The sequence below is a fragment of the Equus asinus genome, chromosome 2 (genome assembly GCF_041296235.1).
Source record: "Equus asinus isolate D_3611 breed Donkey chromosome 2, EquAss-T2T_v2, whole genome shotgun sequence".
Taxonomy (NCBI): domain Eukaryota; kingdom Metazoa; phylum Chordata; class Mammalia; order Perissodactyla; family Equidae; genus Equus; species Equus asinus.
Genome location: NC_091791.1, coordinates 165,022,971 through 165,144,866, shown reverse-complemented (window position 1 = coordinate 165,144,866; position 121,896 = coordinate 165,022,971). Strand labels below are relative to the sequence as shown.

The 121,896-nt window shown below is 45.9% G+C and overlaps 8 protein-coding genes across 38 annotated transcripts; 2 read left to right on the top strand and 6 right to left on the bottom strand.

Annotated features, from left to right (window-relative positions):
• The first annotated feature begins 2,466 nt into the window (after positions 1 to 2,466).
• Positions 2,467 to 28,606, top strand: RNASE13 (ribonuclease A family member 13 (inactive)). Of its 7 annotated transcripts, none has more exons than XM_070503976.1 (4): positions 2,467 to 2,590; positions 25,295 to 25,425; positions 27,642 to 27,707; positions 27,994 to 28,606. In XM_070503976.1, the coding sequence occupies exons 2-4, from the start codon at positions 25,311 to 25,313 to the stop codon at positions 28,458 to 28,460; spliced, it is 648 nt and encodes a 215-aa protein (XP_070360077.1). In that variant the 5' UTR covers positions 2,467 to 2,590; positions 25,295 to 25,310; the 3' UTR covers positions 28,461 to 28,606. The 7 variants fall into 7 exon arrangements, 6 of the variants coding, with proteins under 6 accessions (XP_070360077.1, XP_070360075.1, XP_070360076.1 ...); XM_070503974.1 differs by having other exon boundaries at positions 27,991 to 28,606; XM_070503975.1 differs by having other exon boundaries at positions 27,639 to 27,707.
• Positions 6,008 to 11,519, bottom strand: LOC106833383 (ribonuclease 7-like). The gene is made up of 2 exons (XM_070503980.1): positions 11,385 to 11,519; positions 6,008 to 6,611 (listed from the first exon to the last, which is right to left on the bottom strand). Exon 2 carries the CDS (start codon positions 6,604 to 6,606, stop codon positions 6,136 to 6,138), a length of 471 nt encoding a protein of 156 aa, XP_070360081.1. The 5' UTR covers positions 6,607 to 6,611; positions 11,385 to 11,519; the 3' UTR covers positions 6,008 to 6,135.
• LOC106833269 (ribonuclease 7-like) lies at positions 16,114 to 19,769 on the bottom strand. The gene is made up of 2 exons (XM_014844457.3): positions 19,630 to 19,769; positions 16,114 to 19,184 (listed from the first exon to the last, which is right to left on the bottom strand). The coding sequence occupies exon 2, from the start codon at positions 19,146 to 19,148 to the stop codon at positions 18,642 to 18,644; it is 507 nt and encodes a 168-aa protein (XP_014699943.1). The 5' UTR covers positions 19,149 to 19,184; positions 19,630 to 19,769; the 3' UTR covers positions 16,114 to 18,641.
• Positions 28,607 to 30,075: 1,469 nt separating the features above from the next.
• TPPP2 (tubulin polymerization promoting protein family member 2) lies at positions 30,076 to 35,978 on the bottom strand. Of its 2 annotated transcripts, none has more exons than XM_014844460.3 (5): positions 35,831 to 35,978; positions 32,230 to 32,364; positions 31,574 to 31,815; positions 31,172 to 31,325; positions 30,076 to 30,409 (listed from the first exon to the last, which is right to left on the bottom strand). In XM_014844460.3, the coding sequence occupies exons 3-5, from the start codon at positions 31,744 to 31,746 to the stop codon at positions 30,221 to 30,223; spliced, it is 516 nt and encodes a 171-aa protein (XP_014699946.1). In that variant the 5' UTR covers positions 31,747 to 31,815; positions 32,230 to 32,364; positions 35,831 to 35,978; the 3' UTR covers positions 30,076 to 30,220. The 2 variants fall into 2 exon arrangements, with proteins under 2 accessions (XP_014699946.1, XP_070360080.1); XM_070503979.1 differs by lacking the exon at positions 35,831 to 35,978 and adding an exon at positions 35,312 to 35,427.
• NDRG2 (NDRG family member 2) lies at positions 35,254 to 44,325 on the top strand. 18 transcript variants are annotated; one of them, XM_044765259.2, is made up of 17 exons: positions 35,254 to 35,674; positions 37,259 to 37,325; positions 38,050 to 38,130; positions 38,454 to 38,495; positions 38,873 to 38,978; positions 39,209 to 39,329; positions 39,513 to 39,575; positions 40,540 to 40,600; positions 40,816 to 40,902; positions 41,097 to 41,153; positions 41,328 to 41,431; positions 41,937 to 41,981; positions 42,280 to 42,331; positions 42,579 to 42,626; positions 42,869 to 42,904; positions 43,041 to 43,092; positions 43,333 to 44,325. In XM_044765259.2, the coding sequence occupies exons 3-17, from the start codon at positions 38,056 to 38,058 to the stop codon at positions 43,497 to 43,499; spliced, it is 1,116 nt and encodes a 371-aa protein (XP_044621194.1). In that variant the 5' UTR covers positions 35,254 to 35,674; positions 37,259 to 37,325; positions 38,050 to 38,055; the 3' UTR covers positions 43,500 to 44,325. The 18 variants fall into 18 exon arrangements, with proteins under 18 accessions (XP_044621194.1, XP_070360063.1, XP_070360070.1 ...); XM_044765262.2 differs by having other exon boundaries at positions 35,647 to 35,886; XM_044765260.2 differs by lacking the exon at positions 35,254 to 35,674 and adding an exon at positions 35,819 to 35,971.
• Positions 44,326 to 46,602: 2,277 nt separating this feature from the next.
• On the bottom strand, positions 46,603 to 52,353 carry SLC39A2 (solute carrier family 39 member 2). Of its 5 annotated transcripts, none has more exons than XM_014844464.3 (5): positions 51,977 to 52,353; positions 51,778 to 51,893; positions 51,458 to 51,588; positions 51,158 to 51,208; positions 46,603 to 46,829 (listed from the first exon to the last, which is right to left on the bottom strand). In XM_014844464.3, the coding sequence occupies exons 1-5, from the start codon at positions 52,210 to 52,212 to the stop codon at positions 46,749 to 46,751; spliced, it is 615 nt and encodes a 204-aa protein (XP_014699950.1). In that variant the 5' UTR covers positions 52,213 to 52,353; the 3' UTR covers positions 46,603 to 46,748. The 5 variants fall into 5 exon arrangements, with proteins under 5 accessions (XP_014699950.1, XP_014699953.1, XP_070360056.1 ...); XM_014844467.3 differs by having other exon boundaries at positions 46,744 to 46,829; positions 51,158 to 51,203; XM_070503955.1 differs by lacking the exon at positions 46,603 to 46,829 and adding an exon at positions 49,784 to 50,715 and having other exon boundaries at positions 51,977 to 52,352.
• An 802-nt stretch (positions 52,354 to 53,155) lies between these two features.
• METTL17 (methyltransferase like 17) lies at positions 53,156 to 59,815 on the bottom strand. 3 transcript variants are annotated; one of them, XR_011501486.1, is made up of 14 exons: positions 59,588 to 59,784; positions 59,283 to 59,436; positions 59,061 to 59,195; positions 58,078 to 58,159; positions 57,739 to 57,820; positions 57,097 to 57,170; positions 56,316 to 56,410; positions 55,874 to 55,944; positions 55,579 to 55,686; positions 55,240 to 55,308; positions 54,511 to 54,561; positions 53,972 to 54,248; positions 53,483 to 53,667; positions 53,156 to 53,408 (listed from the first exon to the last, which is right to left on the bottom strand). XR_011501486.1 is itself a non-coding variant. In XM_014844461.3 (14 exons), the coding sequence occupies exons 1-14, from the start codon at positions 59,666 to 59,668 to the stop codon at positions 53,303 to 53,305; spliced, it is 1,386 nt and encodes a 461-aa protein (XP_014699947.1). In that variant the 5' UTR covers positions 59,669 to 59,815; the 3' UTR covers positions 53,156 to 53,302. The 3 variants fall into 3 exon arrangements, 1 of the variants encoding a protein (XP_014699947.1); XR_011501487.1 differs by having other exon boundaries at positions 53,483 to 53,687; positions 54,156 to 54,248; positions 59,588 to 59,777; XM_014844461.3 differs by having other exon boundaries at positions 54,156 to 54,248; positions 59,588 to 59,815.
• A 39,517-nt stretch (positions 59,816 to 99,332) lies between these two features.
• On the bottom strand, positions 99,333 to 111,437 carry LOC123276424 (non-secretory ribonuclease-like). The gene is made up of 3 exons (XM_070518801.1): positions 111,299 to 111,437; positions 100,244 to 100,974; positions 99,333 to 100,020 (listed from the first exon to the last, which is right to left on the bottom strand). Exon 3 carries the CDS (start codon positions 100,013 to 100,015, stop codon positions 99,536 to 99,538), a length of 480 nt encoding a protein of 159 aa, XP_070374902.1. The 5' UTR covers positions 100,016 to 100,020; positions 100,244 to 100,974; positions 111,299 to 111,437; the 3' UTR covers positions 99,333 to 99,535.
• Between the last annotated feature and the right edge of the window lie 10,459 nt (positions 111,438 to 121,896).

Sequence of the window (121,896 nt, the reverse complement as noted above, 5' to 3'; positions counted from 1 at the left end):
GTCTGACTAGGTCCTGAAAGATATACCAAGCCAGGTGAAGATTGCAAGGGCAGCAGAAAGCCCCACAGAACAAGAATGGTGGTGGGAATGAATGAGAGGTGAAACCCAGGAGGGAATGGGGAGACCGAGGCTTTCCTTTCTGCTCAGCTTTCCTTTCTCCCTGGACTTAGCCCTCACAAATGCTTCTTTGTCTGTTGGTTGATATTTGTTATTTATTTTTTATTTTATTTGTTTATTTTTATTGCAGTAAGATTGGTTTATAACATATAAATGTCAGATGTATATCATTATATTTCGATTTCTGTGTAGATTACATCATGTTCACCCCCCAAAGACTAACTACAATCCATCATCGCACACATGTACGTAATCACCCCTTTCGCCCTCCTCCTTCCCTGTTGGTTGATATTTGTGAGTGGAAGATGCAGAGGACAGAATTAAATGCAAATATGCAACATCTTCTGGGTCACATGTAGGTTCTCTGGGCTAGGAGAGTCTAGAGGAAGCATGGTTTGGAGAAGGAGTTCTAGAAAGTCTCCAGAGTCACTTGTGGACTTTACTGACGTACAGAGACTCTCATAGATAGTTGTAACCCGTTTGAAAACATAGTTTTATGTTCTGCTTTCTTCATGTAGCATTGCCCATACATATTTTCATGCATCAATATAATTTTTGTATATTTGTCTTCAGTTAAAGGGAATAACTTGATGCTTCAGTTAAAGCATCAAGTAGTTGCCTCATCATTTGTTTAGTCACTGTCAATTTTGGGGAATTTGTATTCTTTCTAACTTTTTTTTTTGAGGAAGATTAGCCCTGAGCTAATATCTGCCACCAATCTTCCTCTTTTTGCTGAGGAAGACTGGCCCTGAGCTAACATCCATGCCCATCTTCCTCTACTTTATATGTGGGACACTTACCACAGCATGGCTTAACAAGCAGTGTGTAGGTCTGCAGCTGGGATCTGAACCGGCGAACCTTGGGCTGCCGGAGCAGAATGTGTGAACTTAACTGCTGTGCCATTGGGCTGGTCCCGTTTCTAACTTTTTTGTGTTACGCAAAGAAAAGTATAAACAGATTTGCACAAATTTACTCCTCCTCACTTTGAGTTATTTCCATTTAGCATATTTTACCAAGTGGAATTATTGGGTCAGACATAGGAGCCATTTTATAGCTCTTGTAATTGCCTGATGAGGCAACATTTGGAGGGCAAGCGTCATGAAACTCTCTTGAACTATTTAAAAGGTTGAATGAAGAGGAATTGGATTTATTCTGAATGGCTCAAAGTGATAGGGCAACAGTGAATTGCTGCAGTGACAAAGATATAGATTAGTTTCCATAGAGGGGAATTTTTAATATTTAGAGCTGCCTGAAAATGGCACCAACTATCTCCATAGGTAAATTCTCCCTGTCTGGAAAATTTTAAGCACAATGAGAAAGTGTTAAAATAAATTGTTTGATAAGCTTTCCAGATGTGTGATCTGTATATTTTCCTAGCCCCGTTCCTTTGCTCTGAAAACAAATTGTGTTAAACCACCATTTATTAAGACCTAACATGTGCCAGGTGTATCTAGGGGCAGCCGGAGCCCTCATTGGCAGACTCCCAGCAGAGTCTCCAGGGGCAGGCAATCTGGGAATTACAACAGCATGAAGTCATCCCGCCACCCCCACCCTCAATCTCCCAGTCGTCAGAACTGCTGAGCAGGGGGTACAAATTTCTCTCCAGTTTCTTGACATCTCCTTTTCTGTGCTTGTTGTCTGCTTCTAGGTGTCTGCCCATATTCCACCTACTCTTAAGACCTTTGTTACAAAATTTTCAATATGCTGTGCCAGGCCTCCAAATGCTCCCAAGCCAAACCAGTACCTAAGCAATTGATTCCCAGCAATTGTTACATTATCTTGTTTTTTTATTTCTGCCAAAAGATATTTGTATTTCAAATGAGGAGTTTTGGTCCCCAAAGAATCTGTAATTGGTGGAATATAGCCCTCCTAATTCCACTAACATAACTTCACCTCCCCACCATGAACGTAGGTGTGTTTACACACACACACATATACTTCTAGGCAAGCAGCCTGATTTATTGAAGGAACTGTTGTTTTTTGTTTCTGTTTTTTAAAGCCACCTTACTTGGTAAAATGTGATCTTAAAATTCCAAGTTCGACCGAGGAGGAAAAGCCCATACTGAAGATGGAGACTCAACCGTAGTCTCTGAGTTTTACTTTTTCTTGGAGTTTATTTTGCTGAATTCCTCTGCCACCACCATCCAGGCCTCAGAGAAGCCCTGCTCTCCTTTCTCAGTTCCTCCAGAATGCCGTGGGAGACCCTCCTCAGGTCAGCAGAATGAGCCACCTGGAGGCAGCACAGCGCAGAGGAAGGATGGCACTGAGGAGAGGTTCGATTCCAGTGCCACCGCTGCCAGCTGCATGCCTGGAGCCTGAACCTGGCCTATTGCATCATCAGTGGACACCCTCCCTTCCAAAGGCTCAGTAAAACCAACAAATATGGGACACCAGGAAATACAATCCCCAAAGCTAACTGCGCATTGTGTGGATGAAAACAGCACAGAAAATGGACTGGTCTTGAAGAGCCGATGTGAGTTTTTTAAATGTCCCTTTTGTTCCTAGAAAAGAATATTCAGAGGGCTACTTTGGCTTTTTAAAATTTATGTTTGCTGTATTAAAGATGCAAATCAAAAGCCCAGTTCTTCCTTAAGCTCTTATTTTTAGCTTACAAACAAGTAAATTTTAATAATCTCTTTAACGTGTTGTATTTGATGACTATTTGGAACTATTTATAAGTGTAGTTAATAAGACTCCTTTGAACATTTAAAAATATATTTTATAAGTTTAATATATTCCATGGCCTTATAAAGCAATCAGTCATCTGTGCTAACCAACAAGACATTCCTGAATACCTAAAAAACTTATAAATCTAACAATTTATAAATATGGTGATTCAATTCCTAAGTTTTCTTAAATGTTCCAAAACTAATTTTAAAGGAAAGTTCTATTTCAAATCACACATCTAAACCAATTACACATTTTAAATTAGAATTGCAAGGCCAATTTGTTACTGTTCCAGAGTAAATTCTCGAAAACACTGCAAATACCTAAAACACCAAGTATGCACAAATTTCTTAATACAACATATTAATACTATGGGCTTGATTCTCTTACATACTTCTATTCTTAATTTAAAGTTTTCTGGATATGAAAACAAACTTACCTACTAGGAAATAATTATGTCATCCTAGAGGGCTGGGGAGCCCCTTCCCAAGTGAGTTTTGGGGAACACATTCTTGGTGGCCCAGCAAAGAGTTTGTCCCCAAGGCTTTCCAGCAGCTCTTCTCAGGCCCCCAACTGCCCCACAGAGCCCTGTGGTAAGGATGCTGTGTCATTACTCTCTGAATGGGCCAGTTCCACAGCCCATGGCCCCTAGATTCAAGTTACACCCCATCTAATTCTTCCACCTACACACGGAAGTCAGAAACTCCTACCCAGGTTGCTACACCACTTGTTTGGATATAATTACTCTATTTAAGGATTCATTCTATTCTGAATTCTTTCCACTCTTTCCAGCTTCTGGGGCCACAATTCTTACAAATACTGAATGGTCAAATGTCTCCTGGAGTTGCCTGACTGTGATTACGGTCCTAACGTTGTGCCAGAGGCATGTAACAGGAAGATTAACATTTAACAGAGAACAAACTTTAGGTTGGGATGAACGAAATCCTAGGGCAGGTGGGAGAAAAATGTTATGAAATACGTTTGATTCATTATACTCTTCTGTTATTGTTTGATAGTGTTTCAAAGGTGGTATTTTCACTTGCTTCCTAAGCTAGATAATGAATCCTTGATTGTAACAACTTAGTTGTGTTTGCCCAGCTCCAAATCACAGCCCTAACAAAGCCCTAACGTGTGTTGGGCACACGTTCGGAACCCAGGGATATTTGGAAAAAAGAAATCTCGACAACTGTTATGCCCTCTTAAGGCAGTACCTGGGGTAGATGAGGAATTGCTGGAGGAGGAAACAAACAAAAATGAAGGAGTTGACACAGGAGTCTCTGAGATTAGGACCTTAAATGATTGGGTGTGATGTTTCCATTAACAGAGACTGCAGGAGGAGGGGCAGGTTTGGAAGTGAGCTCAGTTCTGAGTGTTTTTGTTAAGATGTCTGCAAGACACTGAGGGGGCCGGTAACCGTAGTTAGACAGGTATATGTACCTGGAACTTGGGTTCTGATCAGAGCCGGAGATATGTTTTTGGGAGCAGGTAAGTGGCAGTTGAAGCCATGGAAGTGTAGCAAGGCATTCAAGAGGGTGTGGTGTGAGAAGAAAAGAAAGCTAAGAATAGGACCTTGAGAAACACCATCATTTAAGGTGCAGACAGAGGAAGTGGAGCCTGCCCACGACACTGGGGAGAAGCCAGAGGGTAGAACAAAGTCGTTTTTCTTTCCCTTCCAATATGCCTTCCTTGATCAGAAGCACAGGGGTGGGTAAGGCAGTGATAGTGATGGGCAGAGCGTGGTATGGCAGGGCCGCCTGGATGCTGTGGACGAAGTTGTATTTGGGGTAGGATAGTTTGGGTGTGGTATGTAGCAGGATCTCTGCCTTAGATCTCTTCTTCTAGAAAGAAGGGAGGGGGCTGGCAGTTGGAATTCTTGGATTCTCTGCTTTCTCTGCTCCTTCGCATTTCACCAATCATCCTTTCCCCATTCTGAGCTCTAGTCTGTGTAGGAAAATCTCTTTCTAAATATGGGAGGGGAAGTGTATGAAGGAGGCAGAGTTGGTAGAGGGAAGGAGAGAGGCTGCGTTACTGCTGAGTGTGCACGTGTGTGGATGTGTGTTTGTGTTGTGCATACACGGGCACATGTGTGATTACGTGTCCCTGGGTATGTGTATGAGTGTGTATGTCTTACGTTGATATTTCTGTGTGTATATTTATACAATATGTGCATACTTTTCTCTGTGTGTCTATCAAGATAAGTATAGAGATTAAGAGGAAACGTTGAGACACTTTTATGCCAATTTGATAGAGTGATTTTATGTTAATTGAATCTAATAATAAAAAATTTGGCCTTTTATCTTCTATATCTGTATGTTCTGTTTCATTTTTCTAGTAACTCATTTTATTGTATTTTATGAAAGTATTGGCCTGTGGCAGATTCCACATAAAACTACTCCTTCACTTCATTTAGTCAGAGAAGCCCTAATTAGAACCAGATCAAGATTCTTGGAAAGTCCTGATTCTGAAATTCCCAAGGGAGGGAAATTCACTTCAGAAGTCTGGGGGTCCTGCCCTGGGTCATATCAGTGAGGCATGAGGTCAGGGCTTGAGCACAAATAAGGGATCAACCTCAGATCTGACTGGCATCCTGGGGCTCAGCCTGCTCCTTCTCTCCTTCCTCCCGTCTCCTGTAAGGTGAGACCACCAGGTGGTTCTCATGGTGGTGGAAAGCAGAATCCAGGCTGTGCCTCCAAGCCCGGGCCTCCTCAGGCTCTGCCTTCCCTCTTGCCTGTAGGGCAGGGGAAGCTGATGCCTCACAGAGATAAGAAGGGGTTTCCAAACCTCCATGCTTTTCCCAGACAGTAACACACACTCAATCAGGAAGAGCAGAGTCTTTTACTGCAGCAAAATCAGACACATTGCTTTTCCCAACTCAGGGAACCCAGTGCAGTTAACCCAGCACAGTTTCCTGCCCTCCTTCCTTAGATAATCTCGCCTGACTGGGATCCCTTTGAACTGTCCGACCACAGCCCTCCAAGGCCCTGGCCTTACTGTGCATTTGTAATTTTATATTCTTTTTCTCTAAGATGGTCTCCAAAATTGTGTATGCCATAAGCCCCGCAAAACCTGGATCCACCCTCGCTGAGATCTTTGGTGCTTGAAGGGCCACCTGGTGTCACATTCAAAACAAAGGAAGCAGCAGTGAAGGGCGAAAGAGAATGACCCCTCCTCCCTCACCATTTGGAGCATCCATAAAACCCTCTAAGGAATTAAGACTATGTGAAGTTGGGTGTGTAGGAGGGAAGTGGTATTTACAAAGAGGGTAAAGATTAGTAAAGAACTCCAGGGAGGAAATGCAGCAGCAGCAGCCTCAAGAGTCTGCAGAGCTTGGGGTGGGGTGAGCACCTGGCCTTAGACAACATTATCCAAGTGCACAAGAAGCAGCTGGTACCTCAGGTTGTCCCTCTGTTGGAGAGGGTCACAGGCCACAAGGAAGAATGTGTCCAATTGCTTCTCTTTGGACCTGCAGTCTGGGTACCTCCCAGAGGTGAGGTCACACATGGTCAGGGACACGGACTTCTGGCTGTGGTGGCAGTTCTTATGGCCGTTCTTGCAGGCTATGCTGGGGGTCTGACAGGTGGTGGCCACACTGGAGAAGGATTCATGCAGGAAGGTGTTGAGGTCTTTGCAGCGTTTTGTGTACTTGTTGACGTTGCCCATCGCCGTGTTGCATCCCTGGGGCTTGGGCTGCACATGCTGAGTTTCAAACCACTGAGCTGGGGTCATGTGCTTGGGCTTGGCACTGACTGGGACCTTGGCCACCCAGAGCCCCAGCAGCAGGAGCAGCAGCAGGGAGCAGAGCCCTGCTCTGGTTGGTGCCATCTCTCCTAAGGGGGGACAATGGAACAGAGGGAGAGGTAGGTGGGTAAGTAAGTCACCATGGGGGAGCCCTGCTAGCCCTTCTAAGAATTTCAGACCCCGAGTCAGTTATTGCAGGGCTCCTGTGGCCCCAGGTGTTTAAGAACACTACTGGCATTTTATTGTTCATTCCCAGCGGATAATGTGCCTTTTTATGCCCCCAATAAATACTTAGATTGTTTTTCCCTCATAAGAGTTTTATGAGGTGAGTATGATTATTTTTTTTATATATATGAGCAAACTGAGACTCAGAAAAGTTAGGGGAATTGCCCACCATCACACAGCTAGAGAGTGTCAAATACAGGATTTTAATCAACGCCTCTCGGCTTCCAAAGCCCCTATTCTTTCCACACTCCCATGTTTCTTGTTTGAAACTCTGAGAAGTCAGACCACAAAGGGAAATTAATCTTGGAAGAAAAATGGGCCAACGGTCCATACCCCACTCTCCCAGGCTAGCTCTGGTGTTCCTGAAAGAATCGATATTAAGGTTGTGGAGTCAGGCTAATTCCTCTCTCTTCTGTGGCCCAATTTCTCACTGACGCTAGTAAAACAGTCTACCCCAGCAAGTTCTTCACTGCTCTAGCTGGCAAAACAGGTTGGTGAGGTGGGTTTTTTCCATGGCAGATATTTTGCCCTGTTGGAGAAAGTCTTGGAATGACAGATGGTCAAAGCTGGAAGAATCCTTAGAGATCATCTCAGTCAACTCCCTATTTCACAGATGAAGGAGCTAGAGCTCTCGAAAGAGCAAGTGCCTTTCCCAAAGCCACCAAATGACTGGCAGAGTGGGGCCAGGAGCTTCCTGACTTTCAATCCACCCCTTTGGTCTAGAGCCAGGCTGCAAAGGGAGGGAGAAAGTGTTTCCCATCAAGGCAGAGCAAAGTGAATGTGTCTCTGTGGTTTGAGTGGTGCGTGAACACTGCCTTCAATAATTCTCTCCTAATCCTTCTGATAACATTTAGGAGAAAGTCTCCTTTTAGAGCAAGAAGGTAAATTCTTTGTTTCTCCTCCCTTTTCAACAGAGACGACTGACCTCATGTTGTGTCTTCAGCTGAAAACAACATCTGGATAGAATCTTTAATAATTGGATGACATTCATTATATTTATTTTTACTTCTATTTATTAAGTGACGCTAGTATTCTTTGAAATATGGTGTTACACAGTTTCATTTTCAAAGCATTATTTGAGCTAACTAAGTACACATATATTTAGTAAATTATAATACTGGCAGTAAGCGGATATTGCAACAATTGTCAAGGGTGGAAGCAAATGCCTGAAGATGGGGAAACTGGTCTAGCTACAGCTTCTCCAGCCCCTGTCGGTGTGTTGGACCTCACCCAGCATCTTGACCTCTGGGATTTCGACTTCACTGCCTTTGAGATAAAATGCTCCTCAAAGTGGCAAAAATCACTGAGATTCCTAGGATCCGCGTTGCCGGACGGGAAACTTCTGAGATGTTTGTCCCTCTGCCTCCAAGGTGGAGCCTGGTTCACCAACAGCCTCCTCCTTTCCACAGGGGGGATCCCTTCATTCATGCCTCCCCACAGAGCTAACAAAACATTGATTTTTGAACCCAGTAGAACATTATCTAGCAGGCAGTTGACTTGGGCCCCAGGGAACAAATATATATGTATTTACCCAGGAAGTCATTTCTGTTTTGCAGGCCCACGGCCAAGCCTCTCCCATTGGGATGGAAGGATTATCGAGTGATTACTCATTAACAGTTGCAGATCGGAGCCTCCAGGCTTCAGAGTGAGAGGATGGGGTTGGAGGAGCCAAGGGCTGGCATCAGCATGTTGTGCTGACCAAGATGATTGACCACAGACTTTGTAAACTCTGGATTCAATTAAGTTGCCAACATGCTTTCCCTCAGGCAGGTGCTGACCCTGCAGCTGGCCAGCCCCACTCTCAGAGGGGAAGGGGTTCCTTTGATTGTGTATTTGATCCTAGTCATTCATCACACGTCTTCCCAACCACCGCAGTCTCAGGGCTGTTTTATCCATTAAGCACTAGAGGCTCAGTGCCTGGGGTCTGGGAGGTTTTCAAGAGCCTACAGTATTTGAGACTGAGAAAAAAATATATTGGCTCCAATATAGGAAAAGTCAACTGCAACATCAAATTTAAACTATTTACTTACCTGCTACCACAGTAACATAAAGTTGATTTCATTTATTTTGAAGTTTGGTATGCATACGAAATTTATTACATTGGAAAAACAATCTTAGGTTAGATTTTCTCATTTTGCAGAAATTCTCAAGTACCACAACTGCGGAAGGAACAGTACCAATCACAGATGACTTGTAGTCAAATAATTTCAGAAGTAAAACTTTCAAAATCATTTCAGATACATTTCTGCAAGAATGATATTGAATGAGGAATATATATTTTATACGTTCAATGTGATGTGGTGAAATGTTAAAGTGTCTGGTATGCTACGGTGGTGTTAAACATGGCCCTAGATATTCTAGGGCCTGTTTCCTTGAGTGTAATATTTACCACTTTACTAAAGGCAACCGGGATAGTATACACCATACTACTTAAGGGTCAGGTCAGCACAGGGCTGTACAACAGCAACAGGCAGAAAGCGACACTACTCACCGCCATTCAGTGAACATCCACTATGTTCTTGGCATAGTGCTGTTAAGTACTTTGTTAAGAATCATAGCTATTACTTAAAAAAGTGCTTATTGAGTGCCAAGGCAGGAGACTAGGAGAGGTTAGGGTGACAGATTTAGTCAGTGGCAGGGCCAGGATTGAAAAGGAAGTAGGTCTGGCTCCCAAGTTCTACTGTCTCTCTCTGCCACACTGCTTTCCAGTTTATTGATAGTTACCTCATGAGCTGAGAGTCTTCTTGCGACCAAGTTCTATTCTAATAGATTGGTCTTCCTTTGTCTCCCGGACATGTTTCGCTCTCTTTGACTTTCCTTCTGTTTTTTTCCTCTCCCTGAGAGCCCTCCCTCAGATATTGTCCATCCTTCAGAGCTCGGCTTGATCATATCAGCTTGATTGTGATCACATGCCTGAACCTACTCTACCTCAGGCTAAACCATCCTGAACATAACCTCCTTCAGCATTAACTCTTGGTACTGCTCATTTGGGTCCTTAATCATGTACCATTTTGTTTGTTATTCAATTCGTACATGTGTATCCAGTCTTCCCTATTAGAAGGCAAACTCTTGGGACAGGAATCAGTCCTTTCATGCTTCTCTGTCTCCATAGTGCCAGACACACTGAGGCTCATAGGGACACTCAGTAACCATGTGTTGAACTGAATCACCACTCTGGTCCTCTCAGGCTCCTCATCATTTGTAACACAAAGAGTTTCAGTTGAATAATTTCTAAAATGCCCCCTGGTTCTAACACCCTGTGAAACAAGAAGCATCATCAAACTGCTAGTAGCCAGACTAGAATGTTAAGGAGAGGCCCTACAGAAGACCATGAAGGTAGCTCAAAAGAGGGAGAGTAGAGAATAAACAATGATCCCCCAAAGACAAGTTTTCAGGCTACCCTAGGAGGGGTGGGTGAGGGTGCCAGAAAAATCCATCTGGGTTGCTGGTCTGAAGGACAGCAGCACCATGAGAGTAGCCTTTGAACTACAAGTGCCACCCCCAGAGTGGTTCATCAGGCTTCACTGTCCAAACAGCCTCCTGGTGGCGAGAGGCAGATTCTTTAGGAGGAAGGGGGTTCTGGAGGAGCAGGACTGGTGCAGGGGGCCCAGGGCCACTACAAATGACCAGAAGTGGCTCAGGGGGAAGTGGGGTGTACGTTTTCTGATGCTCTGTTTCGGTCCTGTATGAGATTGTCCAGAACTGGTTCCTGGTCCCTCAGCAGAGGGCAATGGTGGGATCTGGTCATAGAGGTTGTGCGTGAGGACAAGTTTCCGCTGTGACCAATGAGCTGAAAGCTACACTGCTCTGATAAGTTACTTATGACAGCATGTGAGAAGAAACTCTGCTGATGCTGCTTTCTGTAGATGCCAAGGCTGGGCTTAGCTGGGATGCAAAAACCTTGAAGTAAAATTTACCCGGAGACATTAAACCAATGAAGGTATAACGTTCGCTTCAGGAGGCAAGTGGCCACTGATAGTATTCTGTTTCTCTGGGCACAGCATAGAAGATTTTCAGCTGACTTTCTGCCAAACGGCTCACACATCCATGGTGTACCACCTGGGACCAGGACAGGTGACTGGAACGAGCACTTGCTCCTCACAATAGATTTCCCTGAGGTCCTGGCACTTGACTGTTTCTGGCTGTGAATCATTGTTGTAATGCTAATTCAAAAATGAGACTGAGAGGGGCTGGCCCCCTGGCCGAGTGGTTAAGTTCGCGCTCTCCGCTGCAGGCGGCCCAGTGTTTCGTCAGTTCGAATCCTGGGCGCGGACATGGCACTGCTCATCAAGCCACGCTGAGGCGGTGTCCCACATGCCACAACTAGAAGGACCCACAACAAGAATATACAACTATGTACTGGGGGGCTTTGGGTAGAAAAAGCATAAAAATAAAATCTTTAAAAAAAAATGATACTGACATTGTGAATATTTAGCTCCCCAATTACTCTGTGAGTATAGATAACAACATCCCTGGGAGAAGAGGGGAAAGAAGAGAATAATGCAAATAGAATGAAAGTCCAGGAAACTGGGTAGAGGCAAGCTCAGGCTGGAAAAGCCCAAAAGGAAACAAGAAGGATGAGAAGACTGCAGGGCAGCGTCCTGCTCCTGAGCAGCTCTGGAGATCAACAGGGCTACCTTGTACCAGCTTCTCTGAATGCGCTTCTTGGTCTGTTTGCTGGGATCCGAGGTCTTGGCAACGGGTCAACCACCCAGGCAGGGGAGCTAGGTTGGTTTCAGATCAAGGCAGGAGACTTATCAGAAGCTTCCACAGGGAATCTCTCCAAGAGGGATTCTCCTCCAAGAGAAGTCCCTGGCTCTGAAAGTCCATGGCCACATGATACCCTGGATCCTGGTGTTTGAACTCTGAGCCTCAGGGCTCTATCATGTGAAATCCAGTTGCCACACTCCTTCTGGGAAGCCTCACTCTGTTCCCAGTGGCTCTGTTCCCGGTCCCTGTCTCCTGCCAAGTCCATTTTTCTTTACTGTGCAGCTCTTTGGGGTCTTCTCAGGGACCCCAGTCCCACCAGGATCTTGCCTCAGTGGGTGGACTATCTCCCTTTGTTCCTGACTCGAGGATCTGTCCTCAAGAAGGAGAGGAGGTAATCTTCCACCCAACCAGAGCCGAGGCATGTGGCTCCCCTCACATGTCTTTTGTGGCCTTTAGCTTACTTACAAGCCCGGGTGCAGCATTCGGACCTCCCAGGGATGAGAACGACAACAATGATAAAAAACAATCATAGCTACATTTACTGAGGGGGCTCTATGTTCCAGACACTGTTCCAAGTGTGGCTGTTTTCTCATTTTTTTTTTTTTTTTTAGCACGTGAAGGACCTTCCTACTGCCCAGCCCTGTAACTATCTTATTTTCCTCACTTCTTAAAGAGAAATCCTGGGCAGAGACACAGATCCACAGAGAGCAAGTTAAGGAAACCTCATTAAGGCCAGTGTACTGTTACCCTAGGCTGAATGCAGACATGTGCAGAGAGTACACAAAGCCACAAGATAATGTCTTCTTTCCAAATTTTAATAAGACTATTTTTGGGGGAGAGAAAGTAATTTAAAGCATTATTTTAACATAAAACTATGATGGAGTATCTTGAAAAATTCAAATAAATTACATTTTTTTTTGCAATTTAAAATGTTTTTACTTTGAAATAATTTTGAATTTATATGAGTTTCAGAAATAGTACACAGAGCTCCCCTATGTGCTTCAGCCAGATTCCCCAATTATTAGCATTTCTGAACTATTTGAGAATAAGTTACAGACATGATGTCCCATTACCCCTTAATACTAAAGTGAGTGTTTCCTAATTACAAGTCCTCTTGCCTACATAAACACAGCACAGCCGTCAAAATCAGGAAAGTAACATTGATTCATTATTACCACAAATGAAATTTTAAGATAACATATAAAGTATCTATGCATATGGCTATTCTACAAATATTAGTTAAGTGAAAGGAGGCTTCAGAGAAAGCTCATGCTTGCTGGGCACAACTTCGGATGTTTTAATTAATTCTCTTCTGCCATTACTACAACTTTAGGGAAAAGTCTGAGAAACATTGCTTTGTGGGCTCTAGCTGACCATGAAAGCCCAGCCTAGGGTGTGTCAACTTTGAGAGTAAAGAATGGTGACCCTTACCAAAGATAAAATGTTTCGGGATGTCTTGGGCCCACCAGGAGGTCCACCAAATGGAATCTCTGCAATGCTTTCAACCTGGCCCTGAATAGCTTCCCTTCACTGGGAAGTGAAGACCTTTGATTTTTCCTGCATGTCCCTATTTTTGTCTTCAACAGCCAATGGTACGGCCCAGGGACATGCTTGACTAGTTTACCATCAAGTCCTTGGGCCATTGTTTTTTCCATCTCACTGACACAATGTCAGCATTCAGGTGAAGGGGATGTGGTCCACAGGTGAGAAGCAGAAATGTAAACATGTCAGGATCATGGGCGCTAAATGCTCTAAATGTTTGGATGAACATGTGTTTGTCTCAAATCTGGGAATCTGCTCATTTGCAGATTGATTTGTCAGTCCATATATAGTGAATTTGATCTTGGAAAATCCATGTATAGTGAGTTTGACCTTGGATATCCATTTGGGACCACTAATTAAAATGCTAGTTTGGAAACATCACCAGACTGGTTTAAGAAACCTGTGTTCTTACTTAAACTAGCCATGTGATCTTGGACAAGGTGCTTAAGTCCTCTGGGTCTTATTTTTCTCGTTTCCAAAATGAGAAAGGCAGGACTAGATGGTCTCTGAGGTCACTGGATACAACCACTTGTAACATTATAATTTTATGAATATCTACTGAAAGAGCCTAAAGCTATGCAGATGTGAAGTTCTGTCTTGTGTTAAATGCCATGGCCCAAGCAGGAATTTGTACTAATTCACACCAGATCAGTATATGTTTTAAAGGTGTAAGTTCAACTGAGTTTCTATGTGAAGACCATAGGAAGTAACAACTATGATGTTTTCCCACTATAACCAATCCATTAGAAAGCAGTGGAGGACCACGAGCAGTTGGCATTGGTGGTAGTTTTGAATAAGAGAAGACAAACTAGGAAATGGAGCTGAATCAGAGGGTGGGAAATATATAACAGGTCTTCCATGAAGGGGATGAGGGGATAGTAAGCTTTCCTAAGGACTAGTTTAAATGTCTCAGGAGGGGAAATGCCGTTAGAGCCCTCTCTCCATTGATTGCTGTGAAGATCGAACACTTTGGAGGTAAGAGGAAGACACTCTCAAAACTTAGTGGCTTATCCTCTGCTTTCTTTTCATATCTTTGAATTCATGGCAGGTAGAGATGAGAAAAATCCCCCTCAAGTAAAGCAGTCTTCACAGAAATACACGATAGCCTTTTTTTTTTTTTGCTCCCATTGAAAGCATTGCCACGTACTCACCCCACTCCAGATTACCTTACCTAGAGAAATTAATGCATATTGTCTTTTTTGTCTGACCTTGAACCTTACCTTATTTACTCTTGGCTAGGAACTTTTTTTGGCGAGGAGAAGCTGAGGAGGAGCTTGGCCTCCTTTGTTTAAATCCTTTGTTCTTCTGTAACGGAAGTCAGGCCTGTTCCATCCATCATAGGTTTGGCCACTCAACGTTTGACACCACAGTAGTAAATATAGATGATAACACCCCTCAAACTTTTCCTACATGCCAGCCACTGTACTAAGTGCTTTATATATATTGTCACATTTAATCTACAGAATACACCTATGATCTAGGTTACCTTTATATTGATGAGGAAATTCCCATCTCCCTAAGTTGAGAGGACTTTCCATCATAGCGTGTATTTCCATTACGAGTAGACATCTTTCCTTACCTCCCTTCTTGTGAACCATGGACTTCCTACAAAGTCTCAATAGTGGGCTTTCTCATGCCCCTATGGCTTCAAGGACGCTCCCAAGCTTACTGGTTTTGGTGTCCTGCATGGGTAAACGTCCTGTTAAGAGCTGTAACTGCTCTTTCTGTCCCTCCGTGGTGGGATGAGTGTAGGAAGAGGACTTTAAAAGAGTTTGGATCCGAAGTCTTCCAAACCCTTTTGGAGGGCCAGTTGTGCAGGAGCATAGGAGAAATGTGATGAAATGAGCCAAGGCTCTCTCAACGAGAAGGCTCCCTGGATGTTGTTGCTACTGATATGTTCTCTGCTGCTCTAGCTCTAGGGTTATTCCCTAGAAACGTAGACACTATGAAGAGGACCAACTGAATCACTGTGTAGAGAATGGTCCTCCTCTCAAGGGCATTTCCTCTTCTTACATCCTGCTCTTGAGATCAAGACCCTTCTCTTCACACTGACTCAGTTGGCTCTCTTCATAGTGTCTGTGGGTCATTTACTTCAGAGTGTGAAAACTTCAGGGAACAAGGGTTATGTGAAAAAGTCTCCTACCTAATCTACCTCAATCTCACCACTAGGAAAGCTAGCTCTCTCCAGCTCCAGTTTTTGGGTTACTTTCTTTACTGGATTCCATTTCTGCTCCTTAGGTCCAAGTTGAAACACTTTTCTTTGAAGCCATATACACAAAGCTGGGCAATACTCCCCTGGACACCCTCCTCCCCTCTGCAAGTTCCCACTCCCAGCCACAGAAATCTCTTATAACTAATCAGTCTCCTTTTCCCATTCTTCAGCTTTTAAATAGGAATGCATCAAGATTCAGCCAGCGTTGGTATTTGGCCCAAACCTGTTATTCATTTTGGACTTCAGCTTTGACCTTTGGAAGGCTGAATAGCCAAATGCCTATTTCAACATTATTCTTGGCATCGCTAAACTTGGCTGTGATCAAGATCATGTGAAGGAATGGAAGACTGTCAAACCTAATCAGTTAAAGCATCAATAATGAGAACAAGCCAAGTCATTTTTATTCATTGTTAATATCTGAATAGCCACTTTCAAATATTTCTGAGCATTCTAGATATAACTTGGAGTGAAATTTTTCTTATGAACTTTTTTAATGTAGAAAGTCTATCAGTCAGTGGAAGTATAAATGCATATTTACTATTTTAAGAAAAATGCTGTAATAATTAATGGTTGTGAAAGCTTATATTATATACAAAATATTAAGAATTTTCACATAGTTAAAACATAGGAAAATTAGTCGGCAGCTAATACAAATAGTAGGAGAGAGTATATTAGCTGGATAACAATAGGAAGAACCTTATAGACTTTTTGAGCCAAAAGCATTTATAACAATTTAATAAATAATACCAGCACTATTTAACAAATAGTACAAGGCAGAATAATAGAAATTAGATTATATCATATTTCTATGATTTCGTTATATCATAATCTTTGTAGAATTGATTGGTGTATTAGGATTTATCATGTTAAAATAATCCTTAAGAACTATACTTTTTAGGAAAATTTTTTTTATTGAGGTATAACTTACGTAGAGTAAATACATGAATCGTTAAGTATACAGCTCAGTGAGTTTTCACAAATTAAACATATCCAGATTAAGAAAGAACATTTCTAGCTTACCTCTTACCCATTCCCAGTCAGTACTCCCCAAGGCTACAGCTATTCTGACCTCCAGCATCACAGATTACTTTTAAATTATGTTTAATTTTTAGTTATTTAATACTATCTAGGTCATAAGTCTTTCAAGAAAATGTCCTATTTGGAAATTCTTCTCAATTTGAGAAGATGCATTAAAGTCATAATTTTAGCCACTTCAAAATTTTGTGAGGAGGATGTCTTCAAAGCCATTGTATCCATAAGGAAAATCATCAATAAAGAAAATATAAAGAGTTGTGAAAAAAGAATAAACTGAAAAGAAGTATCAGCTACCCTTAAGTATCTTGCTTTTTTATGCACCTCAATTGAAAACCATCTATTTAGAATGATAAATGCATAGTATAGAGACCATGGGATGTATAGATTTTACACTCAGTCATTTGGCATTTGTCCACAACGTATGTTTAGTGCACCTCTTACTTTCAAAACTCATCAACTTATTGGCTCCACACTCTGCTTGAATTGTTTAAGGTTCCGCTCTCTTTTCTTTTGATCATCCTTTCCCTCCCTTCTCTCACCTCCTCAAACCACTCAGCTCACCTGGAAGGACTCAGCCTGCAGACTTGTCCTCTAGCCTGCTCTTGAACTTCACTCTGGCACAAGAAAGCCCTCAAGGAGAATTGAGTGGGGTATTTGCCTTGGTCTGCGTGTTTGCCAAAGGTGGATATGATCTGACGGGGATATTGCTATTGCTACAGCCACTGCTACTACTAATTGTTATGATTGAATGCCTACCAGTGCCTGGGGCTAAGGCTTCATAAATGTCATTTCCAAATCTTCCTGCAATCCTGTTGGGTAGGTGGTATTACTCCCATTTTGCTACATGGAAACATAGCTGTAGGGAGGTTCAGTAGTTTGCTCAAGGTTACGTAGCCAGGAAGGACTGAGCCAAGATTTACACCCAAGATTTGGCTCCAAAGCTTACTTTGACTCTGGTAAGGAGTCAAGGAGCACTGGAGTTGTTGGGGACGGACAGGAAGAGAGCAGACTACTCAACAGGGAATGGAAGGTCCAAAAACATGGCTGGGTGCTAAAGTGGGGCAGGCATGGGTGTAGTGCAGCTCCTCTGGGACTGAGATGAAGGAAGAGAGAAGGGGCTGGTGATGGTCAGGGTTTCAGGCAATGTGGGGTGTGGGTGTGGCAGTTAACAGGATAGAGTCAATAGAAAGCCAGAGCTTCTCCAGCTCTGCTCACTAAGGAGGGAGAAATGGTATCTGCAGCTCAAGGGGACAGGGAGATGGCATTTCTACATCTCAACTCCTCCGGCCTGGGCAGACTGCCAGAGTGGAAAGCCAGGGAAGCACCGAGGCAGGAGAGATCATTATCAGGAGGAAGGAAGCTCTGGCAGCTCCCACCAGCCTGTTTGTGACAAGCAGGCTCTGGGCCACGGAAGTCCCTTGAGGTCAAGGGAAATGTGATCCTGGAGCAGGGAGATGAAGCTGGGACACTCCACTGATCCTATGTCTTCAGGCCAAGGGGATCTAACTAGAGCTAGGCCCAGGGCCCAGGTCAGAAGAGCAGTGGGCTGGAGAAGGGGGAGGATGGTCAGAGAGGCAGAGAGAGAGAAGGAATTAAGATCCCAGGAGCAACCCACAAACAGTCTCTTGGCTTAAGTGGTAATAACCTTTATTGCAGCCAACACATGGTAACTGGCTCTTCGGAGCTCTCAGGGTACATTTCTTCAGGGTGAACTCTTACCTAGTTCTCCTCTTGTCCCTGTAGAGGTTTCCTTTTTTGTCCAATAGTCAGGTAGAAAGTGCACTGTATTTAGAAGGAGACTTAGCTTCAAGTCAAGCTTCTTTTACTAACCAATTTGACAAGCTCTTTAGTTAAGCTTTCTGAAATCTCAATTTCCTCATCCTAAAGTAGGCAAGTAATCCCTGTCAAGTCTATCTCACAAGGGACTCATGCGGCATGAAATGCTATATAAATATGAAATGGTTCTTCCTTGTCTTCTTTCCTTCCAGCTGCCTCTCTGCACACAGGCCACCTCACTACCACCTCAGAGCTGGGGAAGATTCCTAGTCTAGGAACAGGAACAGCTCTGTCCATATATCCCATACAACCCTTTCCATTTATTTCCTCCTCTTGTCACGCTGTCATGATAAGGTGAGGGCAGGGGAAAGATGTACAAGGCACAGACCCGGGAACCCACACCAGAGCTTGCTCAGCCCCTCTCTTGGGGATAAGCTTCCAGGAGAACAGCAAGAAAAAGATGAAAGACCATTTCTTCTGGAGCTTAGCCTACTGAGGTATCAACCTCAGCTCCCACTTCAGTCTCTTGGAAGAGCCTGAGCTAAGAACGACCCTAAGAGATGAGGGGAAGAGAAACTTCTCAGCATAGAAGGAGTGGTACAAAGGCATGGAAAAGGAATTAAGGCACAACCCAAGAGTGAGGAAGGCTGGAAATCTGAAAGACTTTGTCCAAGTGCACAGGAACCAGCTGGAATTGCCCAGAGTCCCCTTTCTGGGGAGGGTCACAGGCCACAATGAAGAACGCATCCAGTTGCTTCTCTTTGTACCTGCAGTCTGGGTACCTCCCAGAGGTGAGGTCACACATGGTCAGGGACACGGACTTCTGGCTGTGGTGGCAGTTCTTATGGCCGTTCTTGCAGGCTATGCTGGGGGTCTGACAGGTGGTGGCCACGCTGGAGAAGGATTCATGCAGGAAGGTGTTGAGGTCTTTGCAGCGTTTTGTGTACTTGTTGACGTTGCCCATCGCCGTGTTGCATCCCTGGGGCTTGGGCTGCACATGCTGAGTTTCAAACCACTGAGCTGGGGTCATGTGCTTGGGCTTGGCACTGACTGGGACCTTGGCCACCCAGAGCCCCAGCAGCAGGAGCAGCAGCAGGGAGCAGAACCCGGCTCTGGCAGCTGCCATCTTAAGGGAAACAGTCAGAATGGAGGGCTGCAGTCTCTGGGGACAGAGAGCAGGTGGTGTTTAGTTGAGAAATTAGCCTTCCTATACCTGCTCCTTCTAGCTAACCATAATCTCCCTCCCCTACTGCCTCCTTCCTCCCTCACCCTGTGTCTCACCTCTTCCTCCCCGTCTGTGTGCCCACACCATGACCCCAGCCCATAACCCTATGGCCCCAACCACCTCACCTTGTACCCCTATCTTCCTTCATTCTGTCCCTCTTGCCTCCCACTCTTTGTTCTATCTCCTCTCCCTCAAGTCCCACCCCCTTTGTGTCCCTATGTCCCCATCCTTTTCTCTGTATCTCATCCCCTCCATGACCCCATCCCCATCTCCTGTGTCCCCATATTGTGCCTCCAACCCCCAGCATCACTCTCTTCTCTCCCCTATCTATGTCCTCATCCCCTACACATTGAGTCCCTCCCTTGTCCATCTTATCACTTACCTGAGTGTATTCTTATCCAGTCAGTACCTTCTCTGTCCTCTCCTCTCAGCCGTGTCCCACCGCAGACCTCACTTCCTCACTGAGTCCTCACACTAGGGCTGAGGATGTACCTACCCACCACTGGGCCTGGGATCTCTGAGAGCCTCTTCTCACTGCCTAACTCCTTAAGAGCTGGTGTGGGCTACACTGCTTCTGTTTGGGGCGGGCTGGGGAGCAGTCCTGGGTCAGGAAATGAATCAGGTTCATGCCTCTCCACTTACGTGTCCCAAATAAGTGGATACTTAGGGAGCTAGTGCACCTGCCTAAACATGTTCAGCAATGAGGAAGCTTGAATCCTCATGCTCCAAGACTAGATTTGGCCCCTGGTCACATGGTTTTAATGACTCTAATAAAGCAGCTGACCAGGTGTCAACCAAAATGAATTTTGGGGAGAGTTGTCATTTATCTCCTCCTATATACACTCTGGTTCATGATCCTGGGAAGAGCCAATCACTGTGATGATAAGGATTGCCTTTTTCTCACCTGAGATACAGATAGAATAGCGTGGAAAGTTGCTTTGTGTGCTTTCCCATCATTGGGACTTACTGCTTATCTTTTGGAGGAGACAGGGAAGTGGATGAATCATCACAGTCACGATGCCCAGCACATCCCGACTCAGCTATTGTACAATGACTCATTCCTCTGGGCCCCTCTGGTTCCAGGCGCCCACATGGCTTTACCTGGAGAAGGCACCCAACAACTCTCATCCTTTACTCTCTCCCTTCCTACTTAGTTGAAATTTGCAAAACTTAAACATTGTTCAAATTTTGAAATGCTGTTGTTGGTGGTGTTGCTCTGCATCCAGCCATGGATCTTCCTTCACTTTGTACGCTTTGTTCCTGGTGGGTATTAGACTGTGTGGAGAGCTTGGGTCAGCACTGCTCCAGGGGCTCCAGTGAGCTTAGCATATGGCTCTCAGGAGAATCAAGACACTGACGCAGAGAAGCATCACTTTTGGTGGGTGGGAAGGCCTGGGAAACTGAGATGAACAGTGTTTTTGTTTTCAGGATTCTTCTGTAAGTAGTAGGTAATCTCAGAATCTCGGGTTGATGTTCAAATGTTTATTGAGCATCTACTGTGTGCCAAGATGCTTGGGATATATCAGTGAACAAAAGAGACAAAAATCCCTGCTTTTGTAGGGTTTACATTCCATTGGGGGAAAGACTGTAAAACATATATACTTTGCTCAAAGTGATAATTGCTAAGGAAAAAAGTAGAACTGGATGGAGGTTGATAGGTGGTGATTTGTAAATAGGGTCTTTGAAGTAGGTGGCTCTGGGACAAAGACGTGAAGGTGAGAGAAATGAACTTGTGCTTGTCTGGAGAAGAATGCTCCAGGTAGAGAGATCAGACTGGAAAGGGGGGAACGCCTGGAGTGTTGGAGGAACAGCAAGGAGTGCATGTTGCTGGAGCAGGTGAATGATGGGGTCAGGCAGGTGCCAGAGGTTGGATCATGGACAACCAGAGAGACCATTAGGAGGACTATGACTTTTTCTCTGAACACACTGGGGAGCCCTGGGAGAGTTCTAAGCAGAGAAGCAAAAGGCTTGTCTGTTTAAAGATCACTTGGCTGTTGTATGGAGTGTAACCGTAGACAGGCTACGTAAACTGTCTCCATCATAAGGTTTGTGTTCTGGTCCAGACGTTAGGATTTGGAGTCAGGAGGATTGGGGAGTTTGTTTTAAGGCCAGAGAGATGATATTTCAGTAGCTAAAGAGCACAGCTGTGGGTCAGGATGAAACATCTTCAGAAGGAGCGGTGTTGGAGATGGGACCCACCACTAGATGGCAACAGAGAACCAGGAGCAAGTTCCGGCAGGGCATCCACTCCTCTAGTTGGCCCTCAGTGAGGCCTTGACCGAAGGAACAGCATTCACTGCTTTGTTAAGGTGCCTGAATCTTTGCAATTTGAACTTCTGGATAGAGAATTATGCCTCTGCTGCTGTAGAAATGCAAATGTTTGGAGAAAAAAAATCCATGGTTTAAAGCAGACTGTGGATAGAATACGGATCAGCATAGGCCAGTCCAGCCCTGGCATGGTGGCTGGGGTTGGAGGAGTCGGTGGGAGGCCAAGAGCTCATTTGAATTCCTAGCCCGGACTCCTTCTTACTTCTCATTATTCTAGAGTGAGATGTTTCCAAACCACAACTTGCACTGCCCTCTGCTCTTGTGTTTTCCTGTCATTATAATTATCCTAGTTTGCTCTTCAACTCCATTATGCTGCATTCCCCAGAAGGCTGCCTTAGTGATCTGTGAAAGTAAAATAAAGATGGCCCTACTGACTCAGATCAAAAGGAAGAGAGAGTAAAGGTTTAGGTTTGCACTGAATGAAAATTGATGTAGAAGAGTCGACCCTCCCATCTGTACAATTCAAGCTGAAACCCTTATTTTACCTCCATTGTTTGGATAAGGCGGGTGATTTTGTTTCTTCATTTGCTTAAAGTATCCAGTTTCCAAGATCTGTTTCCCTCTGCACTCGGTAGGATAATTTTGCCATTTTTCCTTCAGTACATTCATGGAGCAAGAGGAAAAGATGGAGGAAGGGGGACAAGGTTAGGGAGAACAAAAGCAGTTAGGCATCAGGCCAAGGACTGGTCAGGGCATCTGGCAGAAGGGAGAAGAGAGAAATTAGAGAAGGGACAGCAGAAGACAAAGTGGGAGAGAAGATGAGAGGGAAGTAAGCCCCTCAGACAAGAAACCTCCATCCAGGGATATGAGGTAACTGCCCCAGCCTCCTCCTCATTCTATCACCATAGTCATTGCTCTTGGCTTAACCTCTCCCCAGGACACCGTTGTGTGTGTGTGTCTGTGTGTGTTTAAAGTTGTTTGGGTGGGTGTTGTGAAAATCCCAGCAGTGCCAGGTGGACCTCTGCCTGTCTTCCCCACAGGACAACAGCTGCTGCTTCCTGTAGCCTGTGTTGGGAGGGGATGAGGGGGGCTGGGAGAGAGGAAGGCTGGGCCTGGATTGGTGCCCAGCCTCTCTCTCTTCCAGAGTTCCACACAGCCTCTGGATACTGGTGGAAAGCCCACGAGAGTTTCCTTCCAAGCAGGAGCAGGTCCAAGTTCTGTTATCCTAATTTTGTTGTTCCTCAGATAAATAAAGGTGATGGGCTAATTTTTGTAGATGGGGAAAGTGAAACAAACAGCAAGTTGGGGTCAGATGTGAGACTTTCTTTGGGTCTTTGGATTCTCATGACCTTTCCTGGAACAGCTTTGGGTCTGGAGGAGGCAGCCCTGACAGAAGGTTGGAATCCCTGGCTCCCAGACCAATGCCTTTAGACAAGCCAGGACGTAGGAGAGGGGAAGCTAGTCTGGGTTTGAGAGGCCTCACCAGGTCACTCTGTCTCATAAGCCATTGCAAGCTCCTCATTTATCTACAGAATAAAATATAAATTCCTTGGCTTGATATTCAAGATCTGCCACAATTCGGCAAACTTGTCTTTCCAACTTTATCTCTCCCTTTTCCCACACTAAGTGCCTCAACTCCAGCCATCCTGGTTTTCTCTTTTTTCTCAAACATACCTTTCATAGTCCTCTTTATCTCCGCTTAACTCGTGTTCCTTGAGACCCATCCCAAGGAACCAGGATCACCTCCCCTCCTGAAAACTTGCTCTGATCCTCCCAATTCAGAGGAATGTTTCTTACCCCTTAAATTCCTACAACATTTACTGTCTTCAAGATGTATGATATTCTGTCTTGAATCATTAGTTAGTTCTTCATATGTATTTATCATTTTCCTCCAATTTAGACTGTCAATTTCCAGAAGGATCATCTATTACACTTCTTTTGCACCTCCCACAGGATATAGCACAGTGCCTTGCATATAAGTGTCCTTAACTGATTCAACTTTTGGGTTAGAAGGCCTTCACTCTGCCCAGAATGATCCCAGTCACAGGTGGGATTACCACCAACCCACAGCATTGGTTAGCAGATTGAGGAACTGACAATGCAGCTCCTGGACTTCAATCCTGGGGTGGAGGTGAAGCTATGACAAGAAGGTTGAGATGGCTGAAGCAATCCTTTGGGTTCAAGGACACCAGGAACTCTCCATGACACTGTAAGCAGTACAAGAAATTGAGTTGGACGGGGCAAAAGTGATACCACTGAGACTGTGGTGAGCGGGTAAAATCTTGTGATTCCCATCAATCACAGGGAATCACCCCTGCACCTGCCACCCTAGCCAGTTGTTCTAGAAATGCTTACCGTGGGGGCGGGGAGGAAGGAGAGAATGTGTAATAACTCCATGCAGAGGGTCATGTTTACAGGAAAAATAACTGAGAGTTGTTTCAATGGTGAACTATCAGTACCCCTTCTGCTGGTGGAAGAGTCAGCACCATTACAAGCAAGATCTATCAGAAATATTTCTAAGTCCTAGATATTTACCAACCCTTTCCAATAGGTAAGGTATAAGTAAGTCTGCCTTTGTTAGGAAATCTGATTCTCTCATTAGATCATGGTTTCTCAACCTCAGCACTATTTACCTTTGGTCTGGATAATTCTTTGTTGAGGGAGCTGTCTTGTGCAATGCTGAATGTTTAGCACCATCCCCGGCCTCTACCCACTACATGCCAGTAGCACCTCCCAGTTGTGCCAACCAAAAATGTCTCTAGACATGACCAAATTGCCCCCCATTGAGAATCACTGAATTAGACATATGACCGTGAGCAAGCTACTGCCCCTCTCTAAAATTTTGTTTCTTAACCTCTAGGGTAATTCTTGTATATGTAAAGTCCAGTGTAATGGGGTAACAATCCCACAAATCTCAGGCTTAGGGAGCAGATGAAACCAGGGCGAGCATGTCAGAGTGGATGAAACAATCCTATGGATCAGCACTGCTAGGACAGGATTTTTTTTTTTAAAGATTGGCACCTGAGCTAACATCTGTTGCCATTCTTCTTCCTTTTTTCCCCCCTCTTCACCCCAAAGCCCCCCAGTAGATAGTTCTATATTCTACTTGCAGGTCCTTGGGGCTCTGCTATGTGGGACGCCTCCTCATCTTGGCCTGATGGAGCAGTGCTTGGTCCAGGTCCAGGAGCCAAGCTGGTGAAAGCCTGGGCTGCCAAAGCAGAGCGCTCGAACTTAACCACTCAGCCACGGGGTCGTCCCTTTAGGATAAGATTTTAAAGATCAGACCACTAAGATTGCAGGTTGGAACCCAAAGGCCCAGCAGATGTTCAGTACTTTTCCTGGTCCTGTGATCGTGCCTTTGTTAAATATGTTCATACGTGTGTCTTTCCCACTGAATTATAAATTTAATCTGGACTGGAATTATCTTATTTACCTCTGTATTCTCCCCAACATTTGTCATAGCACTTTAAAATCTTATTTAATAATTACTTTTTAAAAAATATTTTCAAGTAATCAACGTGGGGCATGGCTAACAATAGAAAGCTTCATGAAGATGAATTTTAAGTTAGGTGTGAGAGGGGCTCTAGATTGGCAGAGTGGGCATGGGGGAGGACCCTTGGCTCATTTGAGGAATCAAAGAGGGTTTGCAGATGTTGAGTGAGTTGGGGAAAAAAGTGAGTTGGTGTAGAATCTAGGAGATCATATCCAGTTATCTATTTATATATTGTTTAATGGTTAAAAGTCACTTTCATGCTGACCATCTCATTTTATTCTTGCAGCTTTATGAGCTAAGGAATGTATGAATCCCTTTATAGAAGAGGAAACAGAAGCTCAGTAGGTTATCTGTATCCAGTCCTGATCTCTGTCCTCTACAATGTGCTCTTCCATTTCTGTAACTGCGTGTGCAGAGGTGAGTGGTGGCGGATGGGTAGCAAATGAAGGAAGAGGAAGACCAAGAGACATGAAAAGCTCCTTTCTCTTCTCAGGGAAGCTGCAGCATTGAGCAAATAGGGAAGTGGTGGCATGCTTTGAGGCGGGGACCACAAAGTGGTAGGCTTCCTCAAAACAAAGACTTGAGTCAGCCAGGCTCAGGCACCACCCTGCATGGGCTCCCACTCTGTGTTTGCTTGTAGACTGCCTGAAGGACACAGATGAGCCACCTGCCTGTGTGGGATTTACCCTCAGTTGCTTGGCTGTGCACACACTTCCCCGGGGAGATCTTTCAAGCAGAGGCTTCTTAAAGAGGATCTCTGGGCTGAGTCCTCTCATGAGCTAGCTCAGTGGAATTCATGGAGGTGAGGGTGGGAGGAGGAGAAAAGCAGCATTCCGGGTAGAGGAGACAGTGTGAGCAAGGACATAGAGGTGGGGTGGGGCACAAAGGGGGAAGCAAGCAGGGATGGAGATGCAGTTGGAGACGTGGTGGGGGCCAGGTCATGGAAGATCTTATGTCCTACAAGGTGTAGAGCCCTACTAGAGTTGGAGTGTGTGTGGTGTCCAAGAGAAGGGACAGCCTGAGCAGAAAAAGAAATAGGAATGGAAGGGACAGGTTTAGGAAAAGTTTACATAAGATTGTCAGGGCTGCGTGACGGCTACTGCATGACTCATGGTCTACTGAGGACTTACCATGTGCCAGGCACTGGGCTGAAAGCTCTTAATATACATCTTAATGTAGCTCAATACTGCCGCAAGGTATAAAATATTATCCTCATTAACAGACAAAGAAATTGAAGATTATCGTGGGGTTTAGTAAACTTAGATTGATGGTGCACAGCCGGCAAGCAGCAGAGCCAGGATTCAGCTTCTGGTCTGTTTTACTCAAAAGCCTTGTTCTTAACCACCATGCAGCCACTGCCTCCCAACAGGTGGGCTTAGGGAGAGGGAGGGGTCTAGGATCACTCTCAGATTTCATGCACAGGTAACTGAGGAAACCAAGATAGACAACACAGGAAGAGACGCCAATTGTGGGGAGGGCGGGTTCAGTTTTGGATTCTAGTTTGTGCTGTCAGAAAGAGCAAGCTTAGGCGGGCTGTGAATGAGGAACACCGGGACGTCTCTCTGTGTCCTGCTCCTGAAATACACACTGGCCTTGGAGCACTCAGGGTTCCGTGTTCTGACTCTCCACTCCCTCTCTCCAGGACAAGAGCAGTAGGCTCTCCTAGAAGGAAGCCCACAACCTGGACAACACTCTGCAGGGAGGCAAAGCTCAGAAGCCTCTGGAAGTCAAGGACTGTGGCTGGCAGGCGTAGGGAGCTAGCTCCTTTGTTCTAATAAAGGGCCAGGTATTGATGAAAAAGAAAGTTAGGAGGCCAGCTTTTTCCCAACATGACAAACTACAAATCTGATCTGCGGGGCTCAGGTGGCCTGCACTCCCTCAAGTCCAGGCTGTGCTGTCTAATCCAACCTGACACCTTTGAGGTTTAGGGTCAGCACGCATAAATTTCCAGGAGGGCTCAGACGCTGACAGGGCCTGGGGTTACAGGTGAGGGAGTCAGTGTGACGGTGTGATTGTGACTAGAGTGAAGGTGACAATGGGGACTGTGGGGGGTCCAATAGGGGTGTTTGATTCTCAGCCCGGCACTCTGGTGGGAGGCCCTTATGTGGTGTGCCTGGCCTCCTGGGCTCCTGTGAGTGGGATAAGAGTGGCAGACCCTCTGTTCTCTAAGGGTCAGGAACAAGCAGCACTTTGTTCTTCAGAAACACGACAGTACTTTCCTTCTTACCTTTCCGCGGGAGCAGGGCCTATGGACCAGAGAAAACATCAAAGAAAGCCCAAGAACTTAGGGTCTTCTGGCAAGTAGGTCAGAACTCAGTGTTCTGGTGACACCAGAAAGGAGGAGACCAGATAGCAATGTCTCTTTCCTCCCACCCATCCAACCCCCTCAGCACAGGAACTCCTCAAACTCAGGGGACAGTCCCTCCTCCCAGACTAGTCTTTATCCAGAAACCTTTCTAGCTTCTTCTCACCTTTGGGCTGTCCTTGGCCTCAGGCAAGAATCATCCCTGCCCCTGCCCTGCTGTCTTCCAGCTCTTGTCTTTCCTCCGGAGCAGTCGGAGGATTGGAGAATCAAATTGGAGAATCGTAGCTCAGCCTGTTCCTTCTATCACCTCTGCATTTTTTACCAGAAGAGCTGACAGGGCCAGCAGTAATCAGGAAGAGTCACTCACCCAAGGACCAGCTGGACCTCTTATTCCGTAAGTGTTACAGCTCATAGACTGGGTGAGGCTGAGACCCTGAGTTGGAACAAGGGAAAGGAGGGAATGGCTGAAGGTGGCTGACCAGCTGAGTGACCTTGGGCAAGTGTCTTTTCTCTCTGGGGCATAAGGAATTGGGCTGGATGATCTCCGAGGTACAGCCCAGCTCTTGGTGTGTAGGTGAAGGCACAGAAGGAAGGCTGGGGTAATGCTGGTGGCTCCAGGAAGAGGCAGACAGCCACCCTAGGCCCACTTCTGCCTCCAACCACCTAAATTCTTCCAGCAGGAGGAATGGCACAAGCTGTGGCCTGGCTCCTCTTCCTCCAGCTTGTTCTAGAACAAACTCAGGTTGTGGACAGCAAGTTGCAGACTGCTATCAAGAACTTCCGCACCTTACACATCGACTATCCCATGGTTAACTATCCAGAGGGTTTCCAGGGCTACTGTAATGGTCTGATGGCTTATGTGCGGGATGTAAAGCAAAGCTGGTATTGTCCAAAGACCCATTATGTGGTACATGCCCCCTGGAAAGCTGTCCGGGAGTTCTGCAAGTACAGTGAAAGCTTCTGTGAGAATTACAACGAATACTGTACACTCACCCATGACTCCTATCCCCTCACGATCTGCTCTCTGGGTTCCATACAACCTCCCACCAGCTGCCGCTACAATGGCACCCTAACCAACCAAAGGCTCTACCTGCTCTGTTCCCGAAAGTATGATGCTGAACCCATAGGTATCATTGGCCTCTACTAAGGAAGGGAGGCATTCATTCTGTACCACCTCCTACTGCCACCACAGACCAGCCTGTCCCCATTCCCTAAACTCTGACCCCTGGTACAACCCTTCCTCCCTGACTTCGAGAGCAGGTAGGGTCCTCCCAAGAGACTAGGGAGGTAGGAATAATGTCCAGAGCTTTGGTCACCATGCAAAGTCTTACTGTCATCTGGTCCCAACTTGTTTACCTCCCCCTCCTCTATCATCCTCCCTCTCCCACAGACAGTTTTACCTACCCAAGAAGCTGACTGTGTCCAGTTGGCAGTAACTGTCCATCCACTGAGCCAGATCCTGAATACTGGATGGAGGCCCAGAGCCTCAGCTTGCACCATGGCAACAGGCACCCAGCTCGTCTCAACTTCCCATCCCCACCAGCCTTCTCTTCTCAGTCTTTTCCATTTCCTTATGACTCCCTCTACTCACTCACCCACACAGTCAGTGTCTCTAGCTATAGGAAACTTCCTGGGACCCTTAGACTCATTTCAGCCTCACTTCCCCAGAACCCATCGCAGTTCCCAGTCTGCTCCTCTCTATGAAATCATTATCTTCTCTTCATGTAACCTGTTCTTTCCTCCCTCCTTCTACCATGGAACCCAGTGCAGTCTCTTCCCCACGTTTCCAACCTCCTTTAGTCACCCTGCCTTCCTTTCTCTGACCTCTTTTCCTTCCATCCTTCTCACCTTGGCTCGCTGGAGTTTCAAGTTATTTTCTCTGACTCATCCCCCCAAAGATTCCTGTGTCCCTTTCCTTCTCAAAGCTCCTCCTGACAACCCCCAAATTCCAGGATCTGCTGCTGACAAGACAGGGGTGAGGTGGGCCTAGCCATAGTCACAGAAGGTTTTAAACCACATCTGAGTTGTAAGATATAACCATTGGATGAAACTGAGTGAAGGGTACATGGAACCTCTCTGTATTATATTTGCATATTTCTAAGAGTCTATGATCATTTCAAAATAAAAAGATAAAAAACATATCTGAATTAGTTCTGATTTCATTCCTCTCTCCTGGAGTGCACCAGAACTCCTACTCTTGGAGTACTGCAGGCCCCCACCTCTGGCCATCTTCCTAGACTATCCTTAGCAGTCAGTAGTCTCTTCCATTCCATGTGTTCCATGACAGAGGTGGGGTGGGGTAAAACTCAGTTCCAGGTTGGGTGTTGAAAATAGATTCTCCCTTCCCTCCAACTCTAGAGCAAACTCATAGTAAGAGTCAGGCTAAGTAGAGCCTTGGCCCACCCTCGTTCACTTCTATTTCTCCCCCAACAAAACCTGGATTGCCACAGATGAAGCAGATGGAGAGACAGGGAAGGGTCTAGTTGGTGATATCTGGATCATGCTATGTCAAATCAGGACTTGCTACCCCTCTTTGGGAGGTAGAGGAGGTTGAACACCAGCACTGTGCGAATGCAAGTAGCAAATACTTTTGCCTCCACATCTGGTTCATCTCATCTCCAAATATAGTCCTCAGTCCTGTTCTTAGAAGCAGTTGTTGAAGGAAATGCTAACTTATGGTTGGGAGTCATGAGGCTAAGTAGGGTAAAGGGTGTTGAGCTGGAAACCCCTCCTTCTTGGGCCTTCTTTTCTCTTCTCTTCTTTCTCTACCAGTGGGCCCAGTGATCCCTCAGCCTGGTGGAAGACAGAGCTCATTAGCTGCTGCACACACAGATGTTTATTGTTCCCCAAGTCCTTGGTGTTAAGGATGCAGGATCAAGGTCTGGCAGGCTGAGATGAGGCTACTCACTAGTTGCTGGCCTTCTTATCATAGGTGCCAGCACCCTTGTAGCCACTCACATAGCCTGAGTTGTCAGTCACGTCTTCCCGTCCTGCGATGCCCTTGCCTTTGCCACTCTCATCAAAGCGCTCCTTGTGGGTGCCCGTGTACTTGCTGGTGTCCGTCAGCCGGCTCACCGCCCCCACCATCGTCATTTTCTGCAAGCCAAGGAATGATGGGTCTGATCTCCCCTCCTCCCTCCTCTCCACTGCCACACCCTTCTTTAAAGACGGCCCTTGATTCTGCAAGTGCTCAGAGCTCTTGCACTCCCTGTGTCATGGTGCTGTTTTCAAGGTCCAGAGGCAGCTGTGAGGAGAAACTGGGGCAAAGGCCATCTACTCCTGAGGGAGGAGGAATCTGGGGTATGGGAATGAGTGGAGGGGGATGGATTTTTCTGCTTCCAGAGGAGGTATTTTGACCAGGCTGCTGCCAGAGGACTTCAACCCCAGACACAATATGCAAGGTCCCTCCTACTGGGAAGGCCCTATTTGAAACCTAGAGTAGAAAGTGCTTTTAGTAGAGAGGGGACAAATAGGGTGGGTGAGAGGCAGGAAGTCAGAGATTAGACCTTCTATAAGAGCAGGAGGATGAGTGGGGATCAGGTACCAAGTCCTCTGCACTCAGCCTCCCCCAATTCCACCAGGCCCTAGTTGCCTGGATCAGATACTGGAGACTTGGGAATGAGTCTAAATTTCACTGCTAAAATAGCTGTGGACCTCGGGCAAGTCACTTCCCCTGTCTGGACCACCGTTTCTTCGCCTCTGAAATGACTAGATGATCTCTAACATCTTCCAATACCAACACTCTCCCTACAATATCAGAGCTGGCAGGGGTCAGGGACATGGGAGGGCAGGAGGGGAGACAGGAACAGCAGGGATTTAGGGAAGTGGTAAAGGTTCAAGAGGAAAAATGTCACTCACAGTAACACCAGTAGTAGCTGGATCCTTGCCCTCCATGAGTTTATAAATGTCTGCAAGGGCTTCATCTGGGTTCTTCCCCTTGAACCGCTTCTGGCCCAGTTCTTTCACTGCCTCTTGGAACTGTTGAAAGGTGATGGTTCGGGCATTCTTGGCCCTGGTCAGTGAGACAGAAATCCAGGAACTCTAGAACATGCACTAATCACCTTCCAAAGTCCAACCCTCCCCTCTCTCAAGACTTGGCTTCTTGACACTGCAAGTCTTGAGGACAGCGAATAGAACAGTGCCAGGTACCCAATAGGTGCACAGTAGACCTATTACAAACGTTCTGCAACATGACCCCTTCCATGTCCATTGCCTTGTTTGTTCACCTCATCACTCCCACTCCCATCTTTCATCCCTTACTTGACTTTGCTGAACACGATGTCTACATCAGTGGAGGTGACCATTTTGCCGTCCATGATGCCACAGTCTTTGCACAGCTTGGAGAAGTTCTTATTGTTCATTTCAGTGCCAGTGCTTGATGATTCTCCAAAGACAGCAAATCTCTGGAATGTTTTCTCTGCTTCTGATGCCATGGTCAACTGGAGGTAGGGGAGGACAGTAGGGAGGGAGACTCGGGGGTGAAGCAGGAGGGGAAGGGAGGACTGTGGAGTAATGAGGATGGAGGTTAACATAAAATCAGATTCAATAACAGGAAGAAACCCCCTTCTCCCTAGTCCTCTCTCTCCTTTCCCCCCTTACTCCCATCCCACCTACCCTTCCCAGCACTGGGGATACTAGTGGGGATCCTATACACTGAATAATCACCACCACCACCCACTTCCCCACCACTTTTGTGTACCTAAGAGTGCCCGGATGGTGTCTGACCCTTCCCAGCCTTCACATGTAAGTGTGTGCAGATATGTGGGGGCCAGCTAGCTGGGGAGACTTTGTGGCAATGGAGAGACAGAGGGAGGAAAGGGAAGCTTCTATGACCTCAGCAGTGTTTATGTGACATCACCTCCAGCCCCAGCTACAGCCCTAGTCTTTGGGGGAGGGGTCTTTTTTGTTTGCCCTACCTTGAATGCTGTATTGAGCAAGTTGCCAACTTTCTGATCTCTCCAGATGACCAAACTTCCTTATTATTTCAGCCAGCTTGACCCAGTCCTCTGAGTCCTGGTCAAACTCTCCTATGCTCTGCTCCTCAACAAAAACTGAAGAAAGCCCAGGGAAAGGGTTAATAAAAACAGATTGGTATTGGTCTAACATTGCCCTCCTTTCTAGTCTCTAGGCCCAGGTGTAATGATCAACATGGAAAATCCCACTAGCTTTGGTAGACCAACGTTAGTAAGAACTTTAAATGGCTTCCAATGTTGGGCCCAACACGGAAAGAGCATAGGGCTTGGAGTGTAACACATCTGGGTGGATCAGAGTGAAATAGGTCAGAGTGAGAGTGAGTCTCAGACTCTGAAAATCTTCCAGATAAGTTTCTGTGCAAGTCAAGGATGATCCTCAGAGGTTTCTCTTTGGCCTTTTCTCTGGCCAGAAGCCATACAGATAGATGAACTTCAGGGATCTTAAAATAGTGCAGCTGGAATGGTGACTTCCTTCTCCTTCCTGTCTAACCATCAACAGTTCCTATAAATGTTTTTTCTTTGTCTTATACATTCATTCCTTTCCCTCCATTTCCTATTACTCTCACACTTATTCAAGTCCTTGTCATCTCATATCTAGTTGATTATCCTGGCTTCTAAGTGACCTCTTTCCTGAGTCTAAATGCTTTGCCTCCACCCATACCATAATCCACCTCCATTACCCCCCATCAGATTAATTTTCACAAAACTATTTTTTATCCATTACTCCTACTCAAGAACACTCTATGGATCTTCAGTGCCAAACCTTTTGGCCTGTCATTCAAGGACGTTCACACTTGGCCCCAATCTTCCTTACCAAACAGCACCCATCTCTCATGAACGTTATTCTTCATCTGGGGCCATAATGGCCTAATCACCATATGCTTGAGAGGCTACCTGTAGTGGAAAGAGCCTAGCCTTGGAGTGAAACAAATCTGAGTGGGGATTTGAGTCCTAGATAAGTCATTTACTAGCTGGTTGGCCTTGGGAAAGTCACTAAACATCTCTGAGCTTCCGTTTCCTCATCTGTACAGTGAAGACAATAATACTTATCTTATAGTATTAGGGGATAATAAATGGGAAGTACCTTGCACATAGTAGCTACTATTCAATTGTTCAAAGTAATTTGTGTATTTCTGCCCTCAAACTTTCCTTTATACTCTGTCTCTTCCTGGATAGAATGCCCCTCTCTCCCACTCAAATACTCCGTGGTTGCATTCCTCATAAGCTGGTTCACCCTATGAACAAAACCCTTTTCCTCCTCTGTATTATACTAAGATAATGGTTCCTAGGCTGTGGGTTACAGCCTCTTAGGGTGAGGATTTCTGAATTACTGCAAGGGCCTCTGGAATCTATATGTACACAGAAGATGAAATGTCAACTGAATAAATAGAGTGCTATGCACATGTAGGTATTACTACATACATAAATGTTGTGATTATCAAAATACTGTACAAGCTTATTTGAAAGTACTGCTGAATTCATGGTTTTTCTCCATCAGGGGATACTAAAACCATCATGTGGGAATGGAAATCTCTGATCTCCCATTTGAGAAGGGTGGGAAACTACTGCCATAGGCCTTACTGTCTAAACAATTAATTGTATATATATCTATCATTTTTCTTCACGTTTTCTATCTTTATACCTTCTCTCAACTACTTGATCATAAGCTTCTAGAGAGGGTATGACTAGACTTCACACCTCTTTGAATTCCATCTACACAGCGGCTTGCACGTGGCAAGTACATAAAACTGTTACTTAGTTGAAGGTATAGTTTGAAGCTGCTTCTGGCCCAAGAGAAAGAAGTTAGAGAGAGAGATTACCCTTGTAGGGCCACTAACACTTGGGCTAGGCTGGGACCCGCCCTGACAGAGAGGAACCCTATCTTAGGGCAGAAGCAGACTTATTTCTGCCTGCAGCAGGCTGAGACCCCTAGGCCCAGGAAACAAACAGATCCCAGTGGAAATTTCCCATCTCCTGTCTGCCCGCCCCCCTGCATAGGCCCCTTATCAGGTTCCCCCTGAGTCATCCTGACCCAGAGACGAATTTAGATGCTGGAACCCTCAGGTCCTTCCCTCCCCCACTCCAAGTAAGCTGACTTTAGACACATCAGAGAAAGCCACAGGCAAAAGTTCTCCCTCCAGGCATTCTTTCTCCCCAGTTCCTGTAGGGCTGGTGAGCTCTCTCTCTTGTCCTATGCATCTTTATCTATAATCTTAATTCCAGCAGACTTTTCCTTGCCCAGGAGAGCGTTAAACTGCATCAGGGGGGAGAGGGGACTAGGCGAGGAGCCAAGGTGCCCAGCTTCTGTGCCAGTCGCTGGGGAAATAGTTATGAAGGGAGCGGGGGAAGGGAACAGAGGAAAACTTGGGTGCTGGAAATTGCGGGATGTAAGGGGGTCCTTTGGATTTGGGGTTGTTGAAAGCTGGGCTTAATCCTGACCAGTTCTACTCTGGGTCACCTCCTCCCTCTTGGCCCCTCCTTCTTTCCAATAGACGCTGCCAAGTGAGGATGAAAGGGGCATTGATGTTCCTTGGATGGGAGGGGGGGTGGTGGGTGGGGGGGTGGTTCCCAGGCAGGAGGGGGGAGGACAATTTGGGGGTCTTGTCGGGGGGGGGGGTGGGACAGGCTGTGCTGGTGTTGCAGTTGGCAGCTCCAGTTCCATTGGTCATTGTTCCCAACTGGCCTGGCGCCCAGCCCCCGAAACGGCAACTCAGGAACCGAGCTGAAAGAGGATGGGGTGGGGACCTTGGGGGAGGGGAGCTGGAAGGGGTGCAGGTGGAGAGAAATTCAATCTGACTTTCTTTTCCCTAAGACAACTCTGAATTCTCTTAGCCACATAACTATCCCATTCTTGGTGGCCTTCCTCTCAGGGTCCCAGGGAAGGTGCATCTAGGTGGGGGGAGAGCAGGGCGGGCGAGTGAGGAGTCTAGGATGGCAAACCCACCCAGGCCCTGAGAGAGGCGCAGCAGTCCCTAAGAAATCACCGCCTGGGCATTGCGATTCAGCCCGGCGGAGCTGGTCTCACCATCCATCTCTGGGCCGAACTAGGAGGGGTTAGCGTCCAAGCCACAGGGTCTCTTGGGTCCCAGCCCGGGACACTGCGTCCTCCCCAAGCCCCTACTCCACCCCCGCGGAGTTAACTCCGCCTCTGCGCCTGTTTACTCTGGAGTCAGAGCCCCTGGGGGTCCCTGGCCCCTCCTCCGCTCCCCCCCGCCTTGGGGCCTTGATCCGGGAGTCCCCGTTGGCCATCCTCTCCCCCCCTTCCTGCGATCTCCCTCTATTTATAGCGGCCCCCCGCATTCCCCGCCCCCCCCGCCCCCCCGCCTTGTTTTTCAACTTCTCAGGGAGCAGCCAGAGAGCAGGAGTCGGGACGCAGCAGAGAGAAGAGGTACTAAGACCCTGGGCGCCCCGGAGTTGGAACTCCTGCGCCCCCGACGCCCCCCCCCCCCCACCTCTCAGTCAGTGCTGGCACACCTGCCCCTCCCAGCGGGCGAGACCCCCGCCTTCTCAGCGGCGATCCCCGCCCATCTCCTCCTCCCCTAACCTAGCTCTCTGTTTCCGGGCGGGCGGAGTCGAAATCGTGGGGTATCAGCACCCTGGGTTCGTCTCCTCGTTCCCCGTCCCCACCACTGAGTCTGGGGGCGAAGGAAGGAGTCAGAGTGCGACAGGCAGATCCAGGTCACGGGTAGGGGCGGTGCTGAGGGCGGACGTGGGGATCCCCCGCACGACTAAGGGATCCCCACACACCCCACAGCCACCCCATTGCGGGGGGGATGTTGTGCGGAGCGCGAGCGGAGCCTGGGAGCACCCAGCACTTTGCTTTCCTTGGAGTTCCCTCCGGCCCCCAGCACAGCCCCTCCCGGAGCGCCAGGCAGGCTGGGGCGGGGTGGGGGGGGGGCGTGTTTACTGGGGGTCTGGGGCGGATCCGCAGGCAGCCGTCGGCCCGTGGGCGGGCTGGGGCGGGCCGGGGGCGGGTCTGTGGGGAGCCCAAGCCCAAGCGGGCCGGAGAGTCAAAGGCAAGTGAAGGTGGAAGCGGCCGCGGCGGCAGCAGGTAGGGGGAGGGGCAGGCGAGGGGCCGCCGGGCCTGGAGGGCGCCAGGCGGGCGGCTGGGTCCTTTGATCGCAATCCCTCGGAGCCGAGCGCTCGCGGGAAGGGGCCCGCAAGGAGGGGGCCCTGTGCTGCTGCGCACAAAGGCGGAGGCTCCGAGAGCGGCGGGGCGTGTTTGGGGCGTGCGCGAGCTTGTGCCCAGGGTCCAGAGCGCTTCGCGCGAGGGTGTCGGTCCCCATGCGCACGGGCAGCGTAGGGATCCATAGCGACAAGCCCCGGGTGCTGGGCCCAGTCAGTCCCATCCGTCGTACCCATCCGTTCCCACCTGGCGCTCAGCCCTTGCGGGTCGTCGGGGAGGCTAGGAGGAGATTTTGGGACGGCCCTCTCCCTCTTTCTCCACTCGTGGGACCTACTCCGAGAGTGGGTGGAGAAAAGAAGCAAAGGCACGAGGCTTTTAAAAATTTGTTTTTGGATGGTGGTTGGAAACAGTCATGCTCTGCTACCCTCGTCTCATTCGAGAGCTATAAAAAATCTTGGGGATCCTCTAGTCCCCACTTCTAGTTTGCAGATAGGAAATTGAAGCCATGAGTAGTAACTGACTGGGGCAAGGTCACGCTGGTAGCTGCAGAGCAGGGACTAGAATCCAGAGGTTCTGACACAAGCCACCTCCTTTCTTCCACATCAGCACTTCCTTCTCTCCTCCCACCAACCTGCTCCCCCAGGCCCCTCCTGCCTCTATTGATTCTAGTTGAAGCCTAGAAAAGACCTGTTCATTGGCCCCCGGGGTACAGATTGGGGAGGGTTAGTGACCTGGGGAGGGTTGATGACCCAGGTAGTCTAGGTCTTGGCTGAGGCTTTCTGTCCCTAAAAGACCCAGGGTCTGTCTGTCTCCCGTGTCATTCACCTCATTGCCTTGTTTCCTCAGACCCCACAGCCAGGAGGAGTGAGAACCCTGACCCCTAACCCCCCTGCATCCAGCCAATAGGAGCCCAGTAAGTGACCCCACCTCCAGGCTGCTGGTTCTTTGCGTTGCAGTTCTGCACAGGTGCTGTGCTCCTCCTGTGCCCCACTAATGTTGAATGTATGCTAATTTATTTACAGCAGGGAGGGAGAGTCTTGGGAGGAAGGGAGGCATTGGGTCAGTTGGACACAGATGTCCCTTGTCCCTCTTTTCTTTTTTCTCTCCTCCTCCTTTTGGTCATGTTACTCAGGTCATTTTTAGCCCCTTTCCCTTTGAGCTGCTGACCTTGGGGCCTTAGTTGAAGGTCACAGTCAGTTGTGAACTCTCTCTACCCGTCCCTTATTAACTTTGGAGTACCCAGTGACTGAGCCAGGAGTTTCACTCCCTACCTAAATGGGAGTGTGGGGTGGCCCCTAAATATAGGCTGGGAAACGCGAGCTGCATTGCAGCCCGACCCTGGTATTTCCATCCAGATAGGGGAGGGGGTCTGGAGGTGTGGGTGTGCGGGGAGCAGTGGGGATGGCCAGTCTGAGAAGTGGTGTCCTGACTCCTCTTCCACAACCCCTCCTCCCCAGTGGCCTGAACATGGAGCTGAGGGGCAGGAAAGGCTCTGTGTGTGTTCTGGAGTAGTCTTCAGCTCCTGGGACCGGCTGCACTCTGCATTGTCCTGTGCTGAGAAAGGAAGCCAAGTGTTCTAGGAGATGTGGGGGTGTTGAGGCAACCTCTCTAGTCTCAGTGTTTCCTCACCCTGCCAGGCCACCATGGCGGAGCTGCAGGAGGTGCAGATCACGGAGGAGAAGCCGCTGTTGCCAGGGCAGACACCCGAGGTGGCCAAGGTTATTAGAGACTCTTGGACTCCCAGGCCTGAATTCCAGACCTCCAAGCATCCGCTCACCTCCTGCCTTCCCCATCCATGATCTCGTTCTAACCCACACCCCTACTTTCTCCACCTCTACCCCTGTCTCTCTCCCCATACACAGTTGGGAGTCCAGGCTTTGTCCTGTCAGTACACTAACCTTCATCCTCTCCATGTCTCTTTTTGTCATCTCTTTCTGTTTTTGGTCTCTTTACCTACCTCTCTTTATCTGTGTCTGTCTCTCCATCTGTGACTCTATGTGCCTGTGTGTTTCTGTGTTTATCTGTGTGTGTCTCTCTCCAGGAGGCTGAGTTAGCTGCCCGAATCCTCCTGGACCAGGGACAGGTAACAGCTTGGGGCAGTCCCAGGGTGGGAGGAGGGGCTCTCCTCTCCCCCAGGAAAGAGTCTCCACCTGGCTCTTTCTCCCTCCTTCTGTTCCAGTCCTTTCCTGTACCCATCCCTCCCCTCTCCTTCCGTTCTCCTCCCTTCTCAGAGTTCCTTGATGTTCTCCAATCTTTCATTATTCTTTTCCACCCTCTAAATCATCTTCCACTGTCATTTTTACCTAAACGAAATTCTTGCTGGTCCCATTTCTATTTCTTTGTTCCCTTCTCCTCTCTTTGCCCCTCCCCCCGCCTCAACTCCTCGACTTTTGTGGAGCTCCTTCTGCCTCTTTTCCTCTCAGCCTAACTCCTGCCTGATGGTGACCTGTTTTCCTGCAGACTCACTCTGTGGAGACACCTTATGGCTCTGTCACTTTTACTGTCTATGGCACCCCCAAAGCCAAACGCCCAGCGATACTCACCTACCATGATGTAGGACTCAACTGTAAGGACCTTCACTTCTCCTCCCGCTGCTGTCTGGGAAGAGGCTGGGGGGCAGGGTGAACCCCACTGTAAGGGGCAGGGTCAGCATGAGCAGGAAGGGAGCCATGTGGCATGTCAAGGAGAAGTTCTCTCCTAGTCTGACTGTGGCATGAAAGAAAGAGGGTGGGTTCTGACTTGGGGACACTTTTCCCTGTCTGATTCTACTGTTGGGGTGATGGGGATTCTCTTCAGGTAAATCTTGCTTCCAGCCACTGTTTCAATTCGGGGATATGCAGGAAATCATTCAGAACTTCGTGCGGGTTCATGTGGATGCCCCTGGAATGGAAGAGGGGGCTCCTGTGTTCCCTTTGGGGTGAGAATTAGCTCCCTCCCTCCTCACCAGACTGGGAGGCCCAGGGCAAGTGTGGGGAAGATTGGACCAGGGGAGGAGAAAAGAGGGGGCAGTGGAGGTTCTTGGAGAGGATGAGTAGGACATCCTGAGATGGGAGGAGTGGGGGCAGGTTGATAATTTCCTTAACATTCCTCTCTTCCCCAGATATCAGTACCCATCTCTGGACCAGCTTGCGGACATGATCCCTTGCATCCTGCAGTACTTAAAGTGAGAGGCCTGGGGACCCCTCCAAACCAGAGTTCTCTTCCCAGCACAAAGTGGCTCTTAGAACTCCTGTGTCCACCATGGCTCCTGGGCGAGTTTTGGCCTCTGGGCTAGATATAGCCTTCCTCCTCTGTGCTCCCACCTGATTGTTGAGAGGAATGGGGATGTGTTTTGAAAACTGACTTGAGACAGCTGAGTAGCCCTAATAGATGGAGGAAAGGAAAAGGAAGGGTCTATATGTGGCCCTGCTACAGGCTGAAGAGGAGCTTCCTGATTAGGATGCTAGAGAGGAAGAGAAGGGGGTGACAGTCTCTGAGGAACCAGATAGAGCTGTTTCTTTTCCTCCCACTCCCCCCTCCTCCATACTTATACCTGGTGACTGGGAAACCCTGTGTGTAAGGAAGTGTGGGAGAAGGATGAGAAAGCCCGGCGAGGCCTCCTTGGTATGCACACCGAGTGCTGATGGCTCCTGGGCTCTGTCCTTTGCTTGGCTTTTCTTGGGCACCAGGGGCCCAGGCATCTCTGGGTCACTTCTTTGGCTCTGTTTCCTCCATTTTCCCTGTTGTTCACTGAAGTTGTGTCATTTTTTACATTGTGCTTCAAGTTCCCTTCTTCCTAGTTCCTCTGGAGGAACCAGGAACTAAAACAGAACAAGTTGAACTAGCTCCTGAAAGTGGAAAATGGACAAAGAGCTACATAGGAAAACAGTGTCTGGTTGTTTGGTAGATGGGTGTTTCTTTTCAAAACATTAGCTCTCCAGGAAGGAGCTGGGGACAGACTTCAGGGACCTACACTGACTACCAGTGTCAATTTTTAGCTACTTCGCACCTTCCTTTTCAGCATCCCCCAAAGGAAGGCCCCTGTCTGTTCTCCTTTGTGCCTGTGGCCTTAGGACAGAGGGTGAGGAGTTTGGAGAGCCAAAGCTTTGGACACCAGGGCCCATTAGACATACGTTTCCCTTTCACAGTTTCTCCACAATAATTGGAGTTGGTGTGGGAGCTGGAGCCTATGTCCTGTCGAGATACGCTGTAAGAAATAAAAACCCCCGGATGAGGGAAAGGCAGTCCAAGGCCCATAGCAGACTGATTAGGAGAGTACTGTTTGCTGGTGTGTGTTTGGGGGGAGGACGTGGGTCCAAGGGTGGTGAGGCAGGCCCCGTGGGAGCTAAGAGTGGGTGGAGCTCAGTGAGGAGGGGATAAGGCCGTGCCTGCCTCTGACTTCCCTTCCTTCTGCTGCCCCTCAGCTTAACCACCCGGATACAGTTGAGGGTCTTGTCCTCATCAACATTGATCCCAATGCCAAGGGTTGGATGGATTGGGCAGCCCACAAGGTTTGGAGGGGCCTGTGTGCTGAGATCTAGGGTGGGGGTTCCCCTTGAATGGGTCCCCTTAGGCTCTACCAGTGTAACTGATTGGCCTGTGAACTTAAAGGGTGGGAGATGGAACAGGAACGAAGCTGTGTCACTTTGCCTGGGTCTCTTCTCCCCATAATGTCCTGAGCTTTCTCACCTGCCCTTCCTCATAGCTAACAGGCCTTACCTCTTCCATTCCGGAGATGATCCTTGGACATCTTTTCAGCCAGGTAAGTGGCTGTGGAAGATGGAGGAAGAAGAGGGACCAGCAGGGACTTGAGTGCTTGGGGTGACTTCCTTGGCTGGGACAGGATCTGGGGAGGGAAGGAGGCTTGCCTCTCTGCATCCAGTAACTGTTGGCTTCTCTTCCCAACCCTAATTTCTCTCCCTCTTCTTTCCTTCAGGAAGAGCTGTCTGGAAATTCTGAGTTGATACAAAAGTATAGAAATATTATTACACATGCACCCAACCTGGACAACATTGAACTGTACTGGAACAGCTACAACAAGTGAGTGGGCAGTGTGTGTGCATGCGTGTGCATGTGCTCACAGGCAAGAGGAATGCAGAAGCAATACCGGAAGGCGAGAGGAATGTAGAAGCAGTACCTGGGGGTCACGGGGAGGCCCGGAGGAGGAGGGGGCCATCTAGGAAGTGGGCGGCGTGCAAGGAGGGCAGGGTTTGGTGTGCAGCTGGGGCAGCTGCAGGTCAGACCCAGTGGGAAGAATGGTGAGGAGCTGTCGCCCTTTCTCCTGTTGACTTCCCTTGGATTTTTGTATTCCGAGAAGTAAGATGATCTCCTGTCCTCATGCCCATCCTCCCCTTTCTCTACCCTCTGACCAAGGATCGTGCTTGAGGCCTGCCTGCCACCTTCTCCTTCCATTGCCACTTTTAATCACCAATATTTGACTATAATTTGGGGGAGGAAGATAGCTTCCTCATGGAGAGATAGTGTATATCTGGATGGAGAGCATCACCGGCCTAAAATTCCTACTCCTTGTTTAACCCCCATCTAGCCGCCGAGACCTGAACTTTGGGCGCGGAGGTGACATCACCCTCAAGTAAGACTTGAAGAGATAAAGCTTTACCTCTCTCCCTACATCTTCCCTCGGTGCTTATATCCTTTAGAAGAAGGAATGTCTTTTGCCAGGGAATTGTCTTGTCACCTCCCACCCCATCCTGTTTGGCAAATCACCGCCCTCTAGGTCTTCCCCCTTTGAATCCTCTTGGTGGGGTCAGCGGGCTCCAGAAGGCTGTTCCCTCTTTGGAGCCAGACATTTTTCCAGCTGCTCTCCTGGGAAGAGGTGAGTGAGGAAGTGCCAGGGGCTCACCACCTCCTCCCCAACACTATGCCTCTAGGTGCCCCGTGATGCTGGTGGTAGGAGACCACGCACCCCATGAAGATGCAGTGGTCAGTAGGGAATTTTGGGGTGGATGAGGGAGGGTTGCAGTGTTGGTGTTCAGAGGGGTCTCTTGCCAAGAGGCAAGCTCTTTGGGACAGGGAGAGCAACTTTGGGGCATAAGAGGTTGATATCTGGTAAGAAGGAAATGGGTAGGGGGCTGATGGGAAAGGAACTGGGGTCTGGGTCCTTGGGTCCCTTGGATGGGAGGGGTGACAGGGAGTGTGACCTCATTCATTCAGCCTCCTACTTACTCAGGTGGAATGTAACTCAAAACTGGACCCCACCCAGACCTCCTTCCTCAAGGTCAGTAACCCTACTCCATGCCCAGCCTGACCTGGTCCCCTGTCCAGAGCCGTGTATCCTCTCTAGATTCAGCTTCTGGGCCTCCAGGGTCCTGCATGGGAGGAAGTCCAGTGGATGAAGTAAAAAAACTCCTAAGGGCCGGGAATTGGGAAGCTAGGAGAGAGAAACCCATGCCTACCTCTCGCATCGCTCATTTTATTTATGTGCGTATCACTTTTTCTGGGTGGCTTTCTCCTGGACAGATGGCCGACTCCGGAGGTCAGCCCCAGCTGACTCAAGTGAGTACCCCAGCCATCCATGGCATGGACTATATGTTTTGCCACACACCGCATCCCCAACTGGCCCCGGCCTTGGGCTCTTGCTCAGCTTCTAACCTCACCTCACTGTCTCTCTCTCATCCTCTTACTTCCACAGCCAGGAAAGCTGACCGAGGCCTTCAAGTACTTTCTACAAGGCATGGGCTACAGTGAGTATAGGGGTCAGAGGCTATAATGAGGACAAGGGATTGCTGCACAGGAGGAGGGATGGACACTGAGGGAGAGGAACCCTTTTGGGCTAATTCCTGAACTAACTGCCATCTGCCAAATCAAGCTCATTGACCCCTAGCCCCAGTTGTAACTCTCGTCTCCACTCAAGCTCCCACCTCTGAGTTGCCAGCCTCTCTTCCCCACCTTCTGACTACCTGCTTATCCTTCTGTCTCCATAGTGGCCTCATCTTGCATGACTCGCCTGTCCCGGTCTCGCACAGCCTCCCTGACCAGTGCAGCATCCATTGATGGCAACCGGTCCCGCTCTCGCACCCTGTCCCAGAGCAGCGAGTCTGGGACTCTCCCTTCGGGGCCCCCGGGGCACACCATGGAGGTCTCCTGTTGAATGACCCTTGTTGCCCTGGCGTGGGACCCAGCCCTCACCTCCCCCAGCACTAACCTGGGAGGTGCATAGGGCACTGGGCCAGAGTGAGCAAGGGAGAAGGGGCAGATTATGTGGGGAGATGACCTTGATCTTTGATTGCTACCCTAACTTTGACCTCTAACCTGTGATTCCCCTCAGCTCCTGGGAGAGATGTCCTAATATCTCTTAGGGACTCAAATCCCTAAATTATCCCTCTCCCTCATTTTGGTGTTAAGGCAGGGAGGGCATGTATCCCCTCTCCCTAATGTAGGTGTCCGTAGATAAGGGATAAGAGATTGTTATAGTTGTCCATGGTGCCTCCACCAGACTCTCCCTACTTATCCCATCGCAAGGGTAGGGGACTTGGGCTGGGGCTCCATTCACCAAAGCGGACATGGCCTCTCATTAACCCTTCAGATCTCTGAAGGTTATGGGCCTAAATGAATGTGAGTCAGGGGAGGCTTGCTTGTGGGTTAGTGGTCCTCAGGATGTGATAGAAACATCCAATGTGTGAAATGGAAGTTGGAATGGGAGGTAGTGGGTAATGAACAAGTATCGGGAAGGATTGGAGCTGGGGCAGTAGGAAGGGGCCTGGGGCCATTGGCTGCACTAACTTTGGTAGCTGTCTAGACAGTGTGTGTCTAGAGTGGGAGCGGGGAGGGAGTCTAACTGGGGCAGGGCTTCTTGGGGCTTGGCATAGGGGTGGGAAGGGCTACCTTGGGGCTCTGACCACAGTGTGTTATGTGTGGAGGGTGCCCTCCTGTCTTCCACAACTTCTGCTGTAACAATAAACTGTAGAGGAAGCTGAGCACCATTCTTCTACTTTGTCTGGGTATGCCTGCATCATGCCCCTTCTCCTGTCTTCACCCTTCAACTCTTACCTTCTCTTCTCAAAGTAACATAAACTGTGGGAGAGGGCTTATAATAGCATAAACACTTCACAAAATGTGAGTGCGTAGTCACTAGCCCTTATGCTGGTAGAATGGTATTCTTTTTGATATTGGTATTATTTCCAAGTTTTGGAAGAGAGGAGCTCCTTAGGTCTTAGAAGACTTCCTTACTAGTTACGGATAGAGAAATAGCTTAGGATTTCAGAGATGACACCAACATCCTGGTCTCACAGGAGGAAGTACAGAAAGCTGACTAAAGTGCCCAGGGACATCTTGTGACCCACCTTCCTGCATGATCCTCCCTAGGGGTCACCAAGGTTCCATTTTAGATGTTTCAATACAATCAGTAGACCAGGCCTCATGCAGTTACTAGAGGGCTAGGCTTGCTCATGTTTGATCTCAATCTGAAGACTCCCTCAGGAGACTCACAGAAACAAGGACTTCCTCTCAGGAATTCCTTCTCCCCTACAAATCCAAAAATTTGGGGAGTTAATTAGACTATGTGGTTTCTGAGAAGCTTTTCAACAAGTATGAACAATAATCATCAAGGACTTCAGGTATTTTGTGGCTGTTGCAGGCTGATTCTTGGGCTTTTGGGGCACAAAAAGTAAAAACAAGGCACTCATTGAGTGTTACTTGTGAGACTACTGTGGGTAGAATATTACAAGGCCATTTGTCAGATCATAGAACCCCACAGGCAATTATACACTTTCCTCAATGAAGCTGAGCTGAGGACTAAGGCAGCTTAATATTTAGTGCTGACACACTGACTTCATGGAAGTAGGGCATGGAATATTCCTTGATTCTTGAGTTCATCATTCTCAGGATGGAGTCTATTTTAAGTGCAGTAGGCCAGGGTCAGAAGGGGGCAGGGGCCTTAGGTGTCTAGCAGGGTTACAGAGCTAGCTATTGATAGCGAGGGTGTTGGGTGACCACATGCAGGGCAGACAGCAAAGAGTGCTTAAACGCTACACGAAAGAAAAGAAACAGGGCATAACTGGAATCATTGGACCAACTAGCTCCTAGGTAAACAAAACCTGACAAAAAGGCAAAGAACTCCAACCAGCATCGGCCTTGACTGCTAATAGCTGTTGCTGTGCATTATGGAAGGGAAGGCAGGTCTTAGCACATTTGCCTGCATGGATGACACTGTTAGGGTAAATTTTTAGAGGAGGGAGAAAATTAAATTTACACGTTCATACGCGAGTGAGTGTGTATGTACCTGTCATGGAGGTGGTGTGTGAAATGGTGGTGACTTTCTGTCTCTCTCCTATAGATGTCTCTGCATAAGAAACCCAAAAGTTAGGCAGAGAGCGAGAGATGCTCTCTGCTTGGAGCAAGGGAGAGGGGGTTTGCTGTCCTTGACTGACCTGTCTGTTGGTCCTGGAGATTCCAGTCTAGCCCGTGGGGACACAGTGCCCCCCTGTGGTCGGCATGGTTCTTCCTAACTTTCCCCAGTTCCAGCTCTCTTCCTAAATCTCCCATCGTTCTTTGTGATTCTAGAATAAGCTACATAGGGAGGGCCTGATACCATGGTCTGTGGCTCCTGCCCACTCTCAAGATCAGAGCTCAGAGGCTCAGAGGAGAGGTGGGGTGACTTCATAGAAGCTGAGCCACAAACTCCCTACATTTTGTCTCTGCTTCAGCCTTAGGACTCCTGTTTCTCTCTTCCTCTCATTCTCAAGGAATTTGTTTCCTCGACTTTAGGGACAGAAGCCCGAGATAGCTAAGAGAGGGTTCAGAGGGAAGGAGAATAAAACTAGAAGAACACACGATGAGAGACTTGTGGTTGCAGCTTGAAAATTCTGGAACTCACGAAGAGATGCTAAAGGGTGATTCTCTGAAGGCACACACAATGCAGTGGGGCTGCAGCAGGGGGGATGGAGGCTAAGCTTCCAAGAGCACTCCTCAAAGAGTTAAGGGAAGTGCCAGAGGGGGGATGTCACCTTTCTGGAGAGACTTTAGGGCCAACTGGAAAGGGAGAGTCAGTTCTGACCAGAGGCCAGGGGTGTGGTCAGGGTAAATGGTGCCCAGAGCAATGTAAGTTGTTTGCATCCTCTCTCCTGGCCAACATCAGAATTTCCCCCAAACTGGATACATATATAGTAAAAGTAGAAAGCATTCTTTATTTGACATTCAACAAATCTGAAGCTAGCAACTTAGAACAAAACTGAAATAAAAACGAAATGATCTACAAGTGGTGTTTTTAAGCATCCCCACAGACTGGGGCTTGGAGGCGTAACCCCTGGCTGCACCCCTTTTGTGTCACCTTTGCTAGTGGCCAGGGGCTCCTCCCTCAGGTCAGTTGGGGGATGTCAGGGCCCCTGGCTGGTTGGCACACTCACACATACCAACCCACTCCAATTCCAGCAGCTGTTCCTTGTGCTCCATCAGACCAGAGCCAGGAGCCAGGGACTGTTTCCTATAGTGAGAGAGGCAAGACATGGGCATCTGCCTTCAGGGGAGGGCTGAGCTGGCAGGAACTGTCTCCCAAGAGGCAATCTGGAGCTCTTAGGCTTTTGTTCGTGTGTCTGGATCCCGTATTGGTCTCTGACTGACCTCCTCCTGCCCTGCTCCAGGATAGTCCCTAACTCTGGTTTCTCTTTGGTGTTGTTCCCTATCTCCCTTTCTTCACAAATTATCATCTTAGAACTGCAATATCCAATCAATCCTCAGCTTGTAAGCAAAGGAAAAGGGGGGGGGGGAGCTCCAAAGGGTTACTTCAGAGAACAATTTATTGGTGGCAAAACCAGAAAGCTGGCTCTAGGTGGGAGTGCAGTTGTAGGTCTCATTCTTCTGGGTTTTTTTCTGTTTAAACGTATAAAAAGTACATGTGTGGGTGTGGAGAATGAGGGGTGGAAAGGGGCACAGGGGTCGAGGAGACTTGAAAACTCTTCCACATAAATTCTCTTGTGACTATTCCAACTGGCTTCTCCTTTTATCTTTTTTCCCCATCTTGTGTATTTTCCCTCCTCTTTTTATTTTTCAACTCTCATGATCCTAATTTTCTTCAGTTGCAACCTCTCTTTCAAGGTTGAGTGAATCAAGGTTCACTCCTGAATCTGGCTTCTAGTCACCACACCCCAACTAACTCAGCTCTCCCTCCTTTCCTATGGTTCTCATTCCATCCTTCCTCATTTCAAGCTCATTTGGAAATCACATCCATCTTCTGCTCCCTTATAGTCCTCTCTGGCTCCTTGCTAGAGATTCATATCTTTTAAAAATGATCAAGATTGTTGCTTTTCCTGATCTTGGTGTTCCCTCTGTGGAGCCATTGTTTAGCTTTATTCCAGCTCTTGACACAATATGGTTCGAACTAAAAATGGTTTTGGTCCTAGTTGGTAAGGATATTGGGAAAGGGGAAGGAAAGGGTCATGGGAAGAAAAGAAAGCATTAATGGCTGAAAGCAGAGGCAGCTGAAGAGGACTCTAAGGGCTTCTGGGATGGGAGGACACAAAAGGTGCATGACTCACTCTTGCTTGAAATCTCCCAGCCTCTGCTCATTACCTCAAATGCTGATAGCATCAGTGACTCAAATATATGAAGAACCCTGGAGTCTAATGTACTTCTCCTCAAGCCTCCTTTCTATAGTCACACAAACCCTCTATACCAGAAATAGTTCTCTAATGTCTATATAATTGTGTCCCTTCTAAGTCATGCCTTCCAAAGTCCTGGTAAGATCACTTGAGTTGAAAACAGCAGAGAATTGACGGTCTGCTGGACGTCTTCTCGTTGCCCTTCTAGATTTCCTTATGGCCTGTGCCTCATGTGGCTGACCTATCTGCTGTGCACCAAACAGACAGTTTTGTCCTTTGGCTTCTGCTTGGGTATGGCCAACAAGAGACATTAGCAGTAGATCAAAGAGTAGAAGGAGAGTGAGGGTATTCCTTGTCCAAACCTTGCCCACACTTTCCTACATCATCCCTTTATTAAACTTGCCTCAATTATCCAGTGTGTCTCCATGTTCTTCTGAGACCCTAACATATAAGACAGGAGGTATAAATAAGGAAGGAGAAGAAAATCTATATAGTGAGCCTTTCTTAGAATCATGTTATCATGTGTCGAAATAGCTATGTGATCATTATTTAACTTTTCTGAATGCTCTTCCCTAGACTTACAATGGGGATAATATCTACCTGCCAGGGTTGGGAAGGTGAGATAATATATGTGAAAGCGATAGCACAGGACCTAGCACACAACGGGTGCTCAGTGTGGAAACTCTATTATTATCACTACATACCAGGCGCTGTTCTGAGTGTATTACATGTGAGTGCATTTAGTACTGAAGGGAAAACAGAATAGAATGGTGCTTCAGGGAAATTATTTCCTGTGTCAGACATTTATATTTAGTTTTTCCTGAAGCTTGCCTTCTCTCTGATTCCTAGTGGGTAAGCCGGGCTTGTGAGGAGGTTTGCCTATCTTAATTCATGAGGAAGGGAATGGGATGGACAGGAGAGAGACTGAGACGAGAATGAAACTGAGGAGTCCATGTTAAGGCCACTTGTGCTTCCACACTGAAAATAGAAGGGCAAGCTGGTGAGAGGAATTGAGCTCACTGGGCACACATTCTCTTTCCTGATTTCTCCACTAAGTCTGAGCCACTGCTCCATCTCATGGGTCAGGGGCTGGGCAATAGCCATCCTGCTCCTCCTCGATTCCAAATAATCAGTTTCTGTATTTGTCCTTAGCAGTTTTTAAGACAAGTAACACATTGTAGGGGGTTACTCAAACTGAAAGACCTATGGTCTGGTGGGGAGGGGCCAGAGGCACAGTGGCAGGTAGGGCAGGCAGGCAGAAGGAACGTCACTAAGTCGTGGCAGAGCCAAGTAATCACCCTAGGCATTTATCTGGCGCCTTTCTCCCTTTCCAAACACACTGCTTCTTAATCCCTCAGCACAAGGCAGCTGGAAGGAGACAGAAACTCAAAGAAGAGCAATAATGTCCCTGAGGCCATACAGAGCTCAGTGTGAAAAATAGGAACCAGATAGAACTAGGCTCCATTTAGCCTGATCGAAAGAGTCTGTTGGACACATTGTGGGTGGCTGATAATAGGTACTGGGAGTGGGGTGGGTGTGGTTAGTGTAGGAAAAATCTAGATCCCCATGGTTTCTGTTTTTAAACCTCTTTTCTCTAAGTGCTGGAAACTCTGGCTCAGTTTCTCAACACCTTTGGGTGAGGTGGTAGCAGGTTGCTGAAATTTCAGCTATGTTCCCAGGCCTGGGGGCCATGGCCTGCAATTGACAGAATGGCTAGTAGCCCTGATTCCAGAAGAAAATACTACACCCAACACTCACCCTTCCCGCTCCCCACTCCGCCACTTCCTGTACCAGGCAGCTCCTAAGCAACCCGGAGAACAAAGTATAGTACGGCTGAAGGGAAAGGGTGAAACGAACATTTATTACACACAGTAGTATAAATGGGACAAGAGTCAAATCTGGAGTGATGGTCTTTATGTCAATTCTCCAATTTATAGGCACTCAATCTAAACATCCTTTTCTCAGTGCTGGATGAGAAATAGGATCTCATGTAAGGAAATGCTGGGGTCCAGTTCATGGGGATGATGCCTAGTAGATGTCTTGGTCAAGAAACATTTGAGGACCAAAGCCATTTGGGAGGTGTCTCCTGGGGGTAGGGAGGTCTTCCTAGATAGGTCCATCAGAAAAGTCAGGAATCTCTCAGGCCCACAAGGCAATAAATGCCATGAAGGCGAAACCAGTGGCTACACAGCTCCACTTGGCTAGAGGGGCCTCAGGACCAGCTAGATCCCGGGGCAGAATTTCTAAGAAGGTGACATACAGGAAGGTGCCAGCTGCCACACCCTCTAACACAGCCTGGGCTAAGCCTCGCCCCGCTTCAGAGTCTCCTTGGGCCACAGCCAGCCCTAGGGCAAGGCCCAGGGGAGACATGAGACCTAATGACAGTATGGAGAACATGGCCCATCGTGATCCAGTGCCTATCCGCACCAGCCGCAGCCCTACACCAAACACTACAAGCCCCTTGTGAGCCAGGACAGCAAGACAGAGCTGCACGGTAGCAGCTACTGTTGGCTGTAGCCCCACAGCTAGACCTTCAAACACAGAGTGGAAGGAGAGTGAAAGCAAGAGGACAAGGGCTCGAAGGGGACCCCGTGAGGGTGAGGGGAGAGTCCCATGGCTGTGGAGTCCAAGGACATGAGCCCCGCCCCATTCCTCCTCCTGCACTGGTGATCCTTCAGAGGCTCCGTGACAGCACTGCAGTGCCAGTGACTCCAAAAAGAAGACAAGGAAGAAGCCCAGGGAGATGATGAGCTCTCCATAGGGATAGTCCGTCTAGGAACAGAAAGAGGGGCTGTGAGATGGGAGAGGAAGGGAAGAAAGTGCACTGGATGGACATGGGATTGGGAGACTGAAGAGAAGGAAAACGTGGTAATAGAACATACAAAGGGTAGAGGAATGAAGCCCAGAGTAGATATGGGAACACAACACAGGAATACCAGAGGGACTAGGGACACAATATCAATAGGGTTAGAAATATGGGAAGACAACGTGAAGCGTGTCAAGGGTCCAGAGAATGAAAGAGTAAAGCAAGAGCTTTTCCTGGGGTTCCCTAAACCCAAAAGGATTGGGTTGGCTTCTCTTTCCTCTGTAATGTCTGAGCTGAGGAGCAGAAGGTATTCCTGGTATTCCTCACATATTCCCTTCAAAAGGGCCTGGGTATAGGAGTTTCTGCCCCTCCTCACCCTCCAGGTTGGGGCTGGTGGCAGACACTTACCTGAGCTGAATCAGCATCATCAGAAGAACTTCCCTCACTTTCTGTCCTGTTCTAGGGAGAAAGAAGCAAAAATTAGATGGAGATGGAGCAGCTCAGATTCCAGTTCTGTCCCTTCAGCGGCACTGCTCTCCTTAAAGCCCAATCTGACCTGTTTTCATCATTCCACACAACCCAAGAGCTGTCATCTTTCCTGTTGTTCCACCTGTCTCCCTGGCTCCATCACTTTTCCCCCTTTCTTCCCTCGGTTCTGTTCATTATTCTGGCTTCACAGCCCTGCAGCTCAGCATCTCTGCTGCTCACCTGCTTCACAAACTTTTGGATCTCTGATTCAATTCCCTCCAGGGCTTCAGCAGTCATGTGCATGAACCCTGCTCCCAGGAAAACACCAGCAGAAGTGCAGCCCAGGAGACTCAGGACCCGGCGGTGACGACCTGATAAAAAGCAGGAGTTACAATCCAGTTGGCAATAAGGAGAAAGACAAAGGGGATGAAAGAGCAACAGGTAGCACTCAATGTCCCATGCTTGGGGATGGTGAGAGAATCAGAGCAAGGTATCAGGATAGGGTGACAGGGTTGAAGTCAGACTTAGGTTATAGGGACAAAGATGTGGTAAGGCTATACCTGTGGCTGCATTAATCTGGAACCATTTGAAGCAGATGGGAATAAGGCCACAGACCAGAGTGAGAGTCAGCAGGGCAAAGAGGCAGCCAATTTTTACTCCTAGAAGTGGCTCCATCCTTGGGGTACAGGACAAGCAGAGGCTTCAGAATGACAAATGGAGCTATAATCTTTAGAGGAATGGTGTCTTAGGTGGTCAAACCTGGAGTGTCCACTCTTCTGAATTTCAGGAGTCTGTAGGGATCCTCTTTCCGTTCTGTGTTGCCTCTGGTTGCACAGCCTTGCACAGCTGACTGGGGCCCTGCCCCAGATTCCCGCCCTCTCCCTGCACGGAGGCCCCTCCTCTGGCTCACGCCTTCCAGAACTTCGAAACCAGAAACTCCAGACTCCCTGCCAGGCACAGTCCCGTGCTCTACATCTTCTCCTCTTCAATGCCATGACTAATCCAAGCACTGTGGACAGTCTAAATTCATGCCCTGGGATGATCTAATCCAAAATGGGAGTCTATGGTAGTTACTTCCCAGCTGTGTTGTTGGGGACAGTCTGTTCCTGCCTCACTCAGGACATTTGATCTAAGCCTTTCATACCCTCCCCACCCTACCCCAAGTGTTAGAGGTTGCTACGCTGTTACCTGAACCGCACCCTTTCAGAGGGGATTTGGGGCCACCTGGGGGTAAGGAGGAGGTGGGGCTGAGGCGTGGTGCTGCAGTTGCTGTGGGAACTAGTAGATGAGGGTATTCCCCTTTCCTGTAACCCCAGAAAAATAGCTCAAGGCAAGGAAATGTCTAGTGGAAAGGTGAGATTTCTGGTATTACAACATTGATATTGGTACAACTTCTGACTGTGCCCACTTCCTGATATATACTGCAGGAAAGGGACTGAGAGTTTCAAGACAGAGAGTTACTCTAGCTCTGAAATAGCAAGGCCCAGGGGAAAACTGAGAAACGAACCAAGTACTCTGAAGGGTCCTACCTGGATATACAGGGGTGGAGATGGCAGATTCAGTCCTGATGGGGATCAACCTCTTGAGAGAAACATATGAAGCAAACTCTAGGGGAGTTGATGAACCCTGAGAAAGATGGAAGGGAAGGAGGGAGAAAAAAATAGAGGCCAGGCAGCTGCTGGTTCCCCTATCCAGGTGGCCTGCCTAACAAGCCTGAGACCTGTTGGGCCAGTTCGCAAAGAGCTGGGGGCGGTTTTCCCACTACCCCAGATTACCTCCCTGGGAAGCCTGGTCTCTGGTAGAAGCAGCAGTGTTCTTACAGGAGAGGGTGAGCTTGAGATTTGTGTGGGGAAAGCAGGCACTGAAAATCTGAGGATTCTCTTCATTACAGGATAGGCCATGACAATTGACCTCTATACATTTTAAGACTCAAAAGATCCATTTCCATTTTTTGAAAACTCTTTATTTTTATTAAAACCTCAAACACACACAGATATATGGGGGTACCAGCCCTCCCATCCTGGATACCAGGCAGCTTCAGCCTTGGCAGGCGCGACAAAAGAAAACACTTGTTACACATTCTTGTCAGCTTTCAGGGGGATCTTTAGCAGGGGACGGAGGAAGCTCAGGCGGTGTGATCACAGGTAAAAGGTCTCCCCAGGAGCTGACACGAGCACAGCGATACAAATCCCTATGGAAAAGAGAGGTCAGTGTGGGCTGCAGGTTCTAGCCACCTCCCACTAATTTTGGTCACATCCTCTCTACCTGCCATGGCGGCGGGCTGTGATCACAGCATGCTGCATCTGCCCATCTGGACAGCACAGGTGACAATGCACATGTCGTGGCCGTTTAAGGATAGGCTGAGTGATACGGGGCCAGCGATTAGCCTCTTCTGGAGACCCTCGGGCAAGGATTACCATCGAGAACTTTTCCTCCTTTGGCTTCTTGTTCTAAGATAAGGATACAGAGACTATTTGGAGGAAAAAGATACGGGGAAAAAAAAAAATTGACCCCCATTCCCGCAGGCCTTTTCATATTCTCTAAGTTAAGCACAACATTCAGGCCCTAAAATCTCCAGGCTATTCTCTGAATTTTCCAACTCTTCCCACCTCTGATTCTTTTTCTTTTTTGTTTTTGAGGAAGATTAGCCCTGAGCTAACATCTGCTGCCAATCCTCCTCTTTTTGCTGAGGAAGACTGGCCCTGAGCTAACATCTGTGCCCATCTTCCTCTACTTTATATGTGGGATGCCTACCACAGCATGGCGTGCCAAGCGGTGCCATGTCCACAACTGGGATCCGAACTGGCGAACCCCAGGCTGCTGAAGCGGAACGTGCACGCTTAACTGCTGCGACACGGGGATGGCCCCACTCTGATTCTTCTTCATCCTGCTTTCCCAGGCTATTTTCTCCCTGCCACCCTATTTCCAGGGTACATACCCAGCTGAAGGCGATGGGATGGTAAGCCTGAGAAAAGCTACAGGCCAGGGGCTTATGGGCTGTCAGCTGAGGACAAGGAAGCTCATGCGGACACTGTGAACACACATAAAAGACATGAGGTAAGACAAAAGAACCATATATCATAAAACTGAAAAGCTAAGACTCATAGAGTCACAAAGGGCTAGGGTTAGGGGAGCATGGTCGCAGGGGGTAAGGGGAGCCAGAGGATCACTAAGAAAGAAACTGGACAGGAACACAAAGTAGTGGAGGGTGGCTTAGCTTTACCCTCTTACTTTTCCTGGCCACAGGCGAATTCACATCTTTGTGTGCTGGGAAAGGTAGAAGTAATACTCACGGGAGCAAAGACAAAACCAGGTCGAGGGTCCAAAGGTGACTTCTCCTTTCCCTGAAATCAAAGGAAATCCAAAAAATTAAGCTGGGCCTGAGGGGTCTATTCTCATAACTCAATCTCTGCACTCAGTAGATTGAGGACTCTTTTAACATTCAATTCTGGTAATTATTAACTATGTTCTTTGAGTTAAGCTGGCTGCTTCTCTAAAACTCCAAACAAAGAACTTTTCCTCTGCAGCAGGAGAAAGGCAAGAACTTGGCACATAGTATGGTGCTCTCCCTTGTCAGCAACCTCCACTCTCAAAAAAATCCCACTCTGGGACAAATAAATTTATGATTATACACTGCCTCATACCGTCCCAAAGAGATAAGGTTCTTGGCTCAGCAATGCCCTAGATCAGGGGTTGGCAAACTTCTTTTTTAAAGGCCCAGAGAGTAGGCAAAATTTGTTTCTGTCCCAACTATTCAACTCTGCTGTCTGTAGCAAGAAAGTAGCCACAGACAACAGACACAAACATAAGCATGGCTCATACAAAAACAGGTGGCAGGCCAGATTTGATCCTCAACTCTAGTCTGTCAACCACTACCCTATATCCTACTGACTTTATACACCTAATATCCTGAGTCATCCTTACCATTCTATGACAGAATTGCTTCAGTTTTCAAGGGAGTACCAGTAACTGGTGACAGACAGGTGGATGGAGCGGTGTGAAAGGAGGAGAAAGAACCTTACCTTAAGGACCAGGTCCCTGGCATCCATGAGAAGGCAGTGCCCAGCTTTTGTTCCATTCTCCACCAGTATCTGTTCACAAAAGGGGAAAATAGGCAGAAGCCCTGAATGACATGAAAACACGCCAGTAGCTCTGTAAGAGCATTTAAATACGGAGTAGGGCTCCTGAGGGAAATAAGCATTAAATATAAGAGGGGGATGAAGGCCCTCAAAGAGGGATAAAGAGATCTATGCAGGAGAAAAATGATCAAGAATGAAGACAAGCTCCAATGGAGAGAAGGAAAGGAATGAAAACCATGAAGGTGGCCTAAAACTTGAAAAGAAAAAGGGATTTCAACTCACCAGAAAATGACCTGTCTTGCGCCACAAGGTTTGGACTACCTCAGTGCGATGAGCCTTGCTGGGCAGTTCACTTAGGGAAAAGGCTGATACCACCACATCGAATTGCACCTGAGGACCAAGACAAGGAACACGACAGACCCACTACCTCCCACTTCTAAGAGTACAACCAAGTTCTATCCCTTCAATTTCTTCTGCTTTCTTTTCTCTTCTAACATCCAATCCTGGGTTGCAAAGCTCAGGCCAGTTTTCCATCTGCCACATTCTACATTTAGCACACCTACACAATGCCACTTGCCTTGGGTGATACAGGTAGAAACTGTCTGAAAAAGACACCTGGAACATAAGGCTTCCCAGATTCTAAGCCACCTGTGGGGGAAAGCAGAGATGTGGCAACTATGAATGTATAGGTATAAACTGAAGTGATAGCCTGACAAGAAACATAGCCCCAGGAATAAAGAGAAATGCTAGCTGAAAGTGAGGTGCAATATGGTAAGCAACTCTTAAAAAGGACAGGGAGAATATTGGGTCTCCTGTCCTGTTAATCTTACCCGACCCATCCACAGTCCAGCAAAGGCCTCCACCAGCCTCTGCTTGACCATAAGGTTGGACGGAGATCAGATTCATCTTTAACTTTTAGCTCTCTCCTCTACTTCCCAATAAAACACCCTTTCTAGTACTCCTTTGCTTTCTTAGCTCCTTCAACTTTGGAAAAGCCCTTCCTTATACCTTGTCCTCACCTTTCAGTAGCTTTTCTGACAAATCCAACATGGCAGCTGAGCTGTCCACACACATATATTCACGTAGGCTCTGGCCCCAAGTACTATGAGCAGCCCTAAAATGGCAAAATATAAACTGCTAGTTCTCATGACAAAGAGTCATCCCTACAAGAGACCCCTCCACCTCCAACCCCACCCCTGGGGAAAGAGAGTGTTACGTTAAAATAGTTGGAAAAACTAACAGTTTTTGTTTACAACTCCTTAAAAAACAAGGCAGATGGAAAAAATCACTTGTAGGCAAAAAACTCTGATGCTATGTAAAACCTATGCCTTACACTAAATTCCTTTCCTTTTTTTTTTTTTTTTTAAAGATTTTATTTTTCTCCTTTTTCTCCCCAAAGCCCCCCGGTACATAGTTGTATATTTCATTGTGGGTCCTTCTAGTTGTGGCATGTGGGACGCTGCCTCAGCGTGGTCTGATGAGCAGTGCCATGTCCGCGCCCAGGATTCGAACCAACGAAACACTGGGCCGCCTGCAGCGGAGCGCGTGAACTTAACCACTCCGCCACGGGGCCAGCCCCAAATTCCTTTCCTTTTTTATCTTTCTAAACATGCATCTTTTTTACTTGACATTTCTTTAAGTTCTGGCCCTATTCCATAATCTTATGCCTTGCCTAACAAGAGGGAAAAAACATTCTAGTTCCCAACTTTCCTATTCTCCCTCCGGTTCTCCAGGGTATTGATATTGGAGTGGTATAAGCGTGGCTCTCAAGAGTTAGAACTGACAGAGAAAGATACTTACCAGGTGACAGAACCAGTACCCGAGCCAAAGTCCATCAAGGTTTGTGGCTGGAACTCTGGAATTCGAGACTGGATCTGAGGAAATATACAACACCCCACATTAGGGTAAGCAGACACTTATTTAGGGCCTTGGTGAATATGAATTAGGGGGCCATGGCAGAGGAGAGGAGATGTGAATGTGTTTTGATATTCAATGTAAATACAATGTAAACTCTTATTCAATATAGAATAGCAAGCTCCTAAAATACTGATTCTAAACCTTTCTTGGGTCTCAAAATTCTTTCAGAGGATAAAGAGGGCCTCTTTTTTTTTTTAAAGATTTTATTTTTTTCCTTTTTCTCCCCCAAGCCCCCCGATACATAGTTGTGTATTTTTAGTTGTGAGTCCTTCTATTTGTGGCATATGGGATGCCACCTCAGCATGTCCTGTCACGTCTGCACCCAGGATCCAAACCGCCAAAACACTGGGCCACCAAAGCGCAGCAGGCGAACTTAACCACTTGGCCAAGGGGCCGGCCTCAAGAGGGCCTCTTTAAAGAAAGAAATGTATGTGCAACATCCCAAGAACTCTACCCCAAAAGACTACTTTATGAATAAGGGAACTGATGGTAAAAGGGTTCAGGTTGAAGTGGAGAGACCTTCACCTCATGGAATGCCCTGGAGACTGCTGCAAAGCCACCATCCAGTCTTGCTGCCATATACACCAGGCTGAGTCCCTCATTGTAGCTGCCAGAAAAATCAGAGAGTCACACCCACTGGGAAACAACCATCTATCCCATAGCTATCTTCCAGACTTTTAGGAAATGAAATCTTTGGAAAGGGCTCTGTCAGTTCAATGCTTTCACTTCTCAATACAGAAGAGTCCGTGGAGACTTACAAACCAGGTAGCTTTTTCAAACACTAAACTGTGTAATTGTACTTCCCCAACTCTCCTTCTAAAGTCAAACTTTTCTTTCTTCTGCAGCCCTTCTGGTCCCCCTTACCTCAGTTCTTGCCAGTGGTAGGTAGTTCTGCGCAGGGCATGCAGCACGGCTCCACAAAGCTTCTCCTCTGTCTGAGGTGAGTCTGGGGTGAGAACAAGGACTTGAAGTGAGGACCTAGGAAGAATAGGGCTCAGATCCAATATGTGAATATACTCCCTGCCCATCCCTCCCCAACTCCCCCGGGGGAAAGCCTCAAAGCTTAGGAGAGAAGCTAAACCTAGAGAAAAATTGCAGGTAGGAATAACCACCACCACCACCACCACCAGACTGTTTCAGATAGCATTTTGCCTCTAATAGCAGTTTATTCAACTCAATCAACCCTATCCCACAGGTTTTGTTGTATGTTCAAGGGAAGTATGGTAAAGATTCAAAGGGCTGGATAAGGACAATATTTTGTGGATTTCTTCACTTCTCCCAAACCTAAGATTGTGACATCTCCAATGTTCCCACAGGGAGGAAAGGGGCTTGAAAATCTTAAGTCTCATATTTGTGTTCAGTTCATACTGTTTTGTCTACTGAGCCTCTACCATGAACCAGGTACCGTGGGAAGTGCAGGGAATACAAGATGAAGAAAAGGCAAGTCTGTAAAATGAAGGTGCTCACAATCATGAAAATAACTTGACAAATTATATTTCTTCTCTTATTTCTGGAGAGGGTTTCAGTACTGGACAGGGAGCCATATAAGGACTTTATTTCACTTGAACAAAAACTTAGACGGTCCTAATCCAATGGCCTCGGAGTAAAAAACCAAACATCTAGGTTTCTACAGGCTGCTGAAGCACTCGCTGACCTTTACCAAAGCCTCAAGGGCAATCTCTGAAATAACCTACCTTCTCTTGATAAGACGTCACTGTTATTACTGCTCTGGCCACAAAGTCAAATAAGAAACCGCAGTACTTATTTGAGAAACTGGAATATTATTTCTCGCTGTTCATTTCCTACCGATATGTTAACTTGACCTACTCTTTATTCTTAAGCCCTACCTGGGTTTTCCAGGAATTTTTTCTCAAGATGTACAGCCCGCCTTTGCAACTCCTCTGGCTCTACAGGTAAATGCCGGCTCCAGAGATAATTGGTGAGTGCTTGCACCTGCTTCTCCACGTTGGGCATCGAGCTCTCTGTGGGCCAAAGGTGAAGAGCGGCATCACTCGCGTGCAGCTCCAGTCTCCGCCTCTTCTCGGGCCTCCCTTTCCACCGTTACTCACCGAGCACCAGTAACTGCGCGGCGTCAGCCAGGGCTTGCGGCAGCCGCACGCGCGGAAGCCGCAGGATGCCAGGGTGCCGGCGATGGGGCCTCTTCCCCAGAAAATCGGACTTGTTATCCACCTGGGAGACGCCGGGCACGAGGGCGGCGAGCGCCTGCAGGCCGAGAAAGAAAAGCTGACTGCGGGGCAGAAGGGAAGGTTCCGGGCGTTCGCGAAGGGAGGGGCTGCCGAGAGCGCTCGTCCTCGGAGCGGAGCTGTTTCCGGGATCTCACGTCTCTCTGAGAGCAGAGAAAGTGGGCACTCACTCGGGACTGGGGAGCTACTCCAAGGCCGCGGCGCCATCTACCTAATGTCAGCAGATACCTCACGCCTGTCGCGGTCGCCATAGCTCCCGAGGCGACCCGGAAACGGAAATGTAGGCGCCTGTGACGCTCAAGGCCAACATGCCCCGCTGGACTGCGGCACGGGGCAGTGTCAGCCAATGAGGAGAGCGAGTGGTTGCTAGTAGCCAATAAACGATCGATATGTAAATCACCTTGCAGAGCGACTGTACGTGGGTGGGACTTGGACGTCGGCTGCGTTGGGACTGGTCTCTGGGTCCAGACGTCGAGGAGGCGGACCCCTTCTTGGGTTGTTTGGGGACGCACCGTAGACAGGCAAATTCACAGGCAAGGACTATTTCTGGATGTATTAATTACCTGTGTTCCTTGCTTTGCCTCCAGAGAACTCTGAAGTCTTGGGGTTTTTTATTCCTTTGTCAAAAGGGGAGAATGCGGTAACGGAAAGATGAGAGAAGAAAAACCAGATTTAGGTGACCGACGATAACAGAAATTAATAGTTAATGGATTTAATGTTTTTTACATTTTAGTTTCTCTTTATATTAAACCAGTCCTCTGTGATAAACAGCTAACGCTTAGAACATTATGTGCCAGAGACTGTGGCAAGCATTTTTACATATTACCTCGTTTAGTCCCCACAATCCTATGAGATAGATTCTGCTGTTGACCGCATTTTGTAGCTGAGAAAAGTGAATCCCAGGAGGTTAAATATCACGCCCAAGATCACAAAGCTTGTTAGGTGACAGCTAGGTTTAAACCAAGGCACTCTAAGTTTAAGCTTCACCTTTAAACGTAAGCCCTACCGGGCATTGTTGCTCCTTGGAATGCAAGTTAGCAAGTTAACTAAGAACGATATCCTAAGTGTTCTGAAGTGTTTAACACGTAGCATTAAAACAAACTCACTGTGCTGTAACCTCTTGATTCCTATAGAAAGCATTAGTCGACTATGGTATATCTTAACCTTTTGAGATAGAAATCTGGTGACTGGATGGGTAAAAGTGTTGGCTTTACTGTAACTGAAAGAGTCCAAATATGATGATTATGGGATAAAATATGGGGAGCTATATCAGTTGGAGAGTTAAATGTCTGGTTTGCGTTTAGGCTATTAAGTTTTGATTCTAATAAAGGAGGCCTTTGCTGTATAATTCGAATGCTCTGGAAGGAGACTTGAGAGGTGCTTAGCACAACTGTTATAAATTCCCCACTCACTGCTCTCCTCCCTTTCAGGTTCGCCTTCTTCCCCCCGCCCCCCCCCCCCCCCCTTTGATTCACACTGCCACACTTCGCCTCATCTCTTGTGATACTTTGCTTTTACTTTAAATTGCTGGCTCAAGTATTAGCAAAATAAAATATCCCTCACACTGTAGGTTAGCTGTAGCATAAGATTGGCTGTGTTATTTTTTGTCATAGGGAGGTAGCAGAACATAGGGAAAGAACGCTTGGCATCTGGAATCTGGCAGTCTGACTTTGAATTCTAGAGCAGCAAGAAAATAATAGTTTCTACCTCACAGGGTTATTGGAGTGATGATTTAATGAGATAACGTCTGGACCAAAGTAAATGCTCAATATGTTTATGATATTATTATCATATATGTGATCATAGGTATTTTGGGAACTTGAAGGGACATAATCACATTTTTATTTTTATTATGAATTTATGTCTTATGTCCAAGACAGACTTGAAAGTCGGGATATTTGGGGCCAAGTAAGACTGAGCGGTGGAGACTGGGAAGTAAGGAGCAGGAGAATGTGGAGGTGCCTCTGAATGTCCCTATTGTTTTTCCCATCAAACTGTCAACATAGATGTGCCCTCCTTCATTCTAACACTGGCCTAATTGGGATTGTTCTCTTCTTTCGGTAATACAATATCTCAAGAGCTGACTTTAGACCTAAATTTACATGTCTTTGTTCTTAATCCAAAGTATTGTTCATAAAAACAAAACAAAAACCTTCACGCCATCCTCTTGGATCAAGGATGACCTTAAGACATCTGAAACAGTGAACACAATTCTTGGCACATTGAAAATGCTCAGTCAATATTTGTTGATGATGTTGGTAAAGTGACCACTCTTTATCTTCATGCTTGGAAAAGCTCAGCAGAATAGACTAGGTTAAGGGTCTGAGTCCAATCATTTGACCAGGTCACAATCCCCCAAATGTATAGATAAGCCCATTTCATACCTAATCCATGTACTCTGCCATATTAACATTGGTCATATCTTGACCTGGGTAGTATTTCCAATTAGTGGCTCTGCGTTAAAAAAACAGACATAAATGTGGAGAAATTAGACAGTATTAAAGAGAAATGCCCCCAACCCCAAATTAAGTAAAGGAAAATAAAAAAGATTCCCTGAGGAAGATTTGGATAATTGGTTGGAGATGGATAATCATCAACTGGTTTTCTCCAATAAGTTTATGAAAAAGGGAAATTAATAATTAGATTTAGAGAAACTCTCAGCAATGAAGGTGTGAGGCAGCTAAAATAAGTTTCTTGGGAAGTTAAAGAAATTCTGCCATCAAAGATCCCAAAGAGTATCTTTTTTTATATCCTCTTCTTCATTTCTTTTTGTTGTTTTCCTTTTTTAAATCTTCTATTCTCGTAAGGCATTATTTGTTGTGTTTATTTGTGTTTGTGTGTATTCTAGATTAGTCTTTATCTTTTAAATGATTTTTATTTTAACTTGTAACTTCTGAATGTGTCACCTTTTTTTCTGAGCTTTTTCTAATTTTGATGCATGTTCTTTGATGTCTTGGATTATTTTCTTAGCTTGTTTTGAAATCATGGTTTACAGTTTTAATATGTTTCGTGGACACGTCTGTGTTAGTTTAGGTTCTTGGCGAAGCAGACATTAAGATAGGATTTGATTCTAAGACACGTATTGGGTGAAGTGCCTGTGAAGGGGAAAGGGAGAGGAAGCAGAAGAGGCAGGGAAAGCTGCCAGACTGGGAAGCAGGTCTAGCCTCTGTGAAAGAGGGAGGGAAGGAAAAGAGGGAGGGAAGGAAAACAGGTTGGATAGGCATAGTTCTAAAAAAAGTTTCAGCCAGGCTGATGGAGAGTCTTTGAGCCCAAGGTGGCCATTGGAGGAGTCTTACGTCTTGTGGAAGTGGGCCTGACCTAGCATCTCTGCTGCACTCAGTCATTGTTTGGGAGCAGACCATGGGAGGCATAGCAGATTCAGAGTGTGGCAGTTAAGGCCGTTGATCAATTATCATCCCCACAGCAGGAGATCTGAACAGTGCATTTTCATAGCTGCCCTAAAGTGACACACATCTACTTCTCCAGATCGGTTCGGTTCAAGGGACAATTCCTTCAAGCTTCATATGGGCCTCTGTTCCTGAAAAGAAACTTAGGAAGAGGTTAGTGGAGCAAACTATAGCCACTGTCACTGCAGTTGATCCCAGGGCTGTAACTGGCACCCAGCCTCTCCCTCCTTTACTGTCCATTCTAATTTCCCTTCACTCTCAGCTATCATGTCTTCAGGTCTTAGTGGTTTGCCTGGTGTTATGACCCAAACCTTCATTCCTGAGGTGTCCAAACCTTTGATAGTCGTATCTTTCTCTGGCTCAGGTTACTGCACATGTAGCATTCACAGTTACAATGGAGCATGGGAATTCCAGGAAGCACCCAAGTAGATTACTTGGGCTCCCCATGAATTCCTCTCTTACCCCATTGTGTAAAAGCAGCTTACCTCCTCCTATTAATCAGGATTACTTAGCCCTGACATATGGTCACTCCTTTTCTCATCTGTTGGTCCCTAGACCCAAGAAATCAAAAGTGTCCTGCAAGCAGCTATAGCTTGTAGTTCAGTGGGACCCTTGATGTGTCACCTGGCAAGAATGCATCCCCTTTGGGCACCTGGGCCTTTGACCTAGCAGAACCCAGAGTTACAGAGATGAAAGCACAAATTTTTCCGGTGGGTCAGTGGGAGTGACGGTAATTGGAACCATTCCTGCTTCTACTTCTTAGTTGCTGGATCCATGTATTCTTCCTACTAGGGACATAGTACCATCTAGAGGTCTCGGGTTTAATAAATACACTGCATCCTGAAGGATGGTACCCCATCCCTTCAGAATGTTGCCTCTGAGCTGTTGCTTCAGCTGTGCCTTCAGAAAGCTAGTCTATCTCCCTCTCTCCTCCTCCTCCTTCTTCTCCTCCTCATTCTCCTCCATCTCCTTCTTCTCTTTCTTTTCTCCCTCCTCCCCACCCCAAGCTGGAGCGGCCTACACCTACTCTTTTATTCTGAATTAAACACCAATCAGCTCTTCCCATTAATCCCCTACTTTCTTCCAGAGGTCAGTGATATTATTGATGTACCTTCAACAGAGGTTAGGGGAGCTCTTCTGAACTGCGATTAAATAGAATGTGGTAGTTTAGCTAATTCTCCTTGGTTATACCCTCTGTGACTTTAATTTTACTGATCAAGCCAGCAGAGCCATCTGGTAATGACCTGCACTACCTTTTCATCTCTTCCATCTTATGATGTTTGCCTTTTATCTTTCCCAGATTTGATAAATGATTGTCCTCACCTGATCCACTGATGCAGGCCACATAGGAAGTCCCAAGCCATAGTCTTAGTGCCAAAGCCAAGGTCATGATCTTTCCCCCGTAATGTTCCTGTTTATGATGGTGATGAACGTGGGCTCTCACTGGGGGTAACTAACTGCTGCAATAGAAGGATTTTCTCTTCTTAGTTAAAATATAGCCCTCAGAGCTAGTTTGGGAAATATCTAATCCTCATTTCTAAGGCCTGTAGATACCAATATTCCTGGTTATCACTTGTGGTAAAGAGGCAGCATCCTCATTCATGCCTTCCTTCACAGATTTACAGTTCAATATTTAGCAGATGCTCTATAATTATTCTCACAAGCAAGGCATGTGGGGACAAAATTTTGAAAATGCAGGCATGTGTCTGTTTTGTTCACCAATTACTCACAGCACTTAGCACAATGCTTGTCAAATCAAAGGCACTTAGAGATGTCAGTTAAATAAATATTAGTGATCTAAGAATGTCTCTCTATTGTTTTCACATGAGAATAAAAAGCTAACTAGATAAAGCACCCTTTGTTTCTTGGTGTCCATAGGGTAGTCTTTAGTTTTTCAGCGGAATGCTGTGGACTACCAGGGTCTGTATTCCTCTCCTAGTGGCCTGCTTTTCCTGCTTAGGAATCTTCAGAATGCCTTCCCTTTTGTTGTGTCTTAGACATTTTTCAAAAGGCAATGCTTTTGTGTTGCTTCTTCTTACAGTGGGACTCTATAATCTCTATCTATTTCTAAAACTAGCTCCTCACTTCTTGCCAAAGAATGTTTCTTCTATCTTTGGTTGTTGATGCTGTGTCTTGTGTTTTATATTCATTTTTAGAATCTCAGTGTATTTTAGGTTGATTCTCTGGGGATCAAGTGAGATGCATTATCCTTTTTTTCCCCTGTAATCAAGGAAAGTGTCATTATCAACTGAAAAAGCAACTTGTTCTAATGTTTAGATGTTTAGGTTCCTGGCGTTTGACTGAGCTTTGTAAACTGTAGTTGTATAGTGTAGAAATGGGGAGTTATACAAATATTAATATATTCCAAAATAGAGATTTTTATGCTCTTTCAGGTTAGAAGGTTTTATTAATAAATTTGTGGACGAAGTTACATATTCAACAAGAAGGCATTGTGCATTTCTACTTGTTGGACTTCCGTGTTGCTCGAGTGCAATTAAACATGACCCTGGTCTCAGGGTGATAGTTGTCCAAGAGTGGAGGAAGAGGCCAGGAGAATTCTCTGAGAGTAACAAAGACTCACTAGATTGACCAACTTGAGTAAGAATAGGTTGCCTTGCATGTCTCTACGCCTTTCAAGGATTCAGCAGACCATTTTGGCCAAGAACTACAGGAAGAAACGATGTGGGTTTTACTTTGAGTAATAACTCCAGGTTAATTGTAAACCCCTTAGGTTCAGGATTTCAAAGTATAGGCAATACTGAGAGAAAATAGTTCTGACACATACACATACATTTGATTAATGCAACGTTTATACTTATTTCTGTCAATTAGCTAAGCAGGGAGGTAGCAAATGGATAGGGTGGGACTATAGGGACAGACACACATCAACCTAGCAGGAACAATCAGTGTCTTAGAGCCAGGCAGTCACCGAAGCCCAGCTAGTACATCAGTGACCTCCACCTGCAAGATTTTCTTCCTCATTTTGTAAAAGGAGGCTGGAGTCTCCTCAAAGATGGGGTCATGGTCTGCAGAAAACCTGATTCAACTTTCAGCATTAGAAGTGCAGCGAGATTGGTACTCTGTGTTCAATGTTCAGTGATAGTATGGCTGCCCAGGCTTTTATGCTAAAACTCTTACCAAGGATTGAGGATTACTGCAGCTGGGAGCCTGAGCCTAGATCCTCATCCGTTCTTCCACAGACTTCCTCTCAAAAACAAACATGTTTATGTTACTCATTTTTCAGATATAAACACGTTTTCTACTTTTAAAAATTTCTCTCAAAAATGACAAGTTTGAAAACAAGATTTACATAAGCTTGTTTATGAGATTTCTTAAGAACAATATGTTTATAATTTGACAAAACGAGGTGAAATCCCTTTGTCAAAACAAATTCACTTCAGTGGGGGATGAAGTATCTTTTAAAAATACGTTAAAAAAGTCAGAACAAATGTCTAGTATTGGTTGCCTGGCATCCCTCTGATTTGCCCCATGTGCCTTAGCACTATAAGCAGTCTCCTATCATTACTCAATCTTTCCATCAACTGAGGTCTACAACCTGGGCTGGCCAGATTCCTTTGAGGGAACTGAGTTTCCATCCCCTCCCTGTCATCAACTAAAGGCAAGCTGGGTGATGGAATGTGGGTGGCTTAGAGCAGAGCCTCACCAATGGGAGGAAAAGAACACAAGGAATATTCCCCTCCCATAGGGCCTGCACCAACATCTCTGCACAGGAGGACACGACTTACTGAGTCAGGCTGGGCTGTCAGCTCTGAAATCTGGCAGAAAGTGAAAATAGTGACTTTGTATAAAGTAAGTAAAGGAAAATCCTGGAATAGTACATACACTTTGTTTTATGTTCACTTTGAAAAGAGTTTTAGAAGAATGAAATTGTAAGTAGGTCAAGTCAAGAAAGCACATAAGTCTGGGGTGGTTCTTGCTCCTCCTGCACTTTCACCTTTTCATCTGTAAAATACCAACAGCCCTTTAGATTGGCTCAGCTATCCTCTCGTGGGTTGATAAATAAGGGTCTTTGGTTAGAAGAGCATGCATTTTTGTTTTGCCAGCAGTGAGGTATGCTGTTAACACTCTAAACTGAAACAAAGTGCAAGAACTTTAATGAGAACAAGTCCCCACCCTGGTAATCAGATGCACTTGAAACAGCTTATCGGGAAAGGCCACCATCACTGAGGAGAAAATGTCAAGTACAATTATCAGGTCTGAGGCTGTTGTCCTGAGTATGAAAAATAACTGAAATACTCAGCAATAAGAGAAAGAATAAATAAATGATGCTGCATCTTTAGGATGGAAAACTGTGTTGCCATTATAAAATGTTACACTCTAGGAGAAAGTTGATGGGAATGGGAAAAACATTCCCTTTATATTGTTAAGCAAAAAAAGTAGACCATAAGATGATGTATAATATCACACGTTTTAGTTTTAAATATAATCAGAAAAAATACTGGTTGAAAATTTATAAATATGAAGAGAATTTATCTTTGATTGGTGAGATTACAATTATGGTATTTTAAATTTGTGGTTTTTCCCATTTTTCTGACATTTCTATATTGAATGTGTGTCACTTGTGTAATCAGAAAAAAATTAAAAATTTTCTTTAAAATACTGGCTTCTTAAATCAGACATTATGAGGTCTTTTCCAGTCCCACAAGACCCCTCTTGTTGCTGCAGTGGAAGAGGAATTTTGGACTCCCCCTCCAGAGGGGTGATACTGATAGAGGAATGTTTGGAATCCTACGGTTAGCTCGGAGAATTCTTGACTGACTTTTATGGCGTAAATCCACTCCTTTTCCCCAAGAACCCCTCAAGAAAAATACTTCATTCTCTGCATAACTGGAATTTTCTTTTTGTCGGCTTTCAGAAGGCTGATTAGTAATACATACCATACAGGGAAACTGCTTTTTTTTTTTTTTAAAGATTTTATTTTCCGTTTTCTCCCCAGAGCCCCCCAGTACATAGTTGTATATTCTTCGTTGTGGGTCCTTCTAGTTGTGGCATGTGGGATGCTGCCTCAGCGTTGTTTGATGAGCAGTGCCATGTCCGCGCCCAGGATTCGAACCAAGGAAACACTGGGCCCCCTGCAGCAGAGCACGCAAACTTAACCACTCGGCCACGGGGCCAGCCCCGGAAACTGCTTTTTTTTAAAAAAAATTTTATTTATTTATTTATTTATTTTGAGGAATATTAGCCCTGAGCTAACATCTGCTGCCAATCCTCCTCTTTTTGCTGAGGAAGACTGGCCCTGAGCCAACATCCGTGCCCATCTTCCTCTACTTTATATGTGGGATGCCTGCCACAGCATGGCTTGCTAAGTGGTGCCATGTCTGCACCTAGGATCCGAACCGGTGAACCCTGGGCCACCAAAGCGGAACGTGCGCACTTAACTGCTGTGCCACCAGGCCAGCCCAGGGAACCTACATTTGATATAAGAATATTTTTCTCCAAGATGAATCATCATTGATTTCTCTCTTGGTCTCCTGCCATTTTTTCTTAAGAAGGGAAAGCTTGATGTCAGGAAGAACATGTGAGTTTAGTATGAGGACAGATAGAGTATCAATAAAAGCCTTGATATGTTGAAGCTGTGGCAAAACAAGAAAAGGCAAAGAACTCCAACTGAAGTTGGAATTGGAGTATTGACTGGCAATACTGTTGCTGTGCATTATGGAAGGGAAGGCAGGTCTTCTCAGCACATTTATCTACACAGATAACACTGTTAGCAGGGTAATCTTTGGAAAAGGGAGAAAATTACATTTTTGTGTACATGTGTGGGCGCGTGTGTATGTACCTCTCATGAAGGTGGTTTGTGAAATGGGTAGTAACTGTGTGTGTCTCTCTCCTATGCATATCTGTGTGCAAGAAACCCAAGAGTTAGGTAGAGGGAGAGATGCTTTCTTTTGGGAGCAAAGGGTAGGAGGTTAACTACCTTGAATGACCGCTCAACTTTGTTGGTCCTAGACATTCTGGTCTAGCCCATGGGGACACAGTACCCCCCTGTGTTTGGCATGGTTCTTCGTAACTTTCCCCAGTCCCAGTTCCCTTCCTAAGTGACTCCTGAATCTGGCTTCTAGTCACTACACCCCAGCTAACTCAGCTCTCCCTCCTGTCCTGTGGTTTTCATTCCATCTTTCCTTGTTTCAAGCTCATTCAGAAATCACATCATCTTCTATTCTTGTGTAGCCCTCTCTGGCTCCTTGGTGGTGATTCATACCTTTTGAAAATGACCAATATTTTTTCTTTTTCCTGATCCTGATTTTCCCTCTATGGAGCCATTCTCTAGCTTTATTCCAGCTCTGATACAATGTGGTTTGAACTAAAAATGGTTTTATTCCTGATTGGTAAGGATCTTGGGAAAGGGAAAGGAAATGGTCCTAGGAAGGAAGCAAAGTACTGATGGCTGAAAGCAGCGGAGGCTAAAGGGGAATCTAAGGGTTCCTGGGATGGGAGGAGGCAAAAAGTGTGTGATTCACTCTTGCTTGAAATCTCACAACCTCTGTTCATTATCTCAAATGCTGATAGCATCAGTGACTCAGAAATATGTGAGGAGCCCAGGGTCTAAAGTACTTCTCAAGCCTCCTTTTTATAGTCATACAAACCCTCTGACCAGAAATAGCTCCCTAATATCTATTTAATTTTGTCCCTTCCAATTGATCCCTTCCAAAGTCCTGTATTGTTACAGTCTAGATTTTCACACAACTTATGTTCTTCTGACAGCACTGGATGTCAAATTAGCCATCTTTCTTAAATCATTATAGTTATTAGAGAGTTTTTTAAAAATTAATTTCAATTGGAAGATATTTTGCTCTGTTAAGGCTATGGCGATTGGTATTGTCCATACAATCTTTAAAGCAATATTTAGCTTTAGAAATGAATTGTAAATTTTACATATCATGTTCTAACATTGGAATGAAGTTTCATATGTTAAATTAACATGATCGCAGGAAATGTTATTGATTATTTTAATTTTATCATATAAAGTGCTATGACTTATATTGTGATTTTTACCAATTCTTAAAGCAATATTTTGATACATAAAGTATTGTAAAGAATTAGTGTCAAGTTTCACACATGTTGTCCTAACCTACCTATATATAAATTTAGGAGTAAAATGGTTAAATATTGCAAAATGTGCCTCAGTTGCCCTGTAAAATTGTTGGTGATATTGTGGTAATTTGTGAGTACCTTCAGAAATGTGCACTGGAACATGAAGGGAAAGAAGAAAATAGATGCTTGGCACCATGATACATCATAATGTTAAAATGCATCGCAGTCATGCTATCTGAGAGGAAGAATTTGACAAGTTAGTCTTTTCTTTACTGAGTGCCTCTGCTGACCGGATCCTTCCAGCACTTGGAAGCTTTGTCTGTCTCTAATCCTGGTAGAGGCACAATCTACAAGTCGTCTTGTCAGTCAGATGTAGTCCCCTTTTAAGAATCTTGGGCAAGAGATATGGAGATGTATTTCCCTTGGACTAGATCCAGGGCGGTCATGAAAGCAGAGACTTAGGATCATGGGTTGCACTAGATCCCAAGGGACAGAGGGACCTCTGTATTCTTTAATAAATTTATTATTTTATATGTTTGCGTTAGTTACATGTGGGACTTTCTTCAATGTTAGGCCCAGGAAAGGGGCCCCTCTTTCTTGGCTCTAAGGGTAGTTCTGATTGTGTCTTCAGCACTCGGGCAAAGTCGGGTACATAGTCATAGTGGATTCCTAATAAGTATCTGATCAAATATTTTTTGAGTGACTGGAATGAATGCCTGAAAAAGATGTGTTGCTGGCTCCTTGGATGTCCTAGAGTTGGCGAATTTTAAGAAGAGTTTCATTAGGGTACAGATAAGGGAGAGACAGCTTCACGGCGGGAGAAGTTTAGAACTGTTGGCCACAAAGAGACTAGTTTAGAAATGTTCTCTAAACGTAACAGACAAACTCTTGAGTTGGCTTTGCATGGACATAAGGAAGGTAGTTTCTACTTGAGCCATGAAGGCTGGGTCCAGAGTTCAGACTGAAAGAAGCCTGCTTCTTCAGAGATCAGGGGATAAATAGCTGTGGCCTGCAACGGGGACTGGCAGTACATGTGAACTTTGAGATGAACCAGAGCAGGCTTCAAAGCCCCATGAGACTGTGCCAAGCTGAACTGTGTGGAGTGAGCTAGTGTCTATGAATTTTCTCTAATGCTATCAAGTATGTACTGCAAAAAGTCATTGTCACGTGGTAAAATAGTATGTGTTCTTTCCATAACTGCCCATCAGAGGAAACGAGGAGACCCATACCGAGGAGGCAGAGGGATAGAACAGGATCTCAGGTTACACTTTTTAGGGAAAAGGACTTTGTCCTTTAAATTCATATCACAACAAGTTAACCAACTAACCGCAAAGCTGGCTAAGGAGTTCTCAGTGTGGACATGTCCTTGAGCTCTGCTCTGACGATGCCACTTCCTCCTACTCCTGCTCTCCCTGTCCATCCAGAGGCTTAAGGGGAGAAGTTCTAGAGAACAGACTTGGTGAATTTCAAGGGCTAGCAGGAAAGGATCATTTTTATAGACTTGAACTTTTCCAGAAATTTTAAGTATCTGCTGAAAACTGTCAGATTGTATATCTTATCTGTAGCTCCTACCAATAAAGTAGATCTTTAACGTCAGGATCTTAACTGTTTTAGCCCTTCTGGCAAACTTAGATTGTAAACTGCCTTCTGGGCACATTGATACGCATCTACATAGTTTAGGGAAAAACTGCTCCATTCAAGGAGCCTGTGGCTCCTTGCTTAAGGGGAGAAAGAAATTTGGCCTTAGCAAGCTATCAGAAAATGATTACTGGGATATAAAGAGGCAATGCACAACAGAGAATTATGATTAGTGAAGTGAACATTGGGAAAATTATTTAATCTCACTAGTAGTGATATTCATATTAAAACGTTAGGACACAATTTCTCCTAATAAAATAGCAAGGTTGCAGTGAAACCTAAACTCTATGCATAGCAGATGGCACTGTTAATAGGTGTAAACCTTTTGCAATATGTCAATATCCAAAAAGATATTTGTGTCTTTTGATCCATTCATTGAAGCCAATTTTGTTATTCTATAAACGTTTATAGAGTCCCTTCCATATGACAGATAACATTCTAGGCAGAGACATCAGAGGTTGAGGTTGTAGATTGTGCCCTTCAGGAACTGACAGTCTGCTGTGGAAAAACATACCTATAATTGGGTAATAATAATATAAAGGTGAGCAGGGAAGTGGCCTCACTGCAGGTCTGGGGAGTGTGTGGCAGGGCACAGGGAAGGTATCCTGCAGATGAAACCAAGCTGAATCTGGAAGGATCAATAATAATTTCCCTAGACGACAAAGTTCTAGGGGAGGAATCTTCCAGGCAGTGCCAGAATAAGACCTGGAGGTCGCTGTGCGTGGCTGGAGGATAGGCCTGGAAGGGATTTCAGGAAGTTATTCAGCAATTCTTAGGCTGACTTTAGAAAAAGTTTTCACAAATTTGGTTTCTTTCCCTTGACTCTAGTTTTCATTTTCTGCCCAGAGGCACATATTCATCCTTCCCTTCCCTGGGACAGACATAGGCAAATCCTGCCACCTTGGCCACAAACTCCTCTGTGGTAGCAAGTGGCAACCATGAGCTGTGCTCCCCGGGCTCCTTTAGCAGCAGGCAGGACTTCATGACCCCTGAGCTCCTAAGAGGAAGCAGAGATGACTCTTTGGGTAGGAGAGACTGGCAACTGGAGCCACAGGGCACAGGACAGGCAGCACCTGCATGGTCCCTTCCCTTTTCCATGGCATCTCCATCTGGCAAGGGGCCCCGGGTGCCTTGGCAGAGTGGGAAGTCAGGCCACAGTATAGGAGGAAGTGATGGGGACACAGCCTAACTGTCTCCAGAGAGGAATGGACTCATTCCTGCTCACCAGCATTGCCGAGAGTAGAGTGGGAGGACCCTTCAAAAGAGCCAGAGAAGGTCAGCAGACATGACTGAAAGCTTGGGAATTATAACCTAAAGGAGAAGTTGAAAGAGAGGGCTTGGGGAAGGAAAAGTTTTGCAACACTAACAAGAGTCAATATACAGTTGGGGTTTTTTTTCCCGCTTTTTTCTCCCCAAAACGACCCAGTACATAATTGTATATTATAGTTGTGGGTCCTTCTAGTTGTGGCACATGGGATGCCACCTCAACGTGGCTCAACAAGTGGCGCCGTGTCCGCGTCCAGGATGTGAACCAGTGAAACCCTGGGCTGCCGAAGTGGAGCATGTGAACTTAACCACTTGGCCACAGGGCTGGCCCCGACAGTTGATTTTTATATTCCATCTCTTCCCAAAAAGAACCAAGCCAATGGGATCACAGTTGCAGTGACCCCATTGGTCCCAAAGTCATTCAGGGAAGCATCACATGTAAGAAAGCACTCCCCAGTAGTGAACCATTTAGACGCGAGAGCTGGGATCTGGGAGACCTTGGAGAGCTCTACAAATGGGAGAAGCCCTGTCATCACCCTGCCAAGTTATGAAAAACTAGGTGGAGGAGGTGCCTGATTTAGGGACTCAGACTTGCTCCTTTCACTTAGGCTAACCCCACTGCATTTAATAAAGATTTCCTTAGCATGTGCTATGGACCATACATCATGAGTGAATATGTATCTTTTTACTTCAATTTTCCAGATGAGGGACAATGATTCCTGTCTAAGGGCCTGTGGCACATCAGAACGGGGTCTGAATCACAGGGGAAGACCTGAATCCAGGGGGAATGAGTGGTCAGGATGACAGAACCAACTAACAGAAAAAGACTGTGGCCCGTCCCAGGGGTGACCCAGGCTGCAGCGCATAAGCCTGCTGAGGCATTTGGGGAGTGCTTCCAGAGTGCAGACTGTGGGAAGAAATCTTGAGACCAAAGCACTGCCTCTGGGGGTGGAAGGAGAAGAGTACTAGGGGGTCAGGGTTTGTCCTCATGGAAGCTGGGAGGGCATTAGAAAGCGGGGTGCCCACATAATCAGCACTGGTTCTTTTCCTCAGATCTCAGCTCCTGCTCTTCCTTCCTCTACCCAAGGGCCCCTGAGGCCCGCTTCCCTTCCTTCCAGCTGACTTTGAAAGGCTCATTCCTCACTAGGAAACTGTGGGTATTATTTTCCAGAGGCCCTTTGATTTCTTGCTTTCAAGTGAGAGAGCCCCAGGGCTCCTTAGGGGGAGCAGAGCTTGTTGTTCAGACTGGCTTTCATCTGGCCAAAAGATTTGAGCTTTCTAGTTAGAGTGTGTTCCTCCTTAGCTACTGCTCTTCTGGATAAAACAGAACAATAGGACCCCTTCCTCGCATGACCTGTGGCAAAAAAGAGGCTCAGGGAGTGGAGACAACTATTTGGGGAGTCAGGAGTTGGGGCTGCCTTCCATTTCCTTCTCTTCACCCTGCAGGCCATGTGTGGGTCTGATTTCCCCAAGGACCACTGGGCTCTTGCTGTGCAGCCTCCCCACACATTGCTTGAGGTCTATTGGAGTGTCAGGACTCAAAGTCTCAACTTTCATCCCTGGAAGATAACGGGGCAGTACCCGTTACTCAGCCCCACTGCCTCCAGTCCCTCCCTATAACTGGGGGCTATACAATACACTTGGTGGAGAGAGCCTCAACACCCATCCAGCCACAGACCCCCAACTCTAACCTCATGCGATCCTCAGCCCAGGGCCTAGCAAAGGGGGCCACGTGCATGCGATCACGACTCTGAATGTGAGGATTCTCACTGGAGGGGTAGAGAGAGCTGTGGTGACCCTTCTGTGGTCCCAGGGAGAAGAGTGGGCAAGGGGCCAAGTGAGGTGTAGTTATTGATGAGGATTATCTTAGGCTGGTTACTTTTAAAAACTGCAGATGAGAAGGAGGCTCTGAGGAGTGGAATTTGCTTGCCCTTTGATGAGAGACATTTGCATTTGTGAAGGAAGTCTCCATCTGTAGGGGGTGTCTCCCTCTCTGCACCAGGAGGAAGGGGGGATGGCCTTATCTCCAGAAACTCTTAATGGGGAAGGCAAGGACTTAAGTTGTTTAATGTCTGGTAACCTCAAGTAACTGACCCCCCCCCCCCACCCCAACATCCTCCTTTGTCTTTAGCTGAACATAATATTTAAGGTGGTGGCTTCTGCCATTTACTTAATCCAGTTTGATTCTTATCTAAAAGTTATAGGACCACCCAATAACCAGATCCTATTGGCACTGATACCATTTTAACAACTGTTTTTACATATTGTCAATGAAAATAATCCATAACCAATCTATAAATGAAAATTTGGGAGAGTTTATTCTGAGCTAAAATCTGAGGACCATGGCCCGGGACCTTTCTTCCCGAAGGAAGAAAGGGCACCAAAGAAGTGGGGTGCACAGAGTGGTTATATACCCCCAAACAGGATGTTTCACATATGATTGAAATGTCCCTTTTACAATAGTTGCGAGACTGCTCTGTTGGCACAGAGATTGATGGAAACAGCAGGTAGGTCTGCTGTCTTGGGGAACATAGCAGGGTGGCAGGTCTGTTGTCTGGAGCTGGGTGGTCACAGGTGAGCTGGGTGGTCAAAGGTGAGCACAGCAATCAGTTCCTAGCCTAAGGAAAGATGCTTATCCCTAAGGAAATGCCAATGTGGGGGAATGTTGCACCTCTATCTTAAGGGCATTTGTTCTTGCCATAGTAAATGTTTAAAACAGATATACAATGTGTGCTCAACAGCCACAGTCAGGCCCTTTTGGAAAGAACAAAGTCAGGCCGAACTAGGTTTATACCAAATGGCTTCCTCATACACTCCAATATATACTATTGCTTGCCATTTCTATTTGTCAATATTCTTTCCTTTGTCTTGTAAAGAGATAACTCACATACCTATGCCTTAAATTTAGCTCTACTCTCAACCCATGTTTGCAGCAGCAGCTCCTCCTGCCGGTGGGTCTGGTCCCCAGGCAGCAGCTCTGACTACCCATGGGTCCTGTCCCCATGCAGCAGCTCTTTACTGCCCATGGGTCCTGTCCCCATGCTATTCCACACTATTCTTTAAATAAAAGAGCACTACTGCCAGACCTTGAGAGTCCAAGAAATCTTTCTTTCGACTCCTCAGCTTACTGACCCTGCATCAGTTATAAATCAGGTGAAGTGAGCGAAGAGAGAGATGCTTTCTTAGTTTGAAGCATGAAGCAGGTTTGTAACGGGGGAGACTTGGTTTTTATTTAATTTGAAGGGCTCACCATTATTCTAGGCTGCTTCTCACTTAGGAGCTCTCTGACTTTGGGCTGGTCATTGAAACTTCCCGAGAGTCAGTCCTCTCTTTATAAAATGGGGGTGTAAAAGTACTTGCCTTAACTCACACAGTTGTGGTGAGAATCAGATGGAAAAAGGAGTTTTGTCATCCCTAAAGCCCTTTACAGGTGCCAGTTATGGCAGTTACTGAGGAGCAGCGAGGTGAGGATCACAGACCCTTTGGGATAAGACGGCATCTCTGTACAGGGTCCAGAAGGAGGGGGAATGTGGCCATTTTCTTGTGTGACAGCTCCCTCCATCTCAGTTCCTGGAAGGAATCTAGACACAAGAAATATGATTAGGACTGTGCTGGGCCAGGGCAGAGGGATGGGAATAAAGGAAGGAGAAGCTCTGGAGAAGAAAAGGTAGGAGGAGGGTCAAGAAGAAGAGGGTGTGACCCAGTGAGTTTTCGAGAGAGTGCAAAAGAGAGTGTAGAAAAAGTCGGGTGGAGGGTGGAGACAATTTGCAATACTGCATTTCTGGACTGGGAGGCGGGAAAGATAGGTGTCTCGGGAAGGGACTGATCCCCACTTCATGTCTTTCACAGAAAACGTTGTTCTGACATGGGCCATCCTCCAGTTCTGCTACTAGATCAGACTATTTTCTCTCAGGCCCTGGGCTTGTACAGCGCCCTCAAGACTACCTGAGGCCCAAGATCCTGCCTGGGTCCCGTCAGCAAGGCCACGTGACGACGCAGCGCAGGGGAATGGTCTCCAGGGGCTGCCAGCGCTCCAATACCTTCATTCCCCAGAGCTTACAAAGGATAAATGACACATGCGGCACCACACCTCTAAAGTCTGAGAAGCCTGCAATGGACAACTGACACCTTGGCTTCTGAAAACTCGAGATCACCAAGGGCGTGGTATCCCTGGGTCCTGGCTCCCTGACTGTCCTCTTAGGTCTGGGGTCTGGTCCCTGCACATCCACGTGGCCTGTTCGGGGAACTAGGCGGTTCATCTGGAGGGCTAGACTTCCGGGCCACCAGGCCCTACAGGAGGTCTCGTGACCCCAGCGCCCCAGCTGGACTGCCTTCTGTGGTCTCCCCCTCATTCGACTTCCCGGAATCTGCACCCCTCACTGACCCCAGGCCGCCAGCTCTCTCAGGGTGCTTCATGTAGCAGGGGGTGGGAGTGAGGAGACATGGGTGGACCATGGGAGAAGGGCCACTTTGTCTCCTCCAGCGCAACTGCCCTTCCTGCCAGATGAGTGCGGGGGGGGGGGGGGGGGGGGGGGCCCTGAGACTTCCTAGGCTGACTTGGCTCTTTTCCAGCTTCCTCAGTTCCTTTTTCATCTCGGCAATCTTCGCTGCGTGCGCAGTGCGTGGGTTGGGCGTGGAGGGAGCATCTACTTCGGCCAGCCTTGATCCCACCCTAGGTTGATGCTCTCTGAATCGTGGAGCCAATTTATTCACCAGCTGCTCCAGTAAAACTCCCAGAGGCGCTGATCCATGACCCGGGCCGGCGGCGTCTTTCTTCTGGCGGCTCCGCCTTCTTCTTCCGCCTAGGTGCCGCCCTTACAGCGGCAGGGGGCGCGATGCTGCTTGCTCCCCAAGAGCCCTGAGGGCGCCAGATCTTTTCCTCTTGTCTCTACTTAGCAAGGCTGAGACTGGCTTTACCTTTTAAAAGCCTTTTCGAACCCTAAGAAAAACAACAAAGAAATAAACATAAGATTTAAATATCTCAAGGCAGAATTAGGCCTGAAAGCACAAGATTTTTACCCTTTCGCAGCAAACTGGCTCTCAAGCTGGGTCTCATCCTACATGTTGCCTCGGGAGAGTCGCACTCTTTTCCAAAGAGAAGAGCAGCAACAGACAGGTCTAATGAGCATCCATTGTGTGCCATGAGCCTCCAACAGTGGAGTGAAGACAGAGGAGAACGAGGGGAGGAGTGAGAGAGTATCAGCAGAGTTCTTCGCTTTTCTGCTCCAAGAGCAAAGGTTCTCTGTGAGGAGACAGAGACAGACAGACAGATAGATAGATAGATATGATAGTATATGCATATGGTAAAAATATGAAGTCAAACATTACGGAAGTGTATACAGTATACAGGAAAAGGATATCTTCCTTTAATCTTTGTCTTTAGGCTCCAGTTTCTCTTCTAAAAGCAACAAGTATTCATTTTCGTTGTATCCTTTTACAGTCCATACAGAATATATAAGCCTATGCGCATGTATAAGCTTATTGGTATGTATAAAAGTTTGTGTGTGTTTGTGTGCATCTCCTCCATTTTACCTCACATATAATAGCTTCCTATACACAGTGTTTTGCACCTTATTTTTTCACTACTAAGAATCTATTTTGGCAAAGTATGTACCTCACTCTAGTTAATGGCTGCATGGTATTCTATTCTAAGGCTATTTAATCACTTCTTTAACCAATCCCTTATGCAGGGGCATACAGTTTGTTCCAATCTCTTACTACTATAAACAAGCTGGAATTTATATCCTGGAACAAAATGGCACCAACAAACCCTGTGTATTTAGCTGTTGGCAAGCTCACTCCCAGGCACTATCAGTGTTCTAGGACCTGGCGTACTAAATCTCCTGCATAGTGTGGGGTAGAGGGAGCCGTGGGTTGGAAACACCAAATCTTCCAGATGCATATCTGTGTCACTTGCCCCAAGGAATCTTGGGAGAGTATTATTTCCCAGAATATAACAACATGACCAGCAGAATGTTTCCCTTGTGACGAAAGCAGCAACATCTCTGCAGATAGAAGTCAGTATTATTGTTTCAAAGTTCCAGTCTTTTAATACTGGAGAGAGAGAAAGTAAACCTGTTTATATGAGTAAGATAAACTTAGATACATGTAAAGACAACTAATTTAGTGTATAATCATATATAGAAAATTTTAGAGCAAATTGCAAGCTCTCATTTTCAAGCAACTTCTATAGGGTAAGTTCTTTCCTTAAATTGTGTCATTTAACCCTCACAACAACCCACAATATAGAAATGCTATTATTCTCATTTTAAAGATGAGCAAACAGAGGCACACAGAGTTAACAGACAGTAGTGGCAGAACCAGGAGTGTCTTCTTCAAAAGTTGGAGTGTTCCGGTTTATTCTGGCTGCCTCTTAGAGGGAGCTGGGTGCACAGTGTCTTTAGGGTAAATCCTTTCCTTCTTGTTGTCTCTGTTTCTTCATCTCTAAAATAGGAAAAGTTGTCCAGGATAACCTATCTGTATTATCAGCTTTATTTTCTAGATGATAATGTTGTTTCCATAATATGTATTCGAGAATGTGAGAAGAGATGGAAGGGGGTCTCCATTCTGGTGACTCTCACTCTTTACATCCCCAAGGACCCCTGTCATTATTCCTGCCTGTGAAACACATGTTTTTAGAACATACTAAATAAACTGGTAGGTCTACTTTTGGCCATTTTTATTGGTCGCATACCTATATGGTTGTCAAGCAGCATTCCCGATTACCTGATTTAAATGGTATTGTCTCTACAAAAACACTTTACATTCAAAGGCTTAGTTAGCTCAACCTACTCATCTGTAAAGTGAGTAAATGTGTGTTTTCATTAAGGTCTTGGAAATATTAGGTAATATGTCAGTTTCATCGAGCATAGCATCCTCAGGCAGAGGGGACGGGGTTGTTCCACACTGGGCCTGAATTCACACCTTCCCTACGGCTGTTTCTCTGCCCTGCCACTCTTTGAGGCTGAGATTCCAACATGGTTATCCATTATCAGGCTACTATCCAAGGCAGTGGGAGGAGGATTTAGTTGGAGCTGAGCTGTCAACCCAAACATCTGCGTTTGGTCACTCGATCAATGACTTTTCCTAGAGGTGCAGAATGGCAGCTATCGCATTAAGGAGTCAAATAAAGTTGGATTCTAGGAGGATTTTTTGAGTATTTGCTAGGACACCTAAGAAGACTTTAAACTTATGTGTTTATTAGTTTATGTATATAAACTTATTAGTTTATGTATATAAACTAATATATAATCTTGTGTTCCCCTGATTCATAAAGATTCCCATGTTAAGTGAGTCTTTCCTTTTCTGTTGTTGTGTTTGGGAAATTGCAGAATTTGGAGGCTTTGGAAGTATTTTCATTATAGCCCTGCCCCGAGGAAGGATGAAAATCAACTGTCTTTATAAAGCCCTTCATTGCTAGAGAGACCATGGGGAGACAGAGGCCCTGGAGGTTGAATGATTGTGAGGAGAAAGAGCTTATTTATGATATGGAAATTATTTTTCATTTCTGAATTAGTGGAATTCTTCACTGACTGCATTAGATGTGCCAATCTCTGTGTTAAGGGCTAAAACCAGGAGAGGAGTGGAATGTGTTATGGGAAGTGGTCTCTTCTTTTCCTGCCAAATCTTCTTCCAAATTTATGCTTTGAACTTGGTAAGATGCCTTTATCCAAGCTCTGAAGATATATGGATATCAGACATCAACAAAATCTCCTAAGATTCTGCAGGCCAGTTCAGTCTCCGCCCCTCTTCCCTTCTTCTTTTTAATCTTACTCCAGCCCACCAAAGGGCCATGAGACATAAAGAGAGGCCCAATATTTGGAACAAATAGAGCCTAGGAGGGCTGTTTGCAAAGGAGGAACCCAGCTTCCTCTCTGGTTTTAGTGATATCCTTGGTTTTCTTGTCACACAAACAATCTCCATCTCATCACCTCCTTGTTCTGGAAACTTGAGTGTTTGAATCTCTTGCTGCTCAAAAATCTGCAGAGGATTAAAGTAGTTTGTTAAATTCTGAGTTTTTTCCTCTGTTCCACTTGCATGGGATTTACTTTTTCTAGTTTTTAATCTTGACCTGATTATTGCCTCCCCTTTGTGTCAACTAAGAACTTGAAAAAACTCAGAGGCCTTTCTGTAGAATCTGTAAAAGAATGAATATCTGGTGTTGTATAAATGACTCCAACCTAAGTTTCTAGAGTCTTGCATTCATTCACACCTGTGCTGTTTTATACACAACTGTCATTTGCATTCCCAGTGCTTGTATTTCATTACGTAAAATGGGAACTTTATCTTTATATTTTAAACCACCATTTATGGACTATGCACTCTGTTCCTGACACTGTGTTAGTACAGGGTATATAGTACAGGAAATGTAGTCTTGATCCCCAAGTAGCTTATAGAGAAGTAGAGAAACTAACAAGAGCAGAATTAATAACTCTTGTATGAATGTAGTTTTATGGGAGTTCAGGGGATGAAAGAAGTTACTTTCCCTGATGTGTCCAGGAAGGCTTGCAGAAGGAGGTTCTATCTGAGCAGGGCTGTGAGGATGAGCAGGGATTTGCTGGGGCATTAGGGAAAAGATGGGCATTATAGACAAAGGGGTTGGTGTAGAAAAATGCACAAAGGTGGGGAAGGCCTGAGTGTAAGAGATAGATGTTAAATCCCTGGACCAACTTCTAGATGAGAAAAATGGGAATTAGACTCTTGACCTGATATAATGTCATCTTCCAACAAAATTAATTCACATAGTTTTTTGCTATCTTTCCATATTTTTGTTACCTGAATATGCCATCGTGCTACTGTTGATGTCATATTATAAATATGGACACAAATGGTTACCTGGACAGGACTGAGCTGATAGCGTTTTGCTTTGTCATCTTGTTTTGTGAAATTCCTTCATTCCTTCAATTATTAAGAATTTTTTTCATATTGATTGTGTGTGAAGCATTTTTCCGGGTGATAAAGATGCAAACATGCATTAGGTCTAGTGTCGCTCCTCACTGGTGCTTATCCATAGTCTCAATGGGTAGAGAGAGCTGTACTCAAGTGCTTATAATATGAGGTAAGACCCACATACTGCAGGCTGGTGGGTACACCTGGCTCAAGAGCTGCTCTGATCGGCCTCTACAGTGGGTTTGTTGTTGTTGTTTGTTTTTAAAATAATTTTTGGAGTTGGTAGTAACCATTGCAAATCCGGATTCTCACACAGAAAATTTGGATTCCTCGCTTGCCTTAAAATAGCCCAAAATGTGACCAGCATTTCCTCAATGTAATCATCAGCTAGAGCTGAGCAGCAGCCGCTGCTTCTTAAAGCTCAGGAGGTCTTCGCTGATTCCACTCCTCCCTCCTGACACCCATCCTGCCTGTTCACTCAGCGATGATACCCGCCTGGCTCCTGTAGACATTTGTGTTTATGACCCGGCAGACTTGCTACGTGTCCTTAAAGAGGTCTAGATGATACTCTACCCAATCCTTAACCTTTCTCTGGTAAACTGTGTTCAGAGAACATCCCCAAACACATTTTCTGATAGTTTCTCCTTCTAAAGCTTCCCTCTGCACATTTTTAACTGCCCTCCATTGCCTCCACTTAAATCCAAATGGCTAGTTGACAGCAAAGATCTTGGGCTGAGGACCTGTTTATTTGATGCAGGAATCAATACAAACTCATGTTAATGAAAGTACACTGGATTCTCAGCATGACTTTGTCTTTCATATCAAGAGACTGCTAAATGTGAGCTTGTTCTGTTATTTCATTAGTTTAATCACCACATCAGTGTCACAGTAGCCACTGAATTATCAGCTAATGTCATTATGCCACTATTTGTAATCAAAAGACTTTGTAAGATGTAGTCCCAGGAGAAGGTCTTCTGCATTGTGGTAAGAACTACTGTTGAGGACACTGGCCACAGGGTTGCTCAAAGCCATCTTGATGTCTAGCACTTGCAATTTCTTCAGCCCCTGGGTACTCTTGCAGTGTCTGCCCTTAACCTGCTGATAAGGAGATGCCAACCGTCAATACCTTCCTGCATACGGCTTTCCTAATGCACCAGCTGTCTACTGGAACGACAATGCACCCTGCTTACTGGAAGGACTGTCATAATAATAACATGGTGCAGGTTAATTTAGTTGTGATGAGTGGAGTAAGTAACCTGAGCTCAAAAGTCAGTTGGTGTATTGATCTCTCCCTGGTGTCTCGGGCTCAGGAAGATGGCCCAGGCTTTCCTTCTTCATGTATGGAGCCCCTTACTCATCTCCTCTGAAGCCTATTGAACAAAAGAGATCTTGATCGTTTTGATCAAGTTTCTAGAATGAAATAGGAAAGTACAGGAAAGACTGCAGTGATGTATTTGAGGTAATCACTTCCTGAAGGATGCTCTGAACTGATCACACTGTCATTGACACAGACATGGAAGGTGGAGTGGGTCACTGAGGAAGGCTTTTGCATTGGAGGCCTTGTTGAGACTTCCTAGGGATCTCGCGCACCAGTTTTCATCATTCAAGAGGGAATGGGAAGGAGCTAACTTCACTGCATTACAGGGCCTTTTTATTTGTGTTAGTCATTTTGGTCTCAAAAAACTCTGTGATGCTGAATTGTCATTGTGTATCATAAATGTCTGTGAGCTTCCAGTCTTCTCATTGGAGCTCTGGAGGACATAAATTATTCTTATTCACATTTATATCTCCAGTGCCTAGAGAAGGGCCCAGCACATTGTAAAGCTTGAAATGTGTATGCTGAGTTAATGAATAGTTGAACATTGTTAGAGGCCATTAAAAATAAGCAAAGTCTTGTGAGGATGTGAGGATGTGGCTAAAATGCAGTTGGAGCTATTCCTATTTGATGACATAATGGCACAAGATAAGTAATTTTACACATAGTTTCATTATACTTCTAGATCAGTTGTTTCCAGTGACTTTGTGGCTTTGAAATTTCTAGAGGTATTTTTTTTTAACTATAATGATTGGGGAGGGAGGCAGTACTGGAATATAATGAATAGGGGCCAGGTGTGCTCAGTATTTATCAACAATATGTAGCAAAGCCCTGAAAAATGAAGAATTAGTGCATGTCCTACACAACTTATGACAGTCCTCTTGGATATTAACATGGGCAATAAATAGCTTATAATTATCTGAGCCTCTAATCTAAATCTTTTGTATTTTGCATGGTTTTAAAACACAAAGAATATCTGGGAATGTAGCTACTATGTATATTGAGAAAATTATCTTGTTTCTAGGTCTTTGCGAGCTCTTTTCTAGACTGGGGGTCAACAGTTGGCTAAGGTTGCCAAACAGGGTTCCATCTCCTTCCTTTTCACCAAGTCCTGCTTAGGTGGACTTGAGATGGCTCAATCACTGGCCCTTATTTCTTGGGGTCCTTTGCCAAAACTGGGACAAAAAGAATCAGCTCTTAACATACTACTTTACTCATGGAATCAGAGCAAACAGAAATAATAAAATAAATACATGGAATTACTTCTTTCCTTAACTCTATGAAAAATATGAGGAACTGTCCTAGCGAGCAATTAGAAACACCTCCTTAATAATGAGAATGTAGAGCCTGCTTGGTTTAGCCTCTCTTTTGAACAGAATTGGATAAATATGACCAAATCTTTGACCTTGGGCTTCATTTTTCCTACTGCCTCTGGGTTTTTTGTTCTTCTGTAGAAGCATTTTTTCCAGGTAGAATTTTTTTAGTTAAAGCTCAAGATAAAGCTTTTTGCAAAAGTATGAAATGTGTACAGCTGGTGAGAGGTGAGAGGACTGATGTTAGGGAGCACACAGATAAATATTTAAAGTGTTAATTTTAGTGTGAATGAATAATCAATGCATTCAGTCTGTGGTTTCATATGTATTATTGCTTAAAACAAAACTGTGTGAAAAAGTGAGTTGATAAAAAGGAGATATTAATTAATATTACAGATGGAAAGGAGCTATGGCGGAGGATGCCTGATGTCTGGGAAACCCTGAGATAAACAGTCAGGCTAACCTGGGTCTCCACCATGATTTTCTGCTTTCTCTATTTCAGCTATTCCACTAGTTTCCAAACAATAGTCATTACTGCTGATATTCTTTTTTTTTTTTTTCCCTTTTCTCCCCAAAGCCCCCTGGTATATAGTTTTATATTCTTCATTGTGGGTTCTTCTAGTTGTGGCACGTGGGATGCTGCCTCAGCGTGGTTTGATGAGCAGTGCCATGTCCGCGCCCAGGATTCGAACCAACGAAACACTGGGCCGCCTGCAGCGGAGTGCGCAAACTTAACCACTTGGCCACAGGGCTGGCCCCACTGCTGATATTCTTAGTGTTTGGGGCCTTCCCTTGAATGCCTTTCAGAGGAGTCCTTGGCCTCTTAACCGTCAAGACATGTTATTAATCCAAAGTGGGATATTTTCCTGCATGGAGCATCATCTCTATCCCACCTCAGTCTCCCACTTGCCTCACATCCTTCTCTTAAGAGGCACAAGCTTGGTTGTCTGTTAAGTGCATGGGCTTTTAAAAAAGACAGATCAGCTGCAGATAAGCAGCTTGCTTTCTCTTTTCTACAAGGGAAACGGTAATTCTTTATGCTACACACCTCCTAAGCCTAATGGTGGGTCACCCTAGATCCTGAGCACAGGTGAAAACATTAGAAAGTGTAGAGAGTGTTACCTACTGGACAGCATTACTGCGAGCCTTAATCCCAATTTCCTTGTATGAAATAGGTGCATCAAAGAGGTGGTGGCTTCCTTTTCTATTTTCAACACTCCTTGCATTTATCTTCAACATTCCATAAGGAATAAAAATCGTGAATGATGCTGAGATACTTTAGGCTCTATAGCACTCATCAAAGCACCTTTTAGGTTTAATAAATTTTAGGCCTCTTCTTTTCCTGTTAGACCAGAGGTTGGTGAACGCTATTGGAGACAGCCAAGGATGGTAGCTACTCTATTAACGTTTGCTGACTGATTGATATCCCCCAGTGCGTTAGCCAATTACCCGGTCTTCACACCTTGCCAGTCTCAGCGGTGTAAGATTACCCTGCAGCCTTCTGTGCTGATCTTTTCTCTTGCTCAGTCGAACAACGGCTCTGAGGCATAGGGATTTGCATGTTGCCTGCAATATAATAAATGTTTTTCTTGGTAATCTTAAAGCAACAACAACAACAGCAACAATCATAAACATACACCCTGCATTAGTCAGGTTTTTCCAGAGAAACAGAACTAATAGGATGTATACTAAATATATATAAAGAGATTTATTATAAAGAATTTGTTAATGCAATTATGGAGGCTGGCAAGTCCCGAGATCTCCAGGTGAGTTGACAAGCTGGAGACTCAGGAGAGCCGACGGTGTAGTTCTAGTCCGAAGGCAGGCAGCCTTGACACTCAGGACGAGCTAATGTTTCAGTTTGAGTCAGAAGGCAGGAAAATGTCAATGTCCTAGTTTGAACGCCATCCAGCAGAAGAATTCTCTCTTATTTGGGTACAGTCGGCCTTTTTAAAAAAAATTCAGGCCTTCAACTGATTGGATGAGGCCCACTCACATAGGGAGAGCAATCTGCTTTACTCAGTCTATCAATTTAAATATAGTCATGCATCGCTTAGTAATGGAATAACATTCTTAGAAATGTGTTGTTAGGTGATTTCATTGTTGTTTGAAGTCATAGAATGTACTCACACAAACCTAGATGGCACACCTACTACACACCTAGGCTACATGGTGCTAATCTTATGGGACCATCAGGGTATATGCTGTTCATTGTTGACTGAAACTTCATTAGGCAGTGCATGACTGTACTGGTTTCAACCAAAGCAACCCTCATGGAAATACCCACAATAATGTTTGACAGAATATCTGGGCACCTTGTGTTTCAGTCACGTTGATGCATAAAATTAACCATCACATATACATACATATATGTATACATAATACAATAATTTTACTTCAAGTAATCAGGCTATTTCTTCTGGATTTAGGCATAATCTTTTAAGAAGATCAGATTTATACAGTAGAAAAATTCAGAAATGTGGATTGCCCTTTCTGTAGACACTCCTCTATACACACACACACCCCCCTACTCCTTTATCAGGGATTCAGGGAACTACAGGAATCTGAGCTGAAAGGAATTTGAGAGGTCTTTTGTTACAAGTCTTTCATTTAGCAACCGAGGACCAGAATGGTGGGATGCTTTGTCTAGCTGACACAGAAAGCTAGTATAGAACTGGGAATTGAAGACATGGCTCCTTTTTTTTTTTTTTTTTTGAGGAAGATTAACCCTGAGCTAACATCTGCCACCAATCCTCCTCTTTTTGCTGAGGAAGACTGGCCCTGAGCCAACATCTGTGCCCATCTTCCTCTACTTTATATGTCGGACACCCACCACAGCATGGCTTGACAACTGGTGCATAGGTCCGCACCCAAGATCCAAACTGGTGAACCCCGGGCCGCCAAAGTGAATGTGCAAACTTAACCGATGTGCCGCCAGGCCAGCCCCACACATGGCTCCTTGATATGAGGGTTCCACTGGTACTATGTAGCAATTTAAAAAATGGAGTGGATGTATGTGCAACCTGTAGAGATCTCCAGGAGAATGTGCAGAGTCAAGGTAGTGGGATGGAGGGGAGGAAGGAAGGAGGAACTGGACTGGATGCATAAGAGGAAGGAGGATAGGACAAAGTGAGGTGAGTCCTCAGCTGAGTCCTTAGAGGAGTGAGGAGAGAGGAGAAAGGGAGAGAACGTGAAGTACGGAGGTCTGGAGTCTGGGGAAGGAGGGACTGGTAAATCAGGGGAAGTGAGACACAGAGGCCCTATTCTCTGTCTCTTCATTCCCTCTTCTAGGACAGAAAACATGACTCAGATGCGGATCCTCTTCCTACTCACTCCTGGCCCAGACAGTCTTCTTCTAGGCCAGGAACTTTGTAAATCTCCTCAGTCAATACCCCTGACTCCTCAGTTCCGTCAATAGGGGTAATAGGGTGCTCCTTGCATTTGAAATAAGACCTCCCCACCCCAACAGGCTTGATTCTCTGTGCTCAGCAGCATTAGGCACAGTTGATCACTCCTTCCTCCTTGATGAGGCTGACCTGGGAATGGGCTTCTTGTGACAGAGGCAAAGATGAAAAGCGTCGTGAGATCAGTCCTGGGACCCTCAAGGCACATAGTCACACCAAGCTGCATGTTGGTCTCTGGGACCTCACTGTCTCCTGGCTCTTCCATGACTCAGAGGGTTTTTGTTCTCAGCCTCCTTCATAACTTCTTCCCCTTCTCCCCGGTATTTGGATTTTGGAGAGCCCCAGGGGTTAGTTATTTGTCTTCTTCTCTATCTACGCACACTCTCTTGGTCATCTTACACAGTCTCAAGGCTTTAAAAGACACTGATTCTCCAACAATTCCCAAATTTACACCTTTAGCCTAGCTCTCTCTCCTGAACTTCAGACTCATATGTCCAACTGTCCACTCGACATCTTCACTGGATGTCTAATAGGCACCTCAAACTTAACGTGTCTCAGATGGAAAAAATTTTCTTCTCCACTATTCGTCCCTTGAAACTGCTCCTCCATTAGCATTCCCCACCTCAGTTGAAGATAAAGTTATCCTTTCCACTCTGAGGCCAACAGCTTTGGTATTATTCTTAATTCCTTTCTTTTTCTTTTGTAGCACTTCCAATCTGTTAATCAAATCAAGTGTTTTCACCTTCAAAACATATCCAGCATCCAATCCTCTCTCTCTGGCTCCACTGCTACCACCTAGTCTGAGAGACTATTTCTTCCCACCAGGATTATTATAAAAGCCTTGGACCTGGACTCTCTGCTTCTACCCTTGACCTCACACACAGCACACTGAGCAAGCATTTAAAAACACAACTCAGGTCATGTAACTCTGCTCAGAATCCTCTAGCATCTCTTCGTTTCACCGAGTAGAAGCTAAAATCCTTACAAAAGTCCTTATACTCTTAAGTGAGTTGTCCTCCCACACTTACCTTTCAGAACAAATCCCCTACTAGTCTCACTCACTCTTCTCTAGTACCTGACCTTTTTGCTGTTCGTACAAGACACGTTCTCGCTTTACATTTCCCCCTAGATATACGCGAGGCTAACTACCACACCACCTTTAAGTCTTTGCTTAAACATCACCTCACCAAGGAGGCTTACCTTAACTACCCTATTTAAAAATGCTACCCATAGCTTCCCCCCATTCTCCTTCCTGCTATGTTCCCCACAGAGCTTATCACGCAACGGTCTAAATCACTTACACATTATGTTTATTGTTTGTCTTTCACTTTTGGCCTGCTGTGTTCCCTGAGGACTCCCATATACCTCTAACAGTGCCCGGCACATAAATGTTTGCTGAATAAGACTCCCCAAATCAAGGGCCCAACTGCCACTGTACAATATTCCTGGGACGTCAAGGTTACTGACTGATTTGGGCTCCAGGCCAGCCCTTAACAGCTGCTTGTTTGACTGAATCTGCACCCCGGTCATCCAGGAGGCCTAACAGGGGGTGACGAAGACCCCCCACACCCCATATGATGAGTGCTGGTGATCAACTCCTCTTTTTCTGTGGGGAACTTCAGTCCTTTCTTCTAATGCTTCCTCTCCGGAATCCGCACCTCAGGCTGACCCCAGCCCGCTGGCTCTCTCACAGCCACTCGGATGGCTGAGGGCTCTTGACCGCAAAGCCTAGCAGGAGCAGGCCGCCGGCGGCGACCCTCAGTGACCGTCACGTGTAAATGCACCTTCCTGCCAGCAGAGGGCAGGAGCTGCTGCGAAATCTCGTGCTGGGCTTGCGCCGGCTCTGGCCTGACCTCTTTTGCAGCCTGGCTCCTCCATCTCCTCAAATTCCTGCCCTCTCCCTGGGCGGGAATGAGGGAGGAGAGGAGGGCTGGGGAGTCAGTGCGCGCGTGCGCGATGATAATGGAGTGGTGGGGTCTACTTGGGCAGAGCTGTGTTCCCACCCCGGGATGATGGTCTTTGGACTCGGGGACCGATTTGCCCACGGATTGCTCTCATAAAACTCGGATGGCGCTGACCCTGGGCCCCGAAGGCCGGGCCCACGGCGTTATTCTTCAGTTCCCTTAACCCCCAGGAGCTCCGCCACTGCGGGGGCGGGTCACCGCCTCTTGGGGAGGAGTCTGGAGGCTCTACACGGAGTGCCTCCCGCTTCCCCCGTAGCAACAAACCAGACTTTCGGGCACAGCCCGGGAACGAGGCTCTGCCGGCAGAGCGGGGAGAGGAGGAGGGCGGTGGGTGCGGGACCTGGAGCAGGGCGACCCCACCTGTGCTCTCTGCGCCTTCGCGGGCTCCGGCCAGTTCCTGCGGCCATCGCCACCCTGGCCGGCAGGAGGCGCTGTGCCGCCCGGACCCCGCAGGCCCGAGGGACCCGACTTTATGTCCTGCTGCTTCTTAGAGAGGGCCTCGAGCTTTCAAAAGCCTCTTTTAATCTCCGAGGAAAAGCGCTGGAGAATAAACAAATAGAGCTTAAGTAATGAGAGCCTACTGTGTACCATGGGTTCTCGAGTACGAAGGTGGCTGGACGAGCGGAAGGAGGGCAGGACGACGAAGGAGGGGGTGTCTGCAGCCCTCTGCTTCTCTGCTGGGTGACGGTGGGGGTTGCAGGTCAACTCTTTGCTGCATCACCATGGTAATTTTAAGTTTTATTTCATAACTTCATTGTTTGAACGTTCTGTTACCAGGCACCCTTCCTTACCCAACTGAGAGAGGGCTACAGTGAGGTAGTCTATTTTAACTGTTTCCTTTACATATACAGATGCATTATACATGCAAATGGCAACATAAATTCAGACATTAGGAGAGCAAGTCTAGTAAAAAGGATGTCTTCCTCTGGTCCTTGTCTGTTAGGCCTCAATTTTCTTTTCCAGTCACAATAATTATTCAGGTTTTTTTGTATCCTTTTACAGCCTTTACATATCTACATATATTACATGCATATAGGCTTGTTGACATGGATATAAGATGTGTGTTTATCTCCCCCTTCTTCCTCATAAATAGTAATATTCTTCCACACAGTGTTCTGCACCGTTATGTCTTTCCCATTAGCAGTATGTTTTGGACATATTCCTTGCTAGTAGCAAGTGGGTACCTCACTCTACGTAATGGCTGCATGGTATTCCATTGTAAGGGTGTACCATGGTATTTTGACGAGTCTCATATTCAGGATATTCTATTCATTTCCAAACTTTTTCTAGTATAAACAAGCTTGAATGAATATTCTGGAACAAAGGAGCAGCATGAAGCCCCATGTATTTATCTGTAGTTCGTGTGCTGTTGACAAGTCACCCCACGTACTACATCAGTCTTCCCAGGACCTGATGTTCTGAAGCTCCTGCTTTGGTTGGAGGGAGTGGTGGCTGACAGCAGAAAACCCCTCCAGATGCACATGGTGTCACTGGACCAAATGAAGCCCTGGGAAAGTGAACATTTTTGACATGACTCAGTTATTTTTTCTTGTAATGGGGACCCAGGAAGTCGGTATCAATTGGATCAAGCTTTGGTCTTTTAATACTGGAGGGGGTTAAAATAAGAACCATTTTTATATACAATGGACAAACTAAGATACCAAGATGGACAACTAACTTATTTTTATAGTCACATTGAGCATATTCTAGAGCAAATTGAAAGTTCCTGTTTGTAAAACAATTTCTTGATTTGAATGGACTCATTTAACCCTCAAATAGTCTATCAGGCAGGTATGATTATCCCCATTTTAGAGATTATCCTGAGGCCCAGATAGTGACGTAATAGCAGATAGTAGCAGTGTCTCTCCAAGCTTGAGTGTTCTTCACTGCGGGCCACTTTCTAGAGGGAGGCAGGGTGCACAGGAGGTTTGAGGTAAGTTCCATCCATCCAGGTGCCTCTAGTTCTCATCTCTAAGATGGGCATCTCCTCCAGGCTGAAATTCCTGCTTTATCAGGGCTTTGTTTCCTGGGTAATGATGTTGTTTCCTTAACAAAATGTATTTGTGGAATGTGAGAGATGGAACTAGTCTCCATTCCAATGGTTGTCTCACCTTTTACACCCCCGAGGATGCTTGTTATTCTCCCTTCTTGTAGAAGATATGTTTATAAATACATCAAATAACTGCATTTAAGAAGTAATAAAATTACGTTTTCCATTTTAATTGATCATGTATATATATGTATATAATATATATTATGTCATTGTTATATGTATATATAATGGTTATGTGATACTTTTGAGTACCTGAGTGAAATGGTTTTTCCACAGTGTAGACGCCTGATGTTCAGCTGTTTCATTATCCTCCCGTCTTCATCCTTAATATAGGTAAATGTGTGTTTCTTTTTGGGTGTTCGTAATATTATATAGTACACTACTTGTACTCTAGTAAAGCACTTGTCAAAGTGTGGTCCAAGGGCCCTGATGGTCCCCCAAACCGTTTTGGGGTGTCTGAGAGGTCCTAACCTATACAACTATATATCTGTCAGAGGCTGGATTTTCTTTGTATAGTTCAACAAAACAGTGTGTGCAATAAATTGAATACAAAAGCAGATATGACAATCCAGCTGTCTTTTTTCTTTTTTTGCTGGGAAAGATTTCACCCTGAGCTAACATCTGTTGCCAATCTTCCTTTTTTCGCTTGAGGATTGCCACCACAGCATGGCCACCAATGAGTGGCGTAAGTCCACACCTGGGAACTGAACCTACACAGTGGAAGCGGAGCTCACTGAACTTAACCACTAGGCCATGGGGCCAGCCCCATAGCTGTCTGTTTTTTTCTTTTCTTTCTTTTCATTTTTTAAAATTGAGTTCACAATTGTTTACATCATTGAGAAATTTCAATTGCACATTATTTCTTGTCCATCACCATGTAAGTGCTCCCCTTCACCCCCTGTGCCCACCGCCCACCACCTTTCCCCTGGTAACCACTGAACTGTTTTTTCTGTCCATGTGTTTGTTTATATTCCATATATGAGTGAAATCATATGCTGTTTGTCTTTCTCAGTGTGGCTTATTTCATTTAGCATAATACCCTCCAGGTCCATCCATGTTGTTGCAAATAGGAAGATTTTGTCTTTTTTATGGCTGAGTAGTATTCCATTGTGTGTGTGTGTGTGTGTATGTATATACGTGTGTGTGTATATATATATATATATATACACACACACACACCACATCTTCTTTATCCAATCATCAGTCAATGGGTACTTGGATTGTGTCCATGTCTTGGCTATTATGAATAGTGCTGCAGTGAACATAGGGGTACATATGTTACTTTGGATTGCTGATTTCAAGTTATTTGGGTAGATACCCAGTAGTGGGATAGCTGGGTCATATGGTATTTCTATTTTTAGTTTTTTGAGGAATGTCCATACTGTTTTCCATAGTGGCTGCACCAGTTTGCATTCCCATCAGCCGTGTATAAGGGTTCCCTTTTTTCCACACCCTCTCCAACGTTCGTTATTTTTAGTCTCAGCGATTATAGCCATTTTAATGGGTGTTTGGTGGTATCTTAGGTAGTTTTGATTTACATTTCCCTGATGATTAGTGATGTTGAACATCTGTTCATGTGTTTACTGCCCATCTGTATATCTTCTTTGGAAAAATGTCTGTTCATATCCTCCGCCCACTTTTTGATTGGGCTGTTTGTTTTATTGTTGTTCAGTTTTGTGAGTCCCTTATATATTATGGAGACTAACCCCTTGTCAGATAAATGATTTGCAAATATTTTCTCCCACTTGATGGGTTGTCTTTTTGTTTTGATCCTAGTTTCTTTTGCCTTGCAGAAGCTCTTTAGTCTGATGAAGTCTGTTTCCCTTCTCTGAGAAGACATGGTATTTGAAAAGATCCTTTTAAGTTCAATGTCAAAGAGTGTACTACCTATATTATTTTCCAGGAGTTTTCTGGTTTCAGGACTTATCTTCAAGTCTTTGATCCATTTTGAGTTTATTTTTGTGTATGGCATGAGATAATGGTCTGCTTTCATTCTTTTGCATGTGGCTGTCCAGTTTTCCCAACACCATTTATTGAAGAGTCTATCTTTTCTCCATTGTATGTTCTTGGCACCTTTATTGAAGATTAGCTGTCCGTATATATGTGGATTTATTCTGGACTTTTAATTCTGTTCCATTGATCTGTGTGCCTCTTTCTGTACCAGTCCCATGCTATTTTGATCACTATGGCTTTTAGTACATTGTGAACTCAGGGATTGTGATGCCTATAGCTTTGTTCGTTTTCTCAGGATTGCTTTAGCAATTCGAGGTCTTTGGTTGCCTCATATGAATTTTAGGGTTCTTTGCTCTATTTCCATGAAGAATGTCATTGGGATTCTGATTTGGATTGCATTGAATCTGTAGATTGCTTTAGGTAGTATGGACATTTTAACTATGTTTATTCTTCCAAGCCATATGCATGGAATCTCTTTCCATCTCTTTATGTCCTTATCTATTTCTTTCAATAACATCTTATAGTTTTCATTGTATAAATCCTTTGCCTCCTTAGTTAAACTTATTCCTAGGTACTTTATTTTTTGCAGTTGTAAATGGAATTGTATTCTTGAGTTCTCTTCCTAGAAGTTCGTTGTTAGAGTACAGAAATGCAACTTTTGTAAGTTGATTTTGTACCCTGCAACTCTACTGTAGTTGTTAATTATTTCTATTAATTTTCCCATGCATTCTTTAGGGTTTTCTATATATGAGATCATGTCGTCTGCAAACAGTGAGAGTTTCACTTCTTCACTCCCTATTTGGATTCCTTTTATTCCTTCCTCTTGCCTAATTGCTCTGGCCAAAACCTCCAGTACTATGTTGAATGAGAGTGGTGATAGTGGGCATCCTTGTCTTGTTCCTGTTCTCAGAGGGATGGTGTTCAGTTTTTCCCCATTGAGTATGATGTTGGCTGTGGGTTTGTCATGTGTGGACTTTATTATGTTGAGGTAATTTCCTTCTATCCCCGTGTTGTTAAGAGTTTTTATCATAAATGACTGTTGGATCTTGTCAAATGCTTTCTCTGCATCTATTGAGATGATCATTTGATTTTTTCCCCTCATTTTGTTAATGTGGCATATCCCATTGATTGATTGGTAGATGTTCGACCATTCCTGTGTCCCTGGAATAAATCCTGCTTGATGATGATCTATGATCTTTTTGATGTATTGCTGTATTTGGGTTGCCAATATTTTGCTGAGGATTTTTGCATCTATGTCATCAGTGATATTGGCCTGTGGTTTCCTTTTATGTGTTGTCCTTGTCAGGCTTTGGTATCAGAGTGATGTTGGCCTCATAGAATGTATTAGGAAGCGTTCGATCTTCCCTAATTTTTTGAAATATCTTGAGAAGGATAGGTATTAAATCATCTCTGAAAGTTTGGTAGAATTCCCCAGGGAAGCCATCTGGTCCTGGGCTTTTATTCTTTGGGTTGCTTTTCATTACTGTTTCAATCTCTTTGCTTGTGATTGGTCTATTCAGATTCTCTATTTCTTCTTCATTCAGCATTGGGAGGTTGTAAGAGTCTAAGAATTTACCTGTTTCCTCTAGATTGCCCATTTTGTTGGCGTATCGTTTTTCGTAGTATTCTCCTATAATACGTTGTATTTCTGTGGTAACCCTTGTTATTTCTCCTCTTTCATTTCTAATTTTATTTATCTGAGCTTTCTCTCTTTTTCTCTTTGTAAGTCTGGGTAGGGGTTTGTCAATTTTATTTATCTTCTCAAAGAACCAGCTCTTTGTTTCATTGATCCATTCTACTGCCTTTTTTGTTTCAATTGCATTTATTTTCACTCTGATTTTTATTATTTCTCTCCTTCTGCTGACTTTGGGCTTTGTTTGTTCTTCTTTTTCTAATTCAATTAGGTGTAGTTTGAGATTGCTTATTTTGTTTTTTTCTTCTTTGTTAAGGTGAGCCTATATTGAGATGAATTTCCCTCTTAATGTGGCTTTTGCTGTATCCCATGTGAGTTGGTATGGTATGTTTTCATTTTAATTTGTCTCTAGATATTTTTTGATTTCTCCTTTAATTTCTTCAATGATCCATTGATTGTTCAATAGCATGTTGTTTAGTTTCCACATCTTTGCCCTTTTCTCAGCTTTTTTCTTGTAATTAATTTCTAGCTTTACAGCACTGTGATTGGAAAAGATGCTGGTTATTATTCCAATCTTTTAAATTTATTGAGGCTTGCCTTGTTTCCCATCATAGGGTCTATTCTTGAGAATGTTCCATGTGCACTTGAGAAGAATGTACATTCTGCTGGTTTTGGATGGAGTGTTCTATATATGTCTATTAAGTCCATCTGGTCTAGCTTTTCGTTTAATGCCACTGTTTCCTTGTTGATTTTCTGTCTGAATGTTCCATTGATGAGAGTGTTGATGTCCCCTAGTATTATTGTGTTATTATTAATATTTTCTTTTAGGTTTGTTAATAGTTCCTTTATGTACTTTGGTGCTCCTGTGTTGGGTGCAGAGATATTTATAAGTGTTATTTCTTCTTGATGGAGTGTCCCTTTGATCATTGTATACTGCTCCTCTTTGTCTCCTTTACCTATCTTATCTTGAAGTCTACTTTGTCTGATATAAGTATTGCAACACCTGCTTTCTTTTGTTTCCATTAGCTTTGAGTATCATCTTCCATCCCTTCACTCTGAGCCTTTGTTTGTCATTGGAGCTGAGATGTGTTTCCTGGAGGCGACAAGTTGTTGGGTCTTGTTCTTTAATCCATCTCAGCACTCTGCATCTTTTTATTGGAGAATTCAATCCATTTATGTTTAGAGTGATTATTCATATATGCTGCCACTTTACAACTCATTTTCTGGTTTGCCTGCATTTCCTTTGTTTCTTGTTCTGTGTATTTTGGTCTACCAATCAAGTTATGTAGTTTTTTATGTTGTGTTTCTTTATTTTTTTCTTATTTATTATTTGTGTCTCTGTTCTGCCTTTTTGTTTAGTGGTTACCATGAGGTTTGTATTCAAGATCTTGTGGATAAGATAGTCCCTTTTCTGATGACCTCTAATTTCCTTAGACCAAACCAATTCAGTCCCTTTCCTCTTCCCCTCCTAAGTTGTTTTTCTCACATCTTATTCCATCTTGTGTTATGAGTTTCTGGTTAAAATGCCAAAATTATCTTTGTTTTTGGTGTTTTCCTTCCCTTTGTCTTTAATGCTATACTTAAGTATTTGCTATCCTGCTCTGATTCTGTCTACTATTTAACTCCTTACTCCATGCTTTGTAATCCCTTTCTCTCCCCCCCCTTTTTTTTCAGATATGAGGGTCTTCTTGAGGATTTCTTTTGGGGGGGTCCATCCCGTGGCTATGAACTCCCTTAGCTTATGTTTGTCTGGGAAAGTTTTTATTTCTCCATCATATCTGAAGGATGTTTTCACTGGATAGAGTATTCTTGGCTGAACGTTTTTGTCCTTCAATGATTTGAATATGTAATTGCAGTCTCCCCTAGCCTGTAAAGTTTCTGCAGAGAAATCTGCTGAAAGCCTAATAGGGATTCCTTTGTAGGTTATTTTCTTCTGCCTTACTGCCCTTAGTATTCTTTCTTTGTCATTCAGTTTTGCCAGTTTCACTACTATTTGCCTTGCAGTAGGTCTTTTTCATTGACATATTTAGGAGATCTGGCAGCATCTTCCACATGGATTTCCTTCGCTAGGTTTAGGAACTTCTGTGCTATTATTTCTTTGAACAAGCTGTCTACTTCATTCTCCTTCTTTTCTCCTCTTGAATACCTATAATTCTTATGTTGCATTTCCTAATTGAGTTGGATATTTCTTGTAGAATTTCTTCACTTATTTTTAGTCTTAGTCCTCTCTCTTCCTCTATCTGGGGCATTTTAACACGTCTTTCTTTGACTATGCTGATATGCTTCTCTATGGTGTGTGCTCAAGTGTTCAGGGAATCCATATTTTGTTTCATTTCTTCTATTGTGTCTTTCATCTCTAATATTTCTGATTGGTTCTTCTTTATAGTTTCAATCTCTTTTGTGAAGTAGCTCCTGAAGTCATTGAATTGTTCCTCTACATTCTTTTACCTCGTTGAGTATTTTGATGAAAGCTGTTTTGAATTCTTTGTCATTTAGATTACATATTTCTGCATCCTCAGGACTGATTTCTGGGCACTTGTCATTTTCTCTCTGGTCTGGAGATCTAATATAATGCTTGATATTGCTAGAGGGAGTTGTTCTCTTCTTTTGCATCTGACATTATTTGGTGGAGTTACTGCCTATCCTCACTGGGTGGGGGTCAAGAGCCACGTGTTTTGAGTCCTCTGCTTCTAGCCAAAATCCCAGGGGCTGGAGCCACGCTGAGTGGGTGGGGAGAGGAGTGCTTTCTCCTGCATGCTGGGGATTTTCTCCCTCTGCTCTCCTGGGGTGTTGGCTTGATAAGGTCACCCCCTGCAAAAGCTTTTGCCCTGGTAGAGGGCTTCCCTCTAGGCTGCAAGGCCCTTGGGAGTCCTTGATGTCCCCATGAATGACTGTTCCCTCCCCTGTTCCTTCCACCTTGGAGGCCTCCCGCAGTCCCGGCTCACAGTCTTTAAGGGGAGGGAACGAAGATTTCTCTTACCCTATTCCACCTCCTCCGAGGTAGGCTCCAGTCTCTCGGCTCTCTGTTGTATGGCTGAGTGGGCCCCTCAGACATTTTTTCTGTTGTGTTTGGATGTCCTCTGTTGGATTATGGATTTTTCTTTTTTGTTGTATATTGGAGGGGAAAGATTTCTGTGAGATCTCACTCCACCATGATGCTGACGTCACTCGCTCATACTTGGAATCTTGAGGCAACAATTTTTTTTTTTGGTGGGGAAAATTGGCCTTGAGCTAACATCTGTTCCCAATCTTCCTCTTTTGGCTTGAGGAAGATTGTCCCTGAGCTAACATCTATGCCAATTTTCCTCTATTTTGTATGTGGGATGCTGCCACAGCATGACTTGATGTGCTGTGTGTAGGTCTGCACCCAGGATCCTAACCTGTGAACCCTGGGCTGCTGAAGTGGAGTGCTCGAACTTAACCACTATGCAGCCAGGTTGGTCCCTGCACCGATTTTTTTTAAACAACCCTGAGAAAGAAGTTTTCTTTTTTTGAAGAAGAAGAAGACTAGCCCTGAGCTAACATCCCTGCCCATCTTCCTCTACTTTATATGTGGGACGCCTACCACAGCCTGGCTTGCCAAGCAGTGCCATGTCTGCACCAAGGATCCGAACCAGCGAACCCCAGACTGCTGAAGCAGAATGTGTGCACTTAACCACTGCACCACCAGGCCAGCCCCTGAAATTTTCTTGATCTCATATTAATGGCATTCTTTTTGTCCTTTCCTTTCTTTTTTGTACAACCAAGATCCCTTCTAACTTAAACTTATGATTCATTAATGAGACAGAATCAATCACATTTGCCTTGTAATTATTCTCTGTGGGCCTTTACCTCTTGGGAAGCAAAGAGGCAGATACCAATTGAGGCCTCAGCCTCTCAGTCAGAGACAGTGGAAAATCTTTGCTGCTTCATGACACAAGGAGCTTCTTATCTTCATTTCTCTCTATATCCCACAAATCTCAGATTAGGGGGTTGGAAAAGACCTATAAGCCAATTGTAACTAAATGACAGGAGAAGGGCAAAAACAGACACATGGTCTTTGAGATGATTCTATGAAGAAGTTTATTGCAAGAAGCACAAGGAGCTTCAGCTCAGCAAAGCTTAAAGGGGATTGGGGCTGGCGCGATGATGAGTGATGCTGATATCTGGGGTGGATTGTGGGATGGGACCATAACTGTGACTGTGCGGCGTGGCAGATGAGCTTGGCGTAAAGCGCTGACCCAGAGCTTAGGAGATCCAATCCAAGTGAACTGGAACCACTGAATAGGCGGCATTGTCCCCTGGTTGACTGTTGTTACAGGCAACAATGAAGTACTTCCGTGCGCTGGTCTGTCTATAGGTGCAGTTCTTATATGGCTGTGGTGCTGAGGTGAGGTTGCAGTCTGTTATGTCTACCTGCACTGAGCTATTATGACAATTCATGTAGCCAGTCGTAGGGCAGGTTACATTTGGGGTGTTACAAACACTAGCTACAAAAGCAAACGTCGTGTGGAGAAAAGTGTTTATATTTTTGCACCTCTTCGTATAATTGTTAACCCTCAGCATTTCATTATTACATCGACGGTGGGTCATATTTTTTATGTGCTGAATTTCAAACCACTGAGCCCTGGTTAAACTAGCCGGTGTGGCATGGTATGAGATCACCATTCCCAGGATCCCCAGCAGCAGAAGGAGACAAAGCCGAGAATCCCGCTGTGTTGGAACCATGTTTCCTGTAACAAGAGAAGAGAAGCATCCCCTTCACCTGGCTCAGTAGTGACACACTCTCCTCACTCACCCCGCAGGCCCCTCTTTGTCACTCTGGATCTTATTTCCTTTCCCCTCCCCTCCCCCAAATCTGTCATGTGTCCTGGTCACTAACTTGAGCTCAGCCCTCCTGCAGTTGCTGCCCCATGGCTGTCCCTCCCGTCCCAGCTCTAGGGCTCATTGTCTTACCCAGTCTCTGTGCTGTGGCTCCTGTGAGAACAGACTCAGCTGGTCGTCCTGGGGCTCAGGGACAGCTGGTTTCCCTGCTACTTGGAGCTGAAGATATAGAGCAGCCCCTGTGGGTGGAGCCAGCAGAGCCAAGAGGGTTGTGAATCTAGGACATGAAGAAACCCACAGATTGGCACACGGCCCTCTTGTGCAATGAGCCTCTTTGTTTGATCATTTTCCAATCAATGCACGCCCAGGGAGAGCACCGTTGCTGCTTCTGTTGTAACAAATCTAATTCCAGGCAGCCTGTGCAGGGCAGAGCTCTCTCAGTGGTTTTGGTCTCTACTGATTAAAAATATACGCTGGCTGCAGAATGGCCATAGATTTTATAACTCAACTTGGGGTAGGGCACTGAGGGACTGAAGTACATAAGGACAGGCCCAGGACTCGGAACAAATGGAGATAGAGAGGGCTATTGGCACAGAAGGACCCAGGTCCCCCTTTCATGTTTGTATCTCCCTGGTCTCCTCCCACCAAATGTTCTCCAACTCATCACCTCCCTGTGCTGGAAGCCTGAGCTCTGAATTTCCTGCGGCTCAAAATCCTCCTGGGAATTAAAGTAGTTTGATACGTATCTTTGAGTTGCTTGTTGTTGTTTCTTATGCTCCCCTTGCATTGAATTCACTTTCTCTTGCTTTAACACTGGTCTGATTTATCCCTTCTCTTCCTGTGAAGGAGCAGAACCTGAAAAACTTAAAGGAGAGTCTTTCTGTAAAACCTTCCAGAGATGAACTTTTGGTAACCTGTAAAGGAGATCGTTTAGAGAGGGGATGTGTATCGAGGTGGGAAAACCTTTGAGATGAGAGATGTTAAATCTCTGGCCAAGCTTCTAGGTTAGAAAGCTGTTAGACCCTTAAATGGTATCATACAACATTCCAACAAAATTAACCCATATCATTTTTTCCTACCTTTCTCTATCACTGTCTTCTGGAAATGCGATAATGTTACTGTTGATGACTTCATGTCAACAGGGACACAATGATGACCTGGTCAGGACTCAGTGCAGAGCTAATAGCACCTTGCCTTAAAATCCTGTTCTTGCTGAAATTCATTAATATCTTTTATCATGAAGTAAGTTTTTTAATGTACGTTTTGTGGAAATCATTTTTATAAGCGATGAGGATGTAAAAATGTAATGTGGATCCAGTACTGTTCTAACCCCTCTGTGATGTTCACAACCAGCCAGAAAAATCTTGTTTGTTTTCCTGACTCCCAAAGGTGAAGGCATTAGAACTACAACTCAGGGTTTCATCTCTTTTGACCAAGTCCTGCTCAGGTGCACGGCACCTCATTGGCAACTCACTATTTCTCAGGGACACTTACCCAAACTGAAATACGAGACATCACCTCTTAACATCTTGCTTTATTCATGAAATCAGAGCAAAGAGAAATAGATGATCACAAGAATTACATTTTTCTTCAGTTCAGTGGAAAAATTGAGGAACTTTTAGCAAACAATTAGAGCACCCTTTCGTAATGATGAAAATACAGTACCTGCATGATTTACTCTCTCTTTTGCATAGAATATGATGAATATGGCCAAGCCATTGACCCTGGGCTTCATGTTTCCTACTGTCTTTGGGTCCTTTATTCCTCTGTGAAAACATTTTTGAAGGTAGAATTTTTGGAGTTACAGCTCTAGTTAAAGCTGTGTACAAATTATGAAATGTGTACAACACGTGGGAAATGAGATGATTGATGTTAGAGAGTACACAGATAAATAGTTAATAGTATTCATTGTCATGTGTTTTGTGTGTAATTAACACATCAGTCCATAATTTCATGTACATTACTGCTGAGGACCAAGTCGTATAAAAGCGTGAGTTGATAAAAGGGATAATATTAATTGTAGAGGTGGGATGGAGCTGTGGTCAGGGATGCCTGACTTCTAGAAAACCCTAACATAAACAGTCAGACTTGCCTAGGTCTACAGTCTACTTGCCTGAATTTCTCAGTTTGTGCCAATCCACTTTTTTCTCAATAATAGTCATTATTGCTGATATTTTTAGTAAAAATCTCTCTCTTTCAGAGGGATCCTTGGCCTCTTAACTGTCAAGGCATGTTCTTCCTCCACAGCTGGGATATTTCCCTGCATGGAGCATCACTCCTCCTCCATGGTGGTCTCCTACTTGCCTCACATCCTTCCCTCAAGAGAGACTAGCTTGGCTTTCTGTTAAAGTGTATGGGCTTTTAAAAAAGACAGATCAGAGTTTGACCCACAGCTCTGCTATTCACCAACCACGTGGCTGCAGAGAAGCAGCTTGTCTTTTCTACCAGGGAAATAGTATAATTCTTTATACGGCACAGACATGCTAAGTCTGACGGTGGGTCACAGCATATCCTGGATCTTGAGCACAGGTAAAAGTCTATATCATCTCTAGAAAAGTCGAGGAGAGGGTTACCTGCAGGACGGCATTGTTGTGAGGTTTAATAAAAATGTCTAGAATGAAATCGTTACACCCTTGTGGTGTTGGGCTCCTTCATTTCCAAAGCTCAATGGAAAATTATAATGTACATAAATGGTGAATGAAGCCAAGATATCTTAGGATACACAGCAGCTGTCAAACAAAGTTTCCTCTTGGGTCTAATAAGTTTGGGGCCTCTTGACTGCCTATTAGACCAAAGGTTAGTGAAGGAAGAAGCCTTCTCAGAGATTGCCAAGATGGGAACTACTACATTGATGTTTGCTGACTGAGAGGTGTCTCCCAGTGTATTTACCAGTCCTCTGATCTAGATGTCTCAGAGGCTTGAAATCATCACGTTGTCTTTTGTGCTGGTCTTTTCTCTGGTTCAGTTGAATGACACTTCTGAGCGATAGGCCTTAGCATCTTCCCTACAATAAAATCACTTAAAATATTGTTTGCATAGTCTTAAAATAAGGATACAATTATTATATAAGAACACTTTTACTTCAGATAATTATATTTTTTCTGCCTAAATTCATAATGATTTAGGAAAATCAAATTTACATAGACGAATAATACATAATTATCAACCAAATTTCCCATAAACTTTCTCCTACATGCACACATTTACACCCCCCCATACCTCTTAATCAAGGTATTAGATTTCTAAATAGAGTCTGAGCTGAAAAGAAGTCCTATAGACATTCATACCAAACCCCTCACTTTCCAGCTGAGGAACAGTAAAAGTAGGATGATATATCAAGTTCATTTAAAACATTAATAATAGAACTGGGAATTGAAAAACATGTATTCTTACTCTGAGAACTCTATTACCACACGAGGCAATCCAAAAATGAAATGGGTCTATCTGTAATTCATAGAGATCTCCAAGAGAACCTTCTTGGCCAGGGTGATGAGATGGGAGAAAAGAAAAGAAGGGGGTGGTAGAGATGGATGTGTGAGAAGGAAGGAGGATGTGATGGAGTATGTTGCTCAGATAAGTACTTAGAGGAGTGAGGAGAGATGGAGACAAACACAGAGCATTGAAGTACGGAGGGTCTGGGGTATGAATAACGAGAGAACAAGGTCTCAGCAGAAGTAAATGCAGATGCCCTACCCTCATGTCTTCATTCTCTCCTCTGGGACAGACATGACTCAGATGTGGAGCGCCTTCCTACTCATCTCCTGGACAAGACTGTCTTTCTAAACCCAGAAATTTGGATATCTCATCAATCAATTCCCCAGACTCCTCAGCTCCATCAATAGGAGTAATGGAGAGACCCTTGCATTTGGAGTAAGACGCACCCCCCCCACCCCAATCTCCTGACAGGGTTGCTTCTTTGTGCTCAGCAGCATTTGACAGAGCTCTTACTGTGCAGGAAGGTATTGACGGTTGGCATCTCTTTATCATCAGGTTAAGGGCAGAAACTGCAAGAGTACCCAGGGGCAGAAGAAATTGCAAGTGCTGGACATCGAGAAGGCTTTGAGCAACCCTGTGGCCAATGTCCTCAACAGTAGTTCTTACCACAATGCAGAAGATTTTCTCTTGGGACCACATCTTACAAAGTCTTTTGATTACAAATAGTGGCACAATGACATTAGCTGATAATTCAGTGGCTGCTGTGACACTGATGTGGTGATTAAACTAATGAAATAACAGAACAAGCTCACATTTAGCAGTCTTTTGATACCAAGGACTAAATCACGCAGAGAATCCGGTGTACTTTCATTAACGTGGGTTATATTGATTCCTGCAACAAATAAACAGGTCCTCAGCCCAAGATCTTTGCTGTCAACTAGCCATTTGGATTTAAGTGGAGGCAATGGAGGGCAGTTAAAAATGTGCAGAGGGAAGCTTTGGAAGGAGAAACTATCAGAAAATGTGTTTGGGGATGTTCTCTGAACACAGTTTACAGGAGAAAGGTTAAGGATTGGGTAGAGTATCATCTAGACCTCTGTTAGGACACATACCAAGTCTGCTGGGTCATAAACACAAACGTCTACAGGAGCCAGGCGGGTATCATCGCTGAGTGAACAGGCAGGATGGGTGTCAGGAGGGAGGAGCGGAATCAGTGAAGACCTCCTGAGCTTTAAGAAGCAGCGGCTGCTGCTCAGCCCTAGCTGATGATTGCATTGAGGAAATGCTGGTCACATTTTGGGCTATTTTTAAGGCAAGCGAGGAATCCAAATTTTCTGTGTGAGAATCCGGATTTGGAAAGATTACTACCAACTCCAAAAATTATTTTAAAAACAAACAACAACAACAAACCCACTGTAGAGGCCGATCAGAGCAGCTCTTGAGCCAGGTGTACCCACCAGCCTGCAGTATGTGGGTCTTACCTCATATTATAAGCACTTGAGTACAGCTCTCTCTACCCATTGAGACTATGGATAAGCACCAGTGAGGGGCTACACTAGACCTAATGCATTTTTACCTCCTCATCATCTATAAAAATGCTTCACACACAATTAATACGCAAAAATTTCTTAATAATTGAAGGAAATAAGGAATTTCACAAAACAAGATGACAAAGCCGAGAGCCATTAGCTCAGTCCTGACCAGGTAACCATTTGAGTCCACATTTATAACAGGACATGAACAGTAGCATGATCCCATTTTCAGGTAACAAGAATATGGAAAGATAGCAAAAAATTAGGTGAATTAATTTTATTGGAAGATGATGTTATATCAGGTCAAGAGTCTAATTCCCACTTTTCTCATTTAGAAGCTGGTCCAGGGATTTAACATCTATCTCTTACACTCAGGCCTTCCCCACCTTTGTGTGCTTTTCCACACCAATCCCTTGTCTAGAATGCCCATCCTTTCCCTAATGCCCCAGCAAATCCCTGCTCAGATAGAACCTCCTTCTGGAAGCCTTCCTGGACACATCAGGGAAAGTAACTTCCTCCATCCCCTGAACTCCCATAAAACTATGTTCATACAAGTGTTATTACTTCTATCACATGTTTAGTTTCCCTATTTTTCCATAAGCTACTTGGGGATCAAGACCACATTTCATGTATCTTCATATACTCTGTGATTGACACAGTTTCAGGAATAAAGTGAATAGTCCATAAATGCTGGTTTATATATAAAGATAAAATTCCCATTTTATGTAATGAAATACAAGCACTGGGAATGTAAATGTCAGTTGTGTAGAAAACAGCACAGGTGTGAATGAATGCAAGACTCTAGAAACCTAGGTTGGAGTCATTTATACAACACTGGATATTCACTCTTTTACAGATTCTACAGAAAGACCTCTGTGTTTTTTCAAGTTCTTAGTTGACACAAAGGGGAGGCAATAATCAGGTCAAGGCTAAAAATTAGAAAAAGTAAATCCAATGCAAGTGGAACACAGGAAAAAACTCAGAAGAATTTAACAAGTCACTTTAACCCTCTGCAGATTTTTGAGCAGCAAGAGATTCAAACACTCAAGTTTCCAGAACAAGGAGGTGATGAGATGGAGATTGTTTGTGTGACAAGAAAACCAAGGATATCACTAAAACCAGAGAGGAAGCTGGGTTCCTTCTTTGCAAACAGCCCTCCTAGGCTCTATTTGTTCCAAATATTGGGCCTCTCTTTATGTCTCATGGCCCTTTGGTGGGCTGGAGTAAGATTAAAAAGAAGAAGGGAAGAGTGGTGGAGACTGAACTGGCCTGTAGAATCTTAGGAGATTTTGTTGATGTCTGATATCCATATATCTTTAGAGCTTGTATAAAGGCATCTTATTAAGTTCAAAGCGTAAATTTGGAAGAAGATTTGTGCAAGAAAAGAAGACACCACTTCCCATAACACATTCCACTCTTCTCCTGGCACATCTAATGCAGTCAGTGAAGAATTCCACTAATTCAGAAATGAAAAATAATTTCCATATCATAAATAAGCTCTTTCTCCTCACAATCTTTCAACCTCCAGGGCCTCTGTCTCCCCACGGTCTCTCTAGCAATGAAGGGCTTTATAAAGACAGTTGATTTTCATCCTTCCTGAGGGCAGGGCAATAACAAAAATACCTCCAAAGCCTCTAAATTCTGCGATTTCCAAAACACAGTAGAAGAAAAGGAAAGACTCACTTAACATGGGAATCTTTATGAATCAGGGGAACGTAGGATTATATATTAGTGATCACCACATAAGTTTAAAGTCTTCTTAGGTGTCCTAGCAAATACTCAAAAAATCCTCCTAGAATCCAACTTGACTTGACTCCTTAATGAAATAGCTGCCATATGTACCTTTAGGAAAAGTCACTGATCAAGTGACTAACCGAGACGTTTGGGTTGACAGCTCAGTTCCACCTAACATCTTCCTCCTACTGCCTTGGATAATAGGCTGATAATGGATAACCATGTTGGATTTTCAGCCTTAAAGAGTGGAAGGACAGAGAGGCAGCTGTCAGAAAGCTATGAAATTAGATGCCACTGTGGAAAAACCCTTCCTCTCTGCCTGAGGATGCTATGCTTGATAAAACTAATATATTAGCTAATATTTCCAAAACCTTAATGAAAATGCACATTTACTGACATTACAGATGAATGGGATGAGCTAACGAAGCATTTGAACGTAAGTAGTTTTGTCGAGATAATACCATTTAAATCAGGTAACCAGAACCATATACATATGTGACCAGTAAAAATGGCCAAAAGTAAACATACTAGATTACTTAGTATGTTCTACAAACATGTATTTCACAGGCAGGGATAACGACAGGGGTCCTGGAGGGTGTAAAGGGTGAGAATCACCAGAATGAAGACCTCCTTCCATCTCTCACATTCTAGAACACATAGTTTATTATGGAAATGACATTATCACCTAGAAAATGAAACGGATAATACAGATAGGTTATCCTGGACCACTTTTCCTATTTCAGAGTTGAAGAAACAGAAGCAACAAGAAGGAAAGGCTTTACCCTAAATATGCTGTGCACCCAACTCCCTCTAAAGAGCTGGCTGGAATAAGCAGGTACACTCCAGCTTTTGAGGGAGATACTCCCGGTTCTGCCACTACTGTATGGTAACTCTGTGGGCCTCTGCTCATTTTTAAAATGAGGATAATAGTGTCTACCTTGTGGGTCATTGTGAGGGTTAAATTACTCACTTTAAGTAAAATGTTTACCCCATAGAAGCTGCTTGAAAATGAGAGCTTGCAATTTGCTCTAAAATTTTCTGTATGTGATCAGAATCTAAATTTATTCTCTTTACTTGTATCTAAGTTTATCTAACACATATAAACAGGTATTATTTTCTCTCTCTCTGGTATTCAAAGACCTGAACTTTCAAATAATAATGCTGACTTCTATGTGCAGAAATGTTACTGGTCTCTCATTACAAGAAAGCATTCCGCTGGTCATGTTTATATTCTGGAAGACAATATTCTCCCAGGATTCCTTGGGGCCAGTGACACCCACGTGCATCTGGAAGATTTGGTGTTGCCAACCCACTGCTCCCCCACCCCATACCATACAGGAGCTTCAGTATGCCAGGTCTTAGGAACACTCATAGTGCATGGGAGTGAGCTTGTCATCGGCTAAATACACAGGCTTTATTGTTGCTATTTGTTCCAGGATACACATACCAGGTTGTTTATAGCAGTACAAGATTGGAACAAACTGTATGCCCCTGAATAAGGGACTGGTTAAAGAAATGATTAAGTAGCCAAAGAATAGAATACCATGTAGCCATTAACTAGAGTGTGGTACATCCTTATTCTTTCTTTCTTTCTCTCTCTCTCTGTGTCTCTGGCGCTCTTTCTCTGTCTCTCTGTTGATGGGTCCATCAACACGTACACCTACAGAGACAGAAAACCCTCTTTCCTGCCCCGCTTTACCTAGTTGTGGGACAGAAGCACCACTCTGAGACATTTCCAGCCATTGCCAATTGCGCAGCTGCCCCGGGGGAGGCTGACTTGGGCAGGAGCAGCAGGTGGCAGGGCTCTTGGTGGGCCTTGAGAGCCGGCTTGAGAACCTCTGCGGGCCGGGTCAGCTGTCCTGTCCGTCTGACTTTCGCTCGCCTTCACACCCTTTCCTGTCGCCACGGGAGGGGTTGAGTTCCTTCTGAAAGAGCGGTGACTGATCCTGCTCTGCTGTGTGGTGTCACAACCATCTGCCTCGATGCCCCTGCTCCTCCTGACCTGGACAGACAGCCGTGGAAGTCGAGGGAGAGAGCGAGAGAAAGAGAGCGAGAGGGAGAGGTGGAGGGAGACAGCCAGACAGACCCAGAGACAGAAGGCAACTCTCTGCTCTCTGCCTTGTGGATGGAGCTGGGTTCCAGGGCTGTGGCTGGGCGTGGCGGGCAGTCTGGGCACACGGAAGGCGGCCAGGGAGTGGTCCTTGGTCTCTGCCCTCCTGCGGCAAGGAGACTCCGGAGACCCCACGGACAGCTGGAGCTCCTCAGCGAGAGGACCGCCAGCTGAAGCGAGAGGAAGGCCCTGGGGCCAACCGAGCAGCCTCTCTCGCGCGAGCCCTGAGCCCACAGGTGGCTTTGGGGTTCTGGTTTGCCTCTGCAACTGGAGCCGGGGCTTCCCCATCATCTTCCTCTCCTGGCATGCAGCCCCCAGTCTCCCCCGGGGGGGTCTGAGCCTTCCCTTCTATCCCACCACTGCCAACTGAACCGGCCTGAGCCCCAGGCCACGGAGTCTCCACAGGTGCAGGCCCAGGGTGCTGTGCCCTTGTAGCCTCCCAGGTGGCCCTCGGGAGCAAGGGTTGGCTCTGCAGCCACAGAGAGTCCCCAGCCTTGAAGGGCCCCATGGGAGGAGACCAGTGGCCTGGGAGCAAGGACAGAACCTCGGGCCTTCCTCGGATACACCCCCTGATGGGACGCGGAGGTGCCGGAGCCTTGGGCCAGCTGCTTGGGTGCTTTGGGGGAAGCGCGGCGGCAGGTTGGGGAGCGGCCAGCGACTGTGGGGCCTGGTGACCGGCACCCCGAGGGTGAGACCCCCCCCCCCACCCCGGGCACATTCGACTCTTCCTGCCTGGGGCCTCCCCGAGGGCAGCAGGGCCCTCCGGGGCAGGGGCCCTCATCTTGGCGGGTGCAGACACGCATGTCTCCAGGGCAGGGGGTGGGTGGCGACACGCTCATTCCATGGCATGTCACTTGGACGTGGCTTGCCATGCCTCTCTGGGACCGTGGAAGGCTGAGGGAGCGGTCTCGGGGTGGCGGGCAAATCCCAGGGGGGATCTGCAAGGTTTGCGGAAGCCCTGGAGCCGGGACAAGGGGTCCGAGCCGGACCCGGGTCTGCGCTGCCCCTTTCCCTTGGTCCCTGGTCCTCTGCAGGAAGCCCACAGAACCTCGAGCTGCTCCGCGGAGCCACCGCCTCTGCCAAGGGAATGGCGGTGGGTCGCTGGGCAGAGGAGGGGAGGCGAGTCCCGGGACTGGCCGCGCTGGCTGGGGGCGGGTGGCCGTGCTCTCCGGGCCCGGCCCGAGAGCATTCCCGCATCCCTTCGCAGCCAGCCTCCCTGCGTGGCAAAGCGAGGCCAGGCGGTGGTGGGCAGCTGGGCCGGGCGGCCGGTGGGGGCGAGTCAGAAACCTGGGTGCGGATTCGGGGGCGCAGGGAGGGGGAGTCGGTGGGGCGAGGGGCGCGGCTTGGGCGGGGCGCGGGTGCGCGTCGGGGGAGAAGGTGGGCGGGGCAGGGCGCTTAGAGACCTGGCTCCTCCAGGGGCCTCCAGCGGACCCTGCGCCTGCCCTTTGCAGCCGCACGCCCAGGCCGTGCCCTTTCGGGCGGCTTCTCCTCCTTGGCTTTCCTCAGCAAGCCCTCCTCCAGCGGACACGCGCATCCGTTTCGCCAACGCCCCTTTACCCTCCCTCTGTAGCCGGCTCTCTGGCCCCTCGTGGCTGTGGCTGTGCTCCTCGCCTGGAGCCAGGGCTGCGGGGAGGGGCGATAGGGCAACAGGTGAGAGCCCCAAGGGCGGAGGCGGCGCGGGAAGGGGATGGCCCTGGCCTTTTGCAAGTCGCCAGCCGGGGATGTCCGGCCGCTAGCAAGCCCAGACTTGTGCGCGGCTCTTTTGCCACCAAAGGGGCTTCAATCACCCCGCGTGTGTTGGGCCCCCTCATTTCCGGGAAAAGCAGTGCCCCACCTTTGGAGGCGTGCACCCTTCGATAGCTCAGCTGGTAGAGCGGAGGACTGTAGCCTGGACTCGTGTGGACATCCTTAGGTCGCTGGTTCGATTTCGGCTCGAAGGAGGTGCCTGACAGCTTTTGCCCCATCCTGCATCAGGAGGGGCGCTAGCGCCCGGCGCCCAGCCCCACCGCTGCTGCCCCTGCCCTTGGGCCCCCCTGCAGCATCGCAGCCGCCTCCCTCTCCCAGGCCAAAACCAGGAAACCTCTCCCTTCCATCGACACAGAAACTGGATGGGACGGGACGGGGCGGGGCGGGGCGGGGCGGGCCGGCCTGCTGTCACCAGGGAGCACACGTGCACCTCCTGCCCGCACTCCACACACACACACACACACACACACACGCCCTTTATCTCATAATCCGTCCCACCTGCTCCCGCCATTCGGGGCGGCCCCCACCAAATGCCTCGCCCTTTCCCCTTTTCTTCACCCAGCCCTCCTGCTCCCACTCCCGCTTCCCAGCGCCGCCTCTGCCACCACCCCACCGCTTTGCTCCGTATACCTGCACAGCAAGCTCCCTGCCACACAGGTGGGCCCACGGAGAGCCGTCCAGGGCAAGCTCCAGAGGCCGACCAGCATGCACGCTGTCACGCCATCGCGCTGGGCACCCACGGCCCTGGGGCGTCCTTCTTGAACACTCGGCCTCTCCATCTCTGTTTCCTGCTCCGCCTCCTCCTGGGATGCTCTCACTGTATCTCTTCTGTCTAGCCCATCCGCAGTCTCTCTCTCTCTAGCTCTCTCAGTCTCTCCATGCCCCCCTTCTGTCTTTCTTTCGTGAGGAAGATTTTCCCTGAGCTAACATCTGTGCAAATCTTCCTCTACTTTCGACGTGGGATGCTGCCACAGCATGGCTTGATGAGCAGTGTGTAGTTCTGCACTGGGATCCTGGCCTGCAAACCCCTGGCTGCCGAAGTAGAGTGGGCGAACTTAACCACTATGCCACTGGGCGGCCCACAGTGTGGTACATCCTTTGTCAAAATATATTGTTAGTAATGAAAAAATAAGGTGGAGAACACTGTGTATAGGATGCTACTATATGTGAGGTAAAATGGAGGTGATTCACACAAACACACACAAACCTTTTTACATACCCATAAGCTTATATATGTTTACAGGATTGGATATTATGTATAGACTGTGTTAGGATACAATGCAAATGAATACTTGTTGCTTTTATAAATGAAACTGGCATCTGAAAGACAAAGATTAGAGGAAGATATTTTTTCCTGTATATTGTATACCCTTCCCTAATGTCTGAGTTTACACTTTTACCATATGCATGTACTATCATTATCTATCTATCTATCTATCTATCTATCATCTCCTCACGGAGAACCTTTGCTCTTGGAGCAGAAAAGTTACGAGCTCTGCCGAGACTCTCTCACTCCTCCCCTCGTTCTCCTCTGTCTTCACTCCACTGTTGGAGGCTCATGGCACACAGTGGAAGCTCATTAGACCTGTCTGTTGCTCCCGTTTTGTTTTTGGAAAGGAGTGCGACTCTCCCAAGGTAACAGGTAGAATGAAACACAACTTGGGGGAGTTTGCTACGAAAGGGTAAAAATCTTGTGCTTTCAGACCTAATTCTGCTTTGAGATACTTAAATCTTATGGGTCTATTTCTTTGTTGTTTTCCTTAGGGCTCGAAAAGGCTTTTAAAAGATAAAGCCGGTCTCAGCCTTGCTAAGTAGAACCGAGAGGGAAAGATCTGCCGCCCTCTGGGCTTGCGAGGAGCCAGCAGCATCGCGCCCCCTGCCGGCCAGTGAGGGGGCCGCCCCTCCCCGGAAGAAGAGGGCGGGGCCGCCAGAGAAAGACGCATCCAACCTGGATCAGGATCGGCGCCTCTGGGAGTTTTACTGGAGCAGCTAGTGAATAAATTGGCTCCGCGATTCAGAGAGCATCAACCTAGGGTGGGATCAAGGCTGGCCGATCCCCCACGCCCACACCCCGCAATGCGCACGCAGCGAAGATTGCTCAGGTGAAAGGCGAACTAAGGGAAAGCTGGAAAAGAGCCAAGTCAGCCTAGGAAGTCTCAGGGGCCCCTGCACTCATCTGGCAGGAAGGGCAGTTGCGCTGGAGGAGAGAGAGCAGCTCTTCTCCCGTGGTCCACCCATGTCTCCTCACTCCCACCCCCTGCCACGTGAGGCGCCCTGAGAGAGCTGGCGGGCTGGGGTCAGTGAGGGGTGGAGATTCCGGGAAGAAGTCGAATGAGGGGGAGACCACAGAAGGCAATCCAGTTAGGGCGCTGGGGTCACCAGACCGCCTGTAGGGCCTCGTGGCCTTGGAGTCCTGCCGTCCAGAAGAACCACCTGGTTCTGCAAAGGCCGCGCAGATGCTCTGGGAACAGATCCTAGACCTGTGAGGACAGTCAGGGAGCCAGGACCCGGGGATACCATGCCCTGGGTGATCTCGAGTTTTCAGAGGCTCAAGTGTCAGTTGTCCACTGCAGGATTCTCAGACCACGGAGGTGTGGCGCTGTATGTGTCATTTATCCTTCCTAGGCTCTGGGGAATGAAGGTCTTGGAGCGCTGGCAGCCCCTGGAGACCATTCCCCTGCGCTGCGTCGTCCCGTGGCCGTGCTGACGGGACCCATGCAGGATCCTGGGCCTCAGGTAGTCTTGAGGGCGCTGTACAAGCCCAGGGCCTGGAGAAAATAGTTTGATCTAGTAGCAGAACTGGAGGATGGCCCATGTCAGAACCACGTTTTCTGTGAAAGACATGAAGTGGGGATCAGTCCCTTCCTGAGACACCTATCTTTCCCGCCTCCCAGTCCAGAAATGTAGTATTGCAAATTGTCGTCACCCTCCACCTGACTTTTTCTACACTCTCTTTTGCACTGTCTCGAAAACTCACTGGGTCACACCCTCTTCTTCTTGACCCTCCTCCTACCTTTTCTTCTCCAGAGCTTCTCCTTCCTTTATTCCCATCCCTCTGCCCTGGCCCAGCACAGTCCTAATCATATTTCTTGTGTCTAGATTCCTTCCAGGAACTGAGATGGAGGGAGCTGTCTCGGGAAGTTTCAATGACCTGCCCAAAGTCAGAGAGCTCCTAAGTGAGAAGCAGCCTAGAATAATGGTGAGCCCTTCAAATTAAATAAAAACCAAGTCTCCACCATTAGAAACCTGCTTCATGCTGCAAACTAAGAAAGCATCTCTCTCTTCACTCACTTCACCTGATTTATAACTACCTCACTTGGCCCCTTACCCACTCTTCTCCCTGGGACCACAGAAGGGTCACCACAGCTCTCTCTACCCCTCCAGTGAGAATCCTCACATTCAGAGTCGTGATCCCGTGCACGTGGCCCCCTTTGCTAGGCCCTGGGCTGAGGATCGCATGGGGTTAGAGTTGGGGGTCTGTGGCTGGATGGGTGTTGAGGCTCTCTGCTCCAAGTGTATTGTATAGCCCCGAGTAGTAGGGAGGGACTGGAGGCAGTGGGGCTGAGTAACGGGTACTGCCCCATTATCTTCCAGGGATGAAAGTTGAGACTTTGAGTCCTGACACTCCAATAGACCTCAAGCAATGTGTGGGGAGGCTGCACAGCAGGAGCCCAGTGGTCCTTGGGGTAATCAGACCCACACATGGCCTGCAGGGTGAAGAGAAGCAAATGGAAGGCAGCTCCAACTGCTGGGCTCCCCAAATAATTGTCTTGACTCCTTGAGCCTCTTTTTTGCCACAGATCATATGAAGAAGGGGTCCTCTTGTACTGTTTTATCCAGAAGGGCAGTGGCTAAGGAGGAACACACTAACTAGAAAGCATAAGTCCTTTGGCCAAATGCAACCCAGCCTGAGCAACAAGCCAGCCTCCACCCCAAGGCACCAGGGGCCCCTTGCCAGAGGGAGATGCTACGGAAAAAGAAAAGGACCATGGAGTGCTGTCTGTTCTGTGCCCTGTGGCTCCAGCTGCCAGTCTTTCCTACCCAGGGAGTCATCTCTGCTTCCTCTTAGGAGCTCAGGGGTCATGAAGTCCTGCCTGCTGCTAAAGGAACCCGGGGAGCACAGCTCATGGTTGCCAATTGCTACCACAGAGGAGTCTGTGGCCAAGGTGGCAGGATTTGCCTATGTCTGTCTCAGGGAAGCGAAGGGATGAATATGAGCCTCTGGGCAGAAAATGAAAACCAGAGTCAAGGGAAAGAAACTAAATGTGTGTAAAGTTTTCAAAAGTGAGCCTAGAGAATGGCTGAATAACTTCCTGAAATCTCTTCCAGGCCTATCCTCCAGCCATGCACAGCCACCTCCAGGTCTTATTCTGGCTCTGCCTGGAACATCCCTCCCCACTTTGTCTTCTAGGGAAATTGTCCCCTAGAATTATTTGATCCTTCCAGATTCAGTTTGGTGTCATCTCCTGCAGGAAACCTATCCTGTCCCCGGCTACACTCAACACAGACCTGCAGTGAGGCCACTTCCCTGCTCACTTTTGTATTGTTATTATCCAATTATAGGTATGTTTTTCCCCAGCAGACTGTCAGTTCCTGAAGGGCACAATCTACAGCCTCAATCTCTGATGCCTCGGCTTAGGATGTTATCTGTCATATGGAAGGGACTCTATAAATGTTTACAGAATAACAATATTGGCTTCAATGGATCAAAGGACATGAATATCCTTTTGGCTCTTGACATATTGCAAACTGCCTTCCAAAAGGTTTACACCTATTTACAATGCCATCTGCTATGCATAGAATATAGGTTTCACTGCAACCTTGCTATTTTATTAGGAGAAATTGTGTCCTAGTGTTTTAACATGCATATCACTACTAGTGATATCTCCCCAATGTTCACATCATTAGTCCTAAATCTCTGTTGTGAATTGCCTCTTTATATCCCAGTAATCATTTTCTGACAGCTTGCTAAAGCTTCAGTCAAATTTCTTTCTCCCCCTAAGCAAGGAGCCACAGGCTCTTCGAATGGAGGACTTTTCCCCTAAACTATGTAGATGCATATCAGTGTGCCCAGAAGGCAGTTTACAATCTAAGTTTGCTTTCAAGCCTTAGACAGTTAAGATTTCCACACTACAGACTCTATTTTCTTGGCAGGAGCTATAGATAAGAAATACAGTCTGACTTTTTTCAATAGATCCTTAAAATTTCTGGAAAAGTGCAAGTCTATAAAAATGACCCTTTCCTGCTAGCCCTTGAAATTCACCAAGTCTGTTCTCTAGAACTTCTCCCCTTAAGCCTCTGGATGGACAGGGAGAGCAGGAGTAGGAGGAAGTGGCATCGTCAGAGCAGAGCTCAAGGACATGTCCACACTGAGAACTCCTTAGCCAGCTTTGCGGTCAGTTGGTTAACTTGTTGTGATATGAATTTAAAGGACAAAGTCCTTTTCCCTAAAAAGTGTAGCCTGAGATCCTGTTCTATCCCTCTGCCTCCCCGGTATGGGTCTCCTCGTTTCCTCTGATGGGCAGTTATGGAAAGAACACATACTATTTTACCACGTGACAATGACTTTTTGCAGTACATACTTGAGAAAATTCATAGACACTAGCTCATTCCACACAGTTCAGCTTGGCACAGTCTCATGGGGCTTTGAAGCCTGCTCTGGTTCATCTCAAAGTTCACATGTACTGCCAGTCCCCGTTGCAGGCCACAGCTATTTATCCCCTGATCTCTGAAGAAGCAGGCTTCTTTCAGTCTGAACTCTGGGCCCAGCCTTCATCGCTCAAGTAGAAACTACCTTCCTTATGTCCATGCAAAGCCAACTCAAGAGTTTGTCTGCTACGTTTAGAGAACATTTCCAAACTAGTCTCTTTGTGGCCAACAGTTCTAAACTTCTCCCGCCGTGAAGCTGTCTCTCCCTTATCTGTACCCTAATGAAACTCTTCTTAAAATTCGCCAACTATAGGACATCCAAGGAGCCAGCAATACATCTTTTTCAGGCACTCATTCCAGTCACTCAAAAAATATTTGTTCAGATACTTACTAGGAACCCACCATGACTATGTACCTGATTTTGCCTAAGTGCCGAAGATACAGCCAGAGCTACCCTTGGAGCCAGAACATACGAAATAATAAATTTACTAGAGAATACAGAGGTCCCTCTGTCCCTTGGGATCTGGTGCAACCCATGATGCTAAATCTTTGCTTTCATGACCGCCCTGGATCTAGTGCAAGGGAAACACTTCTCCACATCTCTTGCCCAAGATCCTTAAAAGATGACTATGTCTGAATGACGAGACTGCTTGTAGATTGTGCCTCTATCAGGACTAGAGACAGACAAAGCTTCCAAGTGCTGGGAGGATCTGGCAGCAGAGGCAGATTGGTAAAGAAAAGACTAACGTTAAATTCTTCCTCTCAGATAGCATGACTGCGATGCATTTTAACATTATGATCATGATGCCAAGCATCTATTTTCTTCTTTCCCTTCATGTTCCAGTGCACATTTCTGAAGGTACTCACAAATTAGCACAATATCGCCAACAGTTGTACAGGGCAGCTGAGGCGTATTTTGCAATATTCAACAATTTTAGTCTTAAATTGATATATTTGTAGGTTTGGACAGCATGTATGAAATTTGCCACTCTTTAAATACTTTATATATCTAGATAGAGCTTTAAGAAGTGGTAAAAATTTCAATGTAAGTCATAGCACTTCATATGATAAAGTTAAAATAATCAATAATATTTCCTGTGATCATATTAATTTAACACATGCAACCCCATTCCAATGGTAGACCATGATATGTAAAATTCACAATTTATTCCCAAATCTAAATATTGATTCAAAATTGTACTGACAATACCAGTTGCCATGGCTTTAACAGTGTGAAATACCTTCAAATTGAAATTAATTTTTAAAAACTATCTAATAACTATAATTACTTAAGAAACATTTGACATCCAAAGCTGTCAGAAGAACGTAAGTTATGTGAAAATCTAGACTGTAACAATACAGGAGTTTGCAAGCGATCAACTGGTATGGAGAAGATTATGTAGACATTAGAGAGCTGTTCCTGGTACAGAGGGTTTGTGTGACTATAGAAAGGAGGCTTGAGGAGAAGTACATTAGATTCCAGGGCTCTTCATATATTTCTGAGTCACCGATGCTATCAGCATTTAATGTAATGCACAGAGTTGGGAGATTTCAAGCAAGAGTGAGTCATGCACTTTTTGTGCCCTCCCATCCCAGGAGCCCTAAGGGTCCTCTTCAGCTGCCTCTGCTTTCAGTCATTAAAGCTTTCTTTTCTTCCCGTGACTATTTCCAATCCCTTCCCCAAGATCCTTACACCAAGACCAAGACCGTTTTCAGCTTGAGGCCTATAATATCAAGAAGTGGGATAAAGCTAGAGAATGGCTCCATCAAGGGAACATCAGGGTCAGGAAAAGGAAAAATCTTGATCATTTTTAGAAGATATGAATCACCAGCAAGGACTGAGAGAGGGCTGTAAGGGAGCAGAAGATGAACGTGATTTCTGAATGATCTTGAAATGAGGAAGGATGGAATGAGAACCACAGGACAGGAGGGAGAGCTGAGTTAGCTGGGGTGTAGTGACTAGAAGCCATATTCAGGAGTGAACCTTGATTTACTCAACCTTGAGAGATAGTTTGCAAATGAAGAAAATTAGAATCACCAGAGTTGAAAAATAAAAATAAAATTAGGATGGGAGATATGCAGGATGGAAAAAAGATAAGAGGGAAAGCTAGTTGGAATCACAAGAGAATCTATGTGGAAGAATTTTCAAGTCTCCTCAGCCCTTTTGCGCCTCCCTCACCCCTCAGTATCCACTCCTACACATGTATTTTTCATATATTTAAATAGAACCCCCCCCCCCCCCCCGCCCGCCGCCTGAGATAATGGGACCTCCAAGGGCCCTCCCACCTGGAGCCACCTTTTCATATTTTGCCGCCAATAGATCGTTCTCTGAAGTAACCCTTTGGAGCTCCCCTACCTTTCCACTGCTCACAAGCTGAGATTTGGTTGGATATTACGGTTCTATAATGATAAGTTGAGAAGAAAGGGAGATGGGGAACAACACCAAAGAGAAACCAGAGTTAGGGACTATCCCAGAGCAGGGAAGGACGTGGTCAGTCAGAGACCAACATGGGATCCAGACACACCGAGGAACAAAAGCCTAAGAGCTCCAGATTGCCTCTTGGGAGACAGTTCCTGCCAGCTCAGCCCTCCCCTGAAGGCAGATCCCCATGTCTTGCCTCTCTCACTATAGGAAACAGTCCCTGGCTCCTGGCTCTGGTCTGATGGAGCACAAGGAACAGCTGCTGGAATTGGAGTGGGTTGGTATGTGTGAGTGTGCCAACCAGCCAGGGGCCCTGACATCCCCCAACTGACCTGAGGGAGGAGCCCCTGGCCACTAGCAAAGGTGACACAAAAGGGGTGCAGCCAGGGGTTACGCCTCCAAGCCCCAGTCTGTGGGGATGCTTAAAAACACCACTTGTAGATCATTTCGTTTTTATTTCAGTTTTGTTCTAAGTTGCTAGCTTCAGATTTGTTGAATGTCAAATAAAGAATGCTTTCTACTTTTACTATATATGTATCCAGTTTGGGGGAAATTCTGATGTTGGCCAGGAGAGAGGATGCAAACAACTTACATTGCTCTGGGCACCATTTACCCTGACCACACCCCTGGCCTCTGGTCAGAACTGACTCTCCCTTTCCAGTTGGCCCTAAAGTCTCTCCAGAAAGGTGACATCCCCCTCTGGCACTTCCGTTAACTCTTTGAGGAGTGCTCTCGGAAGCTTAGCCTCCATCCCCCCTGCTGCAGCCCCACTGCATTGTGTGTGCCTTCAGAGAATCACCCTTTAGCATCTCTTCGTGAGTTCCAGAATTTTCAAGCTGCAACCACAAGTCTCTCATCGTGTGTTCTTCTAATTTTATTCTCCTTCCCACTGAACCCTCTCTTAGCTATCTCGGGCTTCTGTCCCTAAAATTGAGGAAACAAATTCCTTGAGAATGAGAGGAAGAGAGAAACAGGAGTCCTAAGGCTGAAACAGAGACAAAATGTAGGGAGTTTGTGGCTCAGCTTCTATGAAGTCACCCCACCTCTCCTCTGAGCTTCTGAGCTCTGATCTTGAGAGTGAGCAGGAGCCACAGACCATGGTATCAGGCCCTCCCTATGTAGCTTATTCTAGAATCACAAAGAACGATGGGAGATTTAGGAAGAGAGCTGGAACTGGGGAAAGTTAGGAAAAACCATGCCGACCACAGGGGGGCACTGTGTCCCCATGGGCTAAATTGGAATCTCCAGGACCAACAGAGAGGTCAGTCAAGGACGGCAAACCCCCTCTCCCTTGCTCCCAGCAGAGAGCATCTCTCTCTCTCTCTGCCTAACTCTTGGGTTTCTTATGCGGGGACATCTATAGGAGAGAGACACACACAGTCACCACCATTTCACATACCACCTCCATGACGGATACATACACATGCACTCACGTATGTACACACAAATGCAATCTTTTCCCTCTTTTGAAGATTGCTCTGCTAACAGTGTTACCTGTGTAGGTAAATGTGCTGGGAAGACCTGGCTTCCCTTCCACCATGCAGAGCAGCAGTATTGCTGGTCAAAGGTGATGCTTGTTGGGTATTTTGCCTTTTCTTCATGTTTTACCACAGCTTAAAAATATCAGGGCTGGGGCTGGCCTGGTGGTGCAGTGGTTAAGTTCACACGTTCTGCTTCGGAGGCCCCGGGGTCTCCGGTTCAGATCCTGGGTGGGGACATGGCACCACTTGACAAGCCATGCTGTGGTAGGCGTCCCACATATAAAGTAGAGGAAGATGGGCACGGATGTTAGCTCAGGGCCAATATTCCTCAGCAAAAAAAGAGGAGGATTGGCAGCAGATGTTAACTCAGGGCCAATCTTCCTCAGCAAAAAAAGAGGAGGATTGGCAGCAGATGTTAGCTCAGGGCTAATCTTCCTCAAAAAAAAAGTATTCTTTAAAAAATGTGTTAAGTCCTTACCCTTAAGAAATTGGTTATGGAAAGATAGCAAAAGTGGCAATAATGGTAGAGTTGTTATAATGAAAAATAAAAAAAATAATGAAAATAAAAAAATGTGTGCTCTAACATATTAAAAAAAAAGTCAGGGCTTTTAATGATACTCTATCTGTCCTCATTCTAAACTCACATGTTCTTTCTGATGCCAAGCTGTGCCTTCCTAAGAACGAATGGCAGGAGACCAAGGGAGAAGTACATGATGATTCATCTTGGAGAAAAATATTCTTATAGCAAGAAGAGTTTCCCTGGATGTTATGTGTTACTAAGCAGCCCTCTGAAAGACAACAAAAAGGTAATTCCAGTTGTGCAGAGAGTGAAGCATTCTTCTTGAGGGGTGCTAGGGGAAAAGAAGTGGAATTATCCCATAAAAGTCAGTCAAGAATTCTCAGAGCAAACCCTAGGTTTCCAAAAATTCCTCTATCAGCATCATACACCTGGAGGAGGAATCAAAGATTCTAGGTGAGTGTGTGGTCCCCACTGCAGTGAGAAGAGGGGTCTTGTGGGGCTGGAAAAGACATCAGAATATCTGATTTAAGGAGCCAAAATTTTAATTAACATTCTTATTTTTTCTTATTACAGAAGTAATACAAATTCAATACACAAATGTCAGAAAACTGGAAAAAATCACACACACACACACAAAACCACAGCTGTAATCTCATCAACCAGAGATAAATTCTCTTCATGTTTATAAATTTCCAACCAGTATTTTTTTCTGGTTATGTTTAAAACTAAAATGTGTAATATTGAATCTGAGTACCTGAGGGTTACTGTAAATATTAATTAAGAACATGATTCCACTTCGACCTTCTTCCCACTGCCGACATGGACGAAAGAAGTTAATTTTAATTTGCTGTTTTCTTGTTTAACCTGAAAGGTGACTCAAGAGTCACAAGGATTTATGAGCTTGTTTTTCAGAAGTAAAAGAATGCCTTTAAGGAAGTTACCACCGCCAGATAACCAGCCCCCAGCTACCATTGATGCCCAGAAGTCTGGTTGCCTAAGAGCCTATCTGGAGGGAAAGAAACATGGACTTGCCCCTCATTTCTCTGAAACTCCTCCCCCCAAGCCCCTTAGCTCTATAAAGACTGCTTGCTTTCTTCTTTCCTTAAGATGGACTTGAAAGAACCTATCGTCCCACCTTCTTGTTTGGGCCAATTTG

What these genes read in the sequence shown, in the direction of transcription:
- LOC106833383 (XM_070503980.1), bottom strand. Translation starts at nt 6,606, where the DNA reads ATGGCACCAACCAGAGCAGGGCTCTGCTCCCTGCTGCTGCTCCTGCTG.
- LOC106833269 (XM_014844457.3), bottom strand. Translation starts at nt 19,148, where the DNA reads ATGGCAGCTGCCAGAGCCGGGTTCTGCTCCCTGCTGCTGCTCCTGCTG.
- RNASE13 (XM_070503971.1), top strand. Translation starts at nt 25,311, where the DNA reads ATGTATGAATCCCTTTATAGAAGAGGAAACAGAAGCTCAGTAGGTTAT. An exon ending in CTGTAACTGCGTGTGCAGAG is followed by an intron (nt 25,426 to 27,638) that starts GTGAGTGGTGGC and finishes ATTTTTTACCAG; the next exon opens with AAGAGCTGACAGGGCCAGCA. An exon ending in CCAGCTGGACCTCTTATTCC is followed by an intron (nt 27,708 to 27,990) that starts GTAAGTGTTACA and finishes AAATTCTTCCAG; the next exon opens with CAGGAGGAATGGCACAAGCT.
- TPPP2 (XM_014844460.3), bottom strand. Translation starts at nt 31,746, where the DNA reads ATGGCATCAGAAGCAGAGAAAACATTCCAGAGATTTGCTGTCTTTGGA. An exon ending in ATCGTGTTCAGCAAAGTCAA is followed by an intron (nt 31,326 to 31,573) that starts GTAAGGGATGAA and finishes CTCACTGACCAG; the next exon opens with GGCCAAGAATGCCCGAACCA. An exon ending in CAGCTACTACTGGTGTTACT is followed by an intron (nt 30,410 to 31,171) that starts GTGAGTGACATT and finishes CTTGGCTTGCAG; the next exon opens with AAAATGACGATGGTGGGGGC.
- NDRG2 (XM_044765259.2), top strand. Translation starts at nt 38,056, where the DNA reads ATGGCGGAGCTGCAGGAGGTGCAGATCACGGAGGAGAAGCCGCTGTTG. An exon ending in TTGGACATCTTTTCAGCCAG is followed by an intron (nt 41,154 to 41,327) that starts GTAAGTGGCTGT and finishes TCTTTCCTTCAG; the next exon opens with GAAGAGCTGTCTGGAAATTC. An exon ending in TACTGGAACAGCTACAACAA is followed by an intron (nt 41,432 to 41,936) that starts GTGAGTGGGCAG and finishes ACCCCCATCTAG; the next exon opens with CCGCCGAGACCTGAACTTTG.
- SLC39A2 (XM_070503955.1), bottom strand. Translation starts at nt 52,212, where the DNA reads ATGGCATTGAAGAGGAGAAGATGTAGAGCACGGGACTGTGCCTGGCAG. An exon ending in CAGAAGAGTGGACACTCCAG is followed by an intron (nt 51,894 to 51,976) that starts GTTTGACCACCT and finishes CTGTACCCCAAG; the next exon opens with GATGGAGCCACTTCTAGGAG. An exon ending in CCAGATTAATGCAGCCACAG is followed by an intron (nt 51,589 to 51,777) that starts GTATAGCCTTAC and finishes GCTTTTTATCAG; the next exon opens with GTCGTCACCGCCGGGTCCTG.
- METTL17 (XM_014844461.3), bottom strand. Translation starts at nt 59,668, where the DNA reads ATGGCGACCGCGACAGGCGTGAGGTATCTGCTGACATTAGGTAGATGG. An exon ending in CGCGCAGTTACTGGTGCTCG is followed by an intron (nt 59,196 to 59,282) that starts GTGAGTAACGGT and finishes TTTGGCCCACAG; the next exon opens with AGAGCTCGATGCCCAACGTG. An exon ending in CCAGGGACCTGGTCCTTAAG is followed by an intron (nt 54,562 to 55,239) that starts GTAAGGTTCTTT and finishes CTTTGATTTCAG; the next exon opens with GGAAAGGAGAAGTCACCTTT.
- LOC123276424 (XM_070518801.1), bottom strand. Translation starts at nt 100,015, where the DNA reads ATGGTTCCAACACAGCGGGATTCTCGGCTTTGTCTCCTTCTGCTGCTG.